Source organism: Peromyscus leucopus, chromosome 14 (assembly GCF_004664715.2).
Source record: "Peromyscus leucopus breed LL Stock chromosome 14, UCI_PerLeu_2.1, whole genome shotgun sequence".
NCBI lineage: Eukaryota > Metazoa > Chordata > Mammalia > Rodentia > Cricetidae > Peromyscus > Peromyscus leucopus.
The window spans coordinates 36,795,915-36,940,093 of record NC_051075.1 but is presented as its reverse complement, the minus strand read 5'-3'; the positions used below and the strand labels follow the sequence as shown (position 1 = coordinate 36,940,093).

At 42.5% G+C, this 144,179-nt stretch overlaps 3 protein-coding genes, 2 long non-coding RNA genes and 1 pseudogene across 7 annotated transcripts; 3 read left to right on the top strand and 3 right to left on the bottom strand.

The window, feature by feature from the left end:
- Window positions 1–10,176: 10,176 nt before the first annotated feature.
- Window positions 10,177–14,068, bottom strand: Arf6 (ADP ribosylation factor 6). Its single transcript, XM_028858785.2, has 2 exons — window positions 13,981–14,068; window positions 10,177–13,881 (listed from the first exon to the last, which is right to left on the bottom strand). Exon 2 carries the CDS (start codon window positions 13,371–13,373, stop codon window positions 12,846–12,848), a length of 528 nt encoding a protein of 175 aa, XP_028714618.1. The 5' UTR covers window positions 13,374–13,881; window positions 13,981–14,068; the 3' UTR covers window positions 10,177–12,845.
- Window positions 14,069–14,705: 637 nt separating this feature from the next.
- On the top strand, window positions 14,706–35,562 carry LOC114684514 (annotated as a pseudogene).
- A 6,400-nt stretch (window positions 35,563–41,962) lies between these two features.
- Nemf (nuclear export mediator factor) lies at window positions 41,963–105,065 on the top strand. Of its 2 annotated transcripts, XM_028858790.2 has the most exons (33): window positions 41,963–42,106; window positions 42,801–42,869; window positions 43,009–43,111; window positions 44,598–44,723; window positions 47,550–47,698; window positions 49,274–49,341; window positions 53,295–53,381; window positions 64,002–64,075; window positions 65,354–65,424; window positions 65,501–65,576; window positions 66,038–66,100; window positions 70,888–70,965; window positions 71,052–71,260; window positions 71,430–71,621; window positions 72,712–72,775; window positions 75,570–75,658; window positions 84,676–84,779; window positions 85,583–85,645; window positions 89,106–89,218; window positions 91,683–91,740; window positions 92,177–92,235; window positions 92,317–92,437; window positions 94,036–94,306; window positions 95,107–95,149; window positions 95,273–95,322; window positions 97,606–97,759; window positions 98,669–98,746; window positions 99,088–99,288; window positions 101,959–101,991; window positions 103,898–103,998; window positions 104,104–104,147; window positions 104,229–104,308; window positions 104,512–105,065. In XM_028858790.2, the coding sequence occupies exons 1-33, from the start codon at window positions 42,048–42,050 to the stop codon at window positions 104,587–104,589; spliced, it is 3,228 nt and encodes a 1,075-aa protein (XP_028714623.1). In that variant the 5' UTR covers window positions 41,963–42,047; the 3' UTR covers window positions 104,590–105,065. The 2 variants fall into 2 exon arrangements, with proteins under 2 accessions (XP_028714623.1, XP_037066477.1); XM_037210582.1 differs by lacking the exons at window positions 41,963–42,106; window positions 42,801–42,869; window positions 43,009–43,111; ... (1 more) ...; window positions 47,550–47,698; window positions 49,274–49,341 and adding an exon at window positions 51,493–51,588.
- A 602-nt stretch (window positions 105,066–105,667) lies between these two features.
- On the bottom strand, window positions 105,668–118,667 carry Klhdc2 (kelch domain containing 2). Its single transcript, XM_028858800.2, has 13 exons — window positions 118,388–118,667; window positions 115,225–115,304; window positions 113,907–114,024; window positions 111,619–111,734; window positions 111,255–111,336; window positions 110,788–110,871; window positions 110,229–110,309; window positions 110,091–110,149; window positions 108,872–108,981; window positions 108,434–108,506; window positions 106,932–107,019; window positions 106,090–106,142; window positions 105,668–105,978 (listed from the first exon to the last, which is right to left on the bottom strand). The coding sequence occupies exons 1-13, from the start codon at window positions 118,538–118,540 to the stop codon at window positions 105,855–105,857; spliced, it is 1,221 nt and encodes a 406-aa protein (XP_028714633.1). The 5' UTR covers window positions 118,541–118,667; the 3' UTR covers window positions 105,668–105,854.
- A 1,769-nt stretch (window positions 118,668–120,436) lies between these two features.
- On the top strand, window positions 120,437–124,449 carry LOC119089055. Of its 2 annotated transcripts, none has more exons than XR_005092902.1 (2): window positions 120,437–120,471; window positions 123,581–124,449. It is a non-coding gene; the product is annotated as an uncharacterized LOC119089055 (long non-coding RNA). The 2 variants fall into 2 exon arrangements; XR_005092903.1 differs by lacking the exon at window positions 120,437–120,471 and adding an exon at window positions 121,058–121,142.
- Window positions 121,118–124,599, bottom strand: LOC119089054. Its single transcript, XR_005092901.1, has 3 exons — window positions 124,454–124,599; window positions 124,250–124,346; window positions 121,118–121,286 (listed from the first exon to the last, which is right to left on the bottom strand). It is a non-coding gene; the product is annotated as an uncharacterized LOC119089054 (long non-coding RNA).
- Between the last annotated feature and the right edge of the window lie 19,580 nt (window positions 124,600–144,179).

Below are 144,179 nucleotides of genomic sequence, written 5' to 3'. Positions count from 1 at the left end.
ATCTTAAATTTTTAGAGATTTTTTTTTCACCTCTTAAAAATAGTCATTTTTTTTTTCCTTGACACAAAGATGATTTCATTAAAAAGTGTGGTTTTCTTCTACCCTACACAAACCTTTGAAAGTTAAATCTGAACTTTGTTTTATTTTTTCCCATGCATTCTTAACTATTATACACCACAAATGTTGAATTCCTTATGAATATGTTTATGAGTATACTTAATGAAAAATCTGATGGAAGAAGGAAAATGAACAGACAGGAACATGACTCTGCATGCCCGTGACTTCTGGCCAAATGCACAGCAGAGAAAGAAGAGTACATCTGGCCGCCTCCAAGCAAAGACAAGACAAAGCCATAAAGGGGTCTGAAATCAGGTGTTCCAATGCTGCTGCTGAAAAAGAGCAACTTTGGGCCCAGAGAGACGGCTCAGTGGGTAAAATCGAAACTGGTTCAAGGAAGCTAACAAAAGGCCTTCAACCCCTGGGACCCATGTGTTGGGGAATATTATTTTTTTTTTTTTTTTTTTTGGTTTTTCGAGACAGGGTTTCTCTGTGTAGCTTTGCGCCTTTCCTGGAGCTCACTTGGTAGCCCTGGCTGGCCTCGAACTCACAGAGATCCGCCTGGCTCTGCCTCCCGAGTGCTGGGATTAAAGGCGTGCGCCACCAACGCCCGGCCCCCGGGGAATATTATTTTAAGGTGTGTGACTTTTGTTTATGTTACATTTGTTTAACTCTGTGAAGCTGTGTTACTTTGCCTGTCTAAAACACCCGATGGTCTAATAAAGAACTGAATGGCCAATAACAAAGCAGGAGAAAGGATAGGCGGGGCTGGCAGGCAGAAGATATAGAAGTAGAAATCTGGGAAGGAAGAAGGAGCCAGAGAAGGAGGAGGACATCAGGGGCCAGCCACCCAGCTGCACAGCAAGCCACAGAGTAAGAAATAATGAAAGGTATACAGTAATAGAGAAACATAAAAGTCCAAAGGCAAAAGCTAGACAGGATAATCTAAGTAAAGTTGGCTAGCAACAAGCCAAGCTAAGGCCAGACATTTATAATTAAGAATAAGCCTCGGGGTTGGGGATTTAGCTCAGTGGTAGAGCGCTTGCCTAGCAAGCGCAAGGCCCTGGGTTCGGTTCTCGGCAGCGGCGGTGGTGGCACACACCTTTAATCCCAGCATTCAGGAGGCAGAGGCAGGTGGATCTCTGAGTTGGAGGCCAACCTGGGCTCAGAGTGAGTTCCAGGAAAGGCGCAAAGCTACACAGAGAAACCCTGTCTTGAAAAACCAAAAAAAAAAAAAAAAAAAAAAAAAAGAGTAAGCCTCTGTGTATGGTTTATTTGTGGTCAGCCCTCACAAAGAGCAAAAACAAATAACACTCATGTAAAAGCTGGACACAGTGGAAGATGGGAGGCAGAGATAAGAGAATCTTCTGGGAGCTAAAGGGGCGGCTATCCTGGAGTATGCAGTACAGCCGCAGAAACAAGAAGGACCCTGCCTCAGTTGCTCTCTGACCTTCACACATGCAACATGACACACATGAACTCATACTCATCTTATACACACAAATACACATAAATACTTCAAAAAATGGTCTTGTAAACCTGATCAAAAGTCTATTGCTGGGCCCAGGAAGAGGAAACTCTATGAGTGTTTTGTGACATGGGCATATCAAACTATCCTCTAAATGTTTAGCTTGGACACGTAGACCAGTGTTGCTCCCAAACTTGCTTAGGGAAGCTTATTTGCCATGGGCAGCAGTTAGCGAGGAGACTCATAAGTGGTCAAAATGCTAGAAATCAGTGACTGTTGGGTGCATGTCCCTAAAGGGGATGTTTATATCCCACACTCCCTTCAAGGCTCAGAGAACCTTGTAGAAGAGGATCAGAGAAGGCGAGAGCCAGAGACATGGAGAGGAGCGCTGTGAATCGCTGACTTCTGGACACGATGTGGCCATTGCTCTCGAGAACTCACAGAGGCTGTGGTGACTTGCACAAGACCCACGCGATCAAGACGGTTGACATTCTAGCACCAACAGGAGAGGGGCTCATGAGACTCCACCCTTAGCTGAGGAACTATGGGCGACTGATGGCTGCTGGGGAAGCGTCATTTTTCTTGGGGGTGTGGCCACCAGTAGATTGCCCCATGCTCCACTGATGGCCCTCCATCCATGAATATGCAGGCATCACTAATTGGACTCAGTGGTTATTTAAAAGAACAGGACATGAAGAAATAACATGAAGATTATTTAAAAGAAGAAAAGTAAGTGGAGGAAGTCTTAAGGGAGTCTGGGTGGAATGGGAGAGGAGATTTGTGTTTGATATGATCAAGACACATTGTACACATATATGAAACTAAAGGATAAAAAAAAAATTTTAAAGAGCAATTTGTCATGCAAACAAACAAATCCCTTGATCAATGCTATAGAGAAGTAAGCACCACTCGCTCTCACAACAGAGATCTGTAACTGTCTCTGTGAGTTCGAGGCCAGCCTGGTCTACAGAGCAAGGTCCAGGATAGGCTCCAAAGCTACACAGAGAAACCCTGCTTGAAAAAACCAAGAAACCAAACAAAACAGAGATCCGTAACTGTTTGTTCTCTTGCCCCTCACCATTCTCTCCCCTCAAACCTTTCCTCCTCAGCCAGCCTCACTGGCATGTGTTCCACAGACATAAACAGCAATGTCTGGTAATTAACACTGCCAGCTCCCTCCCTCATATACTTCAGCTAAGTCCCTGCCCCTCCACAATGTCTCCAGGAGCTCACACAGACACCTGTAGCATGGACTGACAGATCTGATGCATTGCAGCCATGGTTTCTTACTAGACTTGATATGTCAATCATACACATACCTGGAGTTTGTGAGAAGTCTTCCATTCTAAAGGCTACTGCTTAGGAGTCAACAAGACTTAAGTCTAAGTAGAGTCTCACTTAAGCTGTGTTATCAGGAACAAATGGCTTAAATTTTTGTGCATTAAGTCGCTTATCTATAAAATGGGAGATAACACCCCCTCCTTTGGTCTGTCCAGAAGGTTATATTTAAAGCCCACAGCATACTGACAAGCACATAGTAATTACTCAACAGCTACTATTATTTAACTATATGCTCCATTTTCTGATCCTGGAGATGGGAATGAAATATTCCACCATTCAGAACTGAGGCCAACAAAGGGTTAAACTTCAGTTTGCAAATCTTAGGAGAAGCCTTGCCAAGGGGCTGGAGAGATGTCTCAGCAGCTCAGAACACTTGTTGCTCTTGCAGAGGACCTGGGTTCAATTCTTAGCACCTACATGGTGGCTCACGACCACCTGTAATTGCAGTTCTAAGTCCTCAGAAATTCCCTTCTGACTTCCTTGTACACCAGACACACATGTAATATACATGTATACGTGTAGGCAAGACATTCATACACATGACATAACTCCAAGATATTTTTCTAAAAAAAGAGAAGCTTCATATAAAACGTAAGAGAAAGAGGGCAAGTGTGCTGTTACACAACTTTACCCCATTGTCCTGTTTGGAAGGCAGAGGCAGGAGATTCTCTGTGAGTTCCAAGACAACCTGGTCTATCTAATCTCAGGCAAGCTAGGGCTACAGAGTGAGACCCTGTCTCAACAGACACAGACACATACACACACAGACACACAGACACAGACACACACATACACACACACACCATACGCATGGAAGTAGAATTTTTTTTTTTATTGAGACAGGGTTTCTTTGTGTAGCCTTGGCTGTCCTGGAACTGACTCTGTAGACCACCAGGCTGGCCTTGAACTCACAGAAATCCGCCTGTTTCTGCCTCCTGAGTGCTGAGATTAAAGGCATGCGCCACCACTGCCCAGCTAGTAGAACAGATTTTTTTTAAAATTGGTAATTTTATATTAGTTAAGAGATTAAGTTAAACCGGGAGGTGGTAGAACTCTGGAGGTGGAGGTAGAGGCAGGCGGCCAGGATATACAGAGAAACCCTGCCTTGAAAGAGAGAGAGAGAGAAAAAAAAAAAAGACAGAGAGATTAAGTCAATCAGCATGATTAACTTTCATATTGCACTACCTGAATGATAAACACATAGAAAATTAGAGTCTAGTGTTAACTAGTAGTCACTGCTACGATTTGCTGTCTTAGTCTCAGGCTGCCAACCTGTAACTTATTCTGTACATTTTTTGGAGGATATCACAGTTTGCATGTATAATTGCTGTGGGACTAGAATTACTTAGGTGTGGCCACCACAAAACACTCCAGGAGACCTAAACAATGCAAAAGCAAAAATAAACTAATCGAAAAGGACAAGGAATAAAGGCAACATTTTTCAAATGGTTTCTCCTAATTTTCCCTTACCTCAAAGAAACTATGACGAACTCATGTTCCTCATCTTCTACTCCACCCAAACTGCCAATTCCTACAATACTTTTAAGAAAAAAAAATCGCTTGAGAATTCAAGGGCCCTGGCGTATTAAAGTGCCTCTGTGACTTTCACCCATATGTCCTCTCTAGCTACCACTCCCCAGCGTCTTCAGCTTTTTGGAATATTTCTGCTAGTAGCTTACCCCCCGCGGCCCCCCCCCCCCCCCCCCGCCTTATCTTGCACTGCAAACTAGCCTCTAACTATGTCACTTACAAAATCATCTTAGGAAAGTCCCAGTCATTTCTACACGGTTCCTACTGGGACCGCTGAGATCGCTCAGCAGGTGACCGTGCTTGCTGCCACGCCTGAAGAACTAACTGAGTTTGATTCCTGGTACCCACATGGTGGGAGGGAGGGGACTGACTTCCAAAAGTTGTTCTTTGACCTTGCGTGTGCTCTGGACCCATATACACAAAATACAATGTAGTACAAAGCTCTAAAGGAGCCACATAGAATATAGAAATGAACACCTGCAGGTACATTTTGATAAATTCTTAGCTATAAAAACGAGCAGTGGACGTATTTTGGCTCACAGGCCATCATCTGTGGTCTTGAGAACTCATCACGCCTGAATTTTCTCAACTTGAACACTCTAATCCCTATAAAAGTTTAAGAATGGAATTAGAAACTGGGAGGTGATGTGGCACATGCCTTTGATCCCAGCACTCCATTGTTGTGGGTTTGTGGCCAGCCTGGTGTACAGTGAGTTCCAGGACAGCCAAAGCTAGACTCGCCTTAAAAAAAATTTTTTTTTAATGTTCAGTATGTATGTCTCCTCTGTATGTGTGTGCAAGTGAGTGCAGGTGCCCACAGAGCCCAGAAGTGTGGGATTTCCCGGAGCTACAGGCAGTTATAAGCCACACAATATGGCTGCTGGGAACCAAACCCAGGTCCTCTGGAAGTATATGTATTTCCCATAACCACTGGGCCATCTCTGGTCCAAGAAATAATCTCATCTTACGGAAGGCAGGCACTGTCCTGCACGTCAGCCACTAGCTACTTGGAACTTCTGTGCCGGGGGGATGTGGATAGTTCACATTGAGACACGCTTTAAATGTCAGATAATACATCTAGATCATGAAGATTTTGTATAAATAGGCTGTTAATAATTTCTTTTTTTGTTATTTATTCATTCATTTCATGGTGCTGGGGGTGGAACCCAGGGCCTCATAAATACGAGATAAGAATTCTTTCTCTGAGCTGTCTTGGGGCATTGTTTTCATTTATACAAAAATCTTCAGGACCCCAATCGGACTTCCTTTGCACAGTGTGAGTCCTGGGGATCTCACAAGGCTTGGTGACAGGCACTTCTACCCACTGGGCGATCCCACTAGCATTTTTATATTTTGTTGTTTTTTTCCTGCAGGCTTTGGGTAGCCCTGGCTGTCCCGGAACTGGCTCTGTAGCCCAGGCTAGCCTTTAACCCAGAGATCTGCCTGCCTCTGCCTCCTGAGTGTTGGGATTAAAGGCCCGAGTCACCATGCTGGCTTAACAGCACTTTTATTTGTTTCATGAAACAGTCTTGGTTGGATTGGAACTTGTAGCAGTCCTGGTTTAGACTCCCACGTGTTAGGATTGCAGTGTATGAGCCACTACATGGGGCTCAGCATCTGACTTTTACAGAAGCCTAAGCTGTTTCCGGTATCATTCTACAGGGACTCAAAACGACCAATTAGAAAATTATGGGAAACTATTCAAAGCAAGCAAGTTTTTAAACAAAATACTAAAAGATATTAAAAGTAATAATAACTGTCATCTAGTCACATTCACAGTAAGGGACAGACCACCTGAATCTAAAACCTCAGTCTAGAGATTAACATGAACCTCTCTATGCCCATTTTTTCAACTAGAAAATGGGAGCCTGTCTCCCAAGACTGTTGGGAGGCTACTCAGAATTTATATGTATTACATGCCTAGAACAATGTCAGACATGCGGCAGACATTCAGCAAATGTGATTATTACAATGCTTCTTAACATTCCATCTCTTTAAGTCCATCTGCAACCTAGACCTATTCACAAATTTTTTCTCAATGCTGGGGATCAAACCCAGGACCTTGCCCATGCTAGGCAAGCAAGTACCCTTGCCCTGCTAGGGAGTTGTATCCCCAGCTGATTATCATATTGTAATAAACTCAAAGATCTAAATCCTGCTTCTATAACCAAAATATTTGGTTGTTTTCCTCTCACGTGCTGTGATCTTCTTCCTCAGTCTATTCAGCTATTATAGAAAACTTCTTGCTCATCAATAATGAGTTTCACATAGCCTATAAACTACAAGTTTTTCACTTTTTAAAAGTTCACTTGTCGGGGCCAGCAAAATAGTTCAGCTGGAAAAGGCCCATGGCACCAAAGCTGAGGACCTGAGTTTTATCCTTGGGTCCCACAAAGTGGAAGGAGGGAACCGACTCACACAAGTCTTCCCCTGACATACAGGCCTGGGCACTCATGTACCCACACATACATATAATAAAATAAATGTGATTTAAAGTGCTAAGTGCTCATTTCTAAATGTCCTTCACAGAACTTACTTCCAGCTAGGTGTGATAATTTATATCCACAACCCAGGCCTCAGGTGGCTGAAGCAGGAGGATTATTGAGGGCAAGGCCAGCCTGGGCAACACTATGTGAGACCCTCCCTGTCTGAAAAACAAAAAACCCACCTTACTTCCATAATTCCTCTTAACTACACTTGTTTAGTTCCCACATCCTGTTATATTAGTATAGGACAACTTTCCAGGCAAGAGAAATTCACATGTGGAATCAATTATTTTTCCTAGTTTATATGAAACAGGGTAATACTGGAGGAAACAAAATATATTAGTTGCTATGTCAATAAAACTTTTCCTCTTGCAAAGTTCCATAATATAAAAAATAGAATTCAGAACTGATTACAGTAATGCCACAGGAAAAAAAGGCCACAATTGAATGATGTTATCTGAGCCTATTCCAAACTAATCTAGGCTATCTAAAGGGAAGTGTGCTTTTAACAGAGAAACACATTTTAATCCAAAGATTAGACCACCATAAAAATAAACATCTTAAATAATTCACAAATTTTTCAAGAAATGGAACTGAAAACCCCTGGTTTCACATATTTACATATAGAAAAAACGTCAATAAAGCAGGCTTTATTGGTGTACACTTGTAATCTCAACACTTGGGAGGCAGAGACAAGAAGGTCACTATAAATCTGAGGTCTATCTGAGCTACGCAGTAAGAGCCTGTATCAAAAAACAAACACACCAACCAACAGAACCACAAAACCTCCAAGGTTAGCCTGGAATCCCAGAAGTTACATAGAAATGTGGTAAATTATATAAGCACTGTTTCTCAAAATTTTGATTCAAATTTGATTAACAATAGTCTTTGAAAATGTTGGCTTTAGAGATGGAGGCCCCATTTCCCATAAGGGGCCACATGGTAAATATGCATTTTCAGGTCATATACTGTACCTGTGTCAGTCACACTGTTTCTCACACAATCTTTTTCCTCCAGTGATATGGATCAAACCCAGGGCCTTGCACACATACGCCAGGCGAGTCCTCTACTACCGAGCTACATCCCCAGCCCGGTTTCCTTAATTTTTAACACTCCTTTGAAAACACTTAAAACTCTTCTTAGCACCACCTCTGTAAAAACAGGCCACAGCTAGACTTGCCCTTGCTCCTGTCTCCAGTCCAGCTGTTACACTGTATCTTTTTGTTATAGTACCAACTGCACTGTTTTTCTCCTTCAACCGTTTGTCCATCGTAACCTTGGTGAAGCCTTCTGAACGTCCTTCCATTCCCTTTTATGTAACATACTGTGCAATAGTGTGTCACCAGTATTTATTCTTACCATCTGATCTTTGTTCTCCACCCACCACCCCTGTATGTCCACGAAGGCAGACATTTGTTGTTTTGTACTTTACAGAAACAGTTCCAGGAATATTAGGTTCTCAATAAATCAATCTACCCTCAAATTTATACAACAGATACCACAGAGGAAGTGTGTACTCTATGTGAAATAATCCAACATGTTAAAAAAAAATGCTCAAGGACAAAATTGACAAGTAATTGAAAGTTGTTCAAGTAGCCATAAGACATTTTAAATAAAGGGAGGGTTTTAAAAGTTAAAGCATTTTTTCTAGATATGCCTGAGTCAAGATTACAAAATCAAAACTAATCTGGATTACATATTAAAACTAAATCAAAATTAAAAACTTTAAATACTTCTTACCATCCCACAAAGTGAGCTTGTTCTTAGTCTAATTCTCTTGAAGCATACCATTACTTTAGCTAATATAATAAACAAATTTCAATTATGATTCCTAAGTCCCTCTACAGACCAGTTCTACTTTCTTTGATCTTATCCACAAGTGCTCCCTGCCAGTTCAACTAGTTCGGCAGCTTTAAAGTTTGGCAAAGTAGTAAGTTACTTTGTTTTTTTTTTTTTTGGTTTTTTTTTTTTGCAGCTCCTTCTTATAATATTTCAATAATATAAACTTCTGGATATTATCACTTCTATAGTCCACAAGCAAAATACATATATTAAATATATATATATAAATATATATATTAAACAAGCAAAATGCTAGACTATTGACAGCTAGGCTCCAAATATTATGTTGATTAGTCTGATATGAAAAACATTTTAAATTGCTACATATTGTTTTACAAATATAATTATTATGTCTAAGAAAGACTTATCTGACTACAAGCTGTGTATACACACACACAGAATGAGAATGAGAATGAATAACTGGAATGTGGTAAAGTATCACTATTCAGACTAAGGTGGCTCAATTTCTGTTTAAAGCACTACAAACCATTAGAAAATATTTTCTACTGTTAACACTGAGAAACTGACCCTGGACATCTCAGTAAGTCACAGTAATAGATAGACTAGTGAAGTTTCAAGATGAGCCTTATTGGCTGGTTAGTAAAAACAGGGTCTCATATAGAGCAGGCTGACCTCAAACTTCTCCTCCTCCTGCCTCCAGTTCCCAAGTGCTGGGATTACAGGTGTGCACTAACAAACCCAGCCTTAATGTGTGATCTAAATCATACTATGTATCACATCCAGACAGTATAGAATCAAACTACAAAAAACTTGACGGATTAGTATAAGGAATGCTTACAAGAATATTTAAATGATTTTAAATTATTCATCCACAATTTTATCTTTTACATGACTATAATTCTGTCCTTATTATTAAGCAACTTGGAACTCAAAATTTTAAAATTCAACTCTACTATTAACGAGTAAGACAACCAAAAAAGGACTCTGCAAAGCAATCAATTCCTTATTTACACAATTTTTTAATTTCAAAATGCTAGGGCTGTAATTTGAAAAATGCAGGATAGACTCCTGAGGTGAGGATGGTAGCACATGCTTGTAACCCCAACTACTTCAGGATGAAACAAGGATCACAAGTTCAAAGTCCATCTGAGCAACTAAGCAAGTCCCTATCTCAAATAAAAACCAAAGCAAAAGGGTCAAGGATCCAGCCAGCATGTGGTGGAGCCCTTGCCCTGTCTTCACAAGGGGAGGGGAGACAAATTCAACTGTTCCGTCACCCTCCATTGTCACAAAACACAGCTTGGTGAAATTAAAACAGGAAATACCTTAAACAGCCACTATTTAAGGGGGAAAAATTCTTTTTTTTTTTTAATCTTTTATGAAAGTCAGGTGAGTCTCAAATTCTTTTTACCATATATCCCTGGAGAGTAATATGGCCCAAGATACCAACATATCCCACTTATCTACTCCAAGTAACGTAACGTGAGAAACTGCACTGTGTAATTCCTTTATTTTCTGCATGTCAGTGCTCAGCAACACTACAACCATAAAGAACAATTCCAAGGACTGCACTTTTTAGCTGGGGGAGGGGGATCACAGTCTACAGACTCATTTACTTATATTAGACAAGGTTAACCTCATTCAAAACTTACTGCAAGTTTATAAATTCACACAAGTACAGAAATTGATGCAATTAGACAAAATCTTTAGGACCTTATTTTTTTTAATTCTTCCATTATAACTTTTTCTGCAGGCTCTAATTTCCTGCTTCGTAATCACCAATGTTATGGTTCAATTATAAACCTTTTATATATACTCTTAAAGAAATGTAAGTGAAAATTACAGTTTCTTTCCAAAAGGTTTAGGGTTTTTCAAATTTCAAGTTTCCCCCCTCCCACCTTTTCAGACATTTCAAATAAACTAAAAATAACCCATCTCACCTGCAACATTCAGTAATAGCAATCACTTGTATAAAATTTTAACTATGCCCCCAGTTATTTTAAGACACACACAAAAAAATGGCTGTCTACCAATCTGTCTGTCACAAGTTAGAATACTACATTTAAGAATCAACATGAGGGTTTCAAGTTTCCTCCAGTTTAGGCATTTATACCTTTGTGCTTATTTTGTTTCAGGATGTTACTATAGCATTGATATTCATATAACCATATTTATGTACCTTAAAATGCAATCATTTAAAACACTAAGAATTACATTTATGCTGGAGCTTTGGGAATTTTAAAAAGCAACTGTGTTCTTAAATGTGAATCAGCCTCATTTCTAGAGATATTTTTATTAATGTGAAGATGAGAACTTTAGGCTTGAGTTGCATCTTGAATTCAAAAATCCCTCTGCACCAATAGGGGCCTACAACATAGCACCTTTTCTCATCTGCTTTAAGTTAGTTTTACTTACAGTTCATTTTTGTATAGCCTTCTGTTTCTCATACATCTTTGGTAAAAAGCTCCATTATACAATATGGCCAAAACATGAAGGACCAATACTGTCCAACTATACCATGATATCCGGCTTGATTTTAATTTTCAGACACCCTCATAAGCAAAACACTCCATCTTTTCCTGTATACTGCCCTTGCAGTCTACATTTCTGAAATTCCCTAAGTTTAATTCCTTGAGGATCACTACATTAATCCTTAAGGCTACATAAGAACCAGATGCTGTTTCACAATTCTGAATCAACATTAACATTTGGTTCAATATATTACCATAGTGGTCTCAATCTACTAACTGGTCCTAACCAGCTCATCTTGTTAAGATCTGGGTATCACCAGTGAGCACAATGCTTACCCTTAAAGAAGAATAAATTTACATTCATTGTCATCTGTAGGTTCTCCCTCTGCCTCCTCCTCCCCTTTAACTGCCCCTCCAGTCTGCTTCATTCATTCAGCACATTTCCTTCCTTAAAGGAGATACTGTAGACTGAACCAACAGGATAGCTATTTGCATGAGTTACTCCTACAATCAAGCAAAACTAAATACCTTCTTTTAAATAAACCATCTTTTCCAGTGTTTTAATTCATGGAGATGTAGATCACTCATTTAAAAAAAATGTCATATATCTTCAGTTTAATCAGTTGCTGTAATGTGAAAACAGGAATGTGTATTTTTTTTTTCCCAGCTAGGTAAAAGGTGCATATAATTTGACTTTCTGAATATTTTATTAGTGAACAAAGTAAATGTTTAGTAATTTTAAAGCTACTGGTCATAAGATATTTGAAACAAGGTAACATATTCCAATTTTGCCCGAAAGTCACTTAAAATATCTACAAATATTTCATCTGCGTGTGGCGTACACCATTATTGCTCCATTTTCTGGAAAGAGTCTATTTTCAAAGGTAAGACGAGAGGGAGACAGCAAAGTTCCCAACTTTGCAGTGTAAAAGACCTGCGCCCTGGTACAGGTTACAGTTGTTTTCTGCAGCCTAAGTTAGCTGCGGGCGGGGAACTTGAGTTTTACTCCTGCTCATGCACGTTAATAGCTGACACTTCAAGGGATTTCTTACATTACCTGTTTAACACACTGATGTGCAACTGGAACATTACACTGGTATTACTCATTACTTTGCCACTGTGGGCTAAGTTAACCATACTGGTCTTGGATATAAAAGGTCACATTTGAAATTGCTAAAGTTAGCGCTAACAAGGAAGGGGGGAAGGCCTTAAACATAAAAGACAAACGGCAGTTTGATTAAGCAATAATTTTCAGTTTACTAGATGAAACAGACTTGCAACACAGTCTGCATGAATGCAAAATAAGCCATCTACAGCAAGTGATAAGAAACTGGGCAAAAAGGAAAAAAGCATACATGGGAAAAAAAGATTCTCTCAAATAGAAAAATCAAACCATTATTATAAAGGATTTTACCAAGAGCTGCTATTACCCCACCCCGTTTGCTGGAAGTCACAAGAGCATCTAGCACTGTATTCGTGTCAAATATCAGATCAGAGCATCCTAACGCAAAGCAAAAAAAAAAAAAGGAAACAAAGAAAATCCCAACCCCACTAAACGGTAGAACTGTAACTCCAGAGTTCAGATTCAAAAAAGAAAGTGGCAATTCAAAGAGGTTGATGATGGTGGCGATAATCCTATGAATGGGTCTTTGATTTCTCTCTTTCCGGGGGATGGGTGGAGGATGCCCATTAGGATTTGTAGTTAGAGGTTAACCATGTGAGCCCCTCATAGAGTCCGTCCCCAGAGGTGGCACAGGAAGGCTGCACATACCAGTTCCTGTCCCGAATCCGGGTCAGGCCCAGTTTCTCCTGGATCTCATGGGGTTTCATGGCATCGGGCAGGTCCTGCTTGTTGGCGAAGATGAGGATTATGGCGTCCCTCATCTCCCGGTCATTGATAATGCGGTGCAGCTCCTGGCGGGCCTCGTCGATGCGGTCGCGGTCGGCGCAGTCCACCACGAAGATCAGACCCTGGGTCCCGGTGTAGTAATGCCGCCAGAGCGGCCGGATCTTGTCCTGGCCGCCCACATCCCACACGTTGAACTTGACGTTTTTGTAAGTCACCGTCTCCACGTTGAAACCCACCGTGGGAATGGTGGTCACCGACTGGCCCAGCTTCAACTTGTACAGGATCGTGGTCTTGCCGGCCGCGTCCAGGCCCAGCATGAGGATCCGCATTTCCTTGTTCCCGAAGATCTTGGATAGCACCTTCCCCATCGCGTCGGAGGAGCCGGGGCCGGGGGCATTCAGGTGTCCCGGGTCCCCTCTTGCCTACACCACCGCCGCCGCCGCCGCCGCCGGGGATCGAAACGAAGCCGCCCCGCCGCGAGGACGCCCAGCGGCCTGCGCGAAGCTGCCTGCTAGAGGGGCAGGGGGGCCCGGCCTGCGCTCGCTCGCTCACTCACTCGGGCATCGCCCGCCGCCCGGGCCCTGCGTCTGCGCCGGGAGAGCCGCCGCCCTGCTGAGCGAGGCGAGGCGCGGCCGGCCCGGAACTGCCCTTCCCCCCCGCGGGCGCCGCCGCTGCCGCCGCTCGAGCGCCGCCGCCGCCAGCACCTCCGCCGCCTCGGCACGCGGCGGGTCAACGGCGGCCCTGCGAGCCCCGGGACTCGGGCCCCCCGACTGACCGACCGACCCTCGGCCACCCGACGAGGAGCGAGCGGGCGGGCGGGCGCGCGCGCGACTCCGCGCCCCGTCAGGTCATGGATCCTCGCGGGAACTCCGCCGCCTGCAGGGACACAGAGAAGGGAAGAAGGGAGTTAACCGCCGGGACCGCCGCGAGGGTTCGCGGGGGACCGGCGCGGGCCCGCCCGGCGGGATCGGTTACCTCCAGCCGCCGCCCCAAAGCGCGGGTTCCTCTCCGGCCTCCACCACCACCTCCTCCTCCTCCTCCTCCTCCCAGCTCTGCCGCCGCCGCCGCCGCTGCCGGAAAAGGCGCCGAGGAAACCGCCTCACTTCCCCTCCCGGCCGCGCGCCTGCGCAGCTCGGGCCGCCCCGTTCGGAAGAGCGCGACCTCTGGAAGGAGAGTGGCCCGCGCGCCCGACGTCACGGGCGCCACGCGACGGCGGGGGCGGGGCCACGGCGGGGGCGGGGCCGCGGCGGCGGGGGGCGGGGCCACGGCGGCTCGCAGGGCTCGCGGAGGGAGGCGCGCCTCTCGCGCGGAAGCCGCGGGCGCGGGGCTGGCGGCGCGCCCACCTGTCGCTCCCCGAGGGTCTCCTCCCCCCCCCGCTTTTTCTCCTCCGCCTCCCCCCCTCTCCGGGTGGGCTTTGTCGGCCCCCCGAGACCAACGCCCCCACCCAGGTTTGGTCCCAGACTGCCAGCGCGGGGCGCCTCTTCCCCAGCGCCTGGGTCTCCTTTTTCACCCCGACTTCCTCCGGTTTCCTGGAAGACACGTGGGAGGTCGGTGTGCCGTGGCATCGGCCCGGCTCCAAGTAGCCCGCACTTTTTCTAGTCGCGGGTTCGCCCCTAAGCCCTCCTTTTTGAACGTTTAAACTCTTAAGTCTCGTGAGAACCACCCACGTTTCTTCTGGAAAGAGGATCGGGGCGGGCGAGATGGCTCTGCCGCCCAGAGTGAGCGCCCGCGCCCCATCCCCGGAACCCATATAGGGAAAGGAGAAAAACAACTCTCTTAAGTTGACCTCTGGGCTCGACGCACAATCAGGAAACCTAGTTGGGTTTTGCTTTTGTTTTTAAATACTTTTTCATTTACTGTGTCTGTGTGTGCGCGCGTGTGCGTTAGAGAGGTCAGAGGACAACTTGCCAGAGTCGATTCTTTTCCACCATGCGGGCGGGTCCTTGGTATCAAACATCAAGCTTGGCAGCCAGCACCTTTTACCTGCTAAGCCAACATGCTGGCCCAGGAAACCTTTTTGTATTAAACGGATAGTGTTAAGGTTAAAATAATAAGCTAGGCGGCGGTAGCACACGCCCAGCTCCCGGGAGGCAGAGGCAGGTGGAGCTCTGTGAGTTCCAGGCCAGCCTGGTCTACAGAGCGAATTCCAGAACAGCCAAAGCTACACAAAGAAACCCTGTCTCAAAACAACAACTAAAAGTTAAGATTACAGTAAAATGAAACTTTAAATATCAAATAAGGGCAAAAGTAAACGCAAGGTGGAAAAACAAGAAAGTTAAAAGTTGCTACAACAGCGTATGATGATATACTGTTTTTACTTTGTAATTTTAAAAATTTTGAAGCCACCATCGAGACATGGTGCCTCACACCTATCCCAGAAATGATAACGCTGATGAAGCAGAAGATTGCCATAAATTCTAGGTCATCCTAGGCCTAGGCTAGCGCGTGTGTCATTATTTGACAAGTAATACACTTAATGTTTACTTCAGGCTGGATTCCCAGGCTGGCTTCGCATTCACTGTGTAGCTCAGGAAGATCTTGAAATTATTTTCCTGCCTCCATCTCCCAGGATAGTGGGTAGGGGTAGGATTACAGGTGTGACCCAGTGTATGGAACTAGCAGTACTTGAAACCACACCAGGCGTTTTTTAACTTGGGTGCTGACTGAAGATTCGAACTCTGGTACTTATGCTTTCAGAGCAAGAGCTTTTTATCCACTGAGCCATCTCCCCAGCTCCAATAATAAATTATTAAAGAATAATTATAGTATAAAACAGTTAACAGTGGGGGCTGGGGATTTAGCTCAGTGGAAGAGCGTTTGCCTAGCAAGCGCAAGGCCCTGGGTTCGGTCCTCAACTGGGGGGGGGGGGGGAGGGACGGGACAGTTAACAATAGCCAGAACATAATCACTGATATCGAGAATTTTAAACTTTGTATATCATGCTACTTTTTAAAAATAGGTCAATTTGGGGGCTGGTTGAAATGGCTCGGTGGTTAGAGCACTTGCCACCACCCCTGACTTGAATTCAATCCTTGAAATCCACATGGTGGAAGGAGACCTTACTCCTACAAGTTGGCCTCTGAACTCCACTATCGTGCGTGTGCGCACATACACACACACACACACACCAAATAAAACGTTAATTTTAAAAAATTTAAGGTGGTGTATGCCCTTGACCCCAGCACTCAGGAGGCACAAGCTGATGCATATCAGAGCCAGCCTGGTCTGCATATCAAGCTCCAGGACAGCCAAGGTTACATAGTGACATCTTGTTTTTAAAAAGATAAAGGTAAGATAAGTTTTAATATAATCAAAACACTTCCAAGTAGTAACTATTTAGTCAACTACTAAACCATACTACAGATGAAACATTTTATTTTCTTGATTCCTTCTGGGGAATAATTTTTAATTGAACTTTTTATTATCATATTAGTGGTACATAACAACCGGTCTCATTTTGACATTTTCAAATATGTACATAATATTTTTTCAACCATACTTACCCTTGGTTACCTTCTCTTAATCCCCCTTTCACTGATTTCCTTTTTTCAGCTAGCCCCCCTTCTACTTTCTTGTTTTTTTGTTTTGTTTTGTTTTGTTTTGTTTTTTGTAACACAGTGAGTTTCATTAGGGTTGTTTACAGGAACATGGGCACCTTACCAGTAGCTATGACCCTTAAAACATGCCTCCCCTTCCCCTTTCAATTGTTAACTGCCTATAAATTTGGAAGGGGAGAGATACGTGAGCCCCTCTCCACCTCCATGGCAGGGTATTAGCAGACCCAATCTCATGTCGGTAATCACGACTGCTGGGAGTTCAAGTGTGCCATCAGTCATACCACGCCATACCAGGAAGTCTATCCCCTCCTCTCCCTCTCCTTCCCAGGATCTTAGATTCTTCCATGATACTCTCTGGGATAGCCCTGGAGGAGGTAATATAGAAGTCCTGTTGATGGTTGGTACTCACAGTCATTATGAGACTCTGCAGCCACTGCAGATAGAAGCTTCTCTGACCAAAGCGGACAGCAGCACTACACTATGGACATCAACAGTTATCTAGCAGGCAATTTGATAGGTACATCAGGTCTATTTAACAAAAGCACCAGCAGTAGCTTCCGCAGTGGGGCCCGTGACCTCCCCGGCCCTATCCTTTTGGCCAGGTTTACAGTATCAGGCAGGAATTCCCTCCCGTGCAGCAGGCATACATTCCACTCAGACAGTTGGTGACTCTCAGAATGGCCACCGTGGCACCAGTGGGCTCCTCTTGCCTGGCCAGTCAGTATTGTTGCACAAAGGATTCAGGGCTGGGTAAGATGTGGAGGACAATTCTCCCCCAACGTCCTACAAAGCTCTCGTATTTGAGGGCTGGCCAGCCAGGAGGATGCTTCCTGCCTTGTTTCAATTGAATGTCCTTATGTACTGTGACCAAGATGTGTATGTATGTGGCATTTCCAGCAACTGAGTCTTACCAGCCACCATCTTACACCATCACAGCAGGGCTTCTGGTTCTTAACGACAACACAGTCACTTGATCAACCTTTCCCACCCTAGTCCCTCCTACTCTCCCAGTTTCCGGTCACGACCATTCTACTCTCCATGACTATGAATTCAACGTTTTACACTACATTTAGGAGAGTGGGATGAAGTGGTACTTGTTCTTCTGTGACTGGAATATTGGAAACAATTTTTTTCAGTAAAGCTTAAAGTCAGGAGTGGTGGCTAAAACTTGTAATTCCAGTACTTGGGCGGGTGAGGCAGGAGGATCACTGCAAAGCCAAAGCCAATCTAGGCAACAGTGTCTCAAAAACAATAAAGAAAACTCAGCACGGCGGTGGTGGTGCATCCCTGTCATCACACACAGACACCGAGGAGGTAGATTTCTATGACTTCAAGGCCAGCTTGGTTTACATACAGGGTTCCAGCCAGGTCTATATAGTGAGGCTCTGTCTCAGGAAAAAAAAAATTTAACACATTTCAATTTTGAAAAGAACATTCCCATTCAGTTAAATCGTTTATGAACAAACTAGCATGTGTGTATGTGTTTTGTTACTGTTGTTACCATTTTTATTCTTGCAGGACTGGGGATTGAATCCTGGGCCCTGAACCATGGTAGAACATGGTAGGCTAGCAGTCTACACTGAGCTATAAAATCTCCATAGCTGTCCTTGAACTTATAGCAACCTTTCTACCTCCGCCTCCCAATAACATTTGTGTTTATGAAACAAAATATTATATTTCTCTAGGGTACCATTTTATTAATTTACTTTAAACAGAAACAAATTAAATATAAACTAAAGAACCAAAACAAACTAAAGAAAACTTGGAGACTAGGTGCCTATAGTCCCAGCACTGGGGAGACCGAGGCAGGAAGGTGGTGTTGAATTGCCATCCTCTGCCTTGGTATAACAGGATTATGATACACCCAGCTGAAGAGGCTTTTTAATGAACAAAAACAGTAAAAACTGAGACTCAACTTAACATTGCACAATGTACTTCTGTCCTTTTGGCTCTCTGGGCAGTACCACAGCGGTCAGCAAGAACAAATGCCCGATGAAAGGCAGCGAGAAGAGAGTGGCTGACTCTCTTTCCTAAGGCAGATTGGCATGATGGGAAAGCTCCAGTCCCATTCATTGTTAGAAACACTGGAAAATCAGTAGTCACCAGGACTCAAGGAACCAAAACTGCATCTCACAGCCGCAAGGGCCGTGTGTTTAAAGTGAGTTTTGCTGATCTACGGAATGGCAAAGTGGCATTTAGAAAATTTAAGGTAATTACTGAAGATATTCAGGGTAAAAACCGTCTGACTAGCTTCCAGGGCATGGATCTTACCTTGGACAAAATGTGTTCCATGATCAAAAAGAGGCAGAGCATGATTGAAAGTCATGTTGATGTCAAGGCAACTGATGGTTATTTGCTTCATCTGTTTTATGCTGGTTTCACTAAAACCTGAAACAACCAGACACACAGAAGTCCTGTGTGCATCAGCAGGCCCAGTAGATCCAGGAGAAGATGATGGAGCTCATGACCTGAGAAGTGCAGACAAATGACTTGAAGGAAGTGGTTAATAAATTGTTTCCACAGCCAGGTATGGTGACTCATGCCTTTAATCCCAGGAAGTGACGGCAGGAAGCAGAAAGCTATATAAGGCATGACGACCAGGAACTTGAGCCTGGTTAAGCTTTTAGGTTTTTGAGCAGCAGTTCAGCTGAGATTCATTCTGTATGAGGACTCAGAGGCTTCCAGTCTGAGCAAACAGGATCAGCTGAAGAATTGGCAAGGTGAGGTAGCTGTGGCCTGTTCTGTTTCTCTGACCTTTCAGCGTTCACCCCACCCCCAGAAAAAAAAATTTTTAAATAAATTGTTTCCCGACAACACTGGGAAAAAGACATAGAAAAGGCTTGCTATTCCATTTATCCATTTCACAATGTCTTTGTTAGAAAAGTAAAAGTGCTGAAGAAATCCAAGTTTGAATGGAGAAAATTTGTGGAGCTACATGGTGAAGGTTCTGGAAAAACTACTAGTGACAAGACAGGTGTTAAAATTGAATGAGCTGCGCGCAGTGGTGGCGCAGGCCTTTAATCCCAGCACTCAGGAGGCAGAGGCAAATGGATCTCTATGAGTTTGAGGCCAGCCTGGGCTATAGAGTGAGTTGCAGCATAAGGCTCTAAAGCTATACAAAGAAACTCTGTCTCAAAAAAAAACCAAAATAAACAAAAAAATTTGAACGAGCTGATGGACATGAACCACTAGTCCAAGAATCTGTTTAAAATTCAGACTTTTAATAGGGACAAATAAAAAGTCCTATTTGTGAAAAAAGAAAGAAGGAAAATCATTTTCATGTACAAGTGTTCTTTGGTAACTTTAATGGATTATTTTCTGAGGCAGGGTCTCTTGTAACCCAGCCTGACTTTGAACCCCTTATCCTCCTGATTCCACCTCCCAAGTGCTGAGATTAGAGGCATGACACTGAGCCCACCTAATTATATCCTTAAATGACTGCCTAGCTCTTCTTGGCTTGCCTGGATGATTTACTCATTATTGATTATCAATTTCTCTATTCCTGTCAGGGGAAAAAAAATCTCTTCCATGAATCACGCAGTCTGTCTTCTTCTTAGCAAACTTGAAGAAGCTGAAGCATAGAAAAGGTGAGCAAGTTCTTCAGATCAATAAATGAGCCAGGCGGTGGTGGCTCACGCCTTTATTCCCAGCACTCAGGAGGCAGAGGCAGGCGGATCTCTGTGAGTTCGAGGCCAGCCTGGTCTACGGAGCGAGTTCCAGGACAGCCAGGGTTACACAAAGAAACTTTGTCTCAGAAAAAACAAACAAACAAACAAACAAAATCAATAAATGATGCAGAGCAGATTCAAATGAACACTCGTTTGTTTTTATTTATTTCATTAGGGACTAGTGATAAAACATGGTTTTATACAGCCATCATGCTGGCCCCAAACTCGTGACATAGACAAAACAATTTTGAATTCCTCTGATTCTCCACCAAGTGTTGTGGTGACAAGCATACACTATTAGAGATGGCTTTTATATTATTTTTAAAAATTAGGTCTTATTGTGTAATCCAGACTGACCCCAGAACCAAAATCTTCCAGCCTCAAACTTTCAAGAGTTAAAAAAATTAAGATTTTGGCGGGGTGGTGGTGGCACAAACCTTTAATCCCAACAGTGCGGGCGGGGGTGGGGGGTAGGGGGGGTGTCTCTGACTCTTGCCTGCAACTGGGATCCTTTTCCTCCTACTGCGTAGCCTCGGCCAGCCTTGATAGGAGGGTCTGTGCCTAGTCTCATTGTAATTTGTTATGCCCCTTCAGTTGATATCCCTGGGAGGCCTGCAGGTTGTTTGTTTGTTTATTTAAGGGATATGGAGGAGGAGTGGATCTGGAGAAGAGGAGATACTGTGGTCAGGATGTAATGTATGAGAGAAAAATAACTTTAAAAAAGGTATTTTGGCCGGGCAGTGGTGGCACACGCCTTTAATCCCAGCACTCTGGAGGCAGAGGCAGGCGGATCTCTGTGAGTTCGAGGCCAGCCTGGGCTACAGAGTGAGTTCCAGGAAAGGCACAAAGCTGTACAGAGAAACCCTGTCTCGAAAAACCAAAAAAAAAAAAAAAAAAAAAAAAAAGGTATTTTCACAACATACCATAATTATAGCTTAATTATTAATAGAACCAGAATCAACTAATCAGTGCCACTAAAAGAAGGGACTCAGGCCAGGCATGATGTATTCTTGTCATCCAGCATTCAAGAAGCCAACACAACAAGATCTTGAGTTCAGAGCCTGCCTGAGTAACCCAGTGAGACCCTATCTTAGTAAATAAAAGGTAGAGGGGAGGGGCTAGAGATATAGCTCAGTTGGTAATTGCCATTATTATTACTGTTATCATTGTCATTATTTTCTTTTAATTTATTTATTTTTATTTCAGGTGAGCTCATGTTTTGCTTGCATGTATATCTGTGCGAAGGTGTCAGACCATCTGAGACTGGAGCTACAGACAGTTGTGAGCTGCCATGTGGGTACTGGGAATTGAACTCAGGTGCTCTGGAAGAACAGCCAGTGCTTTTAACCTCTGAGCCATCTCTCCAGCCCCATTATCATTATTATTGAGACGGGATCTCTCTACATAGCCCTGACTGTCCTGGAACTCACTATCACTATGTAGACCTGACTGGCCTCCAACTCACAGATGTAAGTGCTGGGATTTAAGGTGTATACCACCATTCCAGGTCTGTAATTGTCTTAGCCTACAGGAAACCAAGAAATTGATCCCTAATAGCACGTAGAGACAAAAACTGTGTGCCTGTAGTCCCAGCACTCGAGGGGTAGAGGCAGGAAGATCAGAAGTTCAAAGCCATCCTGGGTTGCATGAGACTGTGGAAGGGCAAGAGAGGTAAGAGGGAGATGGGAGGTAGTGATAGAATATTTAGCAACCATTATTATCTACAGAATTCATGCTCAAGAATCTCAAAATTGAGTTATCCAAAAGAAAAACAGAAAACCTCATTTTGGAAAGTGAGTTTATAATTTTGTGTTGGGTCCATCATAGCTATCCTGGGCCACAAGCCCCTCTCTGGCTGCAGGTTGGACACACCTGCTGAACTAAACTTTCCTATGGGTCCTTGGTCCATTTAACTACCCAGTGTTAACTACCCAGTGTGTAAAAATCTCTCCTGTTGGCCTTATCCCCAAATCAGGAGGAAGGAAGGATGAAGATGAGCGAATAAATGCTCTCTCCTGCCTCGGTGTTCCATAGGATAGGTGTGGGTGAGCAACGCTCAACCAATCAACCAGTCAGTGTGTTGTTCCAAGGTCTGAATTTTGAGAGATTGAAAGTTCCGAAGTTTTAGCTGGATGCACATGCTTTACTCCTGGCACTCCAGAGACGGTGGCCGGTGGACCTCTGGGAGTTCGAGGCTAGCCTAGTCTACAGAGTGAGTTCCAGACTAGCCAGAGCTACATCGTGAAATCCTGTTTCAATCAGAAATTTGACCTTTTAAAATCTGAAGGTAGTTTTAAGCTAAAACGAGACTACTATTTCAGCAGAAACTGACACAGACTTTCCACGGCTGATAGTCTTCAGTTGTTTTTAAAGAACGGAGAGGCCCCGTCATTCAGGCTGTCTCGTTAGCTGATTAGTCCAAACTTACTCATTAAGTAATAAACAACGCGGCGTGCAGCATTTGCGGTGACAGTTGTCGGCCTGTGTTATCAGCTCCTTGGCTGTACTGTCAGACACAGTAACGCAGTGGCCGCCTCTTCCTACAGATGGCTCAGGAGATCAAGGGAAACCAAGACTCCGATGGCTCCTTCTTGTCCTTCAAAGGACACTGCCGTCTGACACTGTCATTTTCAAATACATTGGACTGCTTTCCTAGCTCTCCTGGGACAAGTGCAGGTTGCTCTGAAGATTTCAATGTAAAATTTCCCAACCTCCAGATTTTCTGCTTCGGTCTGGGTTTACTTGTTTTCTCCTCTAGATGTTGACTGATGATGATGATGATATAGATTCAGTTGGTGACTTATATAACTTCTAGTTGGTGACGTCACGATGGTACTAAACAGAGTCAATCATTTAAAGTATCTTACAAGATACTCTGTGTTGCTCTTTTGCCTCTAGATGGAATTTTGCGTTTTAGCTGCCTAGCTTGATAACTTGTAGGTTAAAGGGCAGTTTTTCAAGTGAGTCCTCCTAGTGTCTAGCTTGTAGTAGTGTCCAGCTTGTCTAGGTGGTAGCCACAAGTTAGAACATTCCAGTCATAAGATCCAGAAAAAAAGAGCTAATCTTCCAAATCTCAACAAAATAATTGATAAACCAGGCTGGTCTACAGAGTGAGATCCAGGACAGGCACCAAAACAACACAAAGAAACCCTGTCTTGAAAAACCAAATCATCATCATCATAATAATAATAACTTTAATGCCATACAGTGTTGCTTTAAAGAGAGAGTAAGTAGAGTAATAAAAAGGAGCAGGAAGGATGAAGAAGGGGTGAAGATTGGCATCGCAAGGGAGAGTTGGGAAGTGCAGGGCATGTGCTGAATGAACAGCTTCAGGACGGAAGGGGAAATGCCACTGCAAACATACCCAGGTAGGTTCCTGTGAGACTTTCTGTTCCTTATCCTTTGGAGGTTTTGCTTTGTAAGCACACATAGTATGTGTACCAAGAACAAATACAAATACTGGAGCAGCTTTGAAGCGGCTCAGAACCTTTGAACCACCAGTGTGTGATTACCTGCAGCAGTTTCTACCCTGAGATACAGAGTATGGATAGGGTTGTAAAATCCTAGGTAAATGTTACACTGTAACCAATTTAACAACAGCTTAGCTGAGCACAATTTATGGGTCTGTTTCTATTCTGAGAAAGAAGGATTTACACCACAGTAGATATAGAAAGACACCTACTGGATTTTATGTCCACAAATAACAGCCCTGTCCCACAGGCTGTGGTGCTGACGACTGGGTCAGTGGTGTGTGACCCTCTCTGGTGGATACTGGGGCAGCCGTTTCTCTGCAGTATTCACGGTGTGAAGGTCAGTTAGTTACCCTGTGCACTGATTTCAGAGTCTACTAGAACCACCACCACCCAGCTTCGACGGTTAGCTAGTGGCCAGCTCCACCCTCTGATCTCCAGGCAAGCTTTATTTGTCAGAACACAAACAGAATATCACCACAACAAATGCCACAAAAGGGAAGCTCCAGCAGGGGCTTTGCAGCAGTTTTTAAGGCTTGACTTCACTTACAAGTGTAAGAATGGATCTTTCTTCTGCTCATTTTATCTTATTACCACCACAAGAAAAACAGGTCCTGTGAATTAACATACTGATTATAGAGCAGTAACCCTGGTTATGTAGGAAGATTGAGCTTTGGCTGGATGCATCTTTAACAGTGTGTTAAAGGTTCTAGGAATAGAACGAATCCTGCTGCATGGACACACAGATGCCTTCGGGAACACCACCCCCAATACACAACACAGAGTTGAGTCCTGATGTCCATTTTTCAGGTCTCCCCCAATACAGACATCCACACCACCTGAACCACAGGTAGACAAACTATTCTAATTACCCGCTCTTCCTCCCTCCCTCCCTCCTTCCCTCTGTCCCTCCCTCCCTCCCTCTTTTCTCTCTCTGTCTCTCTTCTCTCTCTGTCTCTCTGTCTCTCTCTGTCTCTGTCTCTGTCTCTCCCCCCCCCCCAGGGACTGAACCTGCCTACCAGCATGACCTCTAAGGTATATCCCCATATTTTGTTTTTTGAGATGCAGTCTCACTAAGTAGCCCAGGCTAGCCTCAAACTTGGGATTTTTTCCTGTCTTTGCTGCCAAGCACTAAAATTTTAGGTGTGCAATATGCTTGGCACTAATCAAATTAATTAATCAAATTTAGGATTAGATACAAGGAAAGATGATGTGATCTGTTTCTCCTCAGCACATCTACATGCTACTAACAAGGATCTGTGTCAAAGTCTATCCTTTGTGTTGGTGGGTACTGGGTGACAATGTAAGTTTTCTTTTTCCAGGAGGAAAAAAGGAGCAGATGTGTGGAGGGAGCAGACTACCCCTCTATAGTTCTAGGTCTTTCCTTAGCTCTGTAAGTCAACTCTTGAGCTTTATGAGACAGATTATATCTTCATATCAAATTACCTTTCTTCTGCTAAGGCAAGCTCTAGTCAGCTTCTGTTACATGTAAACAGAAGTTACAGATTTACAAAACATGGCAAGGGAAAATATGCAGGTAAAATAATTTTAACATCAAAACAATTGCATCAAGCTGGGCATGGTCATCCATGTGTGCAGTGTAGCACTCGGGATTGTGTGACTGAAAGATGTGTTCTAGGCCGACCTGAACTATACAGTGAGCCCTCTCTGGGAGGTGGTCAGGGCAGGCATTGAGGCACCAATCTCAGTTTATAAAGAGCACTGCACTGCTATGGGACGTAGCCCTTTGGCCTATCTCTAAATTGGTTTATAGAGTCCTTAGAATAATCCAGTGCATTCCAATCTGGATGTGGTGGTACATGCTGTAGTTCTAGCACTTGAGAGGATCGAGTTCAAGGACAACCTCAATGACTTGTGAATTAGAGGCCAGTCTGAGGCACATAAAACCCTGTCTTTAAAAAAAGGAGAGGAGGAGGAGAAAGAAAGAAGTCAGGCAAGCAGGTACACAAGAATGCAAGGATAATTTATACATTTTTCAGGCTCTAGAAGTAGCATTCTTGTTCTTGTCTGGCAGAGTCCCACTGTGCAGTCTAAGCTGACCTAAAACTCCCGATATAGCACAGGCTGGCCTTGAACTTGCCTCCCACGTGCTAGGATTATAGATGTGTACTACCATGTGGGGTTAGAAGTAGTTTTCTTTTTCTATCATTTTATTCTTTTTTCATTCTTTCCTTCCTTCCTTTTCTTTTTTCTTCTCTCTCTCTCTCTTTCTTTCCCCCTCCGAGTGTGTGTGTGTGTGTGTGTGTGTGTGTGTGTGTGTGTGTGTGTGAGAGAGAGAGAGAGAGAGACAGACAGACAGACAGACAGACAGACAGACAGACAGACAGACTCTCACTATGTAGCCATGACTAGGCTGGAACTCACTATGTCAGTGTGTGTCACAACCCCTTTGTGGGTCAAACAACCGTTTCACAGGATCACATAGCAGATCGATGACCTATCCTATATTTACATTACGGTTCATAACAGTAGCCAAAGTACAGTTATGAAGAGACAACAAAATCATATTTATGGTTGGGGGTCACCACAACATGAGGAACTGTATTAAAGGGTCACAGCGTTAGGAAGACTGAGAACCACTGCACTATATAGACCAAGATGAAGCTGGCCTTAAGCTCGCAAGAGATCCACCTCCTTTGCCTCTTAAGTGCTAAGATTAAAGGCGTGCACTTCCATGCCCAGTCTAGAAGTAATTTTGTTAATGTGGGAGAAGAAAGGGACATCATAGAATCCCTGGTGCAGTCTCTCAAATAGCATCATTAAGCTCAAACAGAAAATAGTCATAAAAAATGCACTAGACATCTAGTTCTTGGATACTGGAGTAGGTGTATATTTTTACAATTCTTCTTTCTAGGCAGCACTGAGAACTATAGGCTCTACACACAAGACATACACAAGAAGACACTGGAGTGACTCTCCATTAAGGAACCCATACACTTGAGTCGGTCTTACTTTATGTGACTATTTGGAAAAACCCAGAACCCATGCTCTGAGGTGTGTCTTAATTCCTTCTAGGCTCCTGTCTGTCTCTTAACCATCATGCTTAAGCCTGTATTAAAATATCTTCATTAAAACCCAACTCTGCCTCATTGAGAACAAGGGGGAAAGAAGACACTAGAAGGTGGAGATAGGTAGACTGGCCTTGTGGTGAGTGCTCTGAATTTTCTTTTTACCTCTTATCTTCCAGATCTGGAGCTTAAGAAGCCAGCTACTGAGAAATGGCAAACTCCCCAAACCAAAAACAACCAAACAGAAACACAAAACCCAGACACTTGCAGAAAAGCCTGCCCTTTTGAGAAAACCATAAGGGAAGAGACAAGCTAAAGACTGGAAAACTTGTAGGAATGGTAGCAAGGGCTAGGTGGGGAGTTCGCCTTTGCTTTCTGTACCTGCCAGGCTCCTGAGGAGCTACCAAAGTGCCCTGCACCCTCACTAGATGGAGGAGGGGACCTGTGGGTCACTACAGGATGGAGTCACAAGGGGGCCTGGGCTCCCATTGCCACTTGACAGCACCGACCATTTGACCACACTCTTTCCCACTGGGGTGATGAGAGGAGGCCTGGTGGAGAGCCAGGACAGTCACCATAATGAGGCCAGGCCCCTCTCACGGTGTCCTGATGTGACATCGTGACACACTATGTAATCTGTGTTTGGGTTTTGTCCCCAACTTATAATACAGAGCTGACACTGTTGGAATTCTCTGAACAATCAGCAGAGTGAAGGAAACATCTTACTATTCATTATAAACCTCTCCAGCCACACCCAAGTTTATTCTAATGAGGTGACTCTAGAGGAGGTAGGTGTTGCTTGATGAATGAACCATGTGATTAGAAGGTTGGAATTTTGAGATCTCAGGGGAGTGGAGGAAAGGTGTGGCGATTGAGTCAGCCACTTTCAGTCAACGATAGCCAATCACACTTACACCGTGGAGCCTCTATAGCAGCCTGAATGTTCAGAGAGCTTTTGGATTGGTGGATACATCAGGGCCCCCCAAAGCCTGGCACCCACAGAAGGGCATAGAAGTTCTGGGTGCCTTGTACCACCACACCCTGACCAGACATCTCTCTCCCTTGACTGTTCCGGTGTTACACTGTGTAAAACGAGCTGGTAGTACTCAAGTTCCTGCCTGAGCTCTGTGAGTTACTTCAGCATATTAGGAACCCTCAGGAGGAAGCCATGGTTCATAGGCAGTGGGTCCAAGTACAAATTAACCCACAGCTCAAAACACAGCTCCCATTTCAAAGGGACCAAGAGACGGTTTACTCTGAGCCAAAGATGAGTGGCCACAGCCGAGGAAGACAGAGCCAAGTTGCCCCAAACATGTTCCAGTATGGGAGCAGTTGCATGAACTTTTATATATTCACAGGACAACAAAAAGTTCTAAATCAAGACATTTTCCAAATACATTGGTGGGAACATCAAGTAAGCAAATTCCAGCAAAGTGGAGAGAACTTTGCTAGAGGTCTCGGACGCTATCTGATGACATTCTCGGCTTCTGAGGCAGTGGAAACTAGTGGTCTAAGTCAATACATTCAACCACACAGTTGAAAGGATGTTGTGTCAGACATAGGCGTCTGCAATAAATGGCTGCTAAGGAGACTAAAGGTGACCCGAGACAACTTCGCTCTGGATCTGCAACATCCCAACTTTCTAAAATCCTGACATTCTAATCAGTCAATCAGCCTTGTGGAATAGCCTAAGTTTGGCTTTTTTTTTCTGGAACCGGCAGTTCATACTTGGGACTTGAAACTGAACATTCTGTTTATTTATGAATGTACTTATATTTATTCAGGGTCTCATGCTACCCAGCCTGGCTTTGAACTTGCTGTGTATCCAAGGATAACTTTAAATTCTTGATCCTCCTGCCTCCACCTCCCAACTGCCGAGATTATAGGCCTGTACCACCAAACTGAACCTTTAGCCAGGAGGATCTGCACTGACTCTGGGTAGCTCCTGTCAGAACTGAATTGTAGGGCACCCACTGGGGTCCAGAGAGTTACTAAATGGCTTGATGTGAGGGGAACTCCCAGGTTTGGTTATTCTAGAAGTGTTCTGAGTGAATAGGAAATGTTTTTTCTTTTACTCTTCACCCTGAGTATCATCATCTCCTGTGATTAAATGTCACTGAAAACCAAGTGGGTCAATTAGAAGGTAAGGTGGTTACATGAGTCTGATGAGGAACCAGTGTCCCCACACCCACCCAGCAGTGACAAGGACTTCACTCACCCCTCACCATGTCAACAGAGGTCAGTAGGAAACCTAGACCACTGATTGTCCTTACCTGGCAGAAGCAAGGTTCCTTTTTTGTCAGGAGTTAGCTAGTTAGATATTAGCAGGCTTGGACATCTTTAGGGCCTGGCAGCTCCCTCGTGATAGCAGCTTGTAAAAACAAGAACTGAAACCACAGGACTCCGACTACCAGTATACAGAATGGGGTCTGAGTCACAGCTCTGACCCTGGGTGGAAGCATGACATTCAGAACTGCCTGAAAGGTCCTTAGCAGATAGCCACCCAAGCTCTATGAGGTCATCGTCTATCTGGAAGCTTTGTGCTGAAGAACAAGAATATACCGTTGTTCTCTCCCAAAAATGTCTATCCAAGTGGATCTGTCAATCACTTGGGCAGGAAAATACCTCCTGTGAAAAGCTGTCTCTCCTCTGGCAACTTCAGAAATAGTAAAAATCCTACCTAATCAGTAGTTCAGGATGGGTGGGGTGCTGGAGAGATGGCTCAGTGGTTAAGAGCACTTGCTGCTTTTCCAGAGTCTCCAGGTTTAGTTCCTAAGCATTCAAATGCCAGCTCCAGGGGAACTGATGCCCTCTTCTGGCCTCTGAGGGTATCTAACACATATGGAACACACATAATGTTAAAAAAAAAAATTAAGAGAACAATTTAGAGGAGACATACAGTGTCGTATAGAGGAGAGGTTGTTTCCAGCAGAGTAAATGAAAGCACACTCTCAAAGGGTGACAGTGAATAGTAGATCCACTGACAAGATATCATTGTGCTGACCTACTTGTTTTTAAAGGTATGTGTGTGTGTGTGTGTGTGTGTGTGTGTGTGTGTGTGTGTGTGTGTTTCCCACAGCGTGAATGTGGAGGTCAGAGGACAACCTAAATGAGTCAATTCTTTCCTTCCACCATTGGGTTCTAGGAATTGAACTCAGGTCTGTGGGCTTGGCAGCAAGTGCTCCCCTCCCTCCCTCTCCCCGCCCTCTCTTTCTTTCTCCCTCCTTCCCCCTCCCTCCCTACCTGCCTTCCCTTTCTCCTCCCCTCCCCTCCCCTCCCCTCCTCCCCTCCCCTCCCCTCCCCTCCCCTCCTCCCCTCCCCTCCTCCCCTCCCCTCCTCCCCTCCCCTCCTCTCCCCTCCCCTCCTCCCCTCCCCTCCCCTCCTCCCCTCCCCTCCCTCCCCTCCCCTCCCCTCCCCTCCCCTCCCCTCCCCTCCCCTTCTCTCTTCTCTTCTCTTCTCTTCTCTTCTCTTCTCTTCTTCTCTTCTCTTCTCTCTCTCTCTCTCTCCTAGCCTTCAATTTATATGCAACCAAGGATGGTCTTGAAAGTCTAATCTTCCTACTCTACCTCCCATGTGCTCTATTAGAGGTGTACACTACCACACCCAGGGTCATAGTTATGGCTTTCATTGCTGTGAAGAGACACCATGGCCACATTTATAAAGGAAAAACCTTTCATTGGGGTGGCTTACATTTTCAGAGGTGTAGTCCATTATCATCATGGTACAACATGATAGCATGCAGGCAGACATGGTGCTGGAGAAGTAGCTGAGAGTCCTACACCTTGACTTGCAGGCAACAGGAAGTGGTCTATCTCATTGAGTGTAGCCTGAGCATAAGAGACCTTAAAGCCCACCCCACAATGACATACTTCCTCTAACAAGGCCACACCTTCCATTAGTGCCACTCCCTTTGGGGGTCACTTTCTTTCAAACCTCCACACCCAGTTTACAGAATGCTGGGATCAAACACAGACTTCTTGCATGCTAAGCAAACACTCTACTGGCTGAGCTACATCCCCAGCTCCTCATCTGAATTCTTTTGTCCGAGATCTCAAGGACTTGGGGGCTGGGAGGTGGGGGTGATCCAGAGCCATCGCAGTAACACTTTCCGTGTTGGAGAGGCACTAGAAGAAGCCAGCTAAAAACAGAGGTCTAAGTAAAATCTAGAAATATAATGCTCAAAATATTCAACTTTCAACCCAAACCTACTCATCCTAATAACTCAAAGTGATTTGTTTAAGATAATAAATGCCAACACCAAGATGGAAATGATGTTTGACTCTCCAACAAAGATCTCAGCAACAGCTAGAATAAAAATGCTGTAAGCAATTATGAACATACTTCAAAGAACTGAAAAAATACAAAATCTTGGCCAAAAAAAAAGTCTCAGCAGAAATATGGAAGATAGATAGATGTTGGGCGTAGTGACCTATGCCTTTAATCCAGGAGCCCAGCTGGTAGAGCGCTTGCCTGGCTTTCAGGAAACCATGAGTTCAATCCTTTGTACCACCTCTGTGGGGATCAGGGTACCTGTTGTAAGCCCAGTACTTGACAGGGGGAGAATGGAAGGTCAGGATTTCAAGGTCATCAGTTGCAAAGTGATGCAACTAAGCCACATAAGACCCTGTCTTTTTAAAAAAAATACTGACTGGATGTAGTGGTACACACATCCTTTAACGTAGCAGTTGGGAGACAGAGGCAGGCAGGTCTCTGTGAGTGAGTTCAAGTCAGCCTGTTCTAAAGAGACAGTTCCAGCCAGAGCTGCATAATGAGATTCTGTCTCAAAATAAAAAAAGCTGGCCAATATTTTTTTATTGTTTGCTTATCCGTTTATATTTCTTTGCTTGAGACAGGATCTTGTTATGTAGCCCAGGGTGTCACAGAACTTATGTAGCCCAGGTGAGTCCCAAAAATTGATTCTTCTGCCTCAGATTCCTATACATTGGGATTATAGGCATGTTTCACTATTACATCTAGCTGTCCTGGCAAGATTATTTTTTTAAGATATAGGAAAGATGATTATAAAGCATGCATAGGAAGCTGAGCATGAAAGTACATCCCTGTAGTTCCAGGACTCAGAAGTTTGAGGCCAATCTAAGCTACATAAGTTTTGGACTAGCTTTGGCTACATAGTAAGAGTCTACCTCAAAGATCAAACAAACCCCAGGGCAGTGGTGGTGCACACCTTTGATCCCAGGACTCAAGAGACAGAGGCAGGTGGATCTCTGTGAGTTGAAGGCCAGCCTGGTTTACAGAGCCAGTTCCAGGACAGCCACAGCTGCACAGAGTATCGTAGTTATCATAGTGGGTTTAGAGTTACAGCTTATTATGCTTTTGTTTTTGCTGTTTTTCGAAAGCAGAATTATTTTTCAAGAGTTTTTAAAGGCTTTATTTATTTACATAGAGGTAATGCATGCCACAGCATGTCCAGCTGGTGGCAAGTATCTACTGGATGAACCATCTGCCTGCCCTGGTTTTTTGACATATGGATACATGGAGCTTAGGCAGGCCTTGAACTCCATATGTAGATAAGGATGACCTTGAACTCTTGATAGCTAGTCTGCCTCCACCTCCCAAGGATGGGATTACAAGCATCTGCTTCTTCTCTCAGATATTACTAAAACTTTTAATCAGAGTAGATAAACTACTTCCTGTATAGTAACAAATAAAAGCATTAATGTTAGTTTTCAAAGTGATAATTCAAAAAAATAAGTATATATTATATTATATATACATATAATACATATATTATATATACATATATATACATACCCTTCTGTAGTATACATATGCAACATTGTTTGTATACGGCAGTGACAAAAGATTGCCCGTCTCTCTTGCTCTTTTTTAGGCAAGGTCTCAGCTATGTAGCACTGGCTGGCCTGGAACTCACTATATAGACCAGGCTGCCCTTTAATTCAGACCTCTGCGTGCCTCTGCCTTGAGTGCTGGGAGTAAAAGTGTACATCACAATGCCTGGCTATATTGCCCCCTTTTACAGAATGTGACTTATCTGTGGTGGCTTTCCTTTCATCTCTTGCCATACCTCAGGCCATGCTCCTCTTTGAGAATAAACTGTGACACGAATGAATCAGAGCGTTGTCTTTGTGTAGTGGGGGGGCATAGACAGAGGTCAGTGGTAGCCTGTGCCTTCTGTATTCTGCATATAAATAGGGTTGCTTGCTGAGGGCATTAGCCTTAAATCCAACCTCTGAGGAAAGGCTGAATCCTTGTGGTCATTAAAAGTGGAACAGCGGGGGTGGGGATCCGTGGCTGATATGTAAAATTAAATTATAAAATAAAAAAAAGTGGAACAGAATTCACAGTGTAATGCAACATTCTTAATTTTTTTTTTTTTCAAGATAGGGTTTCTCTATGTAGCTTTGGTGCATTTCCTGGAACTCACTCTGTAGCCCAGGCTGGCCTGGAACTCAGAGATCGGCCTGGCTCTGCCTCCCAGAGTGCTGAGATTAAAGGCGTGCGATACCACGGCCCGGCAACATTCTTAATTAATGACAATGTAAACTGGGTTAATATACAGTATTTGGGAAACACCCCCTAGCATGAATCTTGACTCTATGTACTCAATAATTATATCATCAAATTGAAACAAGTTGACTAACCACACAGAGAAAAGCTTAAAATTCCCCCTCCACAATTAAAGAAGTGAAAGTGGGCTGCCATTTGAGCCCGGGAAGGCTCTTTATAGTTTCAATATTCTCACATCAGTTCTTGAGGAGAGGAGGTCTCCTGGAAGATGTTACTTCCCTAAAACCTCCACAGAAGGAAAGTCTTTGGATTTTTGTGTTACTGGTGGTCAGGACCAAAGGTTGGACAAGATGTACACCTTTTCAGTCCTTACTCAGAAATGATGCCCTTTCCCTGGGATTCAAGATGAACAGACATAAGTTTGTACATGGTTAGACTGTCTGTAACATGTTGAGAAAATGGTTCCTGGCTTGTAGTTTTAATTTCAATACTTAACACTTATCCCCCAAATTAACATTTCAGGATACCCAGAACACAGCAGTCTCAGTATGTATTTTTTTTTTTTGGATGAGTAAATAGAATGGTTTAGATCAGTGGTTCTCAACCTTCCCAATGCTGCAACCCAATCCAAGTTCCTCATGTTGTGGTGATTCCCCCTAACCATAACATTTTTGTTGCTACTTCATAACTGTAATTTTGCTACAGTATGAACTGTAATGCAAATATCTGATGGTTGTAAGTGACCCCTGGGAAAGAGTCATTCGACCCTGAAGGGTTCAAGACTCACAAGTTGAGAACCATTGATTTACACAAAGAATGTCATCTTGATCTCTCACCTTAGTAAGTAATCTGATTTCCTATCAAACCTAGGCTGTTCTAGGATTAAATGTCAGCATTCACATAAATAAGATGAAGTGGGACTCCATTTTTACAACCTGCTATACTTAGTCTTTGGATTTAGAAGTAAAAATAAGGGATCTCTGGTTTTCTGTTTTAAACAGCTAGCCTGTTTAAATACATTAACTGTGGCAAATAATTAGACTTGAGAATATAAATTCAGGAAAGGCAAATTGATATGCCCATTATTTTGACTGAGTGTGACATCAGGCTTAGGGACATCCTTCAAAGGAAGAGTCCTTCCAACATTGGTTGACTTGAATGAAGTCTTAGAATGATTTTCAAAATAAATAGCAAAGAGCCTCTGCCCCACTGCAATGAAGAAGCAGAATGGGCATTCTCAATACATTCCGTTTTACATATATATATATTCCACACTGTAATGAAATTCTGTTATATTCTAAGATGTCAAAACATTCAGGGTTGTCAGATGCAAATTAAAATATATTCAAGTAGGAGAAAATAGGCCTACCAACTATGACATTGGTTAAGTAACTTTTAACTGTTGGGATTTAGTCTGAGAGTTAACTTGACACAAGAAATTCGTTTTTGAATTTTGTTTTTGAGATGGTTTCTCAACTACCTCCAACTGGCACGGAACTGCTCCTTACTCGAGGCTGACCTTGAACTTTGATTCTACCTCCACCTCTCAGGTGCTAGGATTACTCGTATGCGCCGCCATGAATCAGATTATGGGATGTTGGGGATCGAATCCAGAAATCCAGGGTATCACGCAAGTTGGGCATGCACTTTGTCAACTACGCCACATTCCCAGCCTAGTTTTTGTTTTGATAAGAAAATATTAATTCCATTCAAGTTAATCCCTCCAAGCAAGGTGCGGCCATTAAGTAAACGTGTGCTATATCAAAGTGTAATTCCAGTTACTTCGAATCTCAATTATTAAATGTAATAAGAGTCAAGGTCAGACTACAAGGTACATGTCCCTAAAAGGCAAATAAAGTCTGCCCTAATAAATATCCTGTATGCCGTATCAGGTAACCCCATTATGGCGAACCGCAGAAAAGTCTATCCACGATGAGGAAACGGGGTTTGGTCTGGAGGGCGCAGCTCAGGGACAACCGCGGAAGTTCCACCCGAGTTCGCCCTGGGTGATCAGTTTTCTTCTTGCTCAGCCGGCCCCGTCCCGCCTCCCCCTGGCCCCGCCCTGCCATTTCCAGCCCCGCCCTTCTCGTTGTCGGCCCCGCCCTTCCCCTCCCCCGCGTGGGCTGTGGGCTTTCCGGCTGCTGCGAGTCCCGCGCGCCCTGCGAGCTTCCGCCCGGAGTCCCTTGAGTTGGGGCTGGGAACTGGACCCCTGAACCCCCCGGTGGCAAGCTCGTCTCTAACCTCTGCGCCGCCTCCAGCCACACGGCGGCCCTTCTCCAGCGTCCTCTCCGCGTCCAGCCTCCCCTGGTCCTGGGTGGCTGCCCAGGTGGCTGCCTTGGTCTAATGGCCAAGACCCTGCAGAAAGCTGTTCCGTCTGACCCCTTGCTCTTCTGGGATTAATTTAGAAACATCATGAGTCCTCAGGTGTGCTTTGTAGACAGGTTTGCATTCCATTTGTGACGAGGGTGTTACCTGCAACAATGTTCAGGGCCCGGGATTCCTCATGGTACAGGTTACATTTCAAAGGAGATTGCCTTTTATCCCAATCACTGCTGCTCCCAGGCAGCCGCAGGAGGATCTCTGAGAGTTGGAGGTCACCTTGACCTTCAGGGGAAGTTCCTGGAGCATAGTGACACCCGTTTCACCAATAATAATAATAATAATAATAATAATAATAATAATAATAATTTTATCGTTGGGGGCCACCAAACATGAGGAACTGTATTAAAGGGTTGCAGCATTAGGAAGGTTGAGAACCACCGAGTTAGAGCATCCTGTGATGATGCAGAGGCCCCCAAATATAGTGATTTAAAATCCGGAGCTGGCCTTAGTGGCTCAACATTACTCGTGTTTGGACCCTGGTTTCTTTCTACCTAAGGCCATCCCAGGTCCCGAATGGGATCCCCGCATCTCTTCCTGATCTGATCTGCACGTTAAGTTAAAGCTGGCGGCACTGCGGCTAGCCTTCACTGACGCCCTCTAGCGCCGGAGCAAGGCAAATGGACAAAGGGGAAGAGGAATTCTTCATTTACTTTTGGTTTTTCTAGACATGCCTCCAACTCCCTATGTGGCTGAAGATGGCTTTGAACTCTTGACCCTCTAAATCGCCTGTTGAGTGCTGGGATCCCAGGAGTGTGCCACCCTGGCCTGAAGTTATTTTATTTTTAAGCAAGTGTTACAAATCACACCACTCTTCATTCGTGTGCCACTAGTGAATAGGAAAACTATGAAATGTGGTCCACTAGGATAAAAATATCAAACCAAAATGTATTAGCGTAATAATAGGGGTAAGAAATTTGGGGTGCAAGCAACCTTCAGCAACATCCTCGTTTTTATTTAATTCCTTAAGAGGAGCTCTTTAGTTTACATTGGGTCTTTGTTGCTTTCAACCAAAATCACCGCGACTCCTCCTTCAGGTCTCAGCTTTTGCTTTACTTTGGAAAGAGGCATCCAGGGAATAGTTGTTTTTGAAGTGAAGGCTCAGGGTGGAGTGGGAGCGAGGGGGAAGGAGGAAGATAGATTTGGTAGAGGAATTTTTACAGAGTTAAGAGACCACGGAGGGTTTCCCTTCCCGGAAGGTCTAAAGATTAAACTTCGAGGAGGATTGGAAATGGAAACGGGTTGAGAGACTTCTCCCCTCGAACGGCCAGAAAGTGAAGTTGTCTGCTGCAAGGACGGGAGGGAGGGAGCAGGGAGAAACTCAGAAAGGGTCTGCTGCAAGCCGATCTATGGTCGGAACTTTTCTCTCTCCCCTTACATGCCTTCCTAACCTCACCTTACTCTAAAACACTCTACAACTGTAAGGAACCCACGCCCACTCCCGTCTGCCCACTTGCTATCTTCCCTCCAACAACAGAGGAACCGAAAGCAGGGGTAGGCGAGGGCAGACTGACGTCCTAGGTGTCCTTCCTTCCAGTTAAGACCCCGCTGGTCACCTCTGCCGCTAGGGGTCGTGCTACACAGCCTTTAGGTGGCTCTCTTGTAAATGGCATCTCCCAAGAGATGCAGCCGGGACTTGGGGCCTGAGAAGCAACGCGATGCCCAGCAACGCGATCGGTGCTCTCCCTTCGCCTCTTGCGGCGTATAAATACAGCTACGGGCAAGACGACACAGGCCAATTTTCGAAGACTACGCACGGACTTGGAACAAAAAAAACGCCAGGCTCCGGCGGGAGAAGGCGGGCCCGGGTGACATCACGCGGCGTCGGCCCCGAGACCGCCCGGCGCTGGGCGTGTCTGAGCCGTTGTGACCCAAGGCTTCGCCCCGCCCCCGGTGACGTCACGCCAGACCGAAGCTCTAGTACCTCCGCGGCCGCGTTCCCGACCGCCGGGCGCGGTGGCGCACGCCTGTAGTCCCAGCTACTCGGGAGGCTGAGACAGGAGGATCGCTTGAGTCCAGGAGTTCTGGGCTGTAGTGCGCTATGCCGATCGGGTGTCCGCACTAAGTTCGGCATCAATATGGTGACCTCCCGGGAGCGGGGGACCACCAGGTTGCCTAAGGAGGGGTGAACCGGCCCAGGTCGGAAACGGAGCAGGTCAAAACTCCCGTGCTGATCAGTAGTGGGATCGCGCCTGTGAATAGCCACTGCACTCCAGCCTGGGCAACATAGCGAGACCCCGTCTCTTTTGAGTTCTACCACTGCGGGGTTTTTTTTGTTTGTTTTAAATGGCATTTCGCTCTCTAACGTTAAGAAAATTCGGATAAATTATCTTTATAGGTTTCAAAGAAATTGGCTTAACACGAAGTTTAAAAATATATACTGCCATTTTTTTTCTAACTTAAATCTCTGGCTTCCTCATTCCCATCCCACTCTTTCCCCCGTCTATTCACCGGTTTTCTATTTACTTTGGGGTTAAAATTTAACAGGTTCGCTCAAGATTTTCAGGGACTTGTAGCCTCTCACTACTGACTCCTACCGGAGGATAGTCAAAACATATCCCAAAACAGATGTTATTACCCAAGGAACCAGCAGGGGCTGCTAGTTGGTTTAAAAGGGCTGGAGAAAAACCGCCATCTGATAAAAAGTGCTTTCCCAAGCAGCTTACAACGCTGAGTTGCAGCTTAGTGGCGAGTGATAAATTTAGCTGTCTGTGTTCCCGCGTTCAGTCCTTAGCTGGAAATTTTCCTGTTATGTCTTCCGAGCTTTTTTTTTTTTTTTTTTAATGCATGCCTCTGCATCCATTTGTGATAAGTCTTATTGCAGATGAATACAGAATGACTTTTAAAAACTTGGACGCCATGCCTAAGGATGTAGCCCAAGGTAGTCCTAACTTAGAATGCATAAGGTCTGGCCTCTATCCTTATCACTGCAAAAGAACAGAAGGAATTTAAGTCATACATATTTACTAGATGGAAACAGCAGAGATGCCAAATATTAAAAACAACAACAATAAACGTACTGTCTCCCTACTACAAAAACAGAAACAAAACAATTTTGGTATATCTTATTCTGGTTTTTGTTTTTTGGTTTTTTTCCTCCTCTTCTAAATAGGTGCCTGAATTTGAGTCATAGCAGCTTAGCTGAGCCTGTAAGTACCACATCAGAGTAGCTAGCTTCCTTCTTAGCCCTGGAATTCTTACCCCCTTAGTCCTTTCTGAGACTTTTAGAAGAACTTCTCAGCTTTGTGGAACCTACGAGTGAGAGAGAGGTGGCATAATTCCTCTCTCCTCAAAAGGTGTCTGTATGCTAACATCTGGAAATGGCCATACAGACACTGGAGGGATAAAAAGATTTCATAGATTCCACTAACTTTGGGGTCATGAGGTAGAAAGGTTATTCTGATGGGGCCAAATATAATCCGAGGGTCCTTATGTGAAGACAAGAGTGCCAGAATTACGGAACGAGATAAACCTGGAAGCAGAGATCAGAGCCATTCAGGATCACTGAGGAAAGAATATGGCAACTTTGGGAACTGTGAGAGAAAATGCAGGGGATTTTCCTGAGACACCCCCCCACACACACACCACACACACACACAGAAGGGGGGGGGGATGCAGCTCTTCAGACCCCTTTGGGACCTCTGACCCTCAGAACGCTCAGAGAATAAACTCGTGTTATGGGGTGGAGAAAGCCTCAAGTGAGCATGGGTGGTTGACATAGGCACAGCCATGGGGAGGACTCCAAAGCCCCCCATTAACCCGTGGAGGAATGGCAGAGCCTTCCCCTAGGGCGAGGTTCAGAGGCATGGCAAAGTCTTCCTCTGGTCCAAGTATGGATGTTGGCAGTGTGTGCAGAAAATGTCCACCATAGCTTTTTCCCTCTATGTATTAACAGCCTGAAGACTACTCCTCTACAGAGACTGCTCCTACTGAGACGAGCTAAATCTGTCTCCTTGATCCAGCTGTAGACCGTAAACGCTGCCTCCTTGTTCAACTGTATACCCACCTCTCTGTTCAACTCTAGTTAATTAACATGCTGAGCTCAGGGCAGGGGCTGGCGTTTCTCCAGCAGAGAGCCCTGGCCATTTGATCCCAGCTTTCTGCCTGTGTGTCTGTCTTTTTCTTCATTCCCTTACTGCCCTAGTCAGACCCATCCCTGGATGCTGCACATGGACAAGGCCTTGCATTCTTTCCATCTCTACACTTGTGGCTGTTACAACAGTAACAGAAGCCGTTTACAGAGGGAGTAAAGCTTCATGGGTATGCAAAAAAAAAAAAAACAAACCAAACAAACAAACCACACACACAAACAAACAAACCCCTGAGAGCTGAAGAGATCCTTGTCTGTTGCTCTCTTCTGTAACATGCCTGTATTTTATTTTAAATATATTATGTTGGTCACTTTTTTTGTCAGTTCTTTCCCCCAGGCCTATGTCTCTGTGTTTTGGCCATACACTGAACCTTCTAATTGTATTTAGGACAGAAAAAAATGTTTTGATGCTCATTACAGAATGCTGTGATATGGATAGTGTTTGAGTGCTGGGATCTTGGTGACCAGCGAAGTGGTTTGGAAGTGACAGAATCTTTAATGGTTGGGGCTTAGATATTACCAGGTGGGTGGGCAGTTAGAACACTGGCGTCCCTGTTTCTCTGGAGAAAACAGTTTCACTCCCATGAAAGAAAACTGTCATAAAAAGCAGCCTGGCCAGGTGTGGTGGTGGTGCATACCTTTAATCTCAGTACTCAGGAGGCAGAGGCAAGAGGATCTCTGTGAGCTCCAGACCAGCCTGGTCTACATACAGAGCAAGTTCCAGGACAGCCTGAGCTACACAGAAAAACCCTGTCTCAAAAAACAAAACAAGAAAAGGAGGAGGAGGAAGATGAGGAGGAGAAGAAAAGAGCAGCAACAACAACAACAACAGCAGCAGCCTGGCCTCTTGAGTCCCTGCTGCGTCCTGTCTCACCATGTAACTGTCCCCTCCCTCGCACATGTGATGCAGCCTGACAGCCCTCGTTAAATTTGAAACAGACAAGACCACTGTATCTCAGATTTCTAGCTTTCAAAATTGTGAAGTAAGTAAACTATGTATCGTCTAACCTTTGGCATTTTGTTACAGCAACTGCAAACAGATCAAGACATTTGCCAACATTAAAGGCTTATGATCTGGGCATGGCAGTCTGTACCTGTATTTCCAAAACCAAGGAGACTCGGTGAGGGAGTCTGAGGCCACCCTGGGTTATATGGTGCGTTTAGACCAGCCTTGACAGTACGCTGTCTCAAAAAACTCCAAATAATAATTACAAAAATCCTTATGTATTTAGATACACTAATCTGACTCTTTTCTTGCTTTTGGTGTTTTGTTCTGCAGGGTCTCACCCATTGGTCATTTGAATGCTTATGATTTTTAACTTCTAAGTACACATATCACTGGTCTAAAGTTTGTCCGCTTTGCTAAGAGTGTTGGTAATTTCAGCTGAGGCAAGAGCATAGAGAATTCTAAGGGAGCCTGGACTACATGACAAGACCCTGTCTCAAAAACAACCACACACACACACACACACACACACACACACACACACACCACGCACACACATCCTTCCCTGTCCAAAACTAATAGATTTTTGTTCTTAGTTTTAAATTTGTTTATTACTAATACTAGAACTTAAAAAAAAATAGACTAATTAATTAGCATATATTTGGACCCGGAATAATTCATGAATCAGTAGCGCGCAGAACCAGAAGATCAGAGAACGCTGGGATGTGGGCGAGGAGTAATTCTCCTTCTCCCACAGGAACTCACGCTTTATTTTTATCTGACATCTTAGCTAAATTCTTGAATATTTGAGGTGGTAAGAATTTATGGAACTCGGGCTGTACAGCACACCCACCACATTCAAGCTGAATGCGAATCCTGCAGGACGCTGCAGAATCCTACTTCGGATCCTACTCATCCAAAGAGGAACCCCTCTCTAGGGACTCGTCCGGATGCGGAAATGCCAACAGTGCGGGTTTTCTCTGGGCTCAGAATCGCGTTCGGAAAGTGCCCTTGCTCTTCCACGCTGAGCGCCAGCGCCCTCCAGGGGAAACTCTCCTTGCACTGGCTTCAAAATTGTCACTGACCAGCAGTGCCGTTGTGGAGGTCGACTTGAAGCCCCAAACGCAAAGAGGCAGTGCTAATCCTGCCAATGTTCAAGGAAGGGACGCGGTTTCGAGAAGGTAGTTGGCCCTATTTCGAGTTTTTTTAATACAGTGGAAAAAAACAAAACAACAAAACCGAGCCGATCATGATTGAACCAAGAGTCCCAGTTCCATGACGCACTTTCGCTTCAAGAAATAGTGGGTCGTCTGGGCTGCCGTAGAGACGAGCCAAGCGCGCGTGCGCAGAAGCCAGGCGGCCGTGCGTCGGGTCAGCAGCCGGGAGGACTGCGGTGGCGACCCGGACCCGAGCCATGAAGAGCCGCTTCAGCACCGTTGATCTCCGCGCGGTGCTCGCGGAGCTGAATGCCAGGTACGGTGGTACCGGGTGTGCAGGCTCGCGCGAGGAGCGCAGGAAGCAGACGCCGGGCCCCCGGGTGGCCGCGAGGCGGGCCCGGGATCCCCGCGGCCGGCCCCGCGCCCCGGGGATTGGTGAGGCCTGGGGGGCCGACCTCCGGGGCCGGGGCCCTCGGGGGACCCCCGGGGACGTGTGCCCGCCTGCAGCCTGTCCCCAGCGCTGGTCCAGCGGGATCCTGCCGGGTCGATCTGATAAACACTGGAGGTGCCAGACGGATGGCCATGGCCCCGTACTGGCGGCCTGGCTTCTTCGGAACTCCCGTCCTTCCGTCCCAAAGAGGGGGACCCGTGCCATCCCCCCCCCCCCGCTGTAATTCGCAGTTTTGGACCTGGATGCTGAACTTGTCTTTTACTGTATGAGCTTTGTCATATTTTCGTGGGGCTCGGCTACTCCTCACTCGTAATAAATCAGTGAGATTAAGTTTTACTGTATTTCCCCCAAAGTCCTGGGCTGTTTCAGATGAAGGCAGTTATCTGGGGTTCCTGAGGCCAACAGACCATTTTTGTGCTTAAATATCCATAGGTAATTTGGATGATAACCTTAGCAGGGGGTCCTGATATCCTATTTTTCCTCAACCTTAATAAATGACGGAAAGTTTTGCTTCAAACAAGAACATGATTTTGTTATTTGTTTCTTTTTATCTTTGCAGCTTGCTAGGAATGAGAGTAAACAATGTTTATGATGTGGATAACAAGACATATCTTATTCGGCTTCAAAAGTAAGGATATTTTATAGACTTGCTTTTGGTAAATAAATGACATTCTTGTTGGTTTTTAACCTGCATTTTAGGTTTTTATTTTTCCAGAGAGTAAGCTTTGGCAATTCTCTAAAGAAAAATTTGATTTTCTCTTGAACAGACCTGATTTTAAAGCTACGTTGTTACTTGAATCTGGTATACGTATTCACACAACAGAATTTGAGTGGCCAAAGAACATGATGCCATCTAGTTTTGCCATGAAGGTAAATTTTAAGTTTGAAGCTAATTTTTACAACTACATTTATGTATTTGTTTGTGTGTAAGTATGTGTACGTAGGTGGAAACAACAGACAGGCACAAGTTGGGGCTCTCAAGTGAATGGCAGGACAACTTGCGGGGAGTCAGTTCTCCTGGTATACGGTGAGGGGAGGGGGGTAAGATCCAACTCAGATCCTCAGAGCTGGTATTCTTTTTCTGTCCCACCTGCCAGCTCCCAAATAACCACATGGAGACTTCTTACAATGAAAGCTCAGCTGATAGCTTAGGTTTGTTCTTAACTAGCTCTTATAACTTAAATTAACCCATATTTTTATTAATCTATGTTCGAACATGTGGCTTTTACCTCTATCCTATTTATGTGTCCCACTCATTTCGAGGCTCTCTGGCTTCTACATCCTTCTTCCCAGCATTCTCTCTGCCCTGAAAATCCTGCCTAGCTATTGGCTGTTTAGCTTTTATTTAAACCAGTCACAGTGACATATCTTCACACAGTGTGTTCTGGCCTGGAACTTGCTCTGTTTTGATGTTGTTTTCAAGACAGGGTTTCTCTGTGTAGCCCTGGCTGTGTAGACCAGGCTGGCCTCAAACTTAGAGATCCATCTGCCTCACCTCCCCTGCCTCCCGAGTGCTGGAACTAAAGGCATGTGGCACCATTCCCAGCTTGAAATTTGCTATATAGACCAGATTGGCTTCAAATTTAGAATGCTCTTTCTTTCTGTGCTAGGATTACAGGAGTTTGCCATCATGTGTCACTCTAAAAAAATTCTTGAGCTGGGTTTGGTGGTAACCCCAATGTTCAAGGGGCTGAAGTAGGATGGTTAGTCTGGGCTACTGGGTGACATTTTGCCACAAAAAAACAAAACAGAAAACAATAACAAACTCTTGGCAGCCTGATGAGTTAAGTATGTTTGTGTACTTAAATGATAAGTTTTTTTTTTTTTTTTCCAAAAGAGCAGAAGGTATTTTAGACAAATAAAGAGCTATTGGTATAGGACATAAAAAGGGTAATGCCTAGTGCATGGTAAGTCAGTGGTTGCCCTGGTTCTCATCATTATTCTAAAAATTAGAATACAAGACAACCATTTCAGTTACAAGTTATTAGAATAAAGGCTTAAGGATTTTCCCGCTCATGAGGGCCTGGCAGGATGACTCAATGGACAGAAGCTACCAGCCTATTGACCTGAGTTTGATCCCTGGAAAGTGGAAGAGAACTCATTCGTGCAAGTTATTTACTGACCTCCACATGCACACTGTGGCATGCATGTGTTACCATACATACCCCAAATAAATAAATAGGTAAAATTTTTTTCTTCAGATGATCATTTGTAAGCTTTTGTTTTATGACAATTCTGTTTTATTTACCATTTAAGTATTCTCAGTGGCATAAAAATAATTTTCATAAACTAGTACCAGGTAGTTAGGAATTTACATTTACTACATAAATGCTTTTTTTCTTCTGTTTCTTGCTAGTGTCGAAAACATTTGAAGAGTCGGAGATTAGTCAGTGCAAAACAGCTTGGTGTGGATAGAATTGTGGATTTCCAATTTGGAAGTGATGAAGCTGCTTATCATTTAATCATTGAGCTCTATGATAGGGTAAGTTAACTTGAGAGGAGTAAAGGAATAGAGCAATGTGTCTTTGTTTTTCACTCCTTTCATTCAGTGTTATGTTTAAGGTGTTCGTCATGTTCAGCACTATCGTTATAATTGATGATATTAAGAGTTATTTTAGCCGGGCGGTGGTGGCGCACGCCTTTAATCCCAGCACTCGGGAGGCAGAGCCAGGCGGATCGCTGTGAGTTCGAGGCCAGCCTGGGCTACAGAGCTAGTTCAGGACAGGCTCCAAAGCTACAGAGAAACCCTGTCTCGGGAAAAAAAAAAAAAAGAAAGAAAGAAAGAAAACAACAACAACAAAAAAGAGTTATTTTAATTCTACATCTTTGCTAATAGTCTTTTTTTTCAAGGCTGGGTTTCTTTGTGTAGCTCTGGCTGGCCTCAAACTCCCAGAAATCCACCTACTTCTACCTCCTGAGTGCTGGGATTACACACACACACACACACACACACACACACACACACACACACACTTTTTTAAACTTGGACATAACACCAAGTTCTTTTGTATTGTACACTTAGTTTTTACTAATGTTTTATAATATTTGTTAAACAGTGATACATAATGTTAATTGAATTGTAGGCTGTCTTCATTCATGGTTTTTCTGTTCCAGTGTATCATTGATTTTAGGGAGTTTCCATTTGAAGGATCTGAGCAAGGAGGTATGCATACTGTCTAGGTTCTAGAAATCCAATAAGTGATGAATTAGTGGTGAATACTAAGAATTTATGTTTGAGAGTGTGCGCTTGGAAAATCTGTTTCGTCATTGTGGTATTTGTGAGAGGGAGTTCTTAAGAATATATTTTAAAGATTGCTCTTTCCTTTCTGTGGACCAGAATTTGACCTCCTAGCTTTCTTTTTTTAAAAGATTTATTTACTTACTATGTATACAGTGTTCTGCCTGCATGCCAGAAGAGGGCGCCAGATCTCATTGCAGATGGTTCTGAGCCACCATGTAGTTGCTGGCAGTTGAACTCAGGACCTCTGGAAGAACAGACAGTGCTCTTAACAGCTGAGCCATCTTTCCAGTCCCCTCCTAGCTTTCATGTCTGGAATTTTGAGGATTAGTGCTTCTAGGGTTGATTAGACTGTGTGTAAAGAGGATCACTGCAATTTAAGACCAACTTAAGAATTTGAGAAATACAAATTTATGATAAATTTGGGCTGTTGAGATGGCTTAGGAGCTAAAAATGCGTGCCATGAAGCCTGAAGACCTGAGTTCATTCCCTGGAACCTGTATAAAGATGGAAGGAGAGAACCAACTCCACAGACCTGTCTTGTGACATTCACACACAGTGTGACACATTCATATGCCATCTCCACAACACACACAGCATGTGTGTGTGTGTGTGTGTGTGTGTGTGTGTGTGTGTGTGTGTGTGTATGCATATATACACACAAAAATACTAAAGATTCAAAACTTTTTAAAGTTATGATACATTTAGTGGGAGCAGTTCTGAGAAAAGTAACATAAGATCAGAAAGTAGTGTAGGAGGGGAGGGATTATTTAATTTGTTTTTTTAATTTTGTAAAAAAAGATTTTCAGTATTGGGGCAATGGTGGCACCTTTAATTCCAGCATTTGGGAGACAGAGGCAGGCAGATATCTGAGTTCAAGGCCAGCCTGGTCTACAGAGTGAGTTTCAGGCAGCCAGGGCTACCCAGAGAAACTCTGTCTTAAAAATAAAAACAAAAACCTCTGTCTGGTTGCTCTAGAGGGCAAAAGGTCAAAAGAAGGTGCTGAATTCCATGGAACTGGAGTTACAAGTGGTCATTAGCCACCCTGTAGAGACTCGGAATTGAACCCTGGTCCTCTGGGAGAGTAACAAGGTCTCTAAACTGCTGAGCCATCTCTCCAGCTCCCTAATTTTTTTAAATGAATCTTACAAGAAGATCTATTTTTTCATTCTTAATTATGTGTATTTGTGGGCATGCACGAATGCATTTGAATGCAAATGCTCAGAGAGGCCAAAAAATATCCTCAGATTCCCCTGGGACTAGAGTAAGAGGCAGTGGTGGGCTGCCTGCTGTGGGTGCTCTAAATGAACTCAGGTCCTGTGTAGTAGCAGTGTGCACTCTTAATAATCACTGAGCAATTTCCCCAGCCTGCTTTTTTTTTTTTTTCTTTTCTTTTTTTAACTCTTCAAAATAGGGCTCCCTATGTATCCTAGACTGGCCTGGAATCTGGAATCTTCCTGCCTCAGCCTTCTGAATGTTGTGATTATAGTTGTGCCCCATCTATACCACACTGTTGTCCTTTATCAGACATACTATGCTATTTCATACTTCCATGCGTTTGCATTTCATGTTCTCTTGACCTGAATTTTTTTGAAACTTGGAACTTTTGTTGTTGGTTTGTGAGACAGACTCAACTCTGACCTCAAACTTGCTATGTAGCCAAGAATTACCTTGAACTCCTGAATCTCCAACCTTCTGAGTGCTGGGATTGTAGGCATATGCCATTCATGCTTGGCTTTGGCACACTTATTAAAGGCACACAACTGTTAGGTTTTCACAGTTAGTACTATAGGTAGCTTGTGCAGTAAGCAGACAAAGAATGTAAAGTTGCTCTAGGTTCTTTGCTCTAGGTTACTCTAGGTTGCTTCCAACTTGGAGTCCTTAGAATTCATTTCACAGCCTGTTGGCTGTGGTCAGTGCAAGGAGTCCTACGTAGACGGCCTGCTGGTTTTTGATTTGCAGCTTCACTTCGGTAGCTGTACATAGGTCTTCTGAGACATCTTTTTCAGTTTTTAAGATGCTTCAAGACTGATTTGTAAAAGCATTAAATTATATTTTATTCTATTGCAGGGGAACATTGTTCTTACAGATTATGAGTACCTAATTTTAAATATTCTAAGGTTTCGAACTGATGAAGCAGATGATGTTAAGTTTGCTGTTCGTGAACACTATCCCATTGATCATGCCAGAGCTGCTGAACCTTTGCTGACTTTAGAAAGGTAAGTGTTTATACAATCATCATATTGTATTAAAAGGTAAACTAGGTTAGATTTCAGAAAAAAATTGAATTAAAAATGTTCAATTGTATAACACTGAATTGTATAAACATGCGTATGAGCAAGTACATTTTATTCGTGGGTAGCAGATGTCTTCTCTCTCTCCCTCCCCATTTTGGTGCCTGTCCTGGAGTTCACTATATAGACCAGGCTGGCCTGGAACTCACAGAGATCCGCCTGGCTCTGCCTCCTGAGTGCTGGGATTAAAGGCGTGCACCACCACTGCCCAGTGCCGTTTGTGTTTCTTAGTGCTTCTGATTTCTTGGCAAAGTAAGGTGCTGACTTCACTGTTCTGTGAGAAGACAGATACATTAGGCAGGCAGAGTGTAGTGTGGGTAGTTCTGATTTATTTAGGAAAAGTGAAAGGATAAGGTGATGATTAATTACAGCTTCTCTGACTGTCAGGCTTTGCTACCTAGAAGGCCACTTGATGTTCTTCAAGCTCAGTGTTCATCAGAATCAGTGGGAGGGTTTGCTGAGCTGTAAACTGCTCCACCTTTGCCATTACAGTAGATCTAAGGGGGGCTCTTTTTGGTTTTTTGAGACAGGGTTTCTCTGTAGTTTTGGTGCCTGTGCTAGATCTCGCTCTTTAGACCAGTCTGGCCTCAAACTCACAGAGATCCGCTTGCCTCTGCCTCCCGAGTGCTGAGATTAAAGGCGTGTGCCACCACCACTGCCCGGCTCCAAGGGGTACATTTTTAACAGGTTCTCTAGTTTGGGGGCTACATCGAGCAACGGAATTCTTAAAGAGTTCTTAGCAAATCTTTAATTAGGTGTAACTGTTGCAGGTGTTCAGATATGGCATGTAGGTTTACAAACAAGATGTAAATTTTATATAGAAATGCATCTTTCATGTCACATTGATGATAAGCAATTCATGACTTTGTTGAAAAATACTGATTTCTTATAGAAAACCTGGATTTAAGTCTCAGGTTAACATTCAGGAACCTTCTAATTGTGAATAAATTGTGAGAGTGTGTATGTATGTGTTGATACAGAGTCTTCCTGTGTAGCCTAGTCTGGCCTTGAACTCAGGGTGTTCCATCTACCTCTGACTCAAGATTATAATCATATATCACCATACCCAGCTACGGCTAAAAAAATTCCTTTTAAAGTGAGTGTGTGTGCACATGTGTGTGCGCCCATATATGTGCGTGCGTGCGTGCGTGCGTGCGTGCGTGCGTGCGTGCGTGTGTGTGTGTGTGTGTGTGTGTGTGGTGCGCTCTACAGAGACTAGAAGAGGGCATCAGAGTCCCTGGAGCTGGAATTACAGATGGTTGTGATCTACCAGTTGTGGGTGGTCCTCTGCAAGAGCAAGTGTTCTTAACCTCTGAGCCATCTCTAGCTCCATGGATAAATTACTTTTAGGACTAGTTTTTCATATCTACAAGAATAATTTCAGACTCTTGTAAAGAAAGATTAAATAAATTGATGTAGCTGAAGGTAATATGAATGTGAATAATGCTATAAAGTTTATTAAGTATAAGATGATGAAAAATGTGCCAATTTTGTCCACAGATTGACTGAAGTCATAGCTAGTGTTCCTAAGGGTGAACTGCTGAAGAGAGTTCTTAACCCATTACTTCGTGAGTACTCCTGCATTTCGCAGTAAGATGTTTGTGTGGCAACACTTTCACGGATATATTGAAATTTTTCCCTTTCAAAAAATTGAGCAAGGGGCTGGAAAGACACTTAAATTCAGTTCACAGCACATGACCAATGGTTCATAACCGCCTGTAACTCCAGCTCCATGGGATCTGATACCCTCTTCTGGCCTTCATGGGTACACACACACACACACACACACACACACACACACACACACACACACACACACACACGAGGCATACATTTACATAACACACACATAAATAAAAATAAAGTATTATTTTTTTTTGAACAAGAAGTTAAAAGGGATCTTTTGAGTACTTATGGTTTTATTCTCAAAAAAAGAAGTTTTTGTTTGTTTGGCAGTGCTGGACACTGAGCCCAGGGCTTTATGATGATGAGCAGCCGTCTCCCACTAAGCTTCATTGTCCTGAAAGATGGGGATTTTTGTATTGGTTCGATCTTATTTAAAACAATACAGGTGGAGCTGGTTATAGCTCAGTTAATAGATGTCTGCTTAGCATTCACAAAGCCCTGGGCTCAACCCCCTAGCATTATGTCAAGTGGCCTGATGGTCCACACCTACAATCCCAGTACCCTTGGGAGGCAGGAGGATCAGAGGTTTGAGGTCATCCCCTGACTTTGCAGTCAGCTCAAGGCCAGCTTGGGATAAATGGATGAGTAGCCCTTTTCTCAAAAATAAACGCAGTGGCTGGAGAGATGGCTTAGTTGTGAAGAGTGCGTGCTGTTCATAAGGATCTAGTTCAGTACCCACAACCAGTTCTAGGGTTTCCGACGCTGTTCTGGCCTCCATGAGCTCTTGTTTGCCCGTGATGCAAGTAAACCCACATACACACACAATACACATAAATAACACATCTTTTTTTTTTGTTTGTTTGTTTGTTTTTTTTGTTTTTCGAGACAGGGTTTCTCTGTGCATTTTTGCGCCTTTCCTGGAACTCACTTGGTAGACCAGGCTGGCCTCGAACTCACAGAGATCTGCCTGCCTCTGCCTCCCGAGTGCTGGGACTAAAGGCGTGTGCGCCACCACTGCCCGGCAATAACACATCTTTTTAAAAAATAAAAGTGGGGCTGGAGAGATGGCTCAGAGGTTAAGAGCACTGACTGCTCTTCCAGAGGTCCTGAGTTCAATTCCCAGCAACCACATGGTGGCTCACAACCATCTGTAATGAAATCTGGCACCCTCTCCTGTATAATAAATAAATCTTTAAAAAATAAATAAATAAATAATAAAAGTGGTCAGGTGATGGTGGCGCACGCCTTTAATCCCAGCATTTGGGAGACAGAGCCAAGCAGGTCTCTGTGAGTTCAAGGCCAGCCTGGTCTACAGAGCAAGGTTCAGGACAGGCACAAAAACTACACAGAGAAATCCTGTCTTGAAAAAAACCAATAAATAAATAAATAAAAGTGATACAGAATATGTTATCAGTACCTCAGTATTGTAGAATACAGAGCATTTCCTTTTTTTTTTCAAAGAACTCTTTTGTTTAAAAACCACTTAGCTTAGTTGTTTGTATTTATATTTATTTTTTAAAATTTATTTATTTATTTGTTTATTTATTTATTATGTATGCAACATTCTGCCTCCATGTATGCCTACACACCAGAAGGGGCACCAGATCTCATTACCATGTAGGTGCTGGGAAATTAATTCTATCTTACTATACTAGCTGTGATCTAGAGTACAATGCTAAGTAGCTGTGGTAAAAATTAATAGCTTTACCGTTTACCTCATCTGAAAGAGAATATATTTAGTGTTTTATTAGTAAGTATGGTATTAGCAGTAGGTTTTTTTTTTTTATAGGTATCCATTGACAAATGGAAATGGTTCCTTTATTGAGTGTTTTCTAATAGGAATCGGTGGTGGAATTTTCAGATGGTTTTCTGCATCTCACTGATATATGGTTGTTCTATGAATATGTTCTGTGAATATGGTTTATCTTATTAGCCAGTTGTTTTGTTTGTTTTAATTTAAATATTTATTTTTTTCTGAGTTTGATATTGGTTGAATCCTCCTTCTTACACCAAGCTATATCCTGGGCTCTTTCTTTTTATTTTAGTTTTTTAATTTAGTGTTTTGCTTGCATGTGTGCGTGCGCGCGTGCCTGCCTTCCTGCCTGTGTGTATGTGCCTGATGCCCAGGGAGTCAGAAGAGAGCGCTGGATCCCCTGGAAGTGGACTTAAAGATGGTTATAAACTACCAGGTGGGTTCTGGGAACTACCAGAGTGTGCCCAGGTTCTCTGAAAGAGCAGTAAGTGCTCTCTTAACCACTAAGCCATCTCTGTCTAGCCTCTTACCCACCCGTTTTTAAATATTTGACATATCTTTACTGTGTAGTACAAGCTGGATTCCAACTTGAGATCTTGCTGTTTTCAGCCTCTTGGGATGGAAAGCATGTTCGAACATGCCCAACATTTTTTTTTTAAATCTGGTACCTAATAAAAACTGTGTATATTATTAGGGCAACAAGATTTTAGTATATATGTGCAGTGTTTGTGTTATCTTCAGTCACCCTGCTGTGCAGTGATATCCACGACCTTGTACTCTAACTCTGGTCTAACTCAGTACGCACTGACCAGCCTTTCTCTAACCTGTCATGCCTGTTCCTGTCAACCACTCTCTGTTTCTGAAACGTAATATTTTTAGATTTTACATACTGTGAAATAATGTCTTGCCTGTGTTTCTATACCTAGCTTATTTCATTTAACATAATAATATGCAGTTCCATTCTTGTTATTGCAAATGACAAAATGACAGGATTTCATTCTTTTTAATATCCAAATAATATTGAAGTCTTCCTTCCTTCCTTCCTTCCTTTCTCTCTTTCTTTCTTTCCTTATCTTTTTCTTTTCTTTTCTTTCTTTTTTTTTTTTTTTTTTTTTTTTGGTATTTGAGACAGAATCTCTCTATGTAGCCCTGGCTATCTTGTGTAACTCACTTTGTAGGGTGATACCTCATTATTGTTTTGGTTTGCATTTTGTGGATAATTAGTGATCTTGTACAACTGTATTTTATTTTATTTTATTTTATTTATGTGTATTGGTGTGTGGGTATGTGAATATGTGTGCCATTGCCTATAGAGCTCAGAGAGGCATCAGATCCTCCTGGAACTAGAGTTAGGTCCAGTTGTGAGTTACCTGATGTAGGTGCTGGGAATCACACTTGAGTTTAACTGCTGAACTGTCTCTCCAACCTGTGTAGAACATGTTTTCCATAACTTTTGGCCATTTGTGTATCTTTTGAAAAATGTCTTAAGTATTGCACATTTGTTAATTGTAATATTTTAGTTGATTTTTGTAAACCAAATCAACCTTTGAAATACAATGACAAATCCCTCCTGGTCATGGTTTATAATTTTCCTTATGATTTCTTTGTGGTATTAAGGGTCAAGCCCAGGGGTTTTTGTTTGTTTGTTTGTTTGTTTGTTTAATGTGCTAAGCAAGTGCTCTGCCACTGAACTACATTTCTAGCTAATCTTATATGTGTGTTGCTTAATGCCACTAAATACCTGTAACATGCACGAATTCTCTACTTGCTGGAATTTCAGGCTCCTCTCTTTACTTCAGGTCTTAATTCTACTACCATTTGAAAAGAAGTAAAATTACTTTCCCTGGCTATTTATATTGAGTAGAGTATTCATACTGAGCTATAAATTTTTTGAAATTTATTTAAGTTTATCTTATGTGCATTGGTGTGAAAGTGTCAGATCCCCTGGAACTGGAGTTATAGACAGTTGTGAGCTGCCATGTGGGTGCTGGGAATTGAGCCTGGGTTCTCTGGAAGAGCAGCCAGTGCTCTTAATCATTGAGCCATCTCTCCAGCCCCTTGAGCTAGCTATAAATTCATACTGTGTTTTAAATGTGAAGTCCTAAAGGAAAATAATAACAACAATACTCTTTACTTTTGTAGCCTATGGACCAGCTCTTATTGAGCACTGTCTTATAGAAAATGGATTCTCTGGCAATGTCAAAGTGGATGAAAAACTTGAAAGCAAAGGTATGTGTGTGTGTCTGCATGGTCCAGATTTTGTACATTTTCACTTCTTTTCTTTTCCCTTTGATCCTTTTTCTTTGAAGTTTTGTGGTACTGGAAATTAAACCTAAGAACCTACAAGTCCTAGACAAATGTACTGCTGATAAACACCTCATTTATTTTCTTTTTTCCGACTTAATTTTTTTGAAAATAAGCTTTCTCCGACATTGTAGTGCAGTATCATCTTGAGCACTGAGTCTTCCTGCCTCCGCCTCCTGGATGCTGAGATCACATGTGTGTGCTAGCACATCTAGCCCTTCCTTCTTTCTTTCTTTTCCTTCCTGTTTTTTTCTTGTTTTTTTTTTTTGTTTTTTTTTGTTTGTTGGTTTGTTTTGTTTGACTTTTCAAAACAAGGTTGCTCTGTGTAGCTTTGGAACCTGTCCTGGAACTTGCTTTGTAGACCAGGCTGGCCTTGAACTCAGAGACCTACCTGGCTCTGCCTCCCGAGTGCTGGGATTAAAGGTGTGTGCCACCACTGCCCAGCCTTTTCCTCCCTTTTCAGTGTGTAGGAATGTTTTGCTTCCTTGTGTATCTGTTTACTACATGCTTGCCTGCTGCTCTGGAAGGCCAGAAGAAGGTGTCAGATCCCTTGGGACTGGAGTAAGAACCCATGTGAGCCACCATGGTGGATGCCAGGAATTGAATTTGTGTCATCTAGAAGAATAGCCAGTGCTCTTACCTGCTGAGTCATCTCTCCAGCCTTTGGCCCTTGTTTCTTTACTAGGAATAACTTAACTTTTTAAAGTTAGAAGTGAATGCATAACTCTAGACTTAGAAAACTTTGGTCTGGGATTGGTAAGATGGCTCACCAGGTAAAGAACTTGGTGTCAAGCCTGAGGATCTTAAGTTTGAGCTCCAGGATCCACATGTTGGAAGGAAAGAACCAGGTCCAGCTTTTTTTTTTTTTGTGATATATATTTTTTATTTTACAATATCATTCAGTTCTACATATCAGCCATGGGTTCCCCTATTCTCCCCCCTCCCACGCCCTCCCCTTACCCCCAGCCCACCCTCCATTCCCACCTCCTCCAGGACAAGTCCTCCCCCGAGGACTGTGATCAACTTGGTAGACTCAGTCCAGGGAGGTCCAGTCCCTTCCTCACAGACTAAGCCAAGTGTCCCTGCATAAGTTCCAGGTTTCAGACAGCCAACTCATGCAATGAGCACAGGACTTGGTCCCACTGCCTAGATGCCTCCCAAACTGATCAAGCCAATCAACTGTCTCACCTATTCAGAGGGCCTGATCCAGCTGGGAGCCCCTCAGCCTTTGGTTCATAGTTCATGTGTTTCCATTCATTTGGCTATTTTTTTTTTTCAATAATTGAGTAAAACTGAAATTTATTATATGCCACAGTCATCCTAGGGACCTCCATGCTATATATATATAGCCTCTATGGTTCTATGGGTTGTGGTCTGATTGTTCTTTATTTTATATCTAGAATCCACCAATGAGTGAGTACATACCATTACTGTCTTTCTGGGTTTGGGTTACCTCACTCAGGATGATTTTTTCTAGTTCCATCCATTTGCCTGCAAATTTCATGCTTTCATTGTTTTTCTCTGCTGAGTAGTACTCCATTGTGTATATGGACCACATTTTTTTCATCCATTCTTCCGTTGATGGGCATCTAGGTTGTTTCCAGGTTCTAGCTATTACAAATAGTGCTGCTATGAACATAGCTGAGCATGTATCTTTATGGTATAAATCAGCATTCCTTGGGTAGATGCCCAAGAGTGGGATGGCTGGGTCTTGAGGTAGTTCGATTCCTAATTTTCTGAGAAACCGCCATACTGATTTCCACAGTGGTTGTACAAGTTTACATTCCCACCAACAGTGGAGGAGTGTTCCCTTTGCTCCACATCCTCTCCAACATTGGTTGTCATTGGTGTTTTTGATCGTAGCCATTCTAACAGGTGTAAGGTGGTATCTCAGAGTCATTTTGATTTGCATTTCTCTGATGATTAAGGATGTTGAGCATTTCTTTAAATGTCTTTCAGCCATTTGTAGTTCTTGTTTTGTGAATTCTCTGTTTAGCTCTTTAGCCCATTTTTTAATTGGACTGTTCAGTGCTTTGATGTCTAGTTTCTTGAGTTCTTTATATATTGTGGAGATCAATCCTCTGTCAGATGTGGGGTTGGTGAAGATCTTTTCCCAATCTGTTGGCTGTCTTTTTGTCTTATTGACTGTGTCTTTTGCCCTGCAAAAGCTTCTCAGTTTCGAGAGGTCCCATTTATTAATGGTTGTGCTCAGGGTCTGTGCTGTCGGTGTTTTATTTAGGAAATGGTCTCCGGTGCCAATGCGTTCAAGAGTGCTTCCTATTTTCTTTTCTATTAAGTTTAGTGTAACTGGATTTATGTTCAGGTCTTTGATCCACTTGGACTTGAGTTTTGTGCATGGTGACAGATATGGATCTATTTGTAATCTTTTACATATTGAGTTCCAGTTATGCCAGCACCATTTGTTGAAGATACTTTCTTTTTTCCATTGTATAGTTTTGGCTCCTTTGTCAAAAACCAGGTGTTCATATGTGCATGGATTAATGTCAGGGTCTTCAATTCGATTCCATTGGTCCGTATGTCGGTTTTTATACCAGTACCAAGCTGTTTTTATTACTATAGCTCTATAGTAGAGTTTGAGGTCCGGGATGGTGATGCCTCCAAGGGTTGCTTTATCGTATAGGATTCTTTTAGCTATCCTGGGTCTTTTGTTTTTCCATATAAAGTTGAGTATTTTTCTTTCCAAGTCTGTGAAGAATTGTGTTGGGATTTTGATGGGGATTGCATTGAATCTGTAGATTGCTTTTGGTAAGATTGCCATTTTTACCATGTTAATCCTACCTATCCATGAGCATGGGAGATCCTTCCATTTTCTGATATCTTCTTCAATTTCTTTCTTTAGGGATTTAAAGTTCTTATCAAAAAGGTCTTTCACTTGTTTAGTTAGTGTTATCCCAAGGTATTTTATATTATTTGTGGCTATTGTAAAGGGTGATGTTTCTCTGACTTCTTTCTCAGCCCTTTTATCATTTGTGTATAGGAGGGCTACTGATTTTTTTGAGTTGATCTTGTATCCTGCCACTTTACTGAAGGAGTTTATCAGCTGTAGAAGTTCCCTGGTAGAGTTTTTGGGGTCACTTATGTATACTATCATATCATCTGCAAATAGTGAAAGTTTGACTTCTTCCTTGCCAATTTGTATCCCTTTGATCTCCTTTTGTTGTCTTATTGCTCTAGCTAGAACTTCTAGTACTATATTGAATAGATATGGGGAGAGTGGACAGCCTTGTCTTGTTCCTGAATTTAGTGGTATCGCTTTGAGTTTCTCTCCATTTAATTTGATGTTTGCTGTTGGCTTGCTATAAATTGCTTTTATTATGTTTAGAAATGTTCCTTGTATTCCTAATCTTTCTAAGACCTTTATCATGAAGCGGTGTTGGATTTTGTCAAAGGCTTTTTCAGCATCTAAGGAGATGATCATGTGGTTTTTTTCTTTCAGTTTGTTTATATGGTGTATTACATTGACTGATTTCCGTATGTTGAACCATCCTTGCATCCCTGGGATGAATCCTACTTGGTCGTGATGGATGATTGTTTTGATGTATTCTTGGATTCGGTTTGCCAATATTTTGTTGAGTATTTTTGCATCAATGTTCATGAGGGAGATTGGTCTGTAGTTCTCTTTCTTTGTTGCATCTTTGTGTGGTTTGGGTATGAGGGTAATTGTAGCCTCATAAAAAGAGTTTGGTAGTGTTCCTTCTGTTTCTATTGTGTGGAACACTTTGAAGAGTATTGGTATTAGTTCTTCTTTGAAAGTCTGGTAGAATTCTGCACTGAAACCATCTGGTCCTGGGCTTTTTTTGGTTGGGAGACTTTTGGTGACTGTTTCTATTTCTTTAGGGGTTATTGGTCTATTTAAATGGTTTATCTGGTCTTGATTTAATTTTGGTATGTGGTATTTATCCAGAAAATTGTCCATTTCTTCCTGGTTTTCCATTTTTGTGGAGTACAGGTTTTTGAAGTATGATCTGATGATTCTCTAGATTTCCTCATTGTCTGTTGTTATGTCTCCCTTTTCATTTCTGATTTTGTGAATTTGGGTGCTCTCTCTTTGCCTTTTGGTTAATTTGGCTAGTGGTTTGTCTATCTTGTTGATTTTTTTCAAAGAACCAACTCTTTGTTTCATTGATTTTTTTGTATTGTTCTCTTGTTTTCTATTTTGTTGATTTCAGCCCTCAATTTGATTATTTCCTGGCGTCTGTTTCTCCTGGGTGAGTTTGTTTCTTTTTGTTCTAGAGCTTTCAGTTGTGCTGTTAATTCATTGGTATGGGATTGCTCCATCTTCTTTATGTGTGCATTTAGAGCTATGAATTTTCCTCTTAGCACTGCTTTCATAGTGTTCCATAAGTTTGGGTATGTTGTACTTTCATTTTCATTGAATTCTAGGAACTCTTTAATTTCTGTTTTTATTTCTTCCTTGACCCATTGATGTTTCAGGTGGGCATTATTCAGTTTCCATGAGTTTGTGGGTTTTCTATAATTTTTGTTGTTATTGAGTTCTAACTTTAAGGCATGGTGGTCTGATAAGATACAGGAGGTTATTCCAATTTTTTTGTATCTGTTGAGATTTGTTTTGTGTCCAAGCATGTGGTCAATTTTTGAGAAGGTTCCATGGGGTGCTGAGAAGTAGGTATATTCTTTTGTGTTAGGATGGAATATTCTGTAGATATCTATTAGGTCCATTTGAGTCATAACATCTGTTAGGTCCTTTATTTCTTTGTTAAGTTTCAGTCTGGTAGATCTATCTTTTGGTGAGAGTGGTGTGTTAAAATCTCCCACTACTAATGTGTGGGGTTTGATGTACGTTTTAAACTTTAGTAGTGTTTCTTTTATGAATGTGGGTGCTTTTGTATTTGGAGCATAAATGTTTAGAATCGAGACTTCATCTTGGTGGATTTTTCCCGTGATGAATATGTAATGTCCATCCTGGTCTCTTTTGATTGATTTTAGTTTGAAGTCTATTTTATTAGATATTAGATAGCTACACCAGCTTGTTTCTTAGGTCCATTTGCTTGGAAAACCTTTTCCCAGCCCTTTACTCGGAGGTAGTGTCTGTCTTTGGAGTTAAGGTGTGTTTCTTGTATGCAGCATATGGATGGGTCCTGTTTTCTTATCCATTCTGTTAGCCTGTGTCTTTTTATAGGTGAGTTGAGACCATTGATATTGATGGATATTAATGACCAGTGATTGTTAATTCCTGTTATTTTTTTGGTTGTGTTGTGTTGTCCTTCTGTGGTGTATGTTGGTGTAGGATTATCTATTGCTTGATTTTTCATGGATGTGTTTAACTTCTTTGGGTTGAATTTTCCCTTCTAGTGCTTTCTGTAGGGCTGGGTTTGTGGACAGGTATTGATTAAATCTGGTTTTATCCTGGAATATTTTGTTTACTCCGCCTATGGTGATTGAGAGTTTTGCTGGGTATAATAGTCTGGGTTGGCATCCGTGGTCTCTTAGTGTCTGCATGAGGTTTGTCCATGATCTTCTAGCTTTCATAGTCTCTATTGAGTAGTCTGGTGTTATTCTGATGGGTTTGCCTTTATATGTTACTTGGTCCTTTTCCTTTGCAGCTCTTAATATTTTTTCTTTATTCTGTGTGTTTAGTGTTTTGATTATTTTGTGGCGAGGGGACTTTTTTTTTTGGATCCAGCCTATTCGGTGTTCTGTAAGCTTCTTGTATCTTTATAGGTATTTCTTTCTTTAGGTTAGGAAAGTTTTCTTCTATGATTTTGTTGAATATATTTTCTGTGCCTTTGAGTTGGTATTCTTCTCCTTCTTCTATCCCTATTATTCTTAGGTTTGGTCTTTTCATGGTGTCCCAAATTTCCTGGACATTTTGTGTTACGACTTTTTTGTCTTTAGTATTTTCTTTGACTGACGAATCTATTTTCTCTATCGTGTCTTCAGCGTCAGAGATTCTCTGTTCCATCTCTTGCAATCGGTTGGTTATGCTTGTTTCTGTAGTTCCTGTTCATTTAGTCAGGATTTCTATTTCCAGCATTCCCTCAGCATGTGTTTTCTTTATTGTCTCAAATTCATTTTTCAGATCTTGGAATGTTTCTTTCATCTGTTTAATTGCCTTTTCTTGGCTTGATTTGATTTCTTCCCATTTTTTGTTCGTTTTTTCTTCCATTTCTTTAAGGGAGTTTTTTATTTCCTCTTTAATGGAGTTTTTCATTTCCTCTTTAAGGGAAGTTTTTATTTCCTCTTTAAGGGAAGTTTTTATTTCCTCTTTAAGGAAAGTTTTTATTTCCTCTTTAAGGTAGTTTTTCATTTCCTCTTTAAGGAAAGTTTTTATTTCCTCATTGAGGGAATGTTTTATTTCTTCTTTAAGGGCCTCTATCATCTTCTTAAAGTCATTTTTAGGGTTGATTTCTTCTGTTTCTTCTGTCATGGTATGTTTAGGTCTTGCAGGTGTAGAATCACTAGGTTCTGATGTTGCCATATAGGTCTTTATGTTGTTGCCTGTATTTTTGCACTGGCGTCTACTCATCTCTTCCTCTGTGCGGTGCAGGTGGTGTCTGTGTCTGAGAGTGCCTCTCTTGTTCTAATTTTTAGTCTTGGTTTAGTAGTGGTTCTTGGTTAAATTGGTGCTATTGGGCTATTTCTTCAGGGGCAGCTGATTTCGATCGGTGAATTATATACTTATGATTCTGGTGATCTGGTTTGGTGTCTGGGTAGCGCCTTCTTCTGTGTTTCCAGGTCACGTTTTGTTCATTTGTCAACTCCTCAGCTGATCTTGTTTCTTCAGACTTTAAACTGTAGGCATCTGAATCCTCTCCCAGATGGGTTTCAGCTGAGCAGGGTAGTCTCACTAACACCTCCAAGTTGTTGGGTTTCACCGGATCAGCAGTTGGGCCCTGGGTTGTCCTCAGAAGGAGTGTTCAGATTCGTTCTGTTTCTGACCCACGGAGATGGCTTCTTCCCCAGATGTTGGGGTTAAGGGCGTCCCTGTTCCAAGCTGTGTCTGCTTGTCTCCGTCCCTGGGCCTGTCTACCTCTGCGGTCCGCCGCCGGGCCTGTATGTCCCTGTCAGCTGCCGCTGGGTCTGTCTGCCTCTGGGGGCCACCACCGGGCCTGAATGTCTCTGCCGGCTGCAGCCGGGACTGAATGTCCCTGTTGGCCGCTGCCACCGGGCCCGTTTACCTCAGTGGGCCGCCGCTGGGCCCGTCTACCTCTGTGGGCTGCCGCTGGGCCTGAATGTCTCTGCTGGCTGCCGCCGGGTCTGAATATCCCTGTCGGCTGCCGCCGCTGGGCCCGTCTACCTCCATGGGCCGCTGCCACAGGCCTACCTGCGTCTGCTTGTCTCCGCCGCCGGGCCTGTCTACCTCTGTGGGCTGCCGCTGGGCCTGAATGTCTCTGCCGGCTGCCGCTGGGCCTGAATGTCCCTGTCGGCCGCTGCCGCCGGGCCCGTTTACCTCAGCGGGCCGCCGCTGGGCTTGTCTACCTCTGTGGGCCGCCGCTGGGCCTGAATGTGTCTGCCGGCTGCCGCAGGGTCTGAATATCCCTGTCGGCTGCCACCGCTGGGCCCGTCTACCTCCACGGGCCGCCGCCACAGGCCTACCTGCGTCTGCTTGTCTCCGCCGCCGGGCCTGTCTACCCCCAGGTCCAGCTTTTTATTTGTCCTCTGACCTCTACATTTGGGCCCTACCTCGTCCCTATTCATACATACATATATATGTAAATATATAAAGATAAATAATGGTAGTTCATGCCTGTAATCTCAATGCTAAGAGTGGATTTTGGTGAGTTTGAGGACAATCTAGGCAATATAGTGAGTCCCTGTCTCAAAAAAAAAATAATTTTTTTTTTTTTTTAATTAAAAAGTGAAAATAGCCGGGCACTGGTGGCGCATGCCTTTAATCCCAGCACTCGGGAGGCAGAGGCAGGCGGATCTCTGTGAGTTCGAGGCCAGCCTGGGCTACCAAGTGATTTCCAGGAAAGGCACAAAGCTACACAGAGAAACCCTGTCTCGAAAAACCAAAAAGAGCAACAAAAAACAATAAACAAAAATTTGATCAGAGTATCCTACACATATGGCTTTCCTCCATTCCTCCTCCAGTGTGAACATTTATTCCTATTAATAAGCACTTTAGTCTTTTTTACCTCCCTTCATGCCTTTGAACTTTAGAAGGTTTTTTCTTTTCATACCCTCTAGTTTTTGCACTGACTGCTGAGCTGGGGATGGGAGCCATCTTGATTAGTTGGATCACTAGCCTTCTGACTGAACGCGCAGGGTGCATCTAGAAATAGCGTCCGTCATGCATTTGGATTTCTGCAGTCCTGTAAAGTGGCTGCATGATGAAACCAGGCTGCAGTAGTTACTCACGGAAGCTAGCTCATCAGAACGAGAAGAAGAAAGTAGGGCCGCTGAGATAGCCCAGTGGAAGGGAACCTGCTCCCAAGCCTGATGACCTGAGTTGATTCCAGGATCAAACTGACTCCCGAAAGCTGTCCACTAATCGCCACCTGCACACTGAGGCACACACACAAACATACAATAATAAATAAATATTTTAAAAATAAAATAATAATAATTATTTTAAAGCTGTTATTTAAAAATGAATTTAAAAAGTAAATGTAAGGAAGATTTGTTCTTGGACAAATAATGACCTGTCTGACTCTATATGATGTTTGAAACATTCCTAGTGTTTGTGTTTGAGGATTATTTATCATTTTCTAAGGTATAGAGATAATTTTCATTTTATGAATGAAATTTTGTTTGCTTAAAAATACAAATCAATGCCAAGTAGTAATGGTGCATGGCTTTAATCCCAGCACTTGGGAGGTAGAGGTAGGCGGATCTCTGTGAGTTAGAGACCAGCTTAGTCTACAAAGTTGCAGGACAACCAGGAGTGTTACACAAGAAACCCTGTCTTGAAAAACCACTGAATAAACAAACAAAAACAAAATACAAATCAAACGTTTCCTGAAATTTATTAATGCCGTGTGTCCTCTTTGTCTCTAGTGACAACAGATGGTGGTGTGTAGCTGGAGTTTTCTCCTCTCCCTCCTGGGCCAGCAGCTACTCAGACCCAAATAAACACACACAGAGGCTTATATTAATTAAAACTGCTCGGCCATTAGCTTAGGCCTACTACCGACTAGCTCTTACACTTAAACTCAGTCCATTTTCGTTAATCTGTATGTCACCACATGTTTTGTGATTTTACCTGTGTGCCATTACATGCTGCTCCCTGGATGGGCAGGCTGGCGTCTCCTGATTCAGCCTTCCTTTTCCCAGAATTCTCCTTGTTTGCTTATCCCGCCTATACTTCCTGCCTGGCTACTGGCCAATCAACATTTTATTTATTAACCAATCAACAACACATCCGCAGCATACAGAGCGATATCCACAGCACTTCCCCTTTTCTTTCTTTTTTTTTCCAAAAAGGAAGGTTTTAACTTTAACATAGTAAAATTACATATAACAAAACAGTTACCAAGCAGATTTAGGACTGGTGGGTGAGAGAGATTTGTCCTGCCCACAGGCTAGGTGGGACACAGGAAAACTTCAGCTACAAAGGTGATATTTTTGGTGTTTTTTATAAAATGAGCAAAAGCATGGAAAAGTGTTTGGGAACTCTGGTTACTTAATGTTAGTTATATAACCTTTTCACAGGTTACAATGTATTATGAGGCTGTAGAAATTAAATAGTAACTTTTTGGAGAGGGAATTTACAAAGAACCCAGAAAGAAGTATATATGGAAATTAGTTTTATGAATAAAGAATCCTCTTGTTTGAAAGGTGGATGATTTAGAATAGGCTGACCAAATTATAACCTTATATATATATAAATAATATATTTAGTATATATATAATATATATTTAGTATATATATAATATATTTATTATATATATTTTATATATAGCAATTACACAAATGAAACAACTGTACCTCATTTTACTCATTTTATTAAGCACTTACATTATTTCATTAGTACTTTTCCTTTTTTTGTTAAAATTTGTGTGTGGGTGTATATGTGTGTGTGCGCACCTGATATGTGTTGGGGAGACAGGACATATGCCATAGCATCTATGTGGAGGTCTAAGACCAACTTTGTGGAGTCTATTCTCTTTCCACCTCTATGTTGGGTTCTGGGGATTGAATTCATGTCTCTAGGCTTGTGCAGCCATCTCATTGGCCTATTTTTATTTTTATTGTTACTAGATTTAGTGTGTTTATGTGTGTGTTCAGAGGACGGCTTGTTAGCATCCCAGTTTTTTTTTTTTTTTTTTTTTTTTTTTTTTTTGAGATAGGGTTTTACTGGGAAAGTTGGCCTTGAACTCATGATTGTCCTGCTTCAGCCTCCTTACTGCTGGTATTAGAGGCCTGTACTACCATACCTAGCTACCTTCCTGCTGTTCTTGTATTTTAATAAATATATTGAGCCAGGTGTGGCATCACTGCATAACGCATAATGAGACCCTGCCTCAAAAAAAATGAAAATAAATAGTACATAGTTATTTAATAGTGGTTAATTAACTTGATTGGCATCCCTTTTCCCCTTGTTTTTATTTCTCCATTAGATATTGAAAAAATCCTGGTTTGTGTGCAGAAGGCAGAAGACTATATGAGAAAAACATCCAACTTCAATGGAAAGGTAGCAGCGTCATATAAATACTTGCCATGTATTGTTTGCATGTATCTGTTTATTGGGGAGGTATCATAGCCTTTGGAAGGTTAGACAACCTGCAGGAGTTGACTAATTCCTTTACTGTGTGGGTCCTAGGGATCAAACTCAGGCTTGTCAGGCTTGGTGACAGACATCTTTGCCCATTGTTGCATCTCAGCAGCCTTGTATTATTTTGATCTTACCGGATTTCCAGAAATAAATTATCTTTTATCTATTTAATATCTTTTATCTATTTATTGTTCTAACTTATAGTTTTGTTTTTCTTATGTGGGGCTTGAATGCAAGGCCTTGTATATACAAATTCATACTGTACTATTGGACTATACACCTGGTTCTGGGGTAGTCTCTTTGAAATTTTTTTTTTTTCTATCCTTTATCTTTTATAGAAAATACTGTGTTGGGGCTCAAGGTAAAACTTGGTTGATAAGAGTCTTGCCTAGAGTACACTTGGCCCTGGGTTTGGTCCCCAGCACTGCATAAATTAGGTACTATGAGTACATGCCTGTAATCTTAGCACTTCAGAGGTGGAGGCAGGGGGACCAGAAGTCCAAGGTCATCCTTGCCTGCATAGCAAGTTGAAAGCCAACCAGAGCTAAACAAAATCTTACAAAACAAAACAAAAATCCACAAGAGAAGAAGAGTTGAGGAATTTGTGTAGAAGAAAAAAAGTTTGACTTTTTTTTAAAGATTTTTAATTACATATATGTATATGTGCATATGTGAATGCATGCCACAGTGTGTTAGTGTTAGTACCCTTGGAGGCCAAAAGAAGGTGTCGATCCCTTAGAACTGGAGTTACAGGCAGTTGTGAGCCTCCTATTATGGTTGCTGGGAACCAAACTTGGGTCCTCTGGAAAAGCAACAGGTAGTCCTAAGGTCCTACTCCAGCCAGTTTCTCTTTCTTTGATACGAGGTCTTGCTGTGGGGCCCAGGATGGCCTTAGTACTCAAGATGTTCCACATCGGCCTCCCAAGTGCTGGGTTTTAGGCAGGGATCACAGTACCTGGCTAAAGTGTTTCATCTTGAGTTGATTTTAGAGAAGCATTCTTTAATTTGCTAGCACTTAAAAAAAAAAAATCTCCTCATAGTTAAACAATCAGAAAATTACCTCATACTTTAATATTTTTCTTTCATATTCAAAATGCATCTTTAATTAGAAAAAACAACGGTCATTATGTCAATTTTTGTTAGTTGTGAATATAGATGAGTCTAATATTAGTTGTTTTTTGTTTTTTGTTTTTGTAGGGCTATATAATTCAGAAAAGAGAGGTAAAACCAAGCCTGAATGCAGATAAACCAGCTGAAGAAATACTCACGTATGTAGCCATGGGTCAGTTTGCTTTGTATGCTAATTAATATTCTTAATTGTGATGTAATAAATATGTTTTACAGGTATGAGGAATTTCATCCTTTCTTGTTTTCTCAACATTTACAATGTCCATATATAGAATTTGAATCATTTGACAAGGTGGGTTTTCTAGTTCTGTTTTTTCACTGGTTAACATGACATGAGTTGTAAGAATTGTTTATGCTGTCTTGGGGTTGGGTGTTTAGTGTAGCCCATTGTGAGTGCATGCACAAAGAAAGCCCTGGATTGAATCCTCAACACTGCAAAAGAACAAAAAAGAAAAAGAAAGAAAATTAACTCAAAAAATATTCTTGCCTTACAGTCAGTGTGAATCTGGGGATTGACAAAAAATCAATGCAGTTACAGATACAACTATTAGAAATAGTTGTTGCCATTTTTATTTAAAGACTAAATATTTGACCTCTTGACATTGTTAGCTGTATTATTGGAAATGTGGTCAGGTCCAGTGAGGGCACTACAGTATAAAACAGGCTAACACTGTGTGTGTGCAAGGTGAAGTAGAGACCATGCTTTTTTTTCCTTATAGCCAATTGTTTGTCTTTTTTTTTTTTTTTAATAAGGCCGTGGATGAATTTTATTCCAAGATAGAAGGTCAGAAAATTGATTTAAAAGCTTTACAACAGGTATAGTATTATTTAAAATATTTGTATTAGACTAGCTAGTCAAAGTGGCTTGGAGGTAAATATGCTTTCATTTAAGAATAAGTTGTGACTTTTAAATTATAACCTGTTTTTATGTTCAAACTATCTGTGTGTTATTTCTCCTGCAGTTGTACATAAAATGTTTTTACGTTAAAAAAAAAGGACAAATGCTATAGATTTGTATTACATGAAATATATAGAATATACAAATTCATAGAGACAGAAAGATTAGACATTATCTCCAGATAGAGAAGAAAGGAATTTAGAGCAATGATTTCCTATGTACAGAATCTCTGATCTGTGTGATGGAAAAACCCCATAAATGGATAGTAGTATCAGGACATAATATCATGAATGTAATAAATCAATACAATTAATGTAATTAATGAATATCATAAATATAAATATTGAATGAATACTGCAAATGTGATCAATGAATACCACAAATGTAGTTAATATCATGAGTGTAATTAATGACTATCATGAGTGTAATTTAAAAAATAAATTAAAATAGAAAAATTAATTAATTAAAAAAAAGAATAAGTTGCCTTTTGGAAATAAGGGACATGGTATGGTTCTCAGATCAGATCCCCCGGAACTGGAGTTACAGATAGTTATGAACTATCATGTGAATTCTGAGAACTGAAGAGGCCTCTGGAAGGGCAGCAACTACTCTTAACCACTGAGCATCTGTCCAGCCCCAGTGTTTTCTTTTGAGCTAGGGACTCACTGCAATCCTGGCTTGTCTTGACACTCCATGTGCAGATCAAGTTGGCCTCAAACTGAGATCTGGGATTGAAGGCATATGTCACCATGACCTGCCCTTCTCTTAGTTTATGATAAAAGCCCAGGGGAGTCCCGTGGAGAAGTATGCCTCATTCCATCCTCCCACTTTTGTTCCATTTCTCATCTTTCTAAAGCCTGTTACATACCCTAGTATGACTCAGGATATTTAAAGCAACCCAGAGCTTCTCAAACTTGGACATTATGAGACTACATTATAAGGAACAGGGGGAGAATGTATTTTCTGTACTGTTCCTTTATTGTAAACTTTGTATTCTTTTTCTTAAGCTGCTTTAAAACTAAGCCCTTGTCTGTTCTGTATGATGATTCGTCAATGAGGATTTTACATGCACTATTTTTGCGGCATATTTGACGACGTTTTTAGAGCATGTGCTATAGATCTGTTTCTTTTTTTCTTTTTAATTTTTATTTATTCTCTCATATAGTATATCCCAAAGTCACTTTTAATTTGGAAGGGATTTGATTTTTTTCAAAAATATTAGCCATAGGGCCTCAACCCCAAAGAACTCTGGGCAACTATGGAGTGCTGAGAGTGGGAGAAAAGGTCTTCCCAGGGAAGGCCCTGGATTGGCTGTCCAGGACCAGGTGGGCGGCACTGAGGTCACACACGCACACACACACACACACACACACACACACACACACACACACACACACACACTGGTCACACAATTATGTGGACTGAGCAGGCTATATTTCAGTATTTGGCGTGGGGGGTGGGGGAATGTGTATAACAGTGGTGAAGAAAGGCTGAGTTTAGGGAAAGAGCAAAGGAGTGTGCATGGGAGGGGCTGGAGGGACAGGGAAAACAAATGTTGTTATAAAAAAAGAGTTAAAGGACTGGAGAGATGGCTCAGAGGTTAAGAGCACTGACTGCTCTTCCAGAGGTCCTGAGTTCAATTCCCAGCAACCACATGGTGGTGACAACCATCTATAATGAGATCTGGTGCCCTCTTCTGGCCTGCAAGAATACATTCAGGCAGAACACTATACATAATAAATAAACAAATCTTAAAAAAAAACAAAGTTAAACATAACAAAAATAGTGCAAGATTTCAAGTTATATGACTGCTTATACACTCTTCCCTTTTGTTTTAAAATAGTACAATTTCCAAGCATGTAGTTAAATAAATTGCATCATGTGATTGTCACATGATGGCAGGACACTGGCTGGAGAACAGAGATTTAGCAAGAATACTCATTATCAATATTATTATTATATTTTTAATTTTGTTTTTTTGAGACAGAGTCTATACATAGCCCTGGCTGTCCCGAAACTCACAGAGATGGGTCTGCCTCCGCCTCCTAAGTGCTGGGATTAAAAGCATGCACAGCGATATTTATTATTTTATTTATTTATTTTAATATTTTTTAAAAATTTAGATTTGTTTATTTTATAGGTATGAATATTTTGCCTGCATGTGTGTATGTATGTATGCATGCCTAGTCCCGCTGCATTAGGGCACCAATGCAATTTTATATGCAATTAGATCAACACAATGATTTTGAAAGGGTTTCAGATATTTATATTAGGACTGCACAGCTGATAGTGTATATACAGGTGTTCCAAAATCCAAAACAACTCCATTATAAGAAATGTACCAAACACCTAGGTTTAAGGATACTAAGACTATACCAATAACTTCTTGTGGTAATCACTTTTAATAGTCCCCACTCTTATAAATTAGATCCTTTAGGTATTTTGTCCAACATTTAAATAATAATTAATTGGTGATGCTATAAGGTTTTAAAAAAAAGTCCTCAAATCAGTAATTTAAAAATATAAGTCAGGATGGTAGTGTATGCCTGTAACCCCTGCTGATGAGAAGTGGAGTCAGGAGTATCAGGAATTAGGCTAGTGAGTTCGAGGCCAGCCTTGTCTGCTACATAGGAGACCCTGTCTCAAAAAACAAACTCTGAAGTATAAATTATGTTTGATAAATGTTATACAGGAGGGCAAATAACTTCTCTGAACCTTTGTATTATTATGTGAGGGAAAGGTGTTAATGAAAAATACTGGAATATAATGCTGAGATAACTAAATGTCAATAAGACAATAATTTGTGCCTTTAAAAAGTTGATTTTAGGCCGGGCAGTGGTGGCGCACGCCTTTAGTCCCAGCACTCAGGAGGCAGAGCCAGGCAGATCTTTGTGAGTTCGAGGCTAGCCTGGTCTACAGAGCGAGATCCAGGAAAGGCACAAAGCTACACAGAGAAACCCTGTCTTGAAAAACCAAAAAAAAAAAAGTTGATTTTAGTGGGGGTGGGATTGCGCACACCTTTAATCCTAGCACTGGGGAGGCAGAGGCAGGTAGATCTCTGAGTTCGAGGCTGGCCTGTTCTACAGAGCAAGTTCCAGGACATCCAGAGCTACATAGTGAGACCCTGACTTGAAGAAAGAAAAAAAAAGTTGATTTTAGATGTATTTATTTTATGTGTATAAGTGTTTTGCCTGCATATATGTGTACCACATGTGTGCCTGTTGGCCATGAAGGTCAAAAGAGGGTGTCAGATTCCGTGGAACTGGAGTTACAGATGCTTATGAGTCACCATGTAGATTCAGGGAACCAAAACTAGGTCCTCTGCAAGAACAGCAAGTATTCTTATTCACTGAGCCATCTCTCCAGCCCCTAGTTTGTACTTTTAAAGAACTTACTGGGAGGCTAGAGAGAATGGGTAAGGATGCATAATGCTCTTCCAGAGGCTTCCAGAGGTTCAGTTCCCAGCAGCCATGCCAAGAGGTTCACAACTGTCTGTAACTCCAGTGCTAGGGGATTTGAACCCTCTTCTGGACCTCACATATAGAAACCCACACATATGCACACATACAATCTTTAAATACATATTTTACACAAGGATTTATGGGGGTATGGAGGGAGCTCAGCTGTTAAGAGCACGTGATGTTCTTGGAGAGGACACAAATTGAGTTCCTATGACCCACATTGGGCTGCTCAAAATCACCTCTGACTCCATCTCCAGGAGATTCAGTGTCCTCTCTGGCTTCTATGGGCACCTGTAATCAAGTACACATTCACACATACATGTAACTAAAATAAATTTTAAAAAGTAGCCAGGCGGTGATGGCGCACTCCTTTAATCCCAGCACTCAGGAGGCAGAACCAGGCGGATCTCTGTGAGTTTGAGGTCAGCCTGGTCTACAGAGGGAGTTCTAGGAAAGGCACAAAGCTACACAGAGAAACCCTGTCTCAAAAATAATAATAATAATAATAATAAAATAAAATAAAAAGTTTTATTTGGACCTACTGATGTAATTCAGTGGTAGAGTGCTTTCTTGGTATTCATGAGGCCCTGGGTTTTATCTCTAATGCTACATAAGAAAAAAAAGCTTAGCCAGGCGGTGGCGGCGGTGGCACATGCCTTTAATCCTAGCACTCGGGAGGCAGGCAGATCTTTGTGAGTTTGAGGCCCTCCTGGGCCACAGAGTGAGTTTCAGGAAAGGCACAAAGCTACACAAAGAAACCCTGTCTCGAAAAACAAAAAAACAAAAAAAAAAAAAGAAAGAAAAACTTATGCCTTAAGAAATCTTGAATTTTGCCTGCTTGAATAATACCAAAGGAGTTGGGGTCATACTTTATATATAACTTACTTGTAACCAAAGCACACATGCAGGGACTGGGAGGAGGGTAGAGATAATATTTCAACATGACATGTCTTGAGGGAGTGAACTATCGGGAGACTTTTTTTCTTTTTGGTTTTTCAAGACAGGATTTCTCTGTGTATTGCTGGCTGTCCTGAAACTCAGATCTGCCTGCCTCTGTCTCCCCAGTGCTGGGATTAAAGGTGTGTGCCACCGTCACCCGGCTACTGGAGAAACCTTTACAGCTGCCTATGTGATACCATTGATGGGTAGAGGAACCATTAGGACAGTAAGTTTTAACAATTGAGGGTAGAAGTGCTGTGCATTGAAAGAAACCTAACCTGAAAATTCTGTTTTGTTACTGAAAGGAAAAACAAGCCCTGAAGAAATTAGATAACGTTCGAAAGGACCATGAAAACAGACTAGAAGCTCTCCAGCAGGCTCAGGTATTATGCCGAGCTTTTCCAGTTCTTCTCTGAACGTGATTATCTCAGCTGGCTTTATAGTAAATACATTGGGTTTGTTTCCTAAGGAACTGGACAAACTGAAAGGAGAGCTTATAGAGATGAACCTACAGATAGTCGACCGAGCCATCCAGGTCGTCCGAAGTGCGTTAGCCAACCAGATAGACTGGACAGAGATCGGAGTGATTGTGAAAGAAGCCCAGGCGCAAGGAGACCCTGTGGCCACTGCAATCAAAGAACTAAAACTGCAAACAAACCATGTTACCATGCTGCTACGGTGGGTGTGCTCCTTACCAGCTAGTGCTTGCCTTTATTTGTTAATTGTTCGTGTATTCTTTTCACATAGAAAATATATAACTAAATCATTTCTAATTTTATTGAGGAAAATTTGAAATGAAAAGTGATATCATTGACATTAGTGAAATACTATTGAATATTTTTAATAGAAATCCATACTTGTTATCAGAGGAGGAAGATGATGATGGTGATGGTGATGCCAGTGTTGAGAACAGTGATGCTGAACCACCAAAAGGGAAAAAGAAAAAGCAAAAGAACAAGCAGCTGCAGAAGCCTCAGAAAAACAAGCCGCTGCTTGTTGATGTGGATCTCAGCCTGTCAGCCTATGCCAATGCCAAAAAGTAAGCCATTTAACTATTCCTTTAGCTTTTATTCATACGTATAAAGAGTTTACTGCCATGTATTGTGTGCACCAGTGTGTGCCTGGTGTCGGAGGAAGCCAGAAAAACGGTGTCAGGTCCCCTGAACTGGAGTTACAGATGATTGTGAGCAGCAGTATGGATAACAGGAACCAAACCAGGGTCCTCTGGAAGAGCAGCCAGTGCTCCTAACAGATGACTCATATCTCTACACATAACTATAAATTCTTAGTAAATATTACCTATGGTAAATCAGTAGGATGTTAAGAACAGGTGTCATTTTGCCTGTTGTATGAGAGAGTTTCCCTGGGGAGATGAAACACAACACACATACATGTGTACATATGTGTCTGTTCACCTCAGGAAGGGAATCCACAACAGACCAAAGAAGAACACACACAGTCACTTCTCTCTCTCTCTCTCTCTCTCTCTCTCTCTCTCTCTCTCTCTCTCTCTCTCTCTCTCTCTCTCACACACACACACACACACACACACACACACACACACACACACACACGTCTTTTTACCCCAGGACGGGAGTCCACAACAGATCAAAAGTAATGACTGCACCAGAGTCTCACTTGGTGAGCCAGTGAGGTTTTTTTTGGGTTACTGACTGGAGTCCAAGGGAGGGCTGGCTTACAGGAGCGAGGATAAGGCTGAAACAGTTGCCTCTCAGCATGGGTGATGCCTCAGGAACGCTGTGTATCTGGAACCCTGTGCTCAGGTTAGAGACACCTCGACAGATGCACGGGATCTCTTGCAGTTCAGCTGAGTCTCCTCAGGCAGTGTTTATTGCTTCTCTGACATGAAGGAGACCTTGAGGAATCTTACTTACTGCAGCCCACAGCTTTCTCAGACTTGGGAAGCGCGTTTACTTCCTGGGTCTCTTAGCACCCCTCCTGGAAGGGAGTGTTTCAGTTTGTAAGAAACTGCTACAGAACGTGTTTACATACTTGTTTGGTAAAAATTAATTTTGTGCTCTATACAACTTCGTTCTATATGATTTAGGACTGTAAGTTAAAAATAACTAAAGGTTTTACTTATATTTAAAATAGATTTTTTTTTCTAGATATTATGATCATAAGAGGTATGCTGCTAAAAAAACGCAGAGGACCGTTGAAGCTGCTGAGAAGGTAACTTGATAGTCTGACATTCATTGTTTTTTGTAGCTTTAATGACTTTTCTGTTTAAGTGAGCTTTTCTTTTTTCTTTTTCTGTTCTTTTTTTTTTTTTCTTTTCAAGACAGGGTTTCTTTGTGTAGCCTTGGCTGTCCTGGAACTCACTCTGTAGACCAGGCTGGCCTCAAACTCACAGAGATTCACCTGCCTCTGCCTCCCAAGTGCTCCCAAGGTGTGTGCCTGGCTAAGTGGGGTTTTCTAATTCAAAAATCTCCATTTTTAAATTTTGCTTTAAACGTGCTTATATCCTGCATTTACTTTCTTCTCTAAACCTGCATCTCCCTCTTTTTTCCTCATCTCAGCAAATAGCACTGTCATCCTTATCTGCTTCAATGTTAGAGATATCCAGAACTCTCTTCTCATGTCCACATCTGTCATTTCCTGTGTTAGTATGTGTGTGTGCATATGCGTGTGCACAATACCACAGGGAACCTGTGGGCTTGAGGACAGTTTTGTAGAGTTGCTTTTCCCTACCTTTATGTGGGCTCCAGAGATCCAACTCAAGTTAGCAGGCTTTGAAGCATGTGTTTTACCGGCTGAGCCATCTTGCCAGTCCCACATTTTTTGGTTTGTTTGTTTATTTCTCAATTTCATGTATAACCAGAACCTACTGGGTCCTGTGTCACTTGACTGTGATTTTAGGACTTGGGAAGTGGGGGCAGAATGATCCTAATCTGTCTGGTGAGTTTGAGACCAGCCTTTGACACATCACACACCTGTGCGCGCACCCCCCCCCCACACACACACACACACTCACACACTGTACACAGAATTTGACCACATATCGTATTCCTTTGGTCTAGGCCTTGGTTCCCTGTATCCACATGACTAGACCTTTTCTCCCACTGCAGTCTGTTCTCAACTTAGCAGCCATAGTGATGCTTTTAAACCCCAAGCAGACTGTCATCTTTCCTGCACTCAAACCTTCCAGTTTCATCCCGTCTGAGTACAGTCAGCGCTGTCTGCCTGGCCTGCAGAGCCCTGGGTGATCTGTTCCCCTTTGGCTCACTATATACTCTTTCTGCTACACTGGAGCCTCGCAGTTCTGAAACCGGAGTGCACTGCTGTTCTCAGAATCGTTGTACGTGCTAGTCTTCTTAGCTGAAGTGATCTGCCCTCAGATTTTCAAGGTTTTCTCTCCATTTGTTCATTTACATATCTGCCTGAGTGAGACATCAGAGAAGCCTTTGTTGACCATTTCTACTAAAAATAATGCCACTCTCAATCTACTTCGCTGTTTTTCTCAACTCAACTGATATAAAATTATTTGAATATTTGTCTGTTTATCTTTTAGAGTGTAAGTCCATAAAAGTATCATTGTTGCTGAGTGTGGTGGCGCATGCTTTTAATCCCAGCACTTGGGAGGCAGAGATAGGTGGAGCTCTGTAAGTTCAAAACCACCCTGGTCTCCAGAGTGAGGTTTACATTGGTGAGTTCTAGGCTAGCCAGAGCTATATAGTAAAACAACACAAAACAGAAACACCAATAACAAAAATTACCAATGCTGTTTTGTTCATTGTTGCATTCTAGTCTTCAGAGATTGTCTGGAACAAACCAGAGTATTTAATTTCTGTTAGATGAGTAACCTCCTTGACCTACCCTCGATACTCCAGGCTGGCCCCACACCTGTATACCCAGGCCAGCTTCAAACTCAGGTCTTCTTGCCTCTGTCTTTCAGGTGCTGGGGTTATAGGAGTACACCACAATTCTCAACAACAAGAAAGCTCTTAATTTATAGTTCTTAAAAATTTGCATACGGGGGCTGGAGAGATGGCTCAGAGGTTAAGAGCACTGACTGCTTTTCCAGAGGTCCCGGGTTCAATTCCCAGCACCCACATGGTGGCTCACAACAATCTATAATGAGATTTGATGTGCAGGCATATATGCAGGAGGAACACTGTATACATAATAAATAAATCTTTTAAAAATTTGCTGCCGGGCGGTGGTGGCGCACGCCTTTAATCCCAGCACTCGGGAGGCAGAGCCAGGCAGATCTCTGTGAGTTTGAGGCCAGCCTGGGCTACCAAGTGAGTCCCAGGAAAGGCGCAAAGCTACGCAGAGAAACCCTGTCTCGAAAAACCAAAAAAAAAAAAAAAAAAAAAATTTGCATACAGTAAATATTTAATTCATTTTACTTCTTTTTTTTTTTTTTTTTTTTTTTTTTTTTTTTTTTTTTTGGTTTTTCGAGACAGGGTTTCTCTGTGTAGCTTTGCGCCTTTCCTGGGACTCACTTGGTAGCCCAGGCTGGCCTCGAACTCACAGAGATCCGCCTGCCTCTGCCTCCCGAGTGCTGGGATTAAAGGCGTGCGCCACCACCGCCCGGCTCATTTTACTTCTTAAGGTAAAATATCTTTTTTCATTATACATATACTCGTGTGTATAAATCAAGTCACTTTGTGACATCAAATCTTTTTTCTGTTTTATTTTTTGCACATAGTACACAGAGAGAGATTAGAGCACCCCTTGTGGGCACAGGGCTCAAACTCAGGTCAGCAGGCGTGGCAGCAAGTGCTTGACCCACTGAACCATCGCATGGGTCACAACAGCTATTTATTAAACTAGGTGTGATGGCTTGTCCTATAATCCATGGGGCTGAGGCAGAAGGATCTTTGTGAGGTAGAGGCCAGCCTGGGCAATATAGTGAAAGCTGTCTAAAGCAATTTGTTACGCCGTTATATACTTCGATGCTATGTAACTACATCCTAAAATTACTAAAAAAAAGTTTTTTGTTTTTTGTTTTTATAAATAGGCATTTAAATCAGCAGAAAAGAAAACAAAGCAAACCTTAAAAGAAGTACAAACAGTTACTTCTATTCAGAAGGCAAGAAAAGTGTATTGGTAAGTGTTCTGCTCTTTTTTATATTTTGGGTTTTTTTTTTTTTTTTTTTTTTTTTTTTTTTTTTTTTTTTTTAAAGATTTTATTTATTTATTATGTATACAGCATGTATGACCAGAAGAGGGCACCAGATCTCATTACAGATGGTTGTGAGCCATCATGTGGTTGCTGGGAATTGAACTCAGGACCTCTGGAAGAGCAGTCAGTGCTCTTAACCTCTGAGCCATCTCTCCAGCCCTATTTTGGGTTTTTTTATTGGAATTATATATGCATATTATTTGGAAAGTCAGGCAATTATACAGCGCTAGCTATAAAACCAGTAGTCTTATCTCTCTTCACCCTTACCCATTGCCTGCTCTCCCAAGGAAACTACTTTTTAGTTTTAGTTCTTTCTATTTATTTCCTTATCCATTTATTTCTTGTGTGGATGTGTAAACGGGGAAACGTGCCATGGATCACATGTGGAGGTCAGTGGACAGACAGCTTTCAGGATTGCTTTTCTCCTTCCTCTATGTGGGTCCTGGGAATTGAGCTCACGTTGGATGGCAAGTACATGTTCCTACTGGGCCGTCTCTCCAGCCTCTGCCTTTAGCTCTTTTAGGTCAGCCTGTTAGATACTCCGGTTTCTCGCTGTAATAGCTTGTATTACTACTTCATGGAGTTTTTTTTTTGGGGGGGTGTATGTGTGTGGGGGAGCTGATGGGTTGTTTGTTTGGTTTGTTTGTTTGGTTTGGTTTTGGTTTTGGTTTTTTGAGACAGGGTCTCTCTGTAGCCCAGGCTGACCTTGAACTCAGAGATCTGTCTGCCTCTGTCTCCGAGTGCTGGGATTAAAAGCTTGCACAACCACCTCCCGGCTCTGTAGTCTTTCATTGACCTCTCCTTATAGAAGATGAGAATTTCAGTTTCTTTCCACGTGTCTTCTGTTAGATACAGACATAGTTTTGTCAAGATTGATAATGAGCTTTCACATTTTTATGGATTATTCAATTGCAGTCATAGCTGAGCCTTGTGGTATTCTGTCTTCCTTCTCTGCTCCGTTTTTCTGTTGTTGTTGTTGTTGTTGTCTTCCTTCGTGTTAGGATTATTTAGGGCTGGAGAAATGGCTCAATTGTTAAGAGCACATGTTATTCTGGCAAAGGCCTTGAGTTCAGTTCTCAGGATCGATGTTGGGCAGCTTACAACTACCTGTAACTCAGTCATGTAACTCTTATACACACACATACCCCTATACAATTTTTAATTTTGTGTGTGTGTGTGTGTGTCACAAATTCAGTGTCAAACTTTCAACTATATTCAAATACATTAGAATTTCATTAGTATTACCTTTTTGGATATGTCAGAGATCTTGTTAATATTCTGATCCCTCCCATTGGCGCCACCCTGAGTCCTGACATAAGAGTCTCTTTTTAAGGAAAAACTTTGCCCATTTGCTCTTTCTCTCCCTCCCCCCCCTCTCCCTCTCCCTCTTCCCCTTCTTCCCTCCCTTGTCCCTTCTCTCTGCCTCCCTTCCACTAGGTGCTCAGCCTTGAATCCCCCTCCCTTCCTTCTCTCTCTCTCTCTGTCCCCCTCTTTTTTCTCTGTTATAATAAACTCTCCAAGGGGATGCATCATCTGGGTTGTGTATCACGTGTCTCGAATGGCTGCCTAGCCTGCCGCTGCATCTGCCCAGCATGTGTCCTTGCACGCGGGCTGCCCTCAGGGCCCACCGAGCAATTCATAACAAACCTCTCTTGAGTTTTATTGATACTTTGGTGCTGAGCCTTCACATGTTAGACCACATGCTTACTCTTGGAGATTTTCTAGCTACTATATACTTGGGGTGTGTGTGTATGTATACATACATATATTTTTGGTTTTTCATTTTTTGGTTTTTTTGTTTTTGTTTTTGGAGACAGGGTTTCTCTGTGTAGTTTTGGTATCTATCCTGGATCTCTCTGTGTAAATCAGGCTGGCCTCGAACTCACAGAGATCCACCTGGCTCTGCATCCTGAGCACTGGGATTAAAGGTGTGCACCACCACCGCTAGGCTGTTTTTTGAGACAGAGTTTCTGTGTGTGGCCCTGGCTGCCCTGAATCTCACTCTTTAGACCAGGCTGGCCTCGAACTCACGGGGATCTGCCTGTCTCTGTCTCCCAAGTGCTGGGATTAAAGGTGTGTGCCACCACTCCACCTCTACCCCCACCACACACACACACACACACACACACACACACAGAGCTTGTTTTTGTTTTTAGGTGAGGTCTCATTATGTTGCCTAGGTGCGTCTTGAACACCTGGGCTCAAGCACTCTTCCAGCCTCAGCCTCCTGAGTAGATAGGCTCAGTTGTATGGCACTGCACTAACTAGTGCCCACACCCCACATCCTCGGCCTCCTGAGTAGATAGGCTCAGTTGTATGGCACTGCACTAGCTAGTGCCCACACCCCCTATCTTCATCATGACCAGCCTTTCGCCTGCCCACAGGTATCCACCCCGTAACCTTGGATGGACTTGGCAGGCTGTCTGCAGCCTGAGCTTTAGCTCCAGCTCCTCAGTGGTTCCAGCAGCTGATGCTTTGTGCCTTCTGCAGAGCTCTTATGTAGTGGACCCCCCACCCCCGCCCCAAATCCCCTTACAGCCAGCCTCAGAATTTCATGGATAGGAGTTGGGGAAAATGTTTTAGTCTGTCATGCTACATACTTTGTGGGCCCTTTTAGTTTGGAAATTTAAGTTCTGAGACACTTTCTTGACAGTTTTTTCCTCCCTGTGTGTTTAATGCGTGCGTGTGGAGTGAGGGGTGAGGTGGGTGATGGCATTCCTACTGAGTCAGAGGACAATTTGTGGGAATCTGTTCTCACTTTCTGCTCTGTAGGGATTGAACTCAAAGGCAAACGCCTTTACCCACTCAGTTATTTGCTGGCCTCTTTGTATAGTTCTCTTAATGTATTTCCTTTTCTGTGTTTCCATATGGAGCCTTCTGAATGGGTCCTCCAATTTTCAACTCGGTGTCTCTTTTCTGCACATTCTCAGTGATGTTTTCAACTTTATCTTTCAGTTCTTCAGCAGAATTTCTTACCTGAGCTGTCTCTCTTGTATGTGCTCACAGCTGTGTACACGGAGGTCAGGAGACCTCTAGTGCTCTCTACTTTTGTTGTTTTTTGTTTTTTTGAGACAAGGTCTCACTTTGTAGTTCTGGTTGGTCTGAAACTCACTTTGTAGACTGGTCTTGAACTCACAGATTTGCCTGCCTCTTCCTCCTGAGTGCTGGGATTAAAGCGTGTACCACCACACCTGGCTTCTCTAACTTACTTTTTGAGACAGGGTCACTGAATCTGGAGCTCTGCATTTTGACCAGACCAGCTGCCCATCGAGGCTCCAGGTTTCTCTTCCTGTACCCTCTCTCTGCACACTGGTGTTACAGTTGTGTGCTGCCTCTCCCAGCTTTCTGCGTGGGTACTGGGGATCCAAACTAAGGTTCTTGTGCAGTAGTGTACTGGCTGAGCAAGCTCCTGAACTTCCTGTCAGGTTTTCAAGGGCTAATTAGTTGGTTGGTTTCTCCAAGTACTCTGTAGAAGCTTTGGTTTATATATTGCTGTTTGCTGGGTTGTTCTTTGGTTGTTGATCAAGAGTCTTATTCTATAGCACAAGCTTTCTAAACTCCATTAGGTAGACCAGGCTGGACTATGTAACTGAAGCAGTCCTACTTTTACAGACCCAAGGCTGGGCACCAGTCCCCAGTGCCGTATTACTTACTCTTTTTTTTCCCCTATCAATTACAACTTCTCCAAGTTGTTATAGTTTATTTTATTGTATATATGTTTGTTTTGTTTTGTTTTTGTTTTTCGAGACAGAGTTTACTGGAACTCACTCTGTAGACCAGACTGGCCTCAAACTCAGAGATCCGCCTGCCTCTGCTTCCCGAGTGCTGGGATTAAAGGCGTGCGTCACCACCGCCTGGCTTTTATTGTATGTATTTTAAAGTATACAACATGAAGTTTTCATGTATTACACGCACAGTGAAATGATTATCACATCCAAGCATATCTACCATAGGCTAGGTGTGGTGGTGCACGCCTGTAACCCCAACAGTTGGGAAACTGAGGCTGGAGATTTGTCATGAGTTCATGAACCAACTTGGACTAAAAAACAAGTACTTGGCCAGCCAAGACTTCAGAGCAAGATCCTGGCTCCAAACATAGGGGCTGTTGATCGGGCTTGGTGGGTGTCAAGGTGCTGGCTGCCAGGCCTGCTACTCTGAGCTTAAGCTCCAGGAGCCCTTATGCATATGTCCAACGAGAGAGCACCTACAGGTTGTCCTCTGACCTTCACTCATGCGTGATCCTGCACAGAGAGAGACAGAGACAGACAGACCGACAGGCACTGGACATATAAATGTAGTTTTAGAAAAAAAAGGTTTAAAAAGCAAATTTCTATTTATCATGTTTCATTGAATACCCATTTTGTAGTTGTTTGGTGATAATACTCTGATCAAATTTCCAGTGTACAATAAGCTAATTCTTCTCTTTTCCTTTTCTCTTCTGTTTCTCTGTCTTGACAGGGTCTCACTGTGCAGCATTGGCTGCCCTATAACTCCTAGAGATCCACCTGCCTCTTCCTCCTAAGTGCTAGGATTAAAGGTGTGCGCCACCACACCTGGCTTTACAATTCTAATTATTAATTAATTATATATAGTCCTCATGTTGTACATTAGATCTACAGATTTGTTCAGCCTGCATAACTTTAACTCTGTGACCTTAGAATTATATTTGCCTTATGACCTTGCTTGCCTACTCTCTTTTTTCCTGGAATCTCCAGCTTTCCTAGGAGAGACATTCATTAGTATTTGGTGCCCCTTGTTGTCACTCACATTTCAGAGGAGGATATTGAAATGCTAATGAGATGTTCTCAGGGTGGTTGGGCTTGTAACATGATCTCTGGTACCTGTTTGTGTAGACCTCTCAGTCTAATATGATGGATTCTTTCTCATTTATCAAGTTTTGTTGTATTTCTTGTTTCCCTTTTCTTTCTGCTGAATTTGATTACATTTGACATCTCTATTGATCAGTCTGACCTGTAATTCTCATTTTCTTTGTAGTGTTCTTATCAGGTAGTCATATCAAGGTCATAGTGCCTCATAAAACAAGCTAGAAATGTTCTTTTTTTGAGTTGTTTTTAAATGTGGATCAAATTTTCCTGTAAAATGGAGTAGTCCTGAAAGTGTTTCAAAAGCCTGGTATGGTGATGCACACCTTTAATCCTAGCGCTCAAGTGGATCTGTGAGTTCGGGGACAAACAGGACTGACTTCACAGAGAAACCGTCTTGGGCGGTGGGAGGGAAGAAAGTATTCCATTACAAATACGGTTTTGTTTTGTTTTTTAAGACCAGGTCAGTCTGTCTGTCTTTGGCTGATCTGGAACTCACTGTGTAGGCCAGGCTGACCTGCTACAACCTCCCAAATACTCTAGATTATAGGCCTGCATCAGCCGACTCTGCCTGGCTTTCTTTGTAGAATTTGACTCTTTAGATTCTCTAGTTGTAGTAATCATGGTTTTTCTCAGAAAGTTTATAATAATTCTACTTAAGAACTTAATATAATTATGGATTTGTCCATTTCTCCTTTTCTGCCACGTTTGCTTTATGTGAGGCTGTAATAGGTACAGATGTGGAACTGTTATCTAGTTGGGCTTCTTTTCATTAGTGTGTGCATGCTCTATTTATTTCAATCTTTCTGTAACCTGTATTTTACACATGCCCGCACGCGCTGTTATTATTATTTTCTGACCTGATAGTTTCCCATGTTTTACTGAGGGCTCTTACTATATTTATGCCACACGTAACTTCTTGTTATTTGCAGCTTACACACACTCATCTTGCTGTCTGCTTTCTGTTTGTTCCATCTGTCCTGTATTTGTCTTTCTTATTGCACATTGGCTAGTCTTTCCTGACTTCTATATTAGTTCCCTTTCTCATTGTTGTGACAGAATACTAGGAAAAAGCAAATGAAGAAAGCGTTTATTATGGCTCCTCTATAGACCTGTATGCTGAGGCGGGGGCTTGGCAGGGAAGGCATGGTGGCTGGAACAGGAGGCAGCTAGTCACACTGTGTCCGTAGTCAGGAAGCAGAGAGAGAGGAAGGCAAGTGTTCAGCTCGCTTTCTCCTTTTATTAGTGCAGGAGCCCAGCCCATGGGACTGTGCCACCCATATTCTGGGTAGGTCATCCCTCTTCAATTACACCTTTTGGAAACACTCTCTTGGATACACTCAGACATGTGTTGGTTCCTCGGTGATTCTGAATTCACTCAAGTTGACAAGTAACATTAACTGTCATAGCTTCTTAATTATATATTCCTCTTCAAGTGTGTGTTCTTTTACTAGGCTGATTTTAGGGTATGTGTTTTATCTCTCCTACTCTGTTTGCTTATCCTTGTTTTTCTATAGATATCTTTTCTGGCAGTCGTGGAATTAAAAAAAGAATTAAAGGCATTCACCAAGGATATTTTGTGTGAAAAAAGAAAGATGTAGAACATTGTATTACTATGTCTGACAAATGACAATGCTGGAATAAATGTTTTGGCTTCTTTGTACATAAAGAAACTAGAGTTCTGTATGCAGGAGCTAACTGTTTAGACAGTGATGAGAAGAGCAGCGTGTGCTCTTAATTCCTGATCCATCTCTCCATCCTTTTATTCTTTCTACCCTAATAATAAATTAATGAGAATCTCAGTTACTTTGTCTTTTGAGAAAAGCTATATAATGTTACCCTGTTGGAGGGGAGACACATGTCAAAGGGAATGATGAGACAGGGTGTCTTAGTTAGGGTTTCTATTGCTGTGAAGAGACACCTTGACCACGGCAACTCTGATAAGGAAAACATTGAATTGGGGTGGCTTACAGTTTAGAGGTTCAATCCATTATCATGGCAGGGAGCATGTGGTGTGCAGGCAGACATGGTGCTGGCTGCATTTTGATCAGGAGATAACAGTGCAGACTGAAGCTCCGGGTGTGGCTTGGGTCTATACGAAGACCTCAAAGCCCACCCCACAGTGACGTGTTTTCTCCAGTAAGGCCACACCTACTCCTAATAGTGCTACTCCCTGTGAGTTTATGGGGGCCAGTTACATTCCACTTATCACACAGGGTCTCCCTTGGTAGCCCAGGCAGGCCTTGCACTTTGATTCTCTTGGTTCACCCTCCCAAGTGCTGGGATTACAAGTATCTACCACCCCTGCCTGGCAGTTTCTTTCTTTACCATGGTCCAGAGTCTATTTAGTATCCCATTGAAGGAAAGCTGAATCTTAGGGCATTTGATATTTTGTACTTTTGATTTGTATAATTAACTCATTGTTATGCCATCCCTATGTTTAAGAATGCTGCCTATATAGAATAAAGAAATAATTTGGGAGCTGGGTAGATGGCTTAGTGGTTAAGAGCACTTACTGCTCTTCTAGAGGAATGGAGTACAGTTCTCAGCACCCACATTGTGCAGTTTGCAATCTTCTGTAACTCGAGCTCCAGGGGCTTCAGTGCCCCCTTTTGGACTCCCTGGGTGTTGGTGGAAGTTTCTGTTCCACCAACACCTCCAAAATACTCAGCAGCCGCTTCCCAAATTACCACACAGAAGCTTATATTAATTATAACTGCTCGGCCATTAGCTCAGGTTTATTACTGACTAGCTTTTACACTTAAATTAACCCATAATTCTTATCTATGTTTAGCCATGTGACTTGGTATCTTTTCTGAGTTTGATATTCTCATCTTGCTTCCTCTGCATCTAGCTGGCAACTCCTGACTCCGCCCTTCCTCTTCCCAGCATTCTTTGTTTGCTCACTCTGCCTACACTTCCTGCCTGGCTACTGGCCAATCAGTATTTTATTAAACCAGTTGGAGTGACAAATCTTTACAGTGTGCAAGAGAATTATCCCATAGCACCTGGGCACCTGCTTTCACGTGTACATATCCATAAACGGATGCACACATGAACATACACCTATAATTTTAAAAAGGTTTTAAAGAAATAGAGCCAGGCAGTGGTGGTGCACACCTTTAATCCCAGCACTGGGGAGGCAGAGGCAGGCGGATCTCTGTGAGTTTGAGGCCAGCCTGGTCTACAGAGTGAGCTCCAGGACAGCTAGGACTGTTACATAGAGAAACTCTGTCTCGAAAAACCAAAACAACAACAAACAAACCAAAAAAACCCCACAAAACAACAGCAACAAAAACAAGAGGAACCATCTTGAAAAACCAAAAGAAAAATTAAATAGAAATAACTTGGTTTGTGGGTTGTTGTTCTTCTGATAGCTTAATATAGCCTAGGCTAGCCTTAAATCCAATATGTAGCTGTGGCTGGCACTGAAAAGCTCTTGATTCTCTAGCCTCTTCCAAGTGCAAGGAACTTAGGTATGTCTCACCCGCCATACTTAGATGTTTTTTCCAGAATTCATTTAGTTCATCCTCCTCTTCTTCCCCATCTTGTCCTCCCTGACCCCCACTCCCCAATGACAAGGTCTCACTGTATCAGTGGGTGTCATAGAACTCATCTCTATGTTTAAGAATGCTGCCTATGTCCCTTACCTCTGCCTCCCCAGTGCTGGCATGCACCACTATGCCCTGCCAGAATGTAGTTTCTTTTAAGACTGTTGTAAAAAATACATTACAGGTTTTTGTTTGTCTTTAATTTTTTTTTTTAATTTTTAAAAATTTTACTTGGTCCTTGAAAAGTAATTGGATTGTTGATATTTTGTTCTATATAGTAATGACAGCTTCCTATTTTGTTATATTTTGTTTTAAAAGTGGTATGACAGCCGGGCGGTGGTGGCGCACGCCTTTAATCCCAGCACTCGGGAGGCAGAGCCAGGTGGATCGCTGTGAGTTCGAGGCCAGCCTGGGCTACCAAGTGAGCTCCAGGAAAGGCGCAAAGCTACACAGAGAAACCCTGTCTCGAAAAACCAAAAAAAAAAAAAAAAAAAAAAAAAAAAAGTGGTATGAATTCAGGCAGCTATAAAGAAAAAATGTTAACTTTATTTTCTTTCAATTTGATAGGTTTGAGAAATTTCTGTGGTTCATTAGCTCAGAGAACTATTTAATTATAGGTGGTCGAGATCAGCAACAGAATGAGATCATCGTGAAAAGATACTTGACACCAGGTAAGATTAAAATCTATGAAATTTTCTCTTAAATGATTTATCGATTATTTCATTAGTAGGCACTGGTTTTCATCTTATTCTCTTGTTTGACAGAATTGGGGGTTTAATGCTCTATGGTTTACAGTTGGTTGGAGAAGTCTTTGCCAGATCTTAAGTGGGTATTATAGAAATAGTACTGATGAGCTAATCTGTGTTGTTGGGCATTTGATCTGCTGTATTTACAAAATAGTTTCCAGTTCTCCGAGTGATGGTGGATCAACATTTTTAAAGCTTAGTGTTTAAGTGCTAAAGTCTGTGACCATTTGTCCAGCCTACATGCTGGGTGTGTAGTGCATGCCTGTAATTGCAGCTGCTAGAGGCTAAATCAGGAGGACCACTTGACCCCAGAAGTCCCAGAGTAACCTCAGAGCATAAAGAGACCCTGTTTCAAAACCAGGAAAAAAGCAGTCAGGAGAGGTGGCCCAGCACTTACGAGCACTGACGACCGTCGCAGCTACCCTGAGTTCAGTTCCCAGCAATCACGTGGGTGCTCCACACCACCTGTAACTACAGTTCCACTCCCTTCCGTGGGTGCTGCATGTGGGTAGTTCACTTACATCCGGGCAGGCAGAACAATTGTGATAGGAAATAGAAGACCGAACGGGTTGATAACTAAACCTAGCAATATCTCTAGAACATGGCCTAACATGTATACAGAAAACATAAAATCTTAAAGTAGAAATTTAGAAGAAAACAAAACAAAAACCAACCAAACCCAAAGAAAGAGGACCTAAAGTATTATTTCACATTTGTCTTTCTTTAAGGAGATATTTACGTGCATGCTGATCTTCATGGAGCCACCAGCTGTGTGATTAAGAATCCAACAGGTACTATAAGTCCATTATCTGGAAATTTCTTTCCTTAACATTTTTTGTTGTTGTTGTTTTTAGTTATGTATATGTGTGAGTGCATGTGTGGGAATGTGCACATGTGATCCATGCAGGTGCCAATTGTGTCCAGAACAGAGTGTAGAATCCCCTGGGTAGAGTCACAGTCACAGGGACATAGACCATTTGGGCTCTGGGGACTGGCCCCAGCTCCTCTGCCAGAGCAGTATGCATTAACTGCTAAGCCATCTCTTTGGCCTCCTGAAAACACTTTTAATGTTACTGATAAACAAGAATTAATATTCAGCTCCCAGTGTTGTAAACAACAAAAAAGAGATGAAGAAAGATTGTAATGATAATGAGAACATTGCATGAATGTAAGAGTCATAACTAATGATAATGAGAACATTGCATGAATGTAAGAGTCATAGCGTGTGTCTGACACATATATATGTGTCCTATACTAAATGAAACATACAGTAATGGGGTGGGTAGACACAGGTACATACAGTAATATTTGGAAATGTCAACATTGAACATGAACAAGAGTAGAATAAACAGTAGATTAACAAGGAAGTAGAAGACTTGAACAGATTGATAACTAAACCTAACAATATCTCTAGCACACAGCCTAACAAGTATACAGAGAACATTCTCTACATAGACCAGATGATAGAAACAGAAAATTGGGGGGGAAATTCATAACAAGTAAAGAGATTGAAAGACTTCATAAAGAAAATTCCAGCTAGGCAATGTTGGTGCACTCCTTTAATCCTGGCAATCAGGAGGCAGAGGCAGGCAGACCTCTGTGAGTTTGAGGTCAGCCTGGTCTACAGAGCAAGTTCCAGGACAGCCAAGGCTACACAGAGAAACCTGTGTTTAAAAAAAAAAAAAAAAACAAAACCAAACAAATGGACAAAAAGAAAAAAAAGAAAATCCCCAGACTTAGATACCTGAATTGATTAATCTTTTAGTTAAAACAAACAAACAAACAAACAAACAAAAAACTAGTGCTTCAAAAAACTCTTCCTTCCAAATAAGAGAGATAGGAATACTTCCTGATTCATTCTATCAGCTGGTATTTCCTAGTAATAAAACCAAATAAGTACATCACTAGAAAAACAGCAGCTTCACTTCGAGTACAGGCACAGAAATCCTTTACAAGGTATAAGCAGCCTGAATCTAGCAACAGTCTGAAAGGATTATACACCATGTGCTTTATTCCAGGATTTCAATTGATGTAAAAAAATCATTGGTAAGCTGTGTGTGGTCACGTACACATGAAATCTCAGTACTCTGGAGGTTGAGGCAGGAGAATCTCCAAATTTAAGACCAGACTAGACTACATAGTGAGATTTTGGCATTAAAGTAAGTCATTTGATGTGGGAGGGCCCAGCCCATGGTGGGCGGGGATAGCCTTGTGCAGGTGGCCCTTGCTGCTGAAGAAAGCAGGCTGAGCAAGCCATGAGAGCAAGCCAGTAAGCAGCACCCCTCCATGGCCTCTGCATCAGCTCCTGCCTCCAGGTCCCTGCCCTGCCTGAGTTCCTGCTTTGGCTTCTCCCAGTGGACTACAACACTGGATATGCAAGCCAAATAAACCCTTTCCTCCCCAAGCTGCCTTTTTGTTGTTGTTGTTATGTTTTATCACAGCAGTAGAAGTAGAAACCCAGACTAAGACAACAATAAAATGAAAGTTAAAATGCTCAAATTGACAAGAAGTAAACTCTTGTACCCAAACTATCTTTTACATTTGCGCACGCGCACACGCACACGCACACACACACACACACACACACACACACACACACACACACAATTTGTTTGGTGTGTATGTGTGTGTGTGTTTGCTTTGGTTTTTGGAGACAGGGTCTCTATATATGGAGACACTTAACCATGTAGACCAGGCCAGCCTTAAACTCTGAGATATCCACCTGCCTCTGCCTCCTAAAAAACAAAACAAAACAAAAACACACAACTAAGGACTTACCAGAATTTGAGTTATAATAAAAAGCAACAATGTTCACACAGCCTATGATGAGTCCAAAATAAGTTGTAACTAAGGATGGTGGCACAGGCCTGCAATTCCAACAACTGTGAAGTAGAGGCAGGAGAATCAGGTGTTCCAGGTCATTCTTAACCAGTCTGGGCTTTGTGAGACTCTGTACCAAAAAAAGAAAAGAAAATACATTGTATTTCTCCATACTAGTGTCTTAGTTACTTCTCTGTTATTGTGACACCATGACCAAAACAACTTATTAAAGAGTTTAATGTAGACTTACATTTCCATGGGTTAAGAGGTTTTGATGATAGACAAGCCACCAGAGGCATGGTGGGTAACTGGAGCAGCAGCTGAGGGCTCACATGCAGATCCACAAACAGGAATCAGAGAGTACATTGGAGATGGCAGGAAGCCTTTGAAACCTGAAGCCCATCCCCATTGACACACCTCCTTCAACAAGGCTACACCTCCCACCCCCATCCTTCCCAGACAACCACCAGCTGAGAATCAAGTATTCAAATGCCTGAGACTTATGGGGTGGGAGGGTGTCTCACTGAAACCACCACAGCTAGCAATGAATGAACTGATACACTAGGCATAATTAAATTAAATTAAATAAGGAGTATGAGGATGTAGTCAGTAGAGTGTGTGTCTAACGTGCATTAATCTCCAGTGCCTCATAGACCAGGCATGACGGTGCAGGCCTGTAATCTTAGCATTCAAGAAGCAGAGGTGAAAGGGTCAGAAATTCAAAGTAATCCTCAGCCACATAGCAAGTTTGAAGCCTGCCTGGGCTGTATAGACCTTATCTTTAAAAAGGAAAAAATAGGAGTCATGGATCAGTGGTATAGTACTTTTCTAACATGCATAAAACCCTGGCTTTTAATCCATAATTCCGTAAAATTAGTAATAACCTTGCCAAGATAGAGAAGGGTGTAGGTAAAATCTGTGAAATATTAAAGGAAAGGAAAGAAAGCCAAGTGCGGCAGAGCATACCTATAATCCCAGGAGCAGAGGCAGGAGGACCACTCTAAATTCTAGGCTAAACACAAAAGGCTACAAATAATTCCATTTATCTGAACTTTGCAAAAATATGTACAGAAAGTAACTTAGTGATTGCAGGTAGCTGAGTTTGGAAAGGAACATTGCTTTTGGTGGGGCGGGGGTGGGGGGTGGGATGGGGTTGTGATAATATTTTGGAATTATATAGTGGCAGTGGTTACACTGCATTGTCTCATGCTCATGAGCACACACACACAAGTAAATAAATGTAAAAAATAAAACTTGGTAGCTAACACTGCAACAACAGGTGGGTAGATGGTAGATAGAATCTTGAAATAAAATGTGGTATAAATATTCAAGATAGAAGATGATTAAAACTGTTGTACTAAGTATAACTTTGGTGTCTTGCTCTGTAGAAACCCTGTACTTTGATATTGAAACATAGCATTGCTGTTATAGGAGAACCCATCCCTCCACGGACTTTGACTGAGGCAGGCACAATGGCACTTTGCTACAGTGCTGCTTGGGATGCACGAGTTATCACTAGTGCTTGGTGGGTGTACCATCATCAGGTAATAAGGGCTGTGGTCCATTTTCTTAATCTCTTGAGCTATACCTCATTACAAATGGTTAGGCTATAGAAGGTAGATAAAGTACCTACCTTGATAAAGTTTATGTTTAAGCAGTAGAGAAAAATATATGCATACCAGGTGGCAAGTGCTGTGAAGGAAAAAACCAAATTTCTCCTTTGGGTTTTTGAGGCAGCGTCTCCCTGTATAGCCTTGGCTGGCCTGGAACTTGCTATGTAGACCAGGCTGGTCACAAAGATGATCTACCTGCCTCTGCTTCCCGAGTGCTGGGATTAAAGGTATATAGCACCATATCCAGCTTGATTCAAATTTTTCTGAATTCTCTTTTGCCCTTCCAGAAACTAGGTCTAACTTGTGTTTTATGTATTCATTTGGTTTTAGTGATTGCCCTTCTTTATGTTCAGTGCTGTTGGGTTTGCTTTTGTATACCTGTTTGATTCTGTTTTTTTCATACTGGAGAGTGCACTTAGAGACTCATACATTCTAAGCAAGTGCCCTTAGTCCCTTTATTACTTTTACTTTGTGAGGAGATCTAAGCTCCTCCAGCTGGCAGTGAACTCACTGTATCCCACACAGAATTTGAACTCTCAGTCCCCCACCTCAGCCGTCCAGATAGCTGGGACTCCAGGCCTGTGCCACCAAGCTCAGCTGTTAGTGCTCTTTGATATTACCATTTCAGAGTTGACTTCCCATTGCAAATAGATCCACATTTTCAAGAGTTATAGTTGATAATGATGCATTAATTCTACAAGAATCAGAAATTATGTGGTGATTAAAGAATATCATCCTTGAGATTTATTTCATTTTATATTTATGTTATTTGCTATTCTGTGATGTGGTTTTAGGAAATTAATATACTTGAGGGATAATACTTTATTTATTTATTTTAAGGCCTTTGTTTAAAATTTATTATGAATACAATGTTTCATCTGCATGTATGCCTGCACACCAGAAGAGGGCGCCAGATCTCATTACAGATGGTTGTCAGCCACCATGTGGTTGGTTGCTGGGAATTGAACTCAGGACCTCTGGAAGAGCAGCCAGTGTTCTTAACCTCTGAGCCATCTCTCCAGCTCAGGGATAATACTTTATACCTCTACTTTTAGTTAAAGTGGTTTTCTAACTGCTTATAACTAATAAAATACACTCAAATTTAGAAAATTCACAAATATGTAAAATCTTTGGAATAAGCTCGCTCACTTCGTTTTACCAAACTATATTTTAAAAAATTCTGTTATCTTTATTTCCTTCTAGGAAAAGCTGTTTTAGCAACTGGGGAGGTGGCTCAGTCAGTAAAGACCCTTGTCATCAAGCTTGATGACCTGAGGTCAGTCCCTGGGACCCAAGTGCTGGGAGGGGAGAACCAAGTCCTTGCAAGCTGTCTTTTGACCTCTACAGTGCAGTGTGTCCACACACACACACACACACACACACACACACACACACACACAATTAAATTGTTAAAGTTTGGGAGCTGGAGAAATGGATTACAGGTTAAGAGCTCTGGCTGCTCTTCCAGAGGTCCTGAGTTCAATTCTCAGCAGCCACATGGTGGTTCACAACCATCTACAGTGAGCTCTGGTGCCCTCTTCTGGTGTATGTAAACATAATAAATAAAGAAATCTTTTTAAAAAAGAAAGAAGGATGGACGGAAGGACGGACAGACGAACTTTCAAAGCTAGGCATGGTGGTGGGTGCCTTTAATCTCAGCACTCTTGAGTTTGAGGCAAGTAGCCTGGTCTACAGAGTGAGTTCCTGACAGCCAGGGCTACACAGAGAAACCCTGTCTCGAAAAACCAAAGCCACAAACAAAACAAACTTTCAAAATATTTTTTTTAAGGAAAAGAAAAGCTGTTTTACTATCAAAAAGAATCCTGGGAAAGGATTTTAGTGACTGTAACTTTATCTTCCAGTAAGGTTTTGTGCTAAGCTTATTAAACTTGTTCTTTTCTCATTATATCCTATGCTGGAAGAAAAAGCTAGTTCCAATCTAGTCCATGTCATTTTATTGGACTAGTAGATCTTTTGTTATTTCTTTATAATGTTGTCAAGTATATCTATCATTGGGAGGATATATCTGTGTCTGCAGTGTTGAGAATTTTTGCTGAATTATAAAGTTTTCAGGACTTAGAGTTACTTGCTTGAATATGATTATTTGCTCCTCTTGGGTAGAAAATTTTTGAAAAGAACATCTTCGGAGACTAAAGATGGAATTCAGTTGGGTAGAAGGCCTTCCTAGCATGCACAAAGCCCTGGCTTTAATCCCAGCACCACTTACAGGAGGCTTGGGAGGCACAATGGTAATCCCAGTGTTCGGAGGTGGAGGGACTTGAAATTCAAAGTCATCTTGAGTTACATAGCAAGTTCAAGGCTAGCCTGTAAGAACTGAGAGCCTGCCTCACTTCTTTCTTTAGATAAGAATATAATGCATTCTTGTGTTCCTCAGGTGTCTAAAACAGCACCAACAGGAGAGTATTTGACAACAGGGAGCTTCATGATAAGAGGTAATAACTTAATATGAAAAATATCCTTAACTTGTATTATGGAGGCAGGAGCCATTTTACAGATATTCTTGAGTAGAAATGGACTGCTGTAATTGCACATACAACTTTATGTATAGGAAATAAGGGAATTTTTTCCTTGGCATGGCAAATTTCAGCATTTGTCATCATCACACATTTATTGATGAAAAAGAATTATAGCCTGACCTTTTAAAATTAAAAAAAAAAAGTAGATTATTATGGTTCTAACAAACCCAAAAGCTGGGGGCAAGTATTCATACTTTCTCTTGATAATTATTCCTATACATAATAGTAAGTATTTTAAATGCTTATGTCTAGTACAAGGTGAAGATGGATATAATCATTGGTATATAATACTTTCAGACAAAAAAGTGGAGAAAACTGTTTTTTTATAACACTAATGTATTATCGTTTACAGGAAAAAAGAATTTCCTTCCTCCTTCGTATCTAATGATGGGGTTTAGCTTCCTTTTTAAGGTACTCGTCTTCACTCTCTGTGGGCTTCCTTTATATATACTCTCACTAAAGTTCAGCAGTGAGTAAGAACTCTTTCTCCAGGTAGATGAGTCTTGTGTTTGGAGACATCGAGGTGAACGGAAAGTCAGAGCCCAGGATGAAGACATGGAAACCCTGACAAGCTGCACAAGTGACCTCATGTCAGAAGAGATGGAACCACTAGGTAGTTGACATGCTATAGTAAATGGCTTGTGATTTGTGTGTGTTTGTGTTCATGTGCACGTGTGTGGGAAGCCAGAGGACAGCCCTGGGTGTTTCTTGGGCACTGTCTGCTTTCTCTGGAGACTGAGCTTCTTTCTGGTCTGGAGCTTGTTGATTAGGCAAGGCTGGCTGGGCAGCGAGCCTGCTCCTTATTACCATCGCTGTTGGGATTACAAGCACACACCATCACACCTGATTTGTTGTTGGGCTCCCCTCACGTGGTCTCCTGGAAGAGAAGCACTTTGCCAACTAAATCGTCGTCGTCTCCCCGCCAGGCTTGTGACTTTGTTTTCCTCCTGAGACGACTGTAGCTCTGGCTTACCTGGAGCTTATCCTATGGATCAGGCGGCATTGAACTTGCATCAGTCCTCTGGCTTTGTGTCTCAGTGCTAGGATTCTAGAATTCATCATCAGATCTAGTCAAGCCTCATGAGGTTCACTCTCTGGTTTTATTTCTAAATCTTAAGAAATTGTGTCTCTTCTGTGATAACCAGAATTTCAAAAATAGCCCAAAGTACTATCAATTTTACTGATTTTTTTGTTTCTGGAAATCCTGAATTTTTTTATACTAGGGATTGAAAAAATATTCTAATGAATTAAAGAATAGTTAATGAAATACATCACCAAAATACTTTTGGTAAAATTTGAGCATTTAATGGATATCTTTAAATACATTTAACAGATAAACTTGGATAAATAGGAATTAACATTTCCTATTGGGTTTAGGAGTTAGAAATGATAGGAAGATGAATTTATATCAAGTATAATTTCTAATATGAGAGTTTTGGTTCAGGCCAGGCTTTTGACTACCATCCTGACTCAGTTTTCAAATACTGATATTACAGGTATAAGTCAGTATGCCCAGCTTTGATTGATTTTTTTTTTTTTTTAATAATGTATTTGCCTCAAGTAGAGAGATCTACTACCTAAGGAACTTAGAGAAAGTGTACCGTGAACTACTTCTGTGGTTATTCTCTCTCCTAGGGTCATTTCTTTTTGGAGTCATATTGCATTGCTTAATTCAAAACTACTGTGTATTAGAGTCTATTGATTGATGCCTATCATGTCCCTGTCATAAAGTGATATATGAATAACAATAATATATATTACTTAATTTCATGATGATCCTTGAAAGATGGCAATTGGACCATTATTATTAGTTATAATATATATTATTATATATATTACATATATATATAATAACCATAGTTATTAGTATTAGTATTATTTTCACTTAAGTGTGAAATTACTTATATAATGTATCTTGGATTTCATTTACAAATTAATAAAACTGTAGAATTTATACAACTACTTTTACCGTCTTGCCTTTTAGAAGTAGCTGTGACAGAAAACTTAGGTTTGTTACAGAAATAATAGCAATGTCTATCTGTGGTGGAATGATCTTGGTCATGTAAGAACTGTCCTTTTGTCAGAATAGAGTGTAATACATTGTGGGATGGCCAGGAAGTTTTGGTGACCTTTTGGGCAACCTAGGAACCGTCGGGGTCCCATAGCCTCGGTGGGAGCTGCATTACTGACTCTCGTGATGGACTTCCACAGATGGGGATGACAGCAGTGAGGAGGAGAAGGAGGAGCTCCACGGAACTCCTGTAGGAGGAGAACTCAGGACTCAGCTCCAGCAGGAGGACATGGCTGCTCAGAGGGGCCCGGATGAAGTAAGTGAGGAATTGGTACCTGAAGAAAGCTCTGAAGATGAAGAAGCCAACAAAGTCACAAAAGATGAGCCGGTTGGTGAAATGAAGGAGGAGGAGGAGGACACCTTCGATTATCCTGACACCACCATTGACCTGTCCCACCTGCAGTCCCAGAGGTAACTGGACAGAGTGGAGTTCCTTTATAGACTGGAAATGATGTTGAGGGAACCCATAAAACAGTGTCCTATGTTGCGTCATGCGCAGTTATTCAGGTCCTTCCAACCCCCTCTGTGCTTTGACTTTTTCAGCATTTGATTGGTCTCCTGCTAGAAGTGCCCCGGACCACAGGAGAAAAGTACATAAAGTAGCCAAAGTAGGTCAGACTAGAAACCAGCAGGCTCTGGATGTGTCAGTGGTAGAGTGTTTGCTTTGCGTGCTTAGAAACCTGGGATTAAACCAGCATTGCAAAAGCAAATTATGATAATTTTTTTATTGTTGGTTTGTTTTTTGTTTAGCATTATTAGTAGAAGTCAAACAGACCAAAATTAAGTCTTTTAGGGTGTGTCCTTTTCTTTGTTTTGATTTTGTGTCCTTTAGTAAGCTACTTTAAGCATTGATTTCTATCTTAGAGAATGGAGTATCCCTTTCACAGTATCCCTGTGGAGCTTTTCGTGCACGGCATCTAGCAGCAGCTAGCACAGAGTGAGATATCAGCTGTACAAGTGGGTGTAATGCTGCGTACCTGAGATTGGAAGAACAAAAGTTCAAGGTCATCCCCAGCTACACAGAGAGTCCAAGGACAGTGTGTCTCTAAAAGATTTAATACATGTTACATGAAGAATGTATATAAAAGTATGGGAAGATGATTTGGTTGTGTTTTGTCAAGTTTGAAGGTTTGTAGGATTTTAAGTAAGAAGATGGGAATTTTAGGACTCTTAACTGAATGGCTTTCATAGGCTAGTTCTTGTTTTCGTAGGCCACTGCAGAAACTGGCTTCGAAAGAAGAATCTTCTAACTCAGTAAGCTATTTTTGAAGTTATGTTAAAAAAAATTGTGTTTCTTGGAATAATTTTCTCTTAAAATTTACTTTTTGAAAAAATGATAGTAATGGTCTCATGACTCCTTGCTTTTGTTTTTAATAGAATGACAGTAAGTCACAGAGCCGAAGACATTTGTCAGCCAAGGAAAGAAGGTAAAAGTGCTCTATGACTGAGTCCCGTGATGAGATGATTTAAAGGGTGAAAATGTGTGCTGTATGAGCGTGATAACCTAACTGATCGCAGATCTCATTGTAGGAGAGAACTGACTCCTGAAGGTTGTCCTCTGATCTCTACTTGTATGCCATAGCATGTGTGTGCGTGCATTCACACATTATCTACACAGAAAAATAACCAATAAATTTAAACTTTAAAATAACTTAGCTAACACATATTTGACTATTTTGAAGACTCCTTAATCACTAAAATTCTTTTTTGTTGTTGTTTTGTTTTTCAAAGCAGGGTTTTTTTTTGTGTAGCCCTGACTGTCCTGAACTTGCTTCTATAGACCAGGCTGGCCTAGATCTCAGAGATGCATCTGCCTCTGCCTCCCTAATACTGGGATGAAAGGTGTGCGCTACCTCCATTGGGGTCTAGAGAGATGGCTCAGTGGTTAAGAGCACTGGCTGTTATTTCAGAGGTCCTGAGTTTCATTCCCAGCACCACATGGTGGCTCACCACCATCTATAGTGGTCTGATGCCCTCTTCTGGCATAAGGACATACATGCAGGTAGAGCACTCATATACATAAAATAAATACATAAATCTTAACAGGAGAAAAAAAGGCATGCACTACCACTGCCTGGCTATCAGCAAGATTGTTTTTTGTCCAACTCTAATGTGTTTTTTTTGTATTTAAGACTCATCTGTGATAGGTGAGATAAATGGGTAGTAAAACAAACCTTTTATTATGTAAACATGGACAGTGATTATAGAACATTATGGATATAAATTTTTTAAAATTCATTTATAGTAGTTGTACAGATTAATGAATTTCACTGTGATATTTCCATACATTTCTATACCATGCTTTGATTTTTTTTTTAATTATTTATCTTTTAAATTTTAAGTGCATTGGTGTTGTGTTTGCATGTATGTCTGTGTGAGGGTGTCCTGTCCCCTGGAACTGGAGTTACAGACAGTTGGGAGTGCCGTGTGGGTGCTGGGAATTGAACCCCAGGTCCTCTGGAAGAGCAGTTGGTCGTACCCTTAACCACTAAGCCATCTCTCTAGGCCCCATACTTTGATCTTATCTCCCTTTTCTTTCCTACCCTCTCTAGCCCTTCCCTTTCCCCCCTCTTTAATTCTAGGATATTAATAAGAATAAATAGAAATTCTTAAATTTAATTAATTAGAAAAATTTTGTATAACACAAAAGCCTAGAGATGGGTTAGGTAAGTAAAGTATTTGTCAGGTATACGTAAGGACCTGTGTTCCAGTTCTTAGTCCTCTTGTGGAAAGCTGAACACAGCAGTGAGCACATGTTGTCTCAGCACTAGGAGGGAAAAACAGGAGGTTTTCTTGGGTCTTGCTGGGTGGCAAGCCTAGTCATAAACCAAAAAGATAGAGAAACTCCCAGTTCAGTGGGAGATCCTGCCTCAAGGGTCAAGGCAGAGTTTGATGGAGCAGGACACTTATCGTCCTCTGGACTCTCCATGCACATACACACAAGAAATATACCTTAGATATTTTAGCAGTTAGGTACTTGAAGGTAAAGAGAGACTCCAAGGAGAATTAGCACTGAAACAAGGACAAAGAGGTTTGGAAGTAAAATGCATACGTGATACTTTGGAAAAATGATAAACAGACTTGAGGGGAAAGAGTTTGTGTATATGTTATAAAGTCATAGATGGTTAGATTAGAAGGTAAATTTAGATTAAAAATAAGAAGACTTGGAATTTTTTTTACAAGTGATATTAGGGAAAATTTGGAAAATGTTGAGTGGGACTATGACTTAGGTAAGGAAACAGAAAGTTATAAGGGATACAGAGGAAGTCCAAGAGCAGTGAGGACCTGGACCAAGGTAATAGCACTGGGAATGGGAAGATGCCAAAGCAGCAGAGTGCACCCTTCTTCCTTATTATTATTCCACCAGCCAGTCAACAAGTGCATCAAATGTCCAAGGTCTGGCAAAGCCATGCTGACAGAATACTAGAAGTCCTGGTGTCTGCATATCAGCGTTGTTAGTTGAATAAATGAATGTGTAGTTGAGGAGGGATAAGCAGAAGTAATATTTTGAGTCTAGATGATGAATGATAAATCTTTGAAAGATTTTCAGTTCTTTCTTACCTGATAATGTGAGCCTCTTTGTATACAGTGGTCTGGTGACAATTAAGTTAAAGAGGCAAACATTGTACATGTTCCCCTTTCCTTTTACACATTTTTAGGTCACATTGGACATTCTTAAAATTTGATATTTCTGCTTGGTTTCTATTTAGAGAAATGAAAAAGAAAAAGCTTCCAAGTGACTCAGGGGATGTGGAAGTGATAGACGGGAAGGACAAAGAAAAGGAAAATGCTGTGCACACTGAAGCTTACCAGACCAGCAGTAAAAGTGCCGCAGCTGGGCAGCCGATGAAGAGAGGACAGAAGGTAAGAGAGTGCTCCTGAAGGGTCTGTTAGCTCCGTGGGGCTCGCAGCTGAGAGGACCCAGGTCCAGTTCCAGCACTTGGAACTCTCTGTCACTCCAGTTCCCGGAGCTCCAACCCCCTTTGCCGGCCTCTGTGGGGCACCAGGCATGCAAGTGGTGCACAGACACACATGCAGGTAGAACGCCCTAGCCATACAATAACTCTAAGTTTTTTTAATTCTGAGGCTGAAAGCTGGAAAGGTAAGACTGGGCCTGATGAAGGTGTCCCGGGAAAGAGCGTCTACTAACACATACAACTTCCTGATGTTAAACATAGCCGAGAAATCATGCGTACTAGCACGGAGGCTGAGACGGTAGAGAACACCTTCCTTCGTTGTTGCTGCACTGGGATTTCAAAGTTGGACGACAAGGCAGTAATTGTGATGTGGGTGTCATGTTCTCACGGTGGCAGGACCATCCCACGGGACATCATTTGCTTCAGACAGTGGGAAACAGGAAACAGGAGATCCACGTTCTGACAAGAGGGCTGCAGTGTGTGTCACTCACAACCTCAGTCAGCTGTGGAGTCACTTAGAGGAGCCGGCTCAGTTCTGGCCCTCCACCTACTCAGGGATCCAGTGGACCTCTTGCACCGTTCTTGCAGAGGAGCCAAGAAGGAAGGCTCGTAGACAGGGGAGAGGGGCACTGTATTGAAGATAAGTTGTGCTGATTTACCCTTGCTTGTATATATGTCTGCTGTGTCATTGTGGCAGATTCCATAAGGGACGAGGGCTATGGTATACTCATCTTCCTGTCCTCCATATTGATTATTCTTTACATGGTTGGTGCCTTGTTCACAAGCTATTTGATAGAACGAAGGAGGCATTTTAAAAAATATTGTTTATTCTCTTTTTCCCAAATCTTGATTTCAGAGTAAAATGAAAAAAATGAAGGAAAAATACAAAGACCAGGATGAAGAAGATCGTGAACTTATTATGAAATTGCTAGCAGTGAGTAACATCTTAAATCATTTCTCTTGGTTTTCATTGGGCATCTATGATAAACATTCAAAACTTAACAATATTGGGGCCAGTGAGGTGGCTCAGTGGGTAAAGGCACTGTCCCCAAGATTGGCAGCCTGAGATCAGCTCCTAGAGCCCACATGTTCAAAGGCGAAAACTAACTCCTCCATGTTGTCCTCTGAACTCTACGTGTGTATTATGACATGGACACCTACACTCATAAACATACACAAGAATGTAAGGAAAAAGAAAAACTTAGATTCAAAACATTAAAATGATTTAAAAACCTTAGTAATAATCACATGGATTTTCCCCTTATGAATTGAAAGTCTGCAGGTTCAAACAAAGAAGAAAAGGGGAAGAAAGGAAAGAAAGGAAAAATGAAAGATGAACCTGTGAAGAAACAGCCACAGAAACCCACAGGTAGACCGCAGCGGGCTTTAGATGTTGTTCAGAAGGAACCTCCATCCCTTCAAGTTGTAACTCATGACTTACAAGACTTAGCTGTAGATGATCCTCAAGATGACAAGGTAAGTGTTCCCAAGTGGGGTGACCACAACCTCGGGCTGACAAGGTTAGTCTTCATCTTAGAAACAAAGCCTCAGAGACTAAAATCAGTTTCATAAAAATGTGCAAGCAATAAATTGATTAGAAACCTTTGGGAAGTTAGTTTGGAGCTGGGAAGATGGCATTTTATAAAATGCTTGCCACAGGGCCTTGGTTGTAGCCTCAAAACTAGGTGTAGTTTATGTGCTTAGGATCCCCACACTTGGGAGGCTGTTGGCCAGGGAGCAGAGACCACTAAGCAGGCTCCAGGCCAATGAAAAATCTGATTTTACAGTAGATGGTGTTCCTGATGACATCCAAGATTGCCCTCTGACCTCTCCAGAGGACACAAGTGTACATGCACATAGCACACACAAAATAACAGTTTTTGGCTGGAGAGATAGCTCAGAGGTTAAGAGCACTGACTGCTCTTACAGAGTTCCTGAGTTCAATTCCCAGCAACCACATGGTGGCTCACAACCATCTGCAATGAGATTTGGCACCCTCCTCTGTATACATAATAAATAAATAAATCTTTAAAAAAAAAAAAAAAACAGTTTTATGGGAGAGGTTTCACATGATTCCAGTGGAACTCAGTGAAAATAAGAGGAAGTATTGGGCTTATCTTGAGAAGAAAATAAGCTTCTACTTTCAAACTTTTCTATAAGATTATAAGCTTTATCATGTTATATAATATTAAAATAACTATGTTATCAGGGGTTAGGTCTCAGTCATAGAAGCAGGAAGAATATTTTTTCCAGCTAAGGTAGTTACTTAATTGCTTAATCAAATAAATCATTTAAAAGCCACAGTTAAGTATATCTTTGTGTGTGAATAGATAACATTCTTGAAATGCTGAGCTTTTAAAAATACATCTGTATAAGCCGGGCGGTGGTGGCGCACGCCTTTAGTCCCAGCACTTGGGAGGCAGAGGCAGGCGGATCTCTGTGAGTTCGAGGCCAGCCTGGACTACCAAGTGAGTTCCAGGAAAGGCGCAAAGCTACACAGAGAAACCCTGTCTCGAAAAACCAAAAAAAAAAAAAAAAATCTGTATAAAGTACAGGCTGAGGTTTGTCACGTGTGATGATCACTGTGATCTGGACTCAGTCAGCTGTTTTTACTTGGGTTGCACTGATTTTAGTTAAAGTGAGTTACACCTTCACTAGTGAGGCGTTTATAGGGATTTCTTTTCAGTAGTCTTTTTCCCTCTACTAGACAGTGTTGTTATTGGTTCTAAATTTCATTTTGGTTCGCACGTTTTTTACGCTATTACCCTATCTGTAGTTTTATCTATAAACTTTAGGCTCAAAAATATCCATGCCAGATATGGTGGCATATAGCTAGAATCCCGGCACTTCAAAAGCCGAAGCAGAAGTAAGGGGCACAGTATGAGGCCACCTTAAGATGAGTAGCAGGTCATGCAAAGGGGAAGTCCCTAAGAGGTATCATTAATCTTCTTTCATGGGTGTGGATTATGGTCTAAATGCCAGTGTGGTAATATTAACAAGTGGAGCTTTAGGGGCCTGGCAGTGGTGGCCCACACCTTTAATCCCAGCACTTGGGAGGCAGAGGCAGGTGGATCTCTGTGAGTTCAAGGCCAGCCTGGGCTACAGAGTGAGATCCAGGACAGGCACCAAAGCTACACAGAGGAACCCTGTCTGGAAAAAAAAAAAAAAAAAAAAAGAAGTGGAGCTTTTAGAAAGGGAAGTAATGCCCTTATGAGGTTGAAGGGACCCTGTCAAATGAAGACCTGGCCGTCAGATGCCAGTTTTTGTTGTTACTGTTTAAGGGTCTCATGTAGCTGGTGGCGGTGGCGGTGGTGGTGGTACACACCTTTAATCCCAGCACTCAGGAGGCAAAGGAAGGTGCATCTCTGTGAGTTTGAGGCCAGCGTGGTCTTCAGAGTGAGTTCCAGGACAGCCAGGGCCACACAGAGAAACTGTCTCAAAAACAAACAAACAAAACCAAAATAAAGTCTCATGCAGCACAGACAGACTGTTCCTAAACTTGCTGTTGCTGAGAAAACTCCTCATGCCTGGACCTTTTAAGGGCTGGGGTTACAAGTGTGTCCTACCATACTCTACTAAGGTACCATTTCGAGGCAAGTCTTCACAAAACCTGCTGTCCTGATCTTGAACTTTTAGCCTACAGAACTGTTAGATGTAAATTTATTTTTTAAAAAATTGTGTACTCTGAAGTCTCTTGTTATAGCAGCCTAAACAGACTGAGACTACTTTATCTCCAAATAGGTATTGTCCACATAACTTAAATATACAAAACTAAACTTATCTCAGTATTGTTGGCAAACCTTTTTTATAAGTTCTTTTTGTAAGATTATTTTCTCTGCAAATATTGAACTTAGTTCTTACTTCAGGTTGTCTCTACAACTTAACACAACTTCAGCATATACTTTAAAAGATTTTGTCACAGTGATTAAAAAAAACCTTATTTTTCTCTTTTAATGGCAATGCTTTCTAAAGTATTAAATACGTACACACTGATCCACTTTAGAGTCTTAGGGGACCTAAGTTGTATTCTACAATTTCCTACTTTGAGTTATACAACAGCCTTATTATATCAATTTCTTTCTGCTTTTTGTCTTATTGGTACAAAATTTCATATCTGACTTTAATCTTTTTTATGTTTGGAACTAGGAAGAGCATGATCTGGATCAGCAAGGAAATGAGGTATGATTTGAGTGGGGGTTTCTGTCCATCTCACTGTAATCTCTGCCAGAATAGCTGATAGTATTCAAAACTGAAAAGTAGAGACAGCTGCAGGAACTGTGCAGATCTCAAGCTGTTCTTGTATTTGTTGTTTGACGGTGTCTCAGCATGTAGCTCTGGCTGGCCTGGAACTTGCTTTGTGTTGTTGAAATATCTTGAACTCAAGAGATATGCCTGCCTCTGCCGCCTCGGAGCTGGGATTAAAGGTGTGCACTACGTACCTAGCCTGAAAATATTCTTTATCCCTCCCCTTCCTTTGTGCCTCAGTATTATTATTATTATTAATATTAATATTGGGATAATAATCACTTTTTAAAGTATTCTGTAAATTATTTTAAAAGTTCAGCACCAAGCATTTTGCCCTTGTAGATAGTCTACAAATGAGAACTAGTTTAAGGAGTTCTGAAAGTTCTCCTTAAGAACAGAAGAGGCTCAGCAGTTAATAACACTGGCTGCCCTTCCAGAGGACCCAAGTTCAGTTCCCAGCCTCTACATGGGGCCACTCCAAACCAGCCGTAGCTTTAGCTGTAGGAGATTTGATGTCCTCTTCTGGTCTCCATGGGTGCATACAAGTACACACACACAATACAATCTCTCTGACACATAAATACACACACACATACATTAAAAAGAGAGAAAGTAAGCCGGGCGGTGGTGGCGCACGCCTTTAGTCCCAGCACTCGGGAGGCAGAGGCAGGCGGATCTCTGTGAGTTCGAGGCCAGCCTGGGCTACCAAGTGAGTTCCAGGAAAGGCGCAAAGCTACACAGAGAAACCCTGTCTCGAAAAACCAAAAAAAAAAAAAAAAAAAAAAAAAAAAAAAGAGAGAGAGAGAGAAAGTAGCCTAGGCTTTCTCAACTTGGGCACTGCTAACATTTTGCAAAGTATGATCCTTGTTGTCAGGCCTGTATAACATATTATAAACTGATTACCCTTAGCCTAACCCGTTAGATGCCAATCCTTTCATTCTGAAAACCAAAACTATGTCTAGATATTGGTGAGTCTCCTGTAGCAGGGGCAAAATCCCCAGTCCAGAATCATTGGTCTAGCCTTGGTAGCACACGCCTTTAATCCCAGTACTCAGGAGACAGAGGTGGGTAGATCTCTGTGAGTTTTATGTCAGCCTGGACTACAATAAGTGCTAGGACAGCCAGATGCTGCCCAGCATGAGACTGTTTTGTCTCATGAGATAGCTCAGTCTGTAAAGTGGTCGCCATGCACACGAGGACCTGAATTCAGTCCCTAGCACCCACATGAAAAACCAGGCAAGGCAGCATGCACCTGTAATCCTGGCACTAAGGAAGTGGAAACAAAAGGCTCTCTGGAACTTCCTGACCAACTAGGCTTGCCCAATTTGTGAGCTCTGAGCTCAGCAAAAATTAAGTTGGAGATTAATAGAGGCTTCTACACAGGACAAAGAAAAATCACTGGTCTGGCCCACGTCTAAGTCCTGTTTCCTTGCAGTTAGTTCTTAGTGTGCATCTTTTGAATCCACAATAGCTTCCCTCCATGAAGCTTAGTTGCAGTGTCCAACTTGTCTTCCTGCCTCTCTCGAAGTCATTAAATGGTGGTTTGACAACTGTCCCATTGTTGACTATCGCAGGCCAAAGTTGTAAAGAATATATATATTGAAACATTACTCTTCAGTTCTTTGGAACTATAAAGCAGAGTCTGGGCACTGCTGTCAGTCCGTCCGAAAAGCTAAATCTGTAGTATACATTTAGATGCTCATTTGCTGTATTTATGATGGTGTGATATGAGAGGGTCTGGTCTGCACAGTGGGCAAGGGCTCTGCTACTCAACACCTACTGTTCTTTTTCAAAGTTTGGCATAAATTCCTTTTATAATTGTTTTTATTTTCCTCTTTAGGAAAATCTGTTTGATTCTTTGACAGGGCAGCCACATCCTGAAGACATACTAATGTTTGCTATTCCGATATGTGCCCCTTATACCACCATGACAAATTATAAGTAAGTCACCATTACTTCACTCATGATAGTTGCCACAATGCCTTTATGAGAAATCTCTTTACGATCTCCGTGTAGTAACTCATACAATTTTTTTTTTCTTTTAAGATACAAAGTGAAACTTACTCCTGGAGTTCAGAAAAAGGGGAAAGGTAACTTGGGATTTTAGTTGTGATTTTAAAATAGTTTAAGTGACTGAACCAGAAGTACATTCTTCAGCTCTCTATTTACAGCTGCAAAAACGGCCTTGAATAGTTTCATGCATTCCAAAGAAGCAACAGCAAGAGAAAAAGACTTATTCCGCAGTGTGAAGGTAAAGTTTTCCTTCAAAACTCTGGTGACTGGTGGTGTGGCCAAGGTCGTTTCTATTGTCTTAATAAAGTGCTGTGTTACTAGGAACCATAAGTACAGTCAGCTCAGCAAAGTTATGAACGCCTTTCTTCTGACAGTAGAGTATACATAATTATACTAAACATGATTTACTACTTGGGATATTAAGCACTTTTCCTTTTTCAGGACACAGATTTATCAAGAAACATTCCTGGCAAAGTCAAAGTCTCTGCACCTAATCTTCTTCATGTAAAAAGAAAATAGCCAAAATGAAATCCTGAAACACTGTGAAGAGCCAGTTTTATAGTCTTGGAAGTTCAAGGATGCAGACATGTTAACAGGACTTCCACATTTACAAATTGCCTTGCTATATCACCAAAAGGACTTAAGAGTTTTTTTCAAGTTTTATATATATATATGTATATATATATATAAACTATTACAATAGTATTTCCTAAACTATTTGTGAAAAGTTCAGTGATACACATCTGTAATTGTTCCACATTTTATTGAAATTCTTGAGGTTTCATTTAATGATGTAAAGACCTGACGTGGCTCAGCTGCATTAACTACTGACCAGAGGTTTACTGTATCTAACATCTAATACACACATATTACAACCAATCATGAGGGGTTTGTTTGGTTTTCTGGGGGCAATTAAACATTCAGGGATTGTGTCTTGAAAATTTTATCAAGTTTTCCATCAAATACAAAAAATAACACCTAGAGGAAAAAGACAATTGTTTCCGTGTGTTCATATACATCCCCTTCCACCCTGATTTCTTCTGTGGAATGTTGTTCAGTTGTGTGCCAGGTTCTTTTGCATCCCTAGCAGCCATTAAGTAGTGTCCTAACCTGTAACTTCAGAAGTGCACTTTTTAGGCTTACCACTAAAGATTCCTGGCCCAGATTTCTCTCTCCTACCAGAACAGAGAATCAAGCCATTCGTTTTATCTCTGTTCCTTCGTGAGGTACAAACTGCCACTTTAATTAACTGGACAGTAAACATGACCGCCTGTTCCAGGATCACACCAATACATTAAGGTTGAAGTACTAAATTAATTGTAGCTTGGGCTGTCTAAGACTTTCACTCTCTCTGGCCCCACCACCAACACACCCAGGTGTGATAGCATGCTTTTAATCCTAGCACTTGAGAGCTGGGGGCTGGAGTATTAATGATTCAAGACCAGCCTTGGTTACTAAGTGAAAGACGAAAAATGTAGCATTTTCTACATTTCATCCAAATTATCAAAAGATAAATGTAAAAAATATTATACCTATTCTTGGTATATAAAAAGCCAATGCAGTGGGTTTTTTTTTTTTAACTTTAACAATGGACAAGTACTGGTGTTAAATACATTTATTGTAAACTTTAGACACAAAAATAGGTTCTCTAGGCCATTCACATGCACATAAAACCCAGAAAGCTGCAAACTACAACAATGAATATAATTATACAATGGATGCCACTCTGTGACAAATACAGGGTTGTTTTCCATGCAAGCAGATCAGAATTATTATCTGAAGCCTTATGACCCAGAAGTGTTGTTACTACCGAACCTCTGATTAACACTGTGAAGGAGGTGTTTTGGAAGGCAGTTCCACGAGTTGGCTAGCATTTCTTTAAAGCAAATGACTGCTTCAAGGCTTAGCCTAAAAGTGGACAAGGAAAGAGAAAAATAATTTTACATTAACTTGAATGAAGATTCATTATTGCCTTTAAATAACCATCTACCTGGTACCAAGTACCTGGTAAGAACTTACCGTACAAGAGATTTTGGTTGAACTGAAAATATAAGTACTTCATTACTGTGTGCCTGGAAAAAAGGAAGAGCGTGTTAAAATGCAAGTGCTGAGAGTAGGCTGGTGTGGTACACTGCTGTGAGGCCAGCTCTCGGAGGCAAAGACAGGACTGCAGCAGCTCTGAGCCCAGCTAGTGCAGGAGCTGTACCCAGAGCTGGCTTAATAGATAATACAGCTCAGTGCTGAAGTGCTACTTGGCATTTAGTCCTTGTGTTCAGAAAAGGAGGGGGCCGAGAAAGAGATGGCTCAGTTGTCTGCTCTTCCAGAGGACCTGAGTTCGGTTGCCAGTACCAACATGGGGCTGCTGTTCACAACCACAACCACCTGCAACCCAGCTCTAGGGGGATGTAATACCCTCTTTTGGTCTCCATGAGAACTGCATGCATATGGCACATAGACATACATGCAGGCAAAACAACCATCACACTTTTTTTTTTTAAAGCAACAAACAGCCATGCAGTTGTGGTGCACACTTTTATTCCCAGCACTCAGGAGGCAGAAGCAGATGGATCTCTTGAGTTCAAGGCCAGCCTAGTCTACAGAGAGGAGTTCCTGGTCTACAGAGAGGGCTACACAGAGAAACCCTGTCTGGAAAAATCATAAATAAATAAGCCCAGCAAGGTTCATCTGCTAAAGGCTCTTGTCACTTTGGATGACAACCTGAGTTGGATTCCCAAGACCCACATCATGTTAGGGCAGCATTAACTACAAGTATTGTCCTCCTCCCATGGCACATATGCACATGTGCCTGCACACACAAACATGATATATTCCCATAAATACGTGCAGTGAAGTGTACTTACAGCTCTATGGTGGACCAGCAGATTGTTTGCACAACCACCAAAAACAATGACTTCTCCTTCATCGCTTGCACAAGCTGTATGCCATAACCTGCACATAAAACAAAGTTTGAGCCAGGCGGTGGTGGCACACATCTTTAATCCCAGCTCTTGGGAGGCAGAGGCAGGTGGATCTCTGTGAGTTCAAGACCAGCCTGGTCTGCAGAGCGAGTTCTAGGATAGTCAGGGCTACATTTAAGAAACCTTGTCTCTGAAAAACCAAAAAAAGCTTTAGTTCAATGTAACTCAAAAGTCCAAGCTGATTACTTTAACTACATTGTAGAGCTAGTGATAGACAGACAGAGATTTTGCCAGGTGGTGGTGGGCTTGCCTTTAATCCCAGCACTCAGGAGGCAGAGCCAGGTGGATCTGTGAGTTAGAGGCCAGCCTGGTCTACAGGGTGAGATCCAGGACAGGCACCAAAAGCTACACATAGAAACCCTGTCTCAAAAAAAAACACACACACACACAAAAGGAAAGATTTCAAAGTGGTTCAGACCAAATATAGTAAGAAATCCAATCTCAAGGAAAAGCTTTGCATAAGGCTGGCCGTGGTGTTGTACACCTTGAATCGGAGCACACTGGAAGTGGAGGTAAATAGATCTTTAAATCTGAGGCCAATCTGATCTACATAATGAGTTCAGGCCAGCCAGGGACACATAGTGAGGGGTTTTAACCAAATAATCAAGGTCTTTGTTAGCAATGAAAGTCTTATGCATAGGGGCTAAGCAGTGGCAGGGTGAGCTGGCCTCACACTCAGTGTCTCAAAAGACTGAAATTACTAAAGCTTTCCAAGCTGGGTAATTAATTCTGTGGAACGGTCATTTCTGCCAAAAGTCTAAGCAGAATGACTGACTATACTTGAGTTTGGGGGGAAAAAAATGGAGAATGGCATATTTAAATTCACTTTAAATAACAATGCTAAGTATATAACTGCCTATAGCAATTCCTTTGGAGACTAAAAATGTCCCATCAGTATTTAAAAAGAAAAAAAAAAAATAACTATTTTAGAGTGTCTCATGTAGCCCAGAGCCCTTGATCTCCTGATCCTCCTCCTGGCTTCTAAGGGCTGGGATTACATGTATGTGTCTCCTCATACAGCATTTTTTTTTTTTTCTGCCTTTAAAAACAGTTGTACTTAATCAATCTTGAATAATGCTACTACAAACTTGTGAACAATTCTTGGTTTGTTCTCCCCCCTCCCCCATGTACGTGCTTGAAAATTTTAAGGCATTAAAATTTCTATATGAAGTGTTCTTCATATAGATGGAGAGAAAGCAAGCTCTGGACACTCAGGTAATGTTGGTTGGTCGTCTTTTGGGAAGTATGACATGAAACCTTAATGAGCACCAGATTTTCCTAAGCATGTGGATAAAATTAGCCAAAACATCTTCAGTTCTTACCAGTTCTGTACACTCAAGGGACTAATTAATTGTAAGAAATTATACCTTTCAGGTAGTTCATACCTTGGCTTTTCAGTATAAGGATGATTAAACTGAATCCATTCATTTTTACTGATGCAGTAAGTCCAGGCATCACCTGATTAAACAAAGAAAAAGCTATGAAGTATGTTCATCCTGTCAGTGTGCCACATACAGGGCACAGCTTTAACAAGAAGCATATCCAGTCAATCCTAGTCCCTGTCCTCTGTGGTTACAGAAGTAAGGCTGCTGCTTGTACAACCTTTCAGCAGGAATTTGAAGGGTTCCAAGCCATTTTTTTTTTTTAACCAAGCAGCATGGACTTAGTCCTAATATGTACAATTATAAGGTGTTATAGGGTCAATATGAAGTCATCCTGAAAGGGTACAGCCAGGACTCAATTTCAGTGACTCGTATACATAGTAGTATACTGCTACTGAGTGATTATGACACATGATGATAATATATATCGAAAAGACTCACTTAGTGGCTGTTTTTCAGTGGTAAATCCTCCAAAAAGAAAAAGATGATCGGAAGAGACTGGTGTCAGTGAGTGCCAGGATCGACCAACGGGGCATATGCCTTGTGGAATTCTAAAAAGAACATCTGAGTTAGAATATCTGTGGTTAGAGTCTGGGAGATAACTCAGTCAATCAAGTGCCAGAGAACCCGAGTTCTATCCACAAAACTCACACATTGTTTCAAAGGGGGGCAGGCTGGATGCATGCTTGCAATTCTGTTGCTGGGGAGCTGAACCCCTAGAGTATGCTGGCAAATCCCAAGCCAGCGAGAGACCATGTCTCAAAAGGAAGAACAGATTCACACGCAGAATCCCACACTTGGGAGGTTGAGGCCGAAGACTTCCACAAGTTTGAGGAGAGCCCAGGCTAAGTTCATGCTAACCTGTACTGCAGTGTAAGACCCCGTCACAAGAACGACACCCCAAAATTAAAAAGGTGAACAGCACCGAGTACAGAAAGGCTATTCTTAGTCTTCATGTATGCATCATCAACCTTATACACAAAAGTCTGTGTTTAGAGCAAACACCACAGAAATGCCGAGGATTTCTTTAAAAATGTACATGGATTATTATAAAAAGAAAACTTAGGCTTCCTGACGTCTCAGGAAGTGGCTTAACAGGGAGACTGCCATGAAAACACGAGGACATTCAGATCCCAGCACCTACATAAGTAACACGTTACCTAGTGCGTGTAGTGGCCTGAGTGGGCTTAGAAGGCCACACTGAGATCCTCGAAGCAAGCAGGCTAGCCAGCTCTATTGGCAAGCTGGTTTAGCTGAGACCCCTTCCTCAATGAACACAGGAGACAATGTTTGAAGACCCCTGATGTCAGCTCTGGACCTATACATACCTGCACACATGACATGCACCCACACAAACATACATCATGTATGCACATCTTATATCCAGACACATGCTTAAGAAAAAGAAACCTCTCAGTATGAACTACATACTTATATTGAACTATGTTCTTTGAAGGCAGAGTCAACTTTAGAATTTCTTTTCAGCAAACGTGCTGAACCAGGCCCATAGTTAGGGAAACTGGAAATAAAAATAAAAGTCCTTCCTTAAGGACCCAGTAATCATGTTTATTTAAACCCCAATTACAGAAACTGGAAGCACATTCATTACATACTCTAGAGAATGGGGTAGGGTCTGAAGTGCACGGAAGGTAATACCTACAATTCACTCCACTCCCATGTGTCCAGGTTAAGACAGTGGAGATCATTCATTCTAGCATCCTAAAAAAAGAGTAAGTGAACAACAGTTAGCATTTGAAGGATCCAAAAGCAAGTCGCTCAAAACGGTTTCTGTACTCACTCGGTATCTGCCGCCAAACACAAAGCCCTTGTTTCCAACAGTCGCACAGGCGTGGGCAGCACGGGGGGAAGGTGCTTTACCCTGTTAAAAAGGCAGAAAAGCGGCTTCATAAAATGTGAGCTTTATAAACAGAGGGAAAGTATCAGTCTTTTCTGAATATCAGACAACAAGAATATGCCAGATACTCAGATTTATTGACAGCAACAGTATTAAAAGCTAATACCACAACTGAACATTTTAGTATTTCCGAGACTTACTGGATGAACTAGTTAGTATGTCATAGTTGCTTAAAAAAAGACTGGCACATTGTATAGTGTCTTTGAAAGGAAAGAAACTGATCTGTAGTAACTTTCAACTAAAGCTTGATTAGTTACTAGCAGATGAAGGTAAAACAGACTCTGTGTATCTGCTGAACTTCTGAGGTTTGTACTCCTTGGAGAGCAATAAAGCTACAGACCGTCTCATTCCAGAAAACAACCAGAATGAACTGTCAGTTTCAGACCCTCCCGACTCTGGTGTACCCTCTTCTCTAAGTACACTTCATTCTTCGGGAACTCACGGTGGTGATGGGCTGGCTCCAGGCAAACGTTTCAGTATCTAATATATGTACATGATCATTCCATCCTCTTGGATGACTTGAATTCTGCAGAAAAAAAGAATCTGTTACTTTACAAATACTGTTCATTAAATTATATAACCCTTGCTTGCCCAGTTTATTAACAAGTAAAATGAATAAAACTACTGGTGAATGTAAGTGATTTCAGCGTTGGCAAGACGACTCGGCTGGGGAAGTGCCTGATGCCCTAGTGTGAATCCCCAGATCCCACATGGTGGGAGGAGAACTGATTCCCCCAAGCTGTCCTCTGACTTCAAAACACACTGTGTCACTTGCACTACGGCATGCACTCACACACAATAAATTAAATTTTCAAACTGGAATAAAAATTTCAGGAAGTAAAAAAAAACAAAATAGAATATATTTTTAACATACTAAATAGGCCATGTGCAACATGAAACTTCACTTACCCAAAAAGATGTTTCATCAAATTCAAAAGTTCCCAATACTTTATCTTCAGGTAAATATCCATACCCTCCAAAAAATATTAACCTGTTTGATATTAAACCAAAACATAAAAAGATTTAAGTTATCTGTAAGCTAAGTCAGAGGATATTTTAAATCTTGAAATATGGAATGAGTTGAGTACAACTAAGTATATGGAAAAACTATTCAAAGAATACTGCTTAACATGACAACTAGCTGCTAGTTAAATGAGCTCGTGTATTCGTTTACTATGTGATGTGCTCCATGCTTATTTAGAATGCTGACGGGGTACTTACAGGGTAACTAAATTCTGCACAAAAGGCCAACCTTACAGAGCTTCTAACGTACTTGTTTTTATAGACCCAGACACCAAGTTTGTCCTTGGATGATGGAGGAATTCCTTGGCAATCAATTCTTTCCCACTGTAACACTCTGTCTGCAGATCTTGAATCCAGCATGTAGAACTGTCAGAAGCAATGATTTCAGTTAGTTTTGGTTCTGGAGAAAACTCAGTATTGACATTTGTTTTTAACTGTATTCTGTGATGAAGGTGCATCTAATTCAGGGCTGAGTCTGACTGCAGAATGGCTGCCACACTGGCCTGGGTCAAGATTATGAATTTACAACAGAATGTAAATTAAAGTTTTTGGGTTTTTAAAAATTTTATTTATTTTTATTTTATGTATGAGTGCTCTGCATGTATACCTGCAGGCCAGAAGAGGGCATCAGATCCTGTTGTAGATGGTTATGAGCCACCATGTGGGTGCTAGGAATTGAATTCAGGACTTCTGGAAGAGCAGCCAGTGCTCTTGACCTCTGAGCCATCTCTCCAGCCCCCAGAATATAAATTTCTTAAATCAGCAACACTTTAAAAATGTTCAGCTGCTTTTGTTTTCATTAGCTACACTTCTATGACAAAAGAATTGGATATGTGGTCCTTTGTATCTTGGCACAAGCTCTGTATGTTGCCTTAACTTTGGATAAGCAGCTTGAATTTTGCTAATTTGTTTGTTCATTTACAGCAAGACCATGTTACAAAAACAAAAACTAGGCTCTTCAAATTCAACTTAACATGTCTTCCTGCCTAATTAATTATAAAAGCTAAAAGATCAATCAATACTTAAAAGGTTAAATACTCGAGAGTTGGCTGGATGACTGAGTGGTTGAGAGCACTGGCTGCTTTTCCAGAGAACCTGGGTTTGATTCCCAGCACTCACATGGCAGCTCACAACTGTTCCAGGGGATCTCATACCCTCTTCTGGCCTCCATGGGCACCAGACACATGTTGTGCAAAGACACACACACAAGCAAGACACTCACACATAAAAATAAATCTTTAAAAATAAACTTAAAAAAAAAGTTTAAATCCTAAGGACTCAAATCGAGGTAACAGAACACACACACCTCACCTTTCTGAGACACCTAAGTTTCCTTCTGGTCAAATGTAAAACCCTGAACTATAGCAGTGTTAGTAACTATTAATCACTCTGCTCCCCAGCCCCTGGAAACCAGCTGCACTCCTCCCTAAGCCTTTTCAGGTCGAATCCACGCATTTTCCTGCCATATCTGCATTTGTTTATCTAAGGAAAGGAAGGATGGTCTGGAGCTTCAGTGACACCATGGTGCTCCTCCATGCACCCAAACCACAACGCCACCTGACATTTCCACAAGAGAACGGACCTGCAAGTCCACTCTGACTTCTGACTGCTCAGCTGAAACAGCGTCTACTGAGTAAGCACTTGTTCCACCCCATCCTACAGACCCAACAGAGCTGCTACTGTACACCAGGCTCCATCTCACCACAGAAGGCCCAGACTGCAGTCATTAGTCATTTAGTCAGGCGTCTCTTCTGGAACGTGAGCTCCTGAACTCAGGAACTGCATCGTTCATCCCTACTGTCTCCAATGTCCAACTCTACTCTGCAGAGAAAATGCTTACTAAGTCGCAAAGTAAATGAGTTAATAGTTTACCTATAAACTGTTTCATGCCTTGCTGAAACTTCATCTGTCTTTTACTGTCCTGAAAAGAACAGCTGACATCTTTTTCCCTATTTGGAAAAAATCAAAGCAGCATGTATCTTAGGGCAACATTAGAGGAGTATTACTATTTACTTCTTTCTCTCTTTTTGGTTTTTCACAGGATTTCTCTGTGTGGCCCTAGCTGTCCTGGAATCGATTTGTGACCAGGCTGACCTCAAACTCACAGAGATACACCTGCGCCTCTGCCTCCCCAGTGCTGGGATTAAAGGCATGTGCCACCTAGCTACTTTCTTTTTTTAGTATTAATTTATTCCTATGACTCTGAGTTCACCTTTACTGTTTACTATACATCCTTTGTCTGTAACTGTCTTTGAAAATGCTTTCTAGTTAACATTCACCTACCACTCAGAGTTGTCAAAAGGACAGGCAATTGAGAGCACCAAGCAAAACCACCTAGGAAATGACTACACACAGGATGCTAACATTGTTTGGCAAAGGCCTTGTACAGACTGGTAGAAAAAATCCTACAATACACATTTATACCACACTCAAGTACACACTTAGAGTGCATAAGTATAAGCCCAACTCTAGAAATCTGAGGTTGAAAATGAGGAAGGAGAAAACCGCTTCAAACCACATTCCTTAGAAAACACTAACCTTATTTGTATTGCCCCTGGAATGGTGTCCTCCAAACAAGTACAGCACCCTGTCTACACACACAGCACAGCTCCCAGACATGGAAGGAGGAACGTCACCTTCAGTGTTGATTTTTTTCCTAAAAGGGGGAGAGTTAGATAAGTTTCCCAGAGGGTAAGAAACACAAGGCTTACTAACTTATATCCCACAGTAAGAGAAAAGAAGGCTGACAGTATCTAGGGTCTTCTAGCTTCAAGATAACCCAAGGAATCAGCTTCCCCGTTTTAAACCTGTCCCGACTGCCTAACAGGCAGAAGGAAAGGCTCTGAAAGCCTTTTCTCAGACCGTTGGCTTTTTATTTATATGGTCTTAACTGACTGGGAAGTCTCTTGTTTTCCACTAATTTGTGTGTATGTCTGGGCACAGCTGTGTCACAGCATACTATGGGGGTCTGCACATGGCAGGTGCAGATTTGCTCCCGCTACCATGTGGGCTTGATGGCAGTCACCTTTACTTGCTGAGCCATCTCCATGGCCCCAGTTTGCTTCTAAGTAGGCCAAGAAACCAAAAGGAAAACGCCAGCATTACTAGTGCTGACAGATCAATCCAACAGATTTTTTTTTTTTTAAAGTCACCTTTTAGTGACTTAAATAAACCCCTATGTAATACTGCCAGTTATGAAGTCCTGGCTGCCCAGAACTCACAGAAATCTGCCTGTTTTCTCCTCTCTTAAGTGCTAGAATTAAATGAATGTGCCACCATGCCAAGCTGTAGAGATTCACAAAACTAATAGTTCACCTCAGGTCTTCTGATTACATCATCAGTTATTGTTACTTTATCTTTGCTTAGCTTGAAGTAGGCTTAAATTCTTAATCTTTTTTGTTGTTGTAGTTTTTGAGACAGGGTTTCTCTGTGTAGTTTTGGTGCCTGTCCTGGATCTCGCTCTGTAGACCAGGCTGGCCTCAAACTCACAGAGATCCTCCTGGCTCTGCCTCCCTAGTGCTGGGATTAAAGGCGTGTGGCACCGCTGCCCGGCCTATTTTATTTTTAAATAGATTTTTTTTTTTCTTTTTCTCCAATTGAAAAGTCAAGCGGGCGGCAGTGGCACACGCCTTTAATCCCAGCACTCAGGAGGCAGAGCCAGGAGGATCTCTGTGAGTTCGAGGCCAGCCTGGTCTACAGAGCAAGATCCAGGTCATGCACCAAAACTACACTGGGAATCCCTATCTCAAAAAACAAACAAACAAACAAAGCACCCACCCCCTCGTGGGTTTTCAATTTCCTTTGCAACCTTATTTGAAGTTTGTAAGCCCCACCACCCGCCCTAATATCCAGTTACCATCTTCCAGTCTCCATGTTGTAGATCCAAAGTTCTTCTCTGGGTAGATAAAAGTCATATAATCCTCTCACTTGATTACTCTAGGAAGAATAAGAAAGATTGCAAATATAAATAACTGCCATTATTTTTAACTTATTGCTAGTGTGTTGGGACGTGTAGTGATGTGGTCATTGGACCTTGTGCCACAGTGCTCATTTAGAGGTCAGAGGACAACTGTGTGAGTGGGTTCTCTCCTTCCACCTTTACGTGGGTTCTGGGGATCGAACTCAGGTCATCAGGCTTGTGCAGTGAGATTTTTACCCCTGAGCCATCTCCTTGCCCCAGTAACTGATATTTTCAAGAGGCATCTTATGGGGTTTGTATCTATCTTTCCTGAGATACTATTTATGAACGTGATCACATAAAATTAAGTTTTGTGTGCTTACTAAATGCAGTCTTCTAAGACCCAGCTACATACAGTAATGCTGAGTGCAGAGAGACCTTCAGTCCAACTTTTCATACACCACTTGCAAATAGTACAAGGGCCCCTCCCTGGGGAGTCCCTAAGGCAATGGCTCTCAGCGTTCCTAAGGCTGCGACCCTTTAATACAGGTCCTCCTGGTGTGGTGACCCCAACCATCAAATAATTCTTGTTCCCTCTTCATAACTGTAATGTAAACATCTGAAGGGTCTTAGAGAGCCCTGAGAGTCTTTGGACCCCCAAGGGGGAGGAGACCCACCAGCTGAGAACTGCGGCCCTAAGGTCTGCTGTATGCCAGCAGACCAGGCCACTCACCTGATTCCAGTGGCTGACTGGATGACTTACGTGCCCCGCCCACATTAACAAGGTGTTCTAGCCAAGCTTTCCTTTCGCCCACTCAATCTGAGGGAAAAACTACAAAGATGCAAATACCGAGTCTTTCCTTGTTCCATTCTACTCTATGTCCCTTCAGGTTTTAACAAAGACCAAGTTTACCGTATGTCCTCAAATTTCCTTTTTAACCCTAACAGAAAACTTATTACAAGACTTCAAAACATAAATGATCTGCCTAGGGTTATTTAACAAGCAGTGGTGAAGCCAGGGATCTTCCTTTCTAGTGAGGATTGCCTGACTGCATTTCTGGATCCTCCCTGGCAATAACAACTGCACTTCACTGAAAAAGAGTCAGGGCCCCAAACCCTTGAATGTTATCATATAGTAACCGAGCAGCTAGCCATGGAACTCTTCTTTTCCTACCGGAGTGCCAAGAGAAGTAAAGGTCAACATTAGAAAGCAAACAGTGGGCTGGTCAGCCTGGCTTGGGGTGTGTGTGTGTGTGTGTGTGTGTGTGTGTGTGTGTGTACACACGTACGTACTGCTGACCACTAGGAAAGAAGCCAGTTTATTACCTCTGATATATCGCCAAGGCTTCCTGTGCCTATTCTGAGTTAGGGTTACAACCAAAGACATGTACAAGTTGCCCGGAGTGATGGCACACACCTTAAATCCCAGCACTGGAGGCAGAGGCAGATGGATTTCTGGGAGTTTGAGGTCAGCCTGGGCTGGAGACCTGTCTGTTTGTTTGGAGGACTGCAGGTTCTGCATCACCTGCTTCACCGCCAGCCACTCTGCCCCCTCTCCTTAATTTCAAGGCACCAGGACCTTATAAACCCACCACCAGAAGATTTCCACTCACAACTTCCCAACACACTATGGAAGAGTCTCATTCCCATGTCAACACTTGGGTGACAGAAACAGAAGATCAAGAGTTCAAGGACAAACTCTATGACACCATGGCTCAACGCTCCTTTTTTAACAACAGAATTATGAATGGCATAGTTTAGCCTGAAGTGTGATTGACCAAGAGGTCTACCTTCCTCAAAGAGAATTTACATTTTTGAAGAGATTAATTTTATGTGTGTGACTTTTGTCTGCGTGACTGACTGTGCACTCCCTGGGTGCAATGCCAGAAAAGGCCAGAGGAGGGTTCCGATCCCCGGGACCGGAGTTACAGACAGTTGGGAGCTGCTGGGTGGGTGTTAAGACTCCAACCTAGAAATCTGGCCCGTGCTCTCAACCTTTCAGCCACCTTTCCACCCCCAGAATTGACGTTTTAATAATGCTCCTTACTTCTGAAGTTCTCGACACCAACCTCTAAAAACCTAGTCCCTGGAAGCTGGAGACAACATGATACATTCATTCGGACGAGCAAAAGAACTAATAGACCAAATGAAGCTATCAGGACAGTTATCTCAAAAATGGCCAACTGTGATCAGGTCACCAGTACCATAAGCTAAACTGTTACTAAGTCCCTAAGCAAACACTCCCAAAACGGCACGGGTGCAGAGAACTGGATTTCAAGCCAATACCAAGGGTCAGGTCATTTTAACATTAAAACAATATTCATAGTTTTGTGGTTCAAATGGATCAAATGAGTGTGAACCAAACGAAATCCAAGAACTACAGCGTATCGTGGAGTTCTAAAACCAGTACAATAGAACCGGTTAGCACCGTTTTAAACAGGAGACAACACAGAGCGGCATTCCCCACCTCGGGGCACAACACGCAGTGCAAATGAGACTCCAAACAGATACCTGGTCACAAAGGCCAAAGAACTGCACTCCAATTACCTATGTTGCTGGGGACTCATTCGTTACTGGTGGAATTTTTTCCTTTAATTTTCGTAGTAGGGCCTTCTGAGGAGCAAGCCTTTCTCAGCTGAAACTAGTTAAGAAAAACGGCCCTGCGTTCATACAGTAGGCTGGTGGACACCAGCACGGGGGTCGTTACAGCTTCGGGGAGGTTGAGTAAGCGAGTCCTGGGGCTCTGGTTCACACAGTGGGCAAACAATTATAATATCCGTCGGCTAACTGGCCCCGGCTCGGGATGCTAAAAGCCTTCGCGGGTGAACCGGGCCAAAGGTATGAGTGAGTGACTCCTCGCACAACCTCACCTCCGCCCTTTTCCATAACTTGGGCCACAGTCACCCGCTACTCAACCCACATAACAGAGCCTGGCTCTGATCGCTCCAAAGATCAACAAGGCGGGGGTGGAGGGGCAGGCTGACGCCTAAGTCCAAGAGAGCGGTGACAACAGCCCAGGCGCCTGAAGTCCACCGAGGCAGGGAAGGAGGATGCTCTCCGGAGCGACCCGGAGCCGCAGCCATCGCCCACCGCCGGCGGAGCCCGCCCCGCCCCCGCTGACCTTGTAGCCGCCCCAGACGAACATGTGGCGCCCATCGCTGACGGCGACGTGGCCGCTGCGCTCGGCCGGGCAGGCCAGCTCCATGGCCTCGTAGCTCTCGAAGGCCGGGCCTGGCAGGTCGTCCGCTCGAGCATCCTCGTGGCCATCAGCCATCTTGAGGCCGCAGGGCTGGGCGCCCCGGGAGCGCTCCGGCCCCGCCGGCGGGAGACAAAGGAAAAGCGGAGCCGCGAATCGCGGCGCGCAGCCGGCGCTGGCGAGCCGCCTCTGCCGCGCTGCGCCTCCACCTCCCGGCCGAGCGAGCGCACGCGCGCGCGGGGCGGCGGCGGCTGCGGGCCTCGCGGGGGGACCGCGGTGCCACCCGGACGGACCCCGGGCTCGGAGCGGGAGAGCGGCCGCCACGGCTCGCACTCGCAGCCCGCCCCGCCTCCCTCCGGCCGCTCGGGGCCTTGTTTACGCCTCCGCCGGAAGTCGTCCGCCGCCGCTGCCCGCGCGCTCCGGAAGCGCCACCCCCACCGCCCACCCCGCGCGCGTGGGTCCTCCCGCGGTCGGTTCCTCCCACCTCCCGCGGTGGAAGGCCGAGACGGTTCCTAAGCCGCAAGACCGACAGACCACGCCTGGGGAAGAAGGCGAACCCCAGCCTCACAAAGTGGGCTTCTAAGGAGGCCAAGTGAAAAATGACGAGTTATTTAAACCCGATTCCTCGCCTATAAAATAAGGCTGGGTTGGGAAACACTTCGGGTTCCTCATCTAAACGGTGTCTGTCAGGGCTCCTCATCCTTTTCTTTCCTCTCTTCATTTTGGGACTGTCACGAAGAGCAATATACACTGGGGGGGGAAAACCAACAACAACAACAAAAAGCTTTTCTCTGTGACACTCCCCCAGCTGCGGCAGATGCGTTTGCTGAAACTCAGAATTGAGGGCCTGGAGTGGTTCCCGAAGGACGCTTATTCCAGCACTTGGGAAACGGAGGCAGGAAGAGCCAGAGATCATTCTCGGAAAATTTGAGGACAGCCTGAGCTACATGAGACCCTGGCTGAAACAAAACACCAACAGCACTCCCGAGACTGATCTCTTTGAGATCAAGGCCAGCCAGATCTACATGCTGGATTGGCCCTCACTTGAGTGACCGTCGTTTTAGTTCATTCAAATCGACTGTCGTATATAAAGCTCATTTATTATGTACAGAATACCCTTATAAATGTTCGTCTGTTTTTGTTTGTTTGTTTGTTGTTTTGAAATCAACTGCTGCATCCCTGCCTTTATTTTAGAAGTTTGGGATTACCAGCATGTCCTATATCATACCTGGCATACATGTTCATCCTTCTTACAGGCTTACATCCTTACAGCACAGTGAAACACTTTTTATTGTTTAACAACAGCTATTATATCTACCCTCTCCAACAAAGACCCAGACCAGGTGCCTGAGTCTTGCTTCTGAAAATGTGGGGAGCTACACCTAGCTGGAGAACCCCCAAGGGTCTCCTGCTTTGGGGGCCTTTCAGAGATGGCCCTTCCGACAGAATATTTTTAGACTGTGAGAACAATAGAATAGCCTTTTCTTTCTTTTTCTTTCCTTTCTTTCCTTCCTTTCTTTCTTTCTTTCTTTCTTTCTTTCTTTCTTTCTTTCTTTCTTTCTTTCTTTCTTTCTTTCTTTCTTTCTTCTTCCTTCCTTCCTTTTCTGTGGTGGTATTGTGTTCCCCAAAATATTGTGTACTCTAAGAAATTTATCTGGGGTCAGAGAACAGACAGCCACTAAATACAAAGGCTAGAAAATGGTGGCACTCACACCTTTAATCCTAGCATTCCAGAGATAGAAATCCCTCTGGATCTCTGTGAGTTCAAGGCTACATTGGAAATAGTCAAGCATGGTGACACACACCTTTAATCCCAGAAAGCCAGCCTTTAATCCCAGGGAGTGGTGGTAGAAAGCAGAAAGATATATAAGGCGTGAGGACCAGAAACTAGAAGATTTTGGCTGGTTAAGCATTCAGGCTTTTGAGCAGTAGTTCATCTGAGAGCCATTGGGATGAGGACACAGAAGCTTCCAATCGGAGGAAACAAGACCAGCTGAGGAACTGGCAAGGTGAGATAGCTGTGGCTTGTTCTGTCTCTCTGATCTACCATCATGGACCCCAATAACTCGGCTCGGGTTTGATTTTATTAATAAGAACCTTTAAGATTCCTACTATACTTTTCTTCCTTCCTTTCTTTCTCTTTCTTTCTTCATTCCTTCCTTCTTTTCTTTCTTTCTCTTTCTGTTGTTTTGTTTTTGAGACAGAGTTTCTCTAAATAGCCCTGGCTGTCCTGAAACTCACTATGTAGACTATGCTGACTGGCCTCCAATTCAGAGATCCACCTTCCCTTACCTCCCCAAGTGCTGGTGGATTGCATCACCACGATCAGCTTCAGTAGGCTTTTCTTGACTGTCACCAGCATGACCAGCGTCAACCAGGTCTCCCTGTGGCAATGTTACCACGGAGGAGAATGTGAACCTGATGCACTCATTGCTGTGTTGAAGGGGACTCCCTCACCTACCATTGCCAGAGACAGCCAGACAGCGAAACAACCTCTGTGCTGCTGCCCAGGTCGAGTTTCTGGAAGTTTCTATCAGCCACTTTGTATTTGATGACTCTGGAGATGAAAATCCATCATCAGTTTCCTGTCTGGTGGGCAGAAGACACCACTTCATGGGCCACACCTCTCATTCTTCAAGTCTGTCTGTAATTTGGATGACCAGTCTGCACTGAAGCTGAGGTTTGTGATGAGCAGCTGATCTCCCGACAGTGGAGATCACCTTGCACTAGGGGACTGGACTGTGCATCTGGATATTCCCTGTGATGTCAGCCTTGTCCCAGATGAGATGCACTTGGACACATCTTACTGCCCCGAGATTGTTGTCTGCAAGAAAAATTCACTGATGTAGGGGTGGCCACCAAGGCAGGGAAGGAAGATGCCCTTTTGAATGAACAGGAGCCAAGTCTGCCCCTGCTAACCTTAATGAGCTAATGAGAAAACCCTCACAGGAGTGCCCAGCTGCTTAGGTTTTAGTTGATTCTGGTTGCAGTCAAGTTGACAGCTAAGATTAGCCGTCACACCGTGTGAAGTGGAAGGAGGGGACAGGGTCAACAAAACTGTCCTCTGACCTCCACTGTGGGAGGAGCACACCACTCCTCTCCAACACTAAATTAAAGGATTAAAATAATTAATGATAATAAAGCAGAGAGCCATTGAGAAAGACACCCAACATCTGCCACACACACACACACACACACACACACCTGGGTGCCTACACCCACAAAAGTTAACAGAAACTTTTTAAAATTAAAAAGATCTACTAATATTGAGAGAGAAGAATCTCTCTGAGCAGCACATTCGGGAACCTCAGTGGGGTTATTCATGCCATTGGGGGTGACCACAGGCCACATCCTGTTTTTTATGGTCTGCCTGGACTTTGGTATCCTGAGGATCCTGCCACAGAGGCCAGGATGAAGGTGGCCTAAGTCACAGAGCCACGTTTGACCCTGGTCCGTGGGAGGCTTCGCCTGTCACTTCAATGAGACTGTCAATAGGTACAGAGAGTCCCGGGCTGTCTGCACACTTGAGAGTATCAGAGAGCCTGGAAACAGAGCCCAAGGCTGTAACCAGTGAGACTTGAGGCAAAAGATGGAGGACTTAACATGTGCAGGCCAAGGAGCTGGTGCTTAAAGTCGGTGGGGGGAGGCTGGTGGCCAGCAAGCTCAAGAAGGGCATGTGTACAAAGAATGAGAAACTCATCTCTGGAGAGTGTAAAAGCTGGTCACAAAGATAGACCACATCCTGAATGCTCTGTAGCCTTGTCTACCCTAGCCAGAACAGTCCCAGGGTGCCTCCGCACTCAGATAGGAGTGGGTGGAGTAGAGGAAGGTTGGACCAGGACTAACACAGGCTGGCACATGTGATTTGCAAAAAAAAAAAAAAAAAAAAAAAAGACTTCAAGGAAAATAAACCCAGGCTGGCTTCAAGCTCACCATGTCACTTAGGGTGACCTCGAGCCTCGAATCCTCCTGCCTCTACCTTCCAAGCATTGGGATTCCAGGTATGTGCCACCATACCTGTTTTATCCAGTGCTGAGGATCAAACTCAGGGCTATATACATGCTACACATTCCACCCTCTGAGCTACATCTCCAGTACCCTTCTGACAAGTTTTCTAGGTTTTTTTTTTAATTTATTTTTATTTTATACACATTGGTGTTTTTCCTGAATGTATGTCTGTGTGAGGGTGTTGGGTCCCCCAGAACTGGAGTTACGGACATTTGTGAGCGGTCATGTGGGTGCTGGGAGTTGAACCCAGGTCCACTGGAAGAGCAGGCAGTGTTCCTAGGTACTAAGCCAGCTTCCAGCCCCTCTAACAAGTTTTCTTATGTAAGGCTGACTACAAAATAAAAAGTAATGTTGGGACACGGGGGCTGGAGGGGTGGCGCGGGGTTAAGGACACTGGCTGCTCTTCTAGGGGACCCCAGTTTAATACCCAGCACACACATGGCAGCTCACAACTGGCTGGAACTCTAGTTCTCTGTGGACCAAGACCCTTTTCTAGACTCCAGTGGACCAAGCATTCATGTGGTGCACACACACACCCTCAAACACCTGTACAGACTATTTTCATATCTTTTTAGAGTTGCGTTGTAGTGTTTATTATAGGCTTTGTAATCCTTATGAAGGATTGCAGGCTTTGAGAGAGCAGTAAAAGGTACGGTAGGAAAAAACAGACTAATCTGTAAAAGATCTCTAATTGCCATGTCATTTATCACAGGTTTCAAAAAAAAAAAAAAATACAAGAATTCATACGGAATCACAAAAGACCACAAGTAGCCAAAGCAATACTGAAGCATAAGAAAAAATGCTAGAGATATCACAGTGACCCCAGATTATGCTATAGAGCTATATGATAAAGGCAGCCTGGTACTGGCATAAAAATAGATGGGAAGACCAATGAAATAGAATAGAGAACGGGGGTGGGGGTGGGGGAGACAGCCAAGCTACGCTCACTTTTTTTTTTTTTTTTTTTTTTGGCAAAAGAGGCAAAAATGCACACAGGAAAAAAGCCAATTTAAAACCCAAAACACTAGAAATTGTAGAAGAAAACACAAGGGGTACCCTTCAAGATATTGAGGTAGGCAAGAACTTTTTTTTTTTTTTTTTTTTAAATAGCGGACCAACAGCACAGGAACTAGCCCCAAGTATCAGCAGATGGGATGGCATGAAGCAATCAGCAGGACACACGGACAGCCCCCGGCACGGGAGAACATCTGACCAGCCACTCTTCAGACAAGGGGCTGACAGCCAGCGTTTACAAGGGACTGCAGAAATGAAACACCAAGGAAATAAAACTGCTAGTCAAGGAAATAAAACCTCTAGTCAACAAACAAATAGGCAAATGAACTGAATAGACAGTTTAAAAAAAAACACATGGCCAATAACTATTTTAAAAAGTGTTCGATCGACCTACCCATCAGGGATATGCAAATTAAAACTACTTTGAGATACCTCTTCACCCTGGCAGAATGGCCATCATCAACAAATGAATGTGGCAACAAATGCTGGAGAGGATGTGGAGAGAAAGGAACCCTTATTCACTGTTGGTGGTGATGCAAATTAATACAGCTACTGTGGAAGTCGGTTTGGAGACTTCTCAAAAACTTAAAAATAGAACTACCATATTTCCCTCCTGGGCACACCCCCAGAGAACGCCATACCCAACCGTGGTTATTTGCAGCCTATGTTTATCTATGCTTAATTCATTATAGCAAAAAATTGGAATCAGCCCAGTTGTCTACTGACAGATGGATGAGTAATGAGAATTTGGTATATGGAACTTACCTGTTGGGTAATAGCCTCGTGAGGAATTGAGTCAGGCTGCACTGGGCAATAGCCCCGAGCCATAAAGAATTGCACCAGCTTGACTGTTCCACTCCACCTGCAGAAAGATAATGCCTGGGTAAGATAATGCCTGGGTGACAAAGCAATTCAGCCTGCTTCCAGTCAAACCACAAAGAAATAAACTAAAATAATAGCTGTAACTACCTGGTGTGCGTGCACGGGTGTGTCTCAGTCCCTCTAAGTGCTCTCAACCTTCATCCTGCAGAAAGGTTGGGGCCCCTCACTGTCACAGTAAAGCAGTGTCAGCCTGTGGAGACTGGGCAGCTTCTGCCTCTCTAGTTGGCCTGTGGAGATGGAGTCCATCTTTCTGCCTCTTTTTTTTTTTTTTTTTTTTTTTTTTTTTTTTTTACACTGTTCAGCGCTAAAGAAAAATGAAGTTAAAATTTTTTTGCTGGGAAATGGATGGACTTGGAATGTACGATATTAAACAAGTTCATCCAATGTCAGACAGAAAGGTTATGTTCTCTCATATGTGGAGTCTAGCCAATATGTATATGTATGTATGTATGTATATATATAAATGTTCATATGAGTTCTGTATCACACAATAAAAGAGAAATACATGGATGAGCAAGGGTTGAGAGCAGGCACAGGACATGAGTTATGAAAGAGGACATAAAGTTGATTGTTTTTCTAGTATTTCCATAATCCTGTCATGGATTTTTTTTGTTTGAGTGGTAGGTGAGTGCATAAGATATATTCAATAAAGAAAATATAAAATTTAGTGTGAAGTTTCATAGTTTCCATTTTGAGTGCCAATTCTAACTCTATAAGTCCATTAAGTTGTATAGACTTTGGGTCTGGTTAATTTTGGTGTCTGATGTATTTACTTGCAAGATTTTTTTTTATAATAAAGTTTGTATAAAAATAAAACATAAAAGATCTTTTACATAAGTTTCTGTAACAATGTAATTTTGGAAGAAATATAGAAATTATTATAACTAAGTCACTGAAATTTTATCTAAACAGCAATCACATTTCCAAATGAAGGAATAGTTATTTCAACCCTAGTAATCCAGAGGCTGGGAAGGGAGGAGCGCCATGATTTTGAAGCCAGCCTAGGCTACAGAGACCTGGTCAACAACACAACACAAACAAACGCTTAGTCAGCACAGTGCTGATTCAGCCATGAGGGCGTGAATTCAGATCTCCAGAACCTACTTAAGAACTGAGCATGACTGTGGGCTCCATGCTCCCAGCACTGGGGATGTGGAGACAGGTCCTGACCATCTAGTCAGCAGAGCTGAGTTGGTACCAGCTCAATGAGAGACCCAGTCTCAAAAATAAAGTGGAAAGCCACTGAGGAAGATGCCTGTGTCAACTTCTGGCCATACATGTACATATATGCACCCACATGCACATGTATACCACACACACACACACACACACACACACACACACACACACAAGTTCTTTAGTCCCTACATAGGAAACAGGACGATAAAATATTTCCTTTCTTTGTATTTAGATTTTATTTCCACTCAAAGGCAATGTTCAAGAATATTTTCAGAGTCTGAGAAGTTGAGTCACATCAGAACCAAATCTATTTACAACAATATGCTTACAGAGAATTTCTTGGGATAAAATTCAAAATTGAATTGTTAGAATACTGAAGATTTTCAATTCAGTGTTACTGCCAAAAGAACTTATTTGTTCTCTTCCTGGAGCTGAGGACCAAACCCAGGGCTTTGGGCTTGCTAGGCAAGCGCTCTACCACTGAGCTAAATCTCCAACCCCAAGAACTTATTTGTATAATGTTAGCATTCTGGAGAGAATAGACATAACTGCTATTATGTCCATTATAGGCAAAGATTTTTTTCTCCTTCATAATAAAAGTAGCATTTGTGAACTTGTAAATTGAGTCATTAGATGATAAAACATTATATAATATGAGAAAATGTTGTCAAAAGAAAGAACATTAGAGGCTGGAGAGATGGCTTAGAGGTGAAGAACATTTGCTGCTCTACCAGAGGATCTGAGTTCAGTCCCCAGATCCTACATCAGGTGACTCACACCTCCTGGAACACCATTTCCAGGGGACTGATGTCTGCTGGCCTCAGTGGGCACCCACACACATGTTGCACAAAAGGAAAACTTTAAAAACAGAATTGCCATAAGGATTTCTTGGAGGCAATCCAGGGCAGCGAAAACAACCTAAATTGTTTTGGGGAGTCTTTTGAACTTTCCTGACCAATAACTTGAAAGATTTCTCATGCCTGGCACTGGGGGTTTTGTTAGTTTATAACTCTTGGGGAAGCATTGTAACCCAAGTGATGTCAACTTTATTTAAACCACACACACACACACACACACACACACCACAACACACACCAAACTCCACACACTCCACACAACACACACATTTATTATATGTAATTTTAGGTGTATAAAATAGCTTTTAATTTAATAACTTCATTAAACTACACATACACGCAGATACACAAACACTTATATCTATTATATATAATTTTAGGTGTATATAAAATAATAACTTAAATAACTCCACTAAACTACACATACATGCAGACAACAGACATACTTACCGTATATAATTTTAGGTGTATCTAAAATAATAACTTAAATTTTAATTTAATAAATTCACTAAACTACACATACATGCAGATGAACACTTTATATTTATCATATGTAATTTTAGGTGTATACAAAATGATTCCCGGTGGCATTTTAAAGCATCCTTGGTGTTATTGATCCCTCCTTTCCTGCCTGGACCCCCTCCCCTTCCCCCATTTCTCACTTCATCTTACCCATATCCTGCTAGTCACCTCTCTAGTGCAGCCCACAGCACCTCCTCATGGGCCCTTTTTACTTTTCTGGTTTTTAGGGTTACACCAGGTTATGTACTCACATCTGAAGATTTGGAGCTAGGGACCACAGATGAGAAAGAACATGTGTTATCTTTCTGGGCCTGGGTTCCCTCATTCAGTATAATACTTTCTAGATCCTTCCATTTTCCTACAAAGTCCGTGGTTTCATTTTTTGTTAGAGCTGAATAGTATTCCGTAGTGTATGTGGTGTACATAGTGTACCACATTTTCATTCGCCATCAGCTGAAGGACATTTAGATCTAGCTATTGTGATTAGAGAAGCAGTGGACATGCTGAGCAAGTATATGAGAGTGGGATTTTAAGTCCTTCGGGCATACGCCAAAGAGCGTTACAGCTGGGTCATAAGATGGATTCATTTTTAGCTTCTCAAGAATTCTGTGATTTGCATAGTGGCTGCACCAATTTGCAATCCCACCAACAGCGAATGGGGTTCCCCCTCCCCCACATCCTCACCAACTTTTATTGACAGTTCTTTTCTTGATTGTAGCCATTCTGTCTGGGCGAAATATCAAATCTCAAAGTGATTTTTTACTTCCATAATTGCTAAGGATGATGAACACTTTTTGAGATACTAGTTAGTCATTTTATTTCTTCTTTTGAAAATTCTCTGCTCAGATCTATTTTAATTGGGTTGTTTTCTTTATTCTTTGTTTCTTGAGTTCTTTATACGGTCTAATAGTCCTCTGGGAGATGTTATCATGAGTGTCCTCTGAGCCAAAGGACCACCATCTTGGGGAGTTCAGCTCTATTCCCCCTTGCAAAAGCTCATCCCGGCTGGGCTTCTTGACTGATGGTTTACATACCCCAAAGAGAGTTGAGCATGAAATTCTCACCAGTATCCAGCTCCTCCTCATCACCTGGCAGCTCTGCACCTGACCTGGGGGCAGAGAAGACTTTGGGGGCTCCATCTGTGGCTACCGAGGGAGACAGATATCCCATCCCTCCTGGGTAAGGCTTTTCAGGTGCCTCTGGTTGCGGGAGAGTGTGCGCTCCTCTCAGTAACCCCTCACCAAGACTCAAATGAAGCCCGGTAAAGTCACAGGTTCCCTACAGTGAAATTTTGAAGAATTATGATGCCTCAGTATGTGGTTGGGATCTTGAGAGGTGTAGGCATTGCTGTATGTCTCCCCTAGAAAGGAATTTTGGCAACAGATATATGATTGGCCAAGTTCTCTCCCTCTCTGTGGGCTTCTCCTTCACATCTTAACCATAGAGAAGCTTTTTAGTTTTATGAGGTCCTGCTGGTCAACTGTTAGCCTAACTCTCTGAGCCCTAAGCAGAAAGTCCTTTCCCACACCTCTCTCTCACAGGCAGGGCACTGCCTGTGTTTTTTCATGCCCTCCCCCCCCGAAACTGGACTCAGAGGAATCAAGCTGGATCTGATCGAAAGCCCCTTCCCTGAGGACCGACCTTCATGGTACCCAAGGTGCTGTGCAAGCTGCCAAGGGAGGCAAGCACTCAGTAGTCCTACCCAGCTGTGATGCCTACGGACCACACCATGACAGGGATGGCAAGATAGCCCCAAAGGTGCAATAGCGACACTCAGATCTTGTTGGTAGCCGACAGCTGTTTAATTGGAATTAATTAATAGGAGGAAATCCATACTTAGTACTGGAAACCTAACCAACTGCTGTGGCGAGTGAGTCCACGCGTATTAGAGGAGAAGCTACAAGCCACTTTTCTAAACAAGTATGATTCCTAACTGGATTCTAAACACTTACCCTTACACCCACAGATACGCATAGTGCTCACCTCTCATCACCGAGGCTCATCCCTGCAGTATTCAGAGACCATTACAGAGAGCTACCAGCCCTGAGCCTGACTTTGATCACTGGGATCCAAGTGGTAGGAGAGCCCCAACTCCGGCGCACAAGTTGTTCTCTGTGTGCACGCATGGACACACACACACACACACACACACACACGTAATCACGTAACTTTAAAAACTTATGACAACAAATTGAATACAGAGCAAGCTAAAGAACCTAGCTATCTTCTATTAAGTATATTCATAAAAATGCAAAACAATATATTGCTCATTGCCGTTTTGAATTTTGTCTTGGAAAACAAGGTTACTATATATATATAAAATTCTTCTGTTGGCCGGGGTGGTGGCGCACGCCTTTAATCCCAGCACGGTGGAGGCAGAGGCAGGTGATCTCTGTGAATTTGTGACCTGCCTGGTCTACATTGTGAGTTCCAAGACACCAGGGTTATGTAGAGACCCTATCTAAAAAAAAAAAAAGTTTTATGTTGATGCACAGCTAGGTTCACAGCTACATTTCAATGGATTAAATGACCATTTTAAATTAATGCTAATTGTAAATTAACTCTAGGGTTTTTTGTTTTGTCTTGTTTCGTGATTTGGGTTTTAGAGATGGGGTTTCTCTGTATAACAGCCCTGGCTATCCTGGAACTCTCTTTGTAGACCAGGCTGGCCTCAAACTCACAGAGATCCAACTACCTCTACCTCCCAAGTTCTGGGATTAAAGGTGTGTGCCACCACTGCCTGGCCAACTTTGGTTTTGTTTTTTTTTATTTTAAAAATTGTATTTATAGGGGCTGGAGAGATGGCTTAGAGATTAAGAGCACAGGCTGCTCCCCCAGAGGTCCTGAGTTTGGTTCCCAGCAACCACATGGTGGCTCACAACCACCTAGAATGAGATCTGGTGCCCTCTTCTGGCCTGCAGGCATACATGCAGGCAGAACAATGTATACACAATAAATAAATCAATGTTTGTGTGTGGGTGTGTGTAGCTAGAGTTTTCCTGCCTTGCCCACAGTCAGGACAATCTTTGTCACCCGCCAGTCCCACAGCCGCTCAGACCCAACCAAGTAAACACAGAGACTTATATTGCTTACAAACTGTATGGCCGTGGCAGGCTTCTTGCTAACTGTTCTTATAGCTTAAATTAATCCATTTCCATAAATCTATACCCTGCCACGTGGCTCGTGGCTTACCGGCGTCTTCACATCCTGCTTGTCCTGGTGGTGGCTGGCAGTGTCTCTGACTCAGCCTTCCACTTCCCAGAATTCTTCTCCTCCTTGTCCCACCTATACTTCCTCCTGCCTGACTACTGGCCAATCAGTGTTTTATTTACTAACCAATCAGAGCAACACATTTGCCATATAGAACATCCCACAGCAGGTGTGTGCCAAAAACTTTGAGTTTCAGGGGTTCTTCATTCCTACAGTGCATTACTTATCCTACTTCAGGAGCTTACCTATGTTGATATTTACATATTACTAAAATACACCCAAACACCAGACCTCTAACTTTTCAACCACTTATACATCACTCCATCTGATCAAATCCATAGAACAGTTAAATCAGCTTAAGACAGTATTCTTGGAACAGAGGTGGTTCGGTGGGTAAAGGCACCCACAGCCAAGCTAGATAACCTAGTTTGGGTCCTAGGAACCCACATGGTACAATTTCTTCTCTGATCTCCTCATGTGCCGCCCCAACCCTGCCTCAACAAATAAATAAGAGTAAAAAAATTTAAAAAAAAATAACATTTTCCTCATTGTCTTAGTTTCTATAGCTATGAAGAGTCACCATGACCACAGAAACTCTTATAAAGGAAAATACTTAACTGGGGCTGACTTTCAGTCCAGAGGTTTAGTCCATTATCATCATGGCAGGAAGCATGGCAGCATGCAGGCGGACCTGGTGCTGGAGAAGTTGCTGAGAGTTATACATCCATATCAGCAGGAAGGGAGTATTTTGATCAATCCACATGAGTCTATTAAATGGATGACAGAATTTATTAAGATATAAATTGAGGAAATACACTCACAATTACAGAACAGAGTAGACAGCATAAGTCATCCTCTGATCTGACTGGGAGTGAATCTACCTCACAGGCAGGAGCAAGGAGAAGAGGCATGTGACCCTGCTCCAACTCCTTATTAGAGGTCACTTACAATGGCAGAAGCACAGCCTCCTTTGGGCCGTATAGCCCAAGGTCATGGGCAGAGCAAATACCACTGCATTTCCCATTTTTGTCCAAATAAGAAGGTTCTAATCTTAATGCAAACTATATTCAATAAGAATGGTTATCAAGCCGGGCAGTGATGGCGCACGCCTTTAATCCCAGCACTCGGGAGGCAGAGCCAGGTGGATCTCTGTGAGTTTGAGGCCAGCCTGGGCTACCAAGTGAGTCCCAAGAAAGGCGCAAAGCTACACAGAGGAACCCTGTCTCGGAAAAAAAAAAAAAAAAAAGAATGGTTATCAACTATTGTCCAGGAAAAACAAAGGGTAATAGCATAAACAAAAATGGAATTATAACCAACAAGAACAACATCAAACAAGAAAGACATGCTAAATGTCCAGAAATGTCCAGAGCGTAGGTAAATGACAAATTACCAGGATTACTCCAATAGCTGTCCTATCTTGAAGGTTCTGACTCTAGAACTAATATGTTCTAGCTAAGATACAAGAAGATTGTAACTATAACTATCTAGTCTTCAACTCCATCAAAGACTTGAGAAGGAACATAATAATACCTGAGAAAACAGGAGATGGATGCAGGCAACTTTCGGGAATCTTTCAAGAGTAGACAGAGACAACTGGTAGCCTGGAGAGTCACCTAAAGTTTCTCAGCATCATTAGTGCATTCAAATTGGCTACAGGCCTAGTGTATCTGACAGACCATTTTCAGAAGCAGGAATTTTGAAAGACCATCTTACCCTGTCTTGGCAGAGTTTAGTAGTCGCTTTTTCTTGTGTCCCGCTCATCCAGAAAGGACAGTGTTCATACTGTCAGCAGTCTAGGCATGGGTAGTTCTTTACCCAGCAGGCCATTTTGTGTCAAGAAGAAGACAAACTTCCAAATGGAAATGTCTCAGAAGCCCAACATTCTCTTGGGATCAGATTGGTGCTGCCAAGAGCAATTGTGCCTAACATCAACAGAATTCCAAGTTACTGAAACATTTAAATGCCACATTCTCTAGATCTATTAAGTGTTTGAAGACTACCTATACATCTGACATAAGTTCCTGTAAATATGAAGAACCTAACTAACATAACTATAGAGATGACAAGCATGAGTGACTATAGCTCAGTAAGTCTTCTCTACTAAAAGAACTTAAGGACTAAATGTAGGAAAAAGGAGTTGGCTAAAGAAACACAGTTTGGCTCAGAGATCAGAGCCATCTCTGCCGCTGGCCAACTGACCTGTTAAACCAACCAATCACAGAGCAGGAAAGTAGCACCCTGGACCTGGAGCCCAGAACCAGGGAAAGAAACACAGTCTGGGTCTGGGACCTAAGCCAGAGGAATGAACACTTTATCCCCAAACCCAGAACCAAAGAAACATGCTCTGACTCTGAAACCAGTACCAAAGAACCACTCCTGGTCCCCAGAATCAGAGTCAGTGAAAAAAAAAATATGCCCTGGCCTTAGAACAGTGTCTAAGAGCCAAGAAAGGCCAGTGAAAGAAACACAATTTGGCTCTGAAATCAGGGCCATCTCTGCCCCTAGCCCACAAAACTGACCAATTCCTGGACAGGAAAAAACTAGCCAATTCCTGGTTAACTCTACCCCCAAGATATCCTATATCAACTGCCCTGCCTGGTCAGTTGTGGGCTATTCTCTCCACCCTGGTAGAGGCAGCTACTCTCCTGGACTCCTCCTTCCCAAGTAAATCTCTTTCTCAAAAGAGTTTTAGGTATGAAAATTTTCATTCACTGGCACAGAGAAGAATCTTGCTGAGATGTCCCATAGTGGACAGAGCAAGGAGGAGCTGAACAGAAGATCCTTGCTGAGATGTCCCATAGTGGACAGAGCCAGGAGGAGCTGAACAGAAAAGTCTTGTTGAGACATCCCTTAGTGGACAGCAAGGGTGAGGTGAAAAAGTAATCCTTTTCTCTGGAGCCGGAGGAGATTGCTACATTTTTGCAGGGGTTTCCCCTTTTGCAGAGTGAAGCAAAAGAAGCAACATCTCAGGCTGGAGAAGCAGAGCTCTGCTAGGAAGCCCTCTTAAGTGGGGCTGAGCAAAGCTCAGCTGTAGCAGCTCTATAGGAGAGGAGCAGGATTGCTATATCCTGTGGGGAGACCATCCCCCACCACACCAGGTATAGTCTGACTCCTAAATAGTCAGGGTACCCTTCCCTGCTGAACTGTCTCAGCAGCTCCAGACCTGACTCTCAAGCAGTCAGAATAATTTCCCCTCTAGAGCAGAGCTGTCCTAAGTGGCTCAAGGTATCCAGGATACCTTCAGGGCTGAGCTGTCCTAAGCGGCTCGAGGTATCAAGGATACCTTGCCCTCAAGACATTAGAGCTGTCCTAAGTGGCTCAAGGTATCTGGGATATCTCGCCCTCCTGCCATCAGAGCTGTCCTAAGCAGCTTAAGGTATTCAGGATACCTTGCTCTCCAGCCATCAGAGCTGTTCTAAGAGATATCCTGGATACCTCACCCTCCAGGGCTGAACTGTCTCTTTGCAGCTCCAGCCATCAGAGCTGTCCTAAGCAGCTCAAGATGTTGCCTGACTCCCCAAGTAGTCAGGATACCTTTCCCCAGAATTGCAAAACTCACATTTTGGTGCCAAAACCTGGGACCAAACCCACAGAGTTGCAACAAAGCTACTTATACTAAGGCTTCACATTAACAAGATGAATGGTCTGTAAGCAGATGTAAGGACAATGACCTCAAAATTGTGACAATACACAAAATAGCTTAAACAGAGGTAGGAATGTATAGTGCAATATGCAATATGACAATAATCCTAAATATGTATCAATATACAAAATATCCTAAGCAGAGATAGAATATACATACAGTATGGCAAATATAATTTTACATTTTTATCAATATAAAAAATATTTCAAACAGGAGTAGGAATATGTGTACAATACAACAAATACAGTTTTGTATTTGTATCAATATACAAATTATCTTAAATATGAATATAAGAATAGTTTATATTTGTATCAATACACAAGAATTCATATCAGTGCAAATTATCTAAGTCTGATATTTTACTGAATTAGTTTACTAGTAAATACAATAATCTACTTTAATATCCTATACCAATCCATTCCCCTTTTTCTTTTCTGAAAGATAATACTGAGTCCAATATTTTCTTCTACCCTCAACCCTATAATCGTTATCCATAACCCTGAGAAACATGAAACCTTTGGGAGAAAGGACATTGTTTTCTTAGAATTGTTTCCTGCTGTTTAGGGGTGATGGTATCTCTGTGGGGTCCTGTAAGAAAGCTCAGACAGTTAAGTCTCAGTTGGACTAACTGTAGATTCTGCAGCCAGTCTCAGAGTAATGGGTAAGGTTGTCTGAGATTCTGGCTAGAAGTGTAGTATGATGAACCATCTTATGGAAATATCTTGGAGAGTTTTCAGTTCAAGGTTGATCATTGAGTAATGTTTATGAATACCATGGCATCATTCTGGATCGGGTAGAGTTGTTGTGGGGCCCCATCTTAATTCAGAGATTGCTATTGGAAAAGACTTATTTTTTTACTGTGGAAAACTTGAACATTTTGGAAAGTTTTGTATTTATACTAGATAGAGGAGGGATTCTTCAAAGGCAAGGAAAAACATAGAAATAAATAAGTCTAGATGACAATGGTCCCTAAATTATTGGTTTTCTTCTGTCTCACACCAGTTGGTTCTTCCAATATGAAACAGAATCTCCTAATTTTTCTTTTAGTAATACGCTTGGGTTTAGAGAAAGGGAGAGCCAAATTTCACCTCCAAAGCCAGCTTGATTTATAATTGAATCAGGACCACAACTATTCTAGAGTTAAAGAGATATTGATGTTAGGCAGTGAGATATTAACCTGTAGAGTATATTGGTACCAATATGTTCTTTCCTTCTGTTGGAAATATCTTCTGGATATCCAAGGCCTTATGATTTCCAGAAGATGGGTATTTCTATTATTCTGTAAAGACTGAAAGCAGAACCCTGCCCCAACCCTTGTTTGTTAAATTTTTCTTACTTGTGGAGATGTCACATGGGTGGATGAGCTTTTACTTCTCCTCATCAAGGAGTTTCTCCTGTTCAAATAGAATTTTACTAATTTTGTTGGTGTTCATAGCTTTTCTTCTCCTACAGAAACAAAGGAAAACCCCTTCCCCAATGTAGGACATATCCTGGTTTCCATTCTGAGGTCAACACATCTTTTGAAATAAGCCAGTTGGTTTAGCTCAAAAGATTTTTCCTGTGGTCCAATGTCTCTCCGAAGATGTTATTCCTTTCTCATCAGCACTGAGAAAATCAAGGTTAATAAAGCATTATGCAATCTATTTCTAGGAGTCATTGTTACCTGTTGCTGTTTATTTAAAGTTCTATTGGATCTTTCTATGACTGCTTGGCCTGTGGGATTGTATGGTATACCTGTAACCTGCTTTATATTGTAATAAGCAAAAAACAAAAACAAAAAAAAACAAAAAAAAAACTGTCTCCTTTTATTTGAGACGCATGCTGGGGCACTGTCACTCTTAATTTGTTTCATTTGTTTTTTTATGAATTCATTCTTCTATTTTTTTCAGTTTATTAACATGACAGAGCTTTTTTGAGACAGAAAGCCATCTGTTAATAAGCATAAGCTAAGAAGAGTCTCTATTGGCAGTTGACATGAAGAGATTATTGAGGATCAGGTTCAGGAAGCTGGAGATGGAACTGGTCCTCAGCATCAGAGGTAGACATGCTGCTAGGATCTATCCTCATCTCTTACATCCCTGTGTCTTTTTTTTTCTTTTTTCTTAAGAAATTTTCTATTCATTTTACATGCCAACTACAGATCCCCTTCCTTCCTTCCTCTCACCCCCCAGCCTTCCTCCCCCATCCCAACCACCATTCCCACCTCCTCCAAGGCAAGGCCTCCTATGGGGAGTCATCAGAGCCTGATACACTCAGCTGAGGCAGGTCCAAGCCCCTCCCCCTGGACCAAGGCTGTGTAAGGTGTCCCACCATAGACAGTAGGCTCCAAAAAGCCAGCTCATGTCCTAGGGATGGATCCTGATCCCACTGCCAGAGCACTCCTAGAGAAGATCAAGCTACATCACTGTCTCACATATGTAGAGGGCCTAGTCCAGTCCCATGGAGGCTCCACAGCTATTGGTCCACAGTTCATGAGTTCCCACTAGTTTGGTTTGGTTGTCTCTGTATGGTTCCCCATCATAATCTTGGTGGCCCTTGCTCATAGAATCCCTCTTCTCTCTCTTCAACTGGACTTCTGGAGCTCAGCCTGGTGCTTGGCTGTGGATCTCTGCATCTGTTTCCATCAGTTACTGGATGAAGACTCTATGGTGACAGTGAGTACCCACTAATCTTATTACTGGGGTAGGCTAGTTCAGGCACCCTCTCTGATATAGCTAGTAGTCTAAGGTGGGGTCATCCTTGTGGATTTCTGGGAGGTGAGCATTTAGGGAAATGTTTGTGTTCTCATCCTTATGGAGGACTGATGTCATTGTAAATAAGGGTCTGTTGGAGTGACTTTGCCACCTTAGTGGCAGGTAATGGCACATGGTCTTTATCTCTCACTTCTGTTCTATCATTGGCCTGTGAGAGGACAACAGAAAGTTATCTGAGAAGCCGGATTCCAGATGCTGCCATCTTGTTCCGTATCTTTACACCCACAGAACTGAGAAAGTACATTTTCTTCTCTCTTTCTTTCCTCTTATTTATTTTTTTGGTAATTTTTTCATGTATGATGCTTTGTTGAAACACATAATCATATATAATCTTGTAGCAGGAATCTTAAAAGTTCTTATTAATAAAATCCAACCTGAGCCAGGTATTGGGGTAAACTGGAAGATCAGAGAACCAGAACAAGCCACAGTTAACCTCACCTGGCCAACTTCTCAGCTGGTCTTGTTTCCTCAGACTGGAAGCTTCTGTGTCCTCATCCCAATGGCTCTCAGCTGAACTGCTGCTCGAAAGCCTGAAGCTTAACCAGCTAAAAGCTTACCTGGCCAAAATGCTTCTTGTTTCTGGTCCTCATGCCTTATATACCTTTTTGCTTTCTACCATCACTCCCTGGGATTAAAGGCTCACTTTCTGGGATTAAAGGTGTGAGTCACCATGCTTGGCTGTATCCTTGAACACAAGGATTTCTGCCTCTGGAATGCTAAGATTAAAGGCGTGTGCTACCACTGCCTATCCTCTATGTTTAATATTGTGGCTGTTCTGTCTCTGACCCCAGATAAGTTTATTAGGGTGCACAATATTTTGGGGGAACACAATACCACCACATAATCTCATAACTTTATTTTGAAATATTGACCTGGGGTAGAGGGTAAAAAATAGTTTTCACCTTGTCTCCAACATTTCCCGACTTAAGACGATATTTTCCTACACTTCCTGCATTTTACTACTAATTTTACTACTATAGCTATTGACTTGAAAAGTTCATTGTTACAGACTATTGACATTGGTCTTGGGGGTGCACCAGAACTTGAGGTTAAGACCCCACTGCTGGAAACACTACAGGCATTAGTCACAGGACAAAGAGAAATCAAATGTGTCATGGAAAGATGTTTTCTCCATACTGACTAGATTTATAGTGCAGAAATACCTTATTTAGGTTCATGTATGGGACCAGTAGACGTTTCCTCCAGGTGTATTCCTGTGAGCCATAAATAACGAACAGTGTAGCAAAATGTAACCATTGGTGCAATAGTGCTTGAATGTCATGGGCATGGCTGTCTGATTTACTTGGTATTGTGACGAGACACAAAGACCAAGGAAACTCAAAGGAAAAAAGTCTCAGATGACTTTTTATTATACTTATAAGTTTATTAAGGTACACAATATTTTGGGGAACACAATACCACCACATTTCCTCTCTTTTTGTCTAAAATTAAAGAAAGCTTATAACTAATACAAGAAAAACTATCCAATAAGTATATACAATATATACAGCCAAAAATTACATTAATGATGTCTAGTCCATTAACATTTGACAGATTCAGATAAAAACTGCATTATATATATTAACAATGTCCAGACCAGTAACATCTGATAAACAGACTCAGATGACGAGTCCATGGCCATCATGGCAGAGATCATGGCAACTGACTGGTGTGCAGTTGAGAGCTCACATATTGGGATAACAAGCATGAGTCAGAGAGAAACCTACCTCAACATTCATCTCCAGTGACACACCTCTTCCTACAAGGCCACACCTCCTAATCCTTCCCACACAGTTTTGCCTTTTGTGACCTAATCAAACGTAGGAGCTTATGGGCCCATGTTCATGAAAAACACTGCAGTGACGAGCCGCATTCTCATTGGAATTAAAATCCAAGTCACAAGAATAAAAGCATAGGTCACAGTGTAAATCTAAAATAGTACCTGAGGCTGTCAAACTCACAGGCCCCCAGGTGAACCTACCACAACTATTATGTTAAATGGTCAGATCACACTGCCCTCTGAATTCACATCGATATAGTCATAGGTCAGTGAGCTCAGTCCCCATCAGAGAAATCTCTTAATGCAGGAAGTTGAGTGTCACACTAGAAACTGTCAAAATTCAGAGATGTGGAATTCACAGGCATAAATGTGATATTTATATTACACCTTCCTCTGAGCCTCAGAGACCATTCCAGAAGAGGGGTGGACAGATTTTCAGATCCAGATGTCATGGAATTGCAAGAAAGCACTGTCTACTTTACCTGGCAGTCCTGCTACATTTAGGAACTCTGTGATCAAACCAGTCAGTATTCTAGCATGGAAGGGAAAGGAGCTCACTGGTCCCTCTCCTAACCGAGAAGCTGTTGACAGTTGGTGGCTTCTAGAGGAGGAAGAGTCGCTGTTTCTTAATGTGATGATGCAATGGTAGGTTGAGCAAAACTTGTTGGACAGCCCTACACACATGAGAGAATGGGCAGGAAATGCTGCCTTAGGGAGGTTCCCTCCTCCCCCAAAAGGACACCAAACTGGTGCAGTTGAGTGTGAGATCAGGCAGGATTTGAAGAAGCAGAACTATGTAAAAAGTAAACTATGTTCATGTATGAAATTTTCAAACAACTAAAATATATTATTTAAAACTTCGGTTTTTTAATGCTGCTAACATCCGTATGAAACCTTTTTATACTTTAAAGGAGAAGTATGAGAATTCACTGTCACGGACTATGTAGTGGAGGTCATTGTCACCGCAGTTCAGCCCTGTGTGCTGTGGAGTAGAAGAGTCTGGAGCAGAGGCAGGTGATGGGTGGCCTCAGTTCACTGCCTTGTGCTTTTCAACCATTTTCTTTTCCTCAGGAGATGTGAACTGCTGCCTTGTGTATCTTAATGAGGCCTTTGAAAAGGTTTCATCATCTTTGGGGGAAAGGTAATGTTAATTATCACTTCATTTTCTTTGTATTTTGGGGAGTAAATACCTTAACTATGAAGTACTTGGTACCTAAATAAAACATGAATAATGAAAAGTCCTGGGACTCAGCTACTTCGTGTGAAGAAGTTTCATTTTCCTCTCTACCCTGTGGCCCTTACAGGACCGAGTGTTACATTTCAGCACTAATGTGTGCTAGTGACAGCTGTATTTGTTCAGGTGAAACATCCTTAGCGCAGCAAGAGCAGAAAGACCACACCACAGCCATCCATATGCCCTGGCCAATGAGATTTACAAAATTACAAATAGAGACCACCCTTCCTTGTAGAATCAGTCTAGTGACTGAAAAATATAGGTAAGAAGATGCTGTGGGATGGTCTGTATGTCAAATTGCTCTGATTGGTCAATAAATAAAACACTGATTGGCCAGTGGCCAGGCAGGAAGTAGGTGGGACAAGGAGAGAGGAGAATTCTAGGAAGCGGAAGGCTGAGGCAGAGAGACACTGCCAGCCACCGCCATGACCAGCAGCATGTGAAGACGCCGGTAAGCCACCAGCCATGTGGCAAGGTATAGATTTATGGAAATGGATTAATTTAAGCTATAAGAACAGTTAGCAAGAAGCCTGCCACGGTCATACAGTTTGTAAGCAATATAAGTCTCTGTGTTTACTTGGTTGGGTCTGAGCGGCTGTGGAACTGGCGGGTGACAAAGATTTGTCCTGACTGTGGATAAGGCAGGGAAACTCTAGCTACAAGAAGATGAATTTTACAAAATGATTTTAAGAGCTGTTTCCTATGTAAAGTAGACCTGCATAAGGTATTAATTTTCATTGACTTTGATATAAAATTTTAGTGAATATTCTTTCTGGTTGACCCTTCTCCTAGAGTGTCCAACACGAGTAACACTCACTGCTGTAACCTTAGGTAGATCGGGAGAGGAGCCCGAGTCCTGATGCACTGATGTGTGCTCCACCTGTTGTTGGTCGCCCCCGTCATAGCAGAATCCTTTACCAGTCTCCACACTGAGGTCAGGGGAGAAGAGTGCAAGCCTTGTGTGCTCACGTGCTTCCATCTGCAGCTGGGGCTCTCATTGCAGATGTTAGGAACAGAGCCAGGGTGGTAGCCCCTGAGTCTCATCACTTGAGGGAGAGAGAAGGGAGGACTGAGGTGAACTCAAGACCAGGGCTGCCTGCTGTGGATATCTGCATGCTGTGAATGTGTTGCTCTGATTGGTTAATAAATAAAATGCTGATTGGCCAGTAGCCAGGCAGGAAAGTATAGGCAGGACAAAGAGAGAGGAGAATTCTGGGAAGTGAAAGGGTGAGTCAGGAGATGCTGCCAGCTGCTGCCATGAGAAGCAAGATATGAAGACAGAACTGGAAAAAGGTACCAAGCCACGTGGCTAAACATAAATAAGATTTATGGGTTAATTTAAGTATAAGAGCTAGTCAGCAATAAGCTTGAACAAATGGCCAAGTGTGTTTACTTGGGTCTGAGCGGCTGCAGGACTGGCAGATGAGAGAGATTTGTCTTGACCATGGGCCAGGCAGGACTGGAGAAAACTCCAGCTACAACTGCCCATGCAGTAATACCTGGTTTAAAATCAAACTAGATATTAGAAATGGACAAAATGATGATTAACTAAAGAGTTGGATGTTCTGGATATTGAAAACCACATGTTAAGAATTCTTCTATGATTTGGGCACTCAATGTACTAGATGGAACTTGACCTGCAAATTATAATACTTTATGTCCCCAGAGCTTTTAATTGGTTTTTTCACAGTAAATTACATACATCTCAAAAGATTTATTCCAGACATGAAGCAACTATCCATATTATTTGCATAAAAGTGAAAATGGTTTAATATTTATGTAGATAATACAAAAGCCTTGTAAGTGCCTTTGAGGTGTGGGGAAATAGTTGAGTTATATCTAAACCTAATTACGAAATTGAAAAACATAATTTATAGGATAATTCCTGGCTTCCTGGAGTCTGACTCCGGGTACTCAGTACTCAGGTACCCATATAAATCTAAAACAGAAGGCCGACCAGGCTTCTGCTGCTGCAGTGAGAAGTGAGCGAGCGTGCAGTCCTCGCTTCCGTCACTTTCCTTCCAGATGACGGCAGCACAGTGGGGGTTGGGTTAATGTGAGAGAGGGGGCTGGGGGAAATGTGTGGGTGGCATGGGGCTGTAGGAGAGGATAGAACATTAGATCCTGGGATGTCAGCTGATACAAAGGCTCAAGGTAACTCTCTCCCTGTCACCACAGAACCCCATGTCCAACATAATGTTGTAATGTCTGTATGTGTGTCTTCTTAGGAGAAGGGAGACATAGGCGTGGAGACAAGAGTGTTGAAATACAATACAAACACAGGAAAGCTGTCTCACTGCATGAACATGACAATAGGAGTATCTAACCCAGCCAGTCTTCCATTAAATAGTTACATTTATAATCTGTAATTGAAAATAAAGTCACACCGTTTGCACTGTCCTCCTTGCTCTAATTGTTACCATTTTTCTTCTCTCTCCCTCTCAGAATAATGATGACATGTTTTCATTATTGGCAGATTTTACAGAAAAATACTTAAATTTAAACCTGTCATAGATGGTGCCTGTTCAGTGATGCTTGCATGTGTGTTTACAGGTCTGAATACTAGGTACTGGATAACCAGGTAGGGGATTCATCTCCCGGGACAACTAATCCTCCGTCTATCAGCAATGCTTAGTTCCCCATAGCTCCTCGTCTCGGGACCAGTCCCCATGAGTTTCCCTCAACCCATAACAGCATGTCCAGTGGTATTCCCCTTGTTTCTGTCTCGTTTTGGCTCCCATATTTTGTGTTTTCATGGGTGCACTTTCCATGTCATTTCTACAAGACACTGTCCCTGTGTCTGTGAGTATCAACATGGAACACACCAACAAACCTGCCACCTGTCCCTCCCAGGATCAACAGGAGCAAGTCCAGAGCTGCAACCCGCCAGCCTCTAGTTCCCTAAGTGAAGGAGCACAGCACATTTTGTTGTTCCTTAGACACGAATCCATCCATGACTGTGTCGTGGCACCATGCAGAGGATATCAGTGGGGTCCATTCACCTTCCTGTGGAGTCTCACTGGAAGACAGTGTCCAATGCCTGGTGTCCTGTAATCCACACTGAGCCTTCTCTTACTCCTCTGCCCCCCAGAACTTCATCAGCCCCTCTCTAACAATGGGTGCTCATCTGATTTCTTCACTGGATGGGGTTGGGAGCTGTCCCTGCAATTTAGAAATTTTATCCCAGTGATTTTATAACTAGGTGAGGGCTCCTACCTATGTGGCGACTTTCACTAGATTTTTATTTAATTTTTTAAGAGACTCCCACAAATGGCAAAGATACAAACCATGGACAGAGGTGTACTGATCTTCAGGATGAGGTCTGAGCATACAGATATGTGCTGTATACAGGGAGCTACCTATACTTCCTGTTTGTGAGTAACCATCACATCCTGTTCTTAAGTAGTTCAATGTTAGAAATATAAGGGAAGGGCCAAAATAAACATTTCAGGATAAACCATGTAGTAGATAACCTTATATTTATTGAAAACTATATACACAATGTTAGGGCAAGACATGTACAATAAGACCAATTACTACAAGGCTTTATATCTGTATCATAAAAGATCTATAGAAATCAGGTTATAATTCTGGCTTCTTATAGGTAGGCTCTGGTGAGGGGTTTTACAGAAGTCTAGGACTTTGAACATGCCAACAAACATGTCTCTAGAGGAGGAAGTTCTGGGTTTTCCATTATACATTGTTATTAAAGTTATATCTGCACTCCTGGTTCATGACATTGTAATCCAATGGGTTACTTGATGCTTCTAATCAGGTCAGGTTGAGGGCCAAAGTCAACAGTGAGAGGCAGAGAAACCTGAGATGTCAGGACATGAGGGTTTGGACTGCAGTCTGGACATTTGTGAGGGTGATGTCACATACCAGACTACCAACTCTGGTCGTTATGGTGGTTCCAGCTTCCTCAGAGGCTGTGGTGTTGGCCAACCCACACAAGATCATTTCTCCTAGATCTCTTGAAGACTGCTGGGCACACAATGGCTCCTAGGTGCGGCCCACACACCTGTCATGCCCAATCTGCCCAGATTGTTTCTCTGGTGTGTCTCATTTAATGAAGGCTAGGTTTTGTGGTCCTGGGTCCTCTGAGTTGAACATATCTCCTGCGTTTGATGAAGACAGGATGTGGCCCACAACCCTTGAATTTAGATGTGACCCAGGCTTCTTGATGTTAGGTGAGCCCCCAGCTTACACTGCTATCAATTTGGAATCAGTCATCAGCTTAGAAAACATTCTCGTGCATTTAAGATTCTTGGTGAACGGAGTCAAGCTTGGGATAAAAATCAGGTGAAGTCACTAGAGGGTCGTGTGCCATCTAATCATTCTTGAGATTAAGGCATGACCATGTTTTCAGTCATTAAGGAGAGTGGGTCCTTCTCCCACTTGAGTCCATGGTGTATGGTCCTGGCTCCCTTATTATGAGCATAGTGCTAGTTACATTAAAGTTTACATTAAAATTTAATCTAGACCCAGGGCACTGGTAATCAGGGAGCTGGCAAGGTCCCGTTGATGTCGCTTCAAGGCCTTTGACGTACATCCTTCACGCAGCCACCTCCTGGTGTTATAGTGTGTAGAACCTTCCTGAAGTAGTGTATGTCCTAGGTCAGACACAAGGTCCAA

Bases quoted from the DNA above. Each gene is read 5' to 3' on its own strand.
- Arf6 (XM_028858785.2), bottom strand. From the start codon at position 13,373: ATGGGGAAGGTGCTATCCAAGATCTTCGGGAACAAGGAAATGCGGATC.
- Nemf (XM_028858790.2), top strand. From the start codon at position 42,048: ATGAAGAGCCGCTTCAGCACCGTTGATCTCCGCGCGGTGCTCGCGGAG. The intron at 70,966-71,051 runs GTATTATGCCGA...TTGTTTCCTAAG, and splicing joins AAGCTCTCCAGCAGGCTCAG to GAACTGGACAAACTGAAAGG. The intron at 71,622-72,711 runs GTAAGCCATTTA...TTTTTTTTCTAG, and splicing joins GCCTATGCCAATGCCAAAAA to ATATTATGATCATAAGAGGT.
- Klhdc2 (XM_028858800.2), bottom strand. From the start codon at position 118,540: ATGGCTGATGGCCACGAGGATGCTCGAGCGGACGACCTGCCAGGCCCG. The intron at 110,310-110,787 runs GTGAGTTCCCGA...CCTTTTTAACAG, and splicing joins GGAGCCAGCCCATCACCACC to GGTAAAGCACCTTCCCCCCG. The intron at 110,150-110,228 runs GTGAGTACAGAA...CTCTTTTTTTAG, and splicing joins TGTTTGGCGGCAGATACCGA to GATGCTAGAATGAATGATCT.